Below are 144,179 nucleotides of genomic sequence, written 5' to 3'. Positions count from 1 at the left end.
TCGCAGTCCGCGCCTTTGGGGGGGGGTACTGTCACGCCCTGGCTATGGGGACTCTTAAATGTTGAGCCAGGGTGTGTAGTGTCTATGTTGTATTTTCTATGTTGTTGATCTAGATCGTGTAGATCTATGTTGGCCAGGGTGGTTCCCAATCAGAGGCAGCTGTTTCTCGTTGTCTCTGATTGGGTACCATACTTAGGCAGCATGTTTGGCACTAGTCATTGTGGGATCTTGTTCCATATGGTTTGTTTTGGTGTTAACCTAGGACTTCACGTATCGTTTGGTTTGTTGTTTTTGTTCGTGTGTGTTAAGTACGTTAATTAAATAAAATGTACGCTTACCACGCTGCGCCTTGGTCCGTCACTTCCTTGAACGATCGTGACACCCTCTGATCTTAGCCGTACCTTTGCTGATACGTGTCAATAGCGTCACCCCTTTCTTAAATAATTTTAAGTGCCTCCTATGAACCTAGTCATATCTAGTCTGAACTGATATGTGCCATAGCGTCGCACTGCCTATCTATTTAAAGTACCTCCTATGAGTCTCAGTCATAGCTCGCACTGTCTAACTATTTAAAGTACCTCCTATGAGTCTCAGTCATAGCTCGCACTGTCTAACTATTTAAAGTACCTCCTATGAGTCTCAGTCATAGCTCGCACTATCTAACTATTTAAAGTACCTCCTATGAGTCTCAGTCATAGCTCGCACTGTCTAACTATTTAAAGTACCTCCTATGAGTCTCAGTCATAGCTCGCACACTCTAACTATTTAAAGTACCTCCTATGAGTCTCAGTCATAGCTCGCACTGATGATCATACAATTCCCATGGGTTTAACCATCACAATTATCAAACATTTGCATAGTACATTATGAAATCGAAGTAGTATACTGTAATCGTTATTTATAGTACAATAGGGTTCACTTACATCAAACAGGTGCTTCACAAAATTAATTTGGATAAAGCCAATGTGCAGAACTTTAGTTACATAACAATAGGTGTCTGCTTACCTGTTTTTAGAAGCCCGGGCACTTTGTGAAACACACCGTCCGACGACAGCGATGTCCAATGGGCTGGATGAATTCCAGCGAAGTTCCGCTACCAGATCATAGTCGTAGGTCACCAATTGTTAGAAATAGCGTAATTCAAATCTGGTATTGGAATAGAAGAAAACATAATCAAGAGATATTCAATCCAAGCTAAATGTATTATATGCAAAATGTATGTATGATAAGTATGATGGTTCGTATACGGGCTCACTGAAATACCACGCAGGGCAGACAGAGAACTGATCCATTGTTACAGGCTCTTCTTTATACCCTGACAGTGATAGTTCCCGCTCCTTGCTGGGCCTATCAGGGTAGAGACTGAGTGTGGTTTAGACTTACTCAGCCAATCGTTGGCGCACAGGCTGGTCCCAGCCACTTGGCGCTTCACTGTTGCACACTGTTGCCAGGCGTAAGCTGTTATCATCACAACCTGTAGAGAGTCGGCACTTTTGCAGCACACATGTCCTTGAGCGTGGTTTAACAAAGAGGCAGTGTTCGTGTATGTGAGACATTTGAGACACAAGTTCTTATCTCCCCCTACTCCCTAACAGCTCCTGTCGTGGTAAATATATTATGTTATAGCTTGGTCTGACTAAAATCTTGTGCATAACCCATCTTGTGTTGGGGCCTTTGGACTTAATACAATGCACAAAGACTTCTATCTTGTCGGCCTTATCAGCAGGTGGCTATGGACAACACCCACGCCATAGGTCTCTCAAGTTCTCCCAAACTCACGAGTTATTGCTCTGAGGATATACACACACCCCCCCCACACACACACACATACACACACACATACACACACACATACACACACACACACATACACACACATACACACACATACACACACATCATCATTGTTAAGCACACACACACAAAAAAACCCTTCTCTTAGGCTGAACATCTGAAGACAGAGAACCCGACTCAGAGCCAATGAAATGGAGATGACCTCGACCAACTCATCAGGACCAATCAGAAGATCAGAACTACTAGAATCAACCTACTTTATTTTATTGTATAAAATGTCAGCACACAATGTTTAGGGGCTCGCTCTCTCAGATATCTCCCTACGAGGTTGACGAACGGGTCCGTGCACGCGATTTCAGATATCTTTACCTCTGAATAAACTGCCTTATATTATACAATTATCCACCTTGTCCAAAAGTCTCTACTTGGTCTCCGTTCTCCAGTAAACTTGTTTCATCAACAAACTTGGTAGCAGAGGGTGGTTTTCTAACTCTGAATTCGGTCCATAAAAGTTGATAGAGACAGGAGACAAGTAAGAGACGGATCTGAAAGGACGGGTGACCTGTCCGCAGGAGCAGCCGGGAATCCAGCTCGCCTCAGGAAACTGATCTAAACGGACGTCAATACAAAGGTAAGCAGAACCTGTTAAAACAAAATCTGCATATTGTATTGTAGGATAAACCAAATTATGATCAGTAGACTGGGGGTGAGTATGGATTACTGATAAATTTATAACATATCTATTATGACTCAAAAGGCATATATGTAAAGATATTTGAATTCTTTAGGTTCTTACTGTTGAAATGTGACTCTCTAGGGGAGGAGTCTAGTTACAGGTTGTGGTTCACGAGAGACGGACCCTTTTATTTTTTGCTGTTGATATCTGAAATCTTAGGTTTTTACTGTTGAAATGTGACTCTAAGAGAAGAAGTCTAGTTACAGTGGTTTTTTTCCTGTTGAAATGTGGCTTTCTAGTGAGGAGCCTATTACAGAGGTTTTGGTCCACAAGCGATGGACTCTTTTATTTGATCCACAAGAGAAGGATCTGGTGACTTGATAAAAAGATTCAGATAGTCGGGTTGAGTTAATTCCGTGAGAATCCAAGTCCAGAAAAGGTTCTCCCGACTAGACGCCAGTTGAATGGTTTAAACGACTGGGAGTCTCCTTGAGGAGAATCAAAAAAAATAAAAATAAAAATACAAGTTCAGATAGTCGGGCAATTTGGTTGACGTGGCACTCAACTATATGTACTGTGAGGAACTTAAACTGAATTCGTGTGTTGATGCTGATATGTAATGAAAATGTAATTGTTGAAATGATAACCTGAATGTTGTGTAAGATTGGCCGTTTCATGAGACTAACTAGTTGATAACTTTTAAGAGGACCACGGAGTCCTATTTTGCTTGTTATGTAGCCGCTGCGCTAAAAGCTGACTTGAACTTTTTCCCTATTGTGGAAGTTGGTATTTCCTTAGTTCCTAAAATTAGATTGGTAATTATTTTGGAAGCGCTCGAGTTTGTTAATATATTGTTCCAAAAGGGCGATTCTGATACCCTTTGGGAAAATATATAATAACTCGAATAACTGAAAAACAATAATAACTTTTGCTAAATAATTCCCAAAATTAAATTGGTAATTATTTTAGGAGCGCTCGAGTTTGCTAATATATTCTTCCAAAAGGGCGATTCTGATACCTTTTGGGAAAGTATATAATAGCTCGAGTACCTGAAAGACAATAATAACTTTTGCTAAATAATTCCTGGGATTAAATTGATGATTGTTTTGGGAGCGCTCGGGTTTGTTAATGTATTGTTCCAAAAGGGCGGTTCTGATACCTTTTGGGAAAATATATAATAATTCGAATAATTGAAAAACAATAATACCTTTTGCAAAATAATTCCTAAGAAAAAAGTATTGAACATTCTTTGTGTACGAGGGTGGGACATCAGAGATAAGTCTGAGTCAGCGCCAAGAATACATTGCTGGTTTCGGCCAGTGACGGGCTAAGTGCACCAAGATAGTCTAAAAAAAACTGTATAACCATGGCAACCACTACCGTCCCAAAACTCAAGTTTAATGAATATCTAGATCAAAAATACAGGATAGAGCGGGAGTGGTGCCGAATGGTTTTTAATTCGATCTAAAAGTTGGTGCGAGAGGAAAAGGCAAATCATCGATCTAAAAAACAGACGGAAGAGTGACCTGAAAATCCTGGAGAAATCAATTATTCGTCTTGGCTCAGGAAACCTGATCAGAGCGCGCTCTTCTAAAAAGGTATGCAGAGCCTGTTAAAACGAAATCTTGCATATTGTATTATAGACCAATACCAAATTATGATCAGTAGTACTGAGCGTGAGAATGAATACTTGTTAAATAAATTTCCATCCTAAATGAATTAAGGCATACATGAGATATCTCGTACTGTGATTTATATGAATTAATCTATGTGAAGGCATAGTGGAATCATAGTATAGATCTATGTGGAAGTTAAATCTATGTGAAGGCATAGTGGAATCATAGTATAGATCTATGTGGAATTTGCTGTGTTTTATATTTTAACGTGTCTGTGTTATATCTTAAACGTGTAATGAATGATGGGAAGTTATAGTGAGACTTATGAGACCGAACACCAATCTGTGGAATTGAGTGAATTTGACCTAGGGTTTCAGGAACCGGGGACTGGGGAGACTGATATTGAAGTTGTGCATGATTCTAGAACAAGCGTGAGATAACTAAAGCGTGGTGTGTGCTGTGTGTAGAGATTACTGCATTGGTATATGTGACTGGAATTCTGATTCTTATGATAATAATTGCATTACAAATTATATAAATTAGCCTCTTTATATGCGAGGGTGTCATACATGAGATAAGTCTGTATTTGATACCGATAATACATCCAAGATAGAGAAAGCAAGATGGCAGGACCAAACATAACCATACCCAAATTCAATGAATACATAGAACAACGAATGACAGGGAGAGTAATGACGGGTCCACCAAGGGAGGGAGGTCATATGCCCGCCCTTGATGTACAACAGATAGAAATGACTGATTATGTGAAGAAATTGACGGAATTTTCTGCAGCACTCTCTTCTCAGGCGCAGAAGGCCCAAGAGGGGGAGCTGTCGGGAAGTACGATGACACTGAAGGTAAACGTGGGAGGCTGGGTGAGGGTTAAAGTCCACAAGAGAAAGTGGCTGGAACCCAGGTGGACTGGACCGTACGAAGTGAAGGAGGTTACTTCACACTCAGTCCAGGTCAGAGGTAAATTAGGCGCACACTGACACCATCTAACTCATTGCACACCAGCCCCCACTCCTTCTAGATCACTGACAGAAGTCAGGGCTGATTTGAGCAGCGAGAACCAATCCTGACAACACAATGAAGAAACCCTTATGGGAACAACAATCTCACTCAGGGTGAAGAAGAACTTTTTCCCCCTGGGAGAGATTGGGAGTGTCTGAATGTTTGTATGTATGTTTTCTGATAGGAATTGGACTCCTGCTGGGCACTCCTTATGAGGTGTTGTTCTTTTACATTACATTTGAGTCATTTAGCAGACGCTCTTATCCAGAGCGACTTACAGGAACAATTAGGGTTGGGTGCCTTGCTCAAGGGCACATCGGCAGATTTTTCACCTGGTCAGCTCGGGGATTAGAACCAGCGACCTTTCGGTTGCTGGCACAATGCTCTTAACCACTAAGCTGCCTGCCGCCCCATATGAGTTTAAGGTTGTGGCGTTGTTTGATCATGTGATAAGGTTTAACTTGTAATCGGACCATAACTAAAGTGGTTGTAGAAGTAATGTATAGGTAGGGGAGAGCCAATAGGGGGCTCCATTGAACTATTATGGTTTATTTGGCATTTCAATGGCATAAGGTGAAATCTGTATGCATGAGGGGAATTCGATTATGTATTATTATAGTATTATGGACACTCCGTAACAAATAAACTGAACCAAACAAGACGTTACTACAGCAATAGAGAATAGTTAATGTTGTTACGTTAGTTCTTAAACCCGATGATAGAGGAAAATGCAGAACGCTGTTAGAGTGTGTTTTATTTAGGCTACTAGGGTGTTTGAGACGGAAGGGCTGGCTAGACGGGGGTGATGACGTGGCTGGATGTGCGACGTGAAAGTATTTACTTTGTGAGAATCGTAGAGGTTGTGGAGTGACTGGCGATGTCCCTGGTTCGAACACAGGTAGGGACAGTAGACAAAGCTTTCGCAGTGGGGCTATATACCTAGATTACTATGTGGATGTGAAAGGTTGAATTAGATAACTTAAATAGAAGTATTCTAGACAAGTCTATGAAAATATGTTATAAGGTTACCATGCTCTCTCCCCGAAGGAGCAAGGGGAGGGTGAGAGACAGTACAGTTCGGATGGTAGGAACATCATTAAATGTATGCTAATCAACGATAGCAAGTATTTGTTTTATTAATTAGGGCATAATCAGAGAGAACAGTTAGATAAATTGAATAGCGAACTGGAATGGGTTAGCGGGGAAATACAAGATAGATGGACCATTTTGAAACGATAATTTATTTTGGTTAGGATGAAAGTATGCATTGGCTGTTGTGCTGGGGAATGGCGCCAGCCTGTAGTGGGTTATGGATTTGTTACATAAACTTATATTTTGGACTGGGGTGATAAAATAGGCTACAATTGTAGCATAATCAGAAAAAAGACACAATTTAATGTGAATTAGTTATTACAATTGTTGTTGATAGTTGTTACGGTTATTATCATTGATCCAGTAATGATATAAGGATAGTAGAGGAAGGCAGGGGATTTAATCTCATTTAGGGAAGTTATATTAGGAAGAAAATACCATTAAATGAGGGAACATTTGATGTAACTGTGATTGTATTGGCTAAAAACTCAAATATGACATATACAGGGAGGACAGGAACAATAGAAGGGAAGACAGGTTTTTCTAGGGGGTTGAATAAATAATTGATAAATGGATCATTTGAGATGAGATCACATGTAGCAAAGTTAGGGTAATCAATTAAATAATCATAGTATACTCGAGGAATTTTGAGTGGTTTAATGGATTAGTTAGGAGGAATTAGAATGATACAAACAATTATTGATGGGTTAAGACTGGGGATAACCAGGAGAAAGAGATTAGCTCATCTCGTTGGAATGTTGCCAAGGGCTAGGGGAGCAGTAGTGAAGTTAGGCCGTATTTAGGTCATAAAAGTGAGCTACCAAATTAGGGCCTGGCTATTTGTGGTTGTTTTTCAAATTGGGTTTTTAAATAAAAAACAACACACCTAGTATGATGTTTATAAAGCCTTGTTTCAATTTTGGGGGGGTTTCAGCAGGTCAAGGGTTATAGGTCTTAAAGGTGCACACAGTGAATTTTATGGATTTTTTAGGTTTTGGCTGAGTTTGGGGTATATATGATTTCTTATAAGAATGAATGTCATGAGGACTTAATGAACACTTGGGATAACTAACATTTATGAAATATTTAGAATAATGGTAATTGTTTAGTATACTATGGGATTAAACAGTTCGTTAAATGATTTCAATGGCCTCTGAACTCTGTTTTAACATTCTGGTGTTAATTAATCATCCACACTAGTACATTCTAAAGGCATGAGAGGAAGACTTTAAGATAGTTTATTTTACTAAGTTGAGGGTAATTTATAGTACTGTGAAAATTGTGAAGAAGATTATAATTTGGTAATAATATATTTGATTTGAATCATAAATAACAGAAGAGAGAGTGGAGGAATGGCAATTGGATAATGAAATACCAATATTAACTAAAGTGATTGTTTAGGTAGGTGGTAATATTGACACATGGCCAAATCATGTGTCAAAGAGGGGGATGGTTGGATTAAATATTAAATATATACGAAGGAGAGGACAAAATACTTAAAAAAAAACATGTATGATAGTTTATTAACCACACCTGTATGTCAGAGGTTTTGTGCCCCACAGGTGAACTAAAGGAGAAGGTGACCCACTCTATCTAACCAGGAGACTGAATCAGGCCTGGCGGGAAGGGCCCTACCAAGGACTGCCTTTGCCAGCAGAATAGCTGAGAGATCCATCTGGGTGCATGTCACACACTGTACAAAACCAGCTACACCTGACGAACAAACACAGAGTTAGGAGAAAGATCCGATCACCACTATGGTCCGGGGGTTGCCTCCTTAACGAAGATTCCCTTACCCTGTCTGATCATCCCTGTGTGAGTTCGATAGAAGGTAAAGCAATGGGTTGGCCTCTGGCATCTGACATGTTCTCAGGGCAAGGGTGGGGATTCACAGGTCTCCCGACGGTAGGTAGCTGTCTGATTGTGGGGGCCATATTCCTAACACACACGGACCCTCCTGTTTCAGCCAGAAGTGGTAGTTAACCTAACACAAGTTGAAAAGGCATAGGAGACAGCTAGACGTAGGGAAAGGGGAAATTCTAGAGTAAACCTCTCTGAGGGAGGTAGTGAGACCGGGGCTGTGGTAAAGATAGTGCAAAACTATAGACCTGGAGGAAGTAGTACAGGTGGAAACGGGGTATAGAAATCTTAACCTGTGGTTGGAATGGATTCAGTATACGGCAAAAAACTATGTCTAAAGAGGACTGTTTTGCCTGTAGGACAGCCAAACCAGGGATAACAACTACTCCGTTCCCCTTGACAGGCTTTAACTCTCTGTCAGGTTTTTCCTCCATGCAAGCCACCTGGGAATGTGGTGAAAGAGTCATATGGTAACTTGCACTATCTGTTTCCCCCGATAACAAAGTCATCCCGACCTGGGTTGCCTCAGTTTGAAGTCACAGGGGATTCTTATTACTGTTTTTCTAGGACTAGTAAGGATAGGATACAGGGTAGGGCATCTTAGCTCCTGCTCCCACACAGAGAATGTCACACCTAAAGAGACCATGACTAAATCTCTCCTCTTTGTTGCAGCAAGAGGATTATAGGAGCCAAAACCAGGCCCGTGCTGACATCTGATGGATGTGTGGTGATAACTGATTGTGAACTCACCTACATACGCAAACAATCAAACGTGTCAGAGATTGGTGAGTTGTCACATAGAAAGTAGGACCTCCTCCCGGGAGCCTTTGATGAAAGGATATATATTGATGGGATCCACAATCAGATCGCAGCTGAGTTTGAATCAAGTATTTTCTGATGGTCAACAATTAATAAAAATGTAGATTGGATAAATTATATTTAATATAACCAGCAAAATATTTATAAACCACACTCGTGATGCAATAAAGGGATTAGCTGAGCAGACAGCGGCAACTAGCTTAATGACATGGCAGAATAGAATAGCTTTAGATATGCTTTTGGCTGAGCGGGACGGGGTTTGTGTTCTGTTTGGATATATGTGTTGTACTTTCATCTCCAACAATATAGCACCGGACGGGCCTGTGACCAAAGCGCTTGAGTGACCATCACCACGCTGGCGAACGAACTGGTTAAGAACTCTGGTATTGATAGCTCCATAAACGATTGGTTTGATAACATATTTGGTAAATGGAAAACTATTGTTGTGACTATTCTGGGTGAAGTTATGGCCTCTATGGGTATACTTGTTCTTTGTGGATGTTGCCTTATTTCCTGGCTGAGTGACTGGTTTGGTGAGTACTCTTCTATGGTGGTTACTGGATTTCTGACCCTAGTAATTGTGTTTTTGCTGTTAATGTGTTGTGCTGCTTGCATCGTCCCTTGTCTCAGGAGGTCAGTGGTAGGAGTGGTGCAGGCGTCAGGTATGATGCTGTTGTTACCGGCCCAGGATGATGCAGGTGACTCTGCTACTGACTCTGAGACCAAGCTGGATGATCCATGTTTTGCCTAGTAAAATACATACACGCATTTATTTTCAGTTCTTGCTCATTTATTACCTTATGTTTTTACTAACCACTGTGATTGTTTATTCTTCCTGATGTGAAGGTAAAGGATTCCTGGGTGGCTGGTAGCCAACTCAGTACATGTTAGGTGTAGGGGAGGAATAGAGGGTTAAAATTATTATTTTTATTTTCTATTAACATTAAATGTTGTGATTTAATTTCCATATCCTGTTATTCTTAAGGGTGATTATACTCTGTTTAGAGTGACACCATAAAATTGTTGGGTTTTATTTTTTGGATCTGTATGTGATGAATAGCTTGGAAGGAATGCATTAATGAGGAGCACTGTACTGATATGGATTGTTTCACATAACAGGCCGATAAGAACACTCTCTCTTTGTTGTCTGTGAAACTGCCCTTGAACATGGGTACATGGAGTACAGTTTTTGGGGGCTCGTCCTTTTGGGTGCTGACTGTTGTACTATTAATAAAAACGTTGATAGAATTAACTGCATACATTAATGTTAAAAATTAGGCAATTGGACACAACAAGGTTTTGAGGCGGTGCATGGCCAGTTGGCTGCAACCTCTCTCATGGCTTTCCAAAATCGTATTGCTGTCGACATGCTCCTGGCTGAAAAAGGAGGAGTATGTGCTATGTTTGGTGAACAATGTTGTACCTTTATTCCCAACAATACAGCCACAGATGGCAGTTTGATAATTGCCCTGGAAGGGTTACAAACTCTTAATGGTAAGATGAAGAGCCACTCAGGGGTGGACACTTCAATGTGGGACTCTTGGATGGATGCGTTTGGTAAATATAAAACGCTTGTTTCTTCTATACTTGTATCCATCTTAATTTTGCTGCAATTCTAGTGCTTTGTGGATGCTGTTGCATTCCATGCATACGGACGCTGACAGCCAGGATTATAACCACCGCTATTGGTCCACATCCTGCAGATAACGGTCAGATGTTTCCTTTGCTTGCTATTGACGATGCTGACCAAGGATATCTGGATGATGAATAGCATTTAAGCTTTTTGTCACGTCTCTTGTGAGACGTGAAGAGGGGGAATGTAAAACTTTATCTTCTGATAAAGTTTTCCCTATTTTGCCAAATTGCAGCATTTAAGCTTTATGTCACGTCTCTTGTGAGACGTGAAGAGGGGGAATCAAAACTTTATCTTCTGATAAAGTTTTCCCTATTTTGCCAATTACACTGTTAGCTTGTGTCACGTCTTAAGTTTTCCTTCTTTACTGTTACTTGGTCACGTCTCTGGGGAGACGTGAAGAGAGGGATTTGTCGTGGTAAATATATTATGTTATAGCTTGGTCTGACTAAAATCTTGTGCATAACCCATCTTGTGTTGGGGCCTTTGGACTTAATACAATGCACAAAGACTTCTATCTTGTCGGCCTTATCAGCAGGTGGCTATGGACAACACCCACGCCATAGGTCTCTCAAGTTCTCCCAAACTCACGAGTTATTGCTCTGAGGATATACACACACACCCCCCACACACACACACATACACACACACATACACACACACATACACACACACACACATACACACACATACACACACATACACACACATCATCATTGTTAAGCACACACACACAAAAAACCCCTTCTCTTAGGCTGAACATCTGAAGACAGAGAACCCGACTCAGAGCCAATGAAATGGAGATGACCTCGACCAACTCATCAGGACCAATCAGAAGATCAGAACTACTAGAATCAACCTACTTTATTTTATTGTATAAAATGTCAGCACACAATGTTTAGGGGCTCGCTCTCTCAGATATCTCCCTACGAGGTTGACGAACGGGTCCGTGCACGCGATTTCAGATATCTTTACCTCTGAATAAACTGCCTTATATTATACAATTATCCACCTTGTCCAAAAGTCTCTACTTGGTCTCCGTTCTCCAGTAAACTTGTTTCATCAACACTCCTCACATGAATCACAGCTTGTTATGTGAAACAATTTATATCAGTACAGTACAAACCTATTATGTTTAATCATTAATGCATTCTTTCTAAGCTAGGCATCACATCTAGAACCCCACACTAGCTAGCAAGCTAACAAGCAGCTCATTCGCCTACACACAGTGGCCTGCTGTAGCTAGCCAGCTAGCTAATAATACATGTTTTTTAAACATTTTGAAAATGTATTTACTTACTAGAATAGGTTCACGACTACGCGCACGAAGCGGCCAACCTGTAGCGAAGAGTTGTCAAGCGGAGGCATCGCTTCTGCTGGTCGCAGTGTTGCGAACTTAGCGACTTTGTCGCTATATTTAGCGAGTTTTCAGACCCCTCTAGCGACACATTTTCAAAAAAGCGACTACCGACAAATCTAGCGACTTTTTCTGGTGTTATTGGATACTTTTGGAGACTCTGACGTGAAAGCACGTATCGTTCTTCCTCTTCTCAACGAGCAGCAGGTGCTTTGTTACCCCCGTCCCAAAGCACTCACAGGCGGCCCAGTCCTCGCGCAGCAGTCCCTCCCAGCTGCAGTCAGAGCAGGAGATCCCGCCCTGCTGGCTGATCCCGCCCTGGCGGGATGTAAATGTAGGGTGTTTTTACTCACTTTTTGTCTCTCCCATGACCGTATTCCTCTCTCCTACAACGTCCATCACAATTACATGCACATGGACAATTATGCAAATTATGATGACGTCATTTATCGACTTTTAGGACAGCCAATAGCTACTTTCCTTACTGAGGAGTTGGCAACACTGGCTGGTCGAAACGTAACGTTACTTTCCCTTTCTTGGGCACTGGGATGATGGTGGACATCTTATAGCTAGCACTTGCTTATAATAACCCAAACGGTTTGGTCTTTACACAATAAAATACAATATAAGGAATGTAATACAATATGTATGCTAACTAAGTACTACTTATCAATGGTGGTTAAAGTGCAACTATACTTTACTTATTTATTTACCTGTAACGTAAAGCCTTGGTAATACTGCGTAGTCTATGCGCGCGCTGCAGTCTCTGCAGATAGTGGATTCTGCCTTTTTGCACCGACTGCCTTTGGTAAAGTAATGTGCAAAAAATACATTCAGTCGGCCCTATTAAAATAATATTAATATAAGAAGATGTGATCTTATCATAGACCTATGGCTTCAGTGTCTGGGAGAAGTCTTGGTCGTTTTTGACAGCTCGCTAGCCAGCGTTCTCTGGCCGCGCAGTTGTTTGCCTAGTTTCGATACAACCAAGAAAGTTTTTACAGAGTCCAGCACAATGTAAAAACTTTTGCTTGCATCAAAGCTATTGTTAGCCTAGCAGCTCTAGCTAGGGCCGACTTGATGAAGCTAGCTAGGCTAAAACGACGCCAGTGATTGTACCTTTGTTCATTGTTGAACAAGTTCTATTTGTCAATTTTGTCTGAAAGATTATGCGATTAATAGTAGGCTACAGTAGCTAGTTAACAAACATAACGTTAGCTAGCTAGCTGACGTAGCTTGAACTGGGACTTTAACTAAGTATATAACTAAGTTAGCGAGAAAGCTAACAACATAATTTGTAATCAAATGGCAAAACTTTCTAAATTACTAACTACTGTTTAAAGTTATCTTTTAAGACTAGCTAGTTAGCTAACTTTCTAAATGGGAATAACTTTAGTAGGTTATCTAGCTATTTTCCTCTATTGAAAACATGAAGGCACAAATATATTTGATCAAGTTGTGTCGTTACTATGGTCACCAGCCAGGTTACAGTATTAGCAAATATTTGTATAACTAAACCAAGCTATACCAGAGCCTGTCGTTTCCAATGGGAACAAATTAGTCATAGTGGGCAGAACAAACAAGGTGGGAAGAACCAAGCACGAGCTAGCGAGATTCTATTAGCAGTTCATATTTCAGTTAGGGAACGCCTACTCTGTGAAGTGCGCGTGTGTAATAACTCGATTCGCCTTTGCACTCCTTGTAAATAACTCGATTTTGTACAACTTTGGCAAAGGGTCAAGTCTACAAAACTTAGTCCACTCTGTTCATAACATATTCTAGTTTTGGGAACAGACAACTGTATTGAGATCAAATGTTTCATCGATGAGAAAATGTGCAGAATGTTGGCCAAAATCAATCTCCTTCCATCTTCTCCCACTGCTGGCCACTGGGCTTCCTCTCACAGTGAGTATCTGTCTCATTGTTCTATCTGTGGTATTAGCTTGCCTTAGTCATTGGGCCAACCATAGAAATTCAATCTTTGAAATGCAATCATTGTCTCATTCTATTCTACTCTTCCCCTCCCTCGGCTCTCCTCATCCCCATCTCCCTTCCTTCAGGAATATAGAGTGAGTGTCAGAAGTTGCATAAGGCTCTTCATCATGGCGAGTCAGTCGATGGAGATCATGGCCAAGGCGCTGGAGCAGCAGGTGCTGCAGTCAGCCAGGATGGTGGAGGAGCAGCTGGATGCAGAGCTGGGGAAGCTGGAGCGCATGGATGATGATGAGATGGAAAAGCTAAAGGAGAGGAGGATGGAGGCCCTCAAGAAATCCCAGAAACATAAGCATGTAGGTGGGAAAGGCAGAGTGGTCACATTGGCTGAGCCATATGGTGGATGCCAAACAAGCATTTTATTTAGTCCATTCAGTTATTTTATACCAGTAACAACACTCATCATGGCACGTTTGTGCACTGTCCCCTCAGGAGTGGCTTGGTAAAGGGAACGGGGAGTACAAGGAGATTCCCAGTGAGAAATACTTCTTTCCTGAGGTGAAGGAGAGCAATCGAGTGGTCTGCCATTTCTACAGAGACTCCACCTTCAGGTTGGCAACACAGCAATGTTTTCCTCTCTTCCTGTTTTTCTCCTTCTGCCATTCCAGGCCAAAAACCTACGGGTTTTATTCCTGCAAATTAATTGAGATCCGGGGTGAGCTTACCCTCCTAAATCCTAAGAAAATGATTAGAACGGGATTTATTGCCCAATAAACCTTTATTGCAGCTTCTACCAGGAGCTAACCCTGCTGTATCCTCCCCCTGCATTGTAAAGATACAAGATCCTGGACAAGCACCTTAGCATCCTGGCCAAGAAACACCTGGAGACCAAGTTCATCAAGCTGAATGTGGACAAGGCGCCATTCCTGACGGAGAGGCTGCGGATCAAGGTGATTCCCACGCTGGCGCTGGTGAAGGATGGCAAGACCAAGGACTACATAGTGGGATTCACAGACCTAGGAAATACAGACGAGTTCCCCACAGAGGTGCTGGAGTGGAGATTGGGCTGCTCCGACATCATCAACTACAGGTACACAGACTGGAGTGATTTCCTAAAGATAATCACACCTCTAGGTAGAAAGATGATCTGTCTAGGTATTTCCTGTTAGGCATTTGAGGCCATTGGTTCATTTGCAAAAGGAATAAAAAGCCTTACATGTTCATGCACAAACACAGGCTGATTAGTCGTATTAACAGTTCTACTTCAGTTCATATCAAGTCTCGTAACACCCCTCCTCTACACTTCTTCTCTCCCAGTGGTAACCTCATGGAGCCCCCCACCCTGACACAGAAATCTGGTTCAAAGTTCACCAAAGTGGAGAAGAAGACCATCAGGGGGAGAGGGCACGACTCAGACTCTGAAGACGACTAGAAGACCCTGTCAGCTTTCAACTTCAGTCTCTCGCAGGGCTACTATCCACTAACCGTCAGAACCATGTCCTCCTGTTTTGTTCCTTTCCCTTGTTTCTGTCATTTTCCTATTTATACCAGTCTTCCATGCTTAGTTTTTTGTTTTATGGATGAAATTTTATGACTGTGTGTGTGCAGGTGTGGACATAATCATATTTTAGTTAATATTTAATTACATTCACAAGTGCTTTTTGGTTGTTTATTTCCAACTGGCAAATAAAAGGATTCCTGTCTGAGCCACTGAATTCTCATTCGGCCCTGACTGGCTCCTCTTGAAATGTTTGATTCGATTCCAATTGAAGTCTAGAACTGGAAACCCTCAGACCTGATGCTGTTACCCTGTTATCATTCAACATTATAAAGAACTTTCCTCGCTAACACTATAGCTAGCTACATTAACATAAATCCATGTCATTTGTCGACCCGATTTGTGGGGGAAAACATAAATCCAGCTTTTCATGAGCAACAACCAAGTGCCAATGCCAGCTGCATTCCACAACCACCTCCTTTGTGTCGTCAGTGTGATTGGTAGCACAGGTTTGAGTTTTTCTATAAAAATGGACTTGATCTTAATAAAAGAAGCTGATCATCACTGGCGCTTTGTATTTTCCTATGACTTCCTCAATTTCATGGATGTATTCTTATTTTATAGACATTAACATATTATACATGTTTATGTTATGTTTTTATTTGAAATGTAATACAAAGGGGTGAGCTATAGAAGTGTTTCTCAGTCCAGGTTTAGAATGAACACAAGTACAGAAATTTCACTGATCCAGTAATTGGAATCACGGCTGATTTCTGGTAGGCCAGACTAAAACCATTAATTTGTGTCCTGTACAGATTGGATAGGTGAAAGCATGGGATCCACTACACAGCCAATCCAGTCATGTCAGTGATTACTTTGAGGAAAGGAGGATGCATTTTCAGTATTCAAACAGGCCCACTGACGAAATGGCAGGTGAGGACTTGGGGATAGAGTAGTGCTGGCTATGACTCTATGGCTTTGGACTCTACAGGTTTGAGGAGGCGTCGTACGATCAGCTCTCCTTTGCTGTTCAGGTAGGTGTTGGCCATGTCTTCCTCAGCAGGGAGACCATGGGGAAGCTTCAGTGGCTGGATCCTGAACAGAGAGAATGAGGGAAGAGTGGTCAAAGTTAATCTGTATTCAATTACAGCGCATTTCAGTGGTCAGTTTTCAGGATCAACCAACCACGCACTCAATGGGTAAACAGTAGCATACACTTCACAGGAATTATCAGATGTATTTGATAGTAGCCCTGCGCTAACAAAGTAATAACTGAGGTCTTGCAAACCCGAGCAGTCTTACCTCACAAGATGCTTGATGAATTTCAGCTGGTTGTTGACTGAAGGGATGTTCTTGTGAATTACAGGTACATATGCCTGAGTAGAGAAGGAGCAAAGAACCATTACAGTGCAACCAAGTTAGCAATCAGAATCGTTATTACAACTTGATATTACAGCAAGAGCAAGCACAGCACACAACTGAACTCAATACAAGTCTTCTTATCCACTCTGCTAGGGGCTAGCCTAGGGGTGGGGCAACTTTCAATTAGTCGATTCAGTTTGGCTGGAGCAAAAGCCTGAGCCCACACAGCCTACACCCTCGCAGGGTAGGATTGCCTGACACTAGGCTAGCCCCCCAGATGTGAGGTTATTAATCCAAGCTGATAGGAGCCCCACCTTCTGCAGGCAGAGTCCCTCCACTAGCTTCTTCTCCCAGTAGGGTCGGCGCATGGTGCTCTTGACCCGCGTCACCACGTGCAGCTTATGGGGCTGCTCCGGGTTGCCACCATACTTCTCATGCTCTTGAGACCGCTCGTCCAGCAACTGTAGACGCAGAAAGACATATTTACTATGGATTAAAAGGAGTCGCAAGGTTTGTTTAAAAATGTAATTTCCATGATCATTGCCATTAGGCTATGACCAAAGTGTTATAGTATAATAAATAGGGGGTGCTTATATTTGTCCTGTTTCACACATGTACAAGTGTGTAACCTGTGTGTAAAGTGTGTGGTGTGAAATGGACATGCATATCACTCTCCCAGAAACACCCTCGGAGAGTGGGGTCATGGCCATGGATCAGCCATTACTGACGGTGACCCTGGAGCAATTAGGGTTAAGTACATAGGTAAGAAACTTTTGCTTTGAGTTGAGGCATTCATTGCATTTAGATTGTATGGGCCTGCCCTTGATGAAAGTCTGCAGCACCCTACCTCTTGTGGGATCCGTGCTCTGGTGAACTTGCTGCGGAATAAAATTAACCAAGGCAGGGGCGTGGTTTCTGTTAAAACCTGCAAGAATGCACAGACACATCATCAAATATGCAAGACATGAAGAGAATAAGAAAAAGAACTAACTAACTAACTATGAAGGAGGAACCCACTCATTTAGACGATCCTACAAAATGTGCTAACAACTAGTCATCTGACTTATAGCTTTAATTTTAGTTACAACTGTCTGCCAGGAAGATAGTCTGCCTTTAAAAATGTAGACTTCATCCTTACCTGAATTGGGGAAGGTATATGAAGACCACGACGTAGCATTGCCATATTTACTTGTTGGTTGATAGGTTTATAGCAGGGACGCCAAGGTTATAGTGCAAAAACCGTCGGATGCGACGAGGCAAATTGTGAATTCTACCGATATATAAAGTCTTGTTACTATAATGTCATCTTTATTTATTTATTTATTATTTTTCAACAAACATCGAAATACAGCTGAATAAACGCAAACAGGATTGCTAGAGTGTTTCAGCGCTTACAACATTCACCGGAAGCCGTCAGCATAGCGGTCACTTGCTACCGTGCTACTTACACCGTGCTACTTCAAAACTTGGTTATTTCGTTCCTGCATGGCTTTCATTTGTTTTAATTGTCTTTGTGATAAACGTCTCGTTTTTTTACTATGTGATATTGTATGATTAGCTATGTAGTTTGACTGTTTTTTTTACATGTGTATTTCATAATTCATACATTTGTATTTCATTTAGGCATTTTCGCTTCCGTGGATATGTTGCTCAGGGGAATTGTTATTCTTGCGTACCTTTGTACGGGCCGGCAGCAAACAAACCAACATCAGGAAGTTTGAGTGCCATCAGATGTCGATTTTGATCAGATTTACGTTTGAATGAATGGAATGAAACCCCCGCATCCGATTTAGATATGATCTAAGCATAAGGAGTTTAAACAAGGACTTTAAGAAGGGTCTATTGATGCATTGTATTGCCACTGAAGAGATGCCAAAGAAGACTTGATACGGCAGGCTGACTCAGACGAATTTAACATTCCTGTCGCTGAGCTGTGGACAGACGAAGCATGTGTATTACCGTCTATGGCATACTCTAAACAGGTGAATGACAAATATCCACAACTTGACACATTGAACATCAAAATCTCAGTCCATTTTGACCAGATAGTGAACCATGGCGCAAGTCCCTGGTATGGAGACTTCTGCCATCTCCGTCCTGAAACGAGCCGTGGAGCTGGACCAGAGCTCGCGCTTCCAGGAGTCGCTAGTGTGCTACCAGGAGGGGATCCAGCTACTGATGGACGTGCTGAAAGGTAACACACACACACACACACACAGTCAAAAACACTCACAGGGGTATGAGGGTGACATCTGTTTTACTGATCTACTCATCTGTCCACAGCTGTGAAAGATGACTCAAAGAAGGTCCACTACAGACAGAAGATAAAAGGCTACATGGACCGAGCAGAACAGATCAAAGTCCATGTCAACCAACTAAAAGAAGGTAATGGATCTCAGAGACCTTATGTCACTTTCCCAAAGGAATCCTTTCCTGCACCTTACTGCTGCCTTCCTCTTATTCCTCCTTCCAGGGATGGGCATTAATTACAAATTACAATTACAAAATACAACTACAAAATACCCTAAAGACCAATGTATTAAAATAAAATATTAATACTTTTGCAAAGTATTGTAAAATACATGTATTTTGTATTTTAAAATACAAAAATACATTTGCAAGTAGCCAGCCGAACATCAACAACATTCAAACTTCTTACTTGCAATGACTGTGATATGTTGTTGTTTATCTACCTTAGTTGGATGCACTGTCACTGGATAAGAGCGTCTGCTAAATGACCAAAATGTATGTGAAAATGAACAACTGCAAAGCACACTGTGTATTGTCATTGGCCATTTTTTGGGGCCTAGCTCATTAGAGTAATAATCAGCATGCTTTGCAATTGTTCATTTTTACAGGTACATTTACATTTAGTTAATTTAGCATACACTCTTATCACACCATAGTGTCATCAGACTTTTTGTTTCCAATGCAGGGTGAAAGGAGGCCAGAAAATTGTGAACCACTATAAAGAAATGGTATAGAAAAGTATTTTGTTATTTTGAAAATACAAATTGCAGCTTTTGAAAGTATCTTGTTACAAAATACATTGGAGTGTAGTTCAGCCCAGTGTAATACAACATACAAAATACTCAGAAGTAATTAAAATACATATACTGAACAAAAATATAAACGCAACATGCAACAATTTCAAAGATTTTACGGAGTTACAGTTCATATAAGGAAATAAGTCAATTTAAATAAATTCATTAGGCCATAATCTATAGTTTTTACATGACTGGGAATACAGGTATGCATCTGTTGGTCACATATACCTTAAAAGAAAAGGTGGGGGCGTGGATCAGAAAACCAGTCAGTATCTGGTGTGACCACCATTTGCCTCATGCAAATAGGAACTGAAACACGCTGTCCTGCACGTCGATCCAGAGCATCCCAAACATTCTCAATGGGTGAAATGACTGGTGAGTATGCAGGCCATGGAAGAACTGGGACATTTTCAACTTCCAGGAATGGTGTACAGATCCTTGCGACATGGGGCCGTGCATTATCATGCTGAAACATGAGGTGATGGCGGCGGATGAATGGCACGACAATGGGCCTCAGGATCTCGTCACGGTATCTCTGTGCATTCAAATTGCCATTGATAAAATGCAATTGTGTTTGTTGTCCATTGCTTATGCCTGTCCATACCATAACCCCACCGCCACCATGGGGCACTCTGTTCACAACGCTGACATCAGTAAACCGACGCCATACACGTGGTCTGCGGTTGTGAGGCCGGTTGGATGTACTGCCAAATTCCCTAAAATGACGTTGGAGGTGGCTTATGGTAGAGAAATTAACATAAAATTCTCTGGCAACAGCTCTGGTGGACATTCCTGCAGTCAGCATGCTAACTGCACGCTCCCTCAACTTGAGACATCTGTGGCATTGTGTTGTGTGACAAAACACACATTTTTATTGTCCCCAGCACAAGGTGCACCTGTGTAATGATCATGCTGGTTAATCAGCTTCTTGATATGCCACACCTGTCAGGTGGATGGATTATCTTGGCAAAAGAGAAATGTTCACTAACAGGGGTGTGAAAAAATGTGTGCCCAAAATTTGAGATAAATACGCTTTTTGTGTATATGACCTCCCGAGTGGCGCAGTGGTCTCAGGCAATGCATCGCAGTGCTAGCTGTGACACTAGAGATCTTGGTTCGAATCCAGGCTCTGTCGTAGCTGGCCGCGACCGGGAGACCCATGGGGCGGCATCCAGGGTAGGGAGGGAATGGCCGGCAGGGATGTAGCTCAGTTGGTAGAGCATGGCGTTTGCAACGCCAGGGTTGTGGGTTCGTTTCCCACGGGGGGCCAGTATGAAAAAAATAATGTATGCACTCACTAACTGTAAGTCGCTCTGGATAAGAGTGTCTGCTAAATGACTAAAATGTAAAATGTATATGGAACATTTCAGGGATCTTTTATTTCAGCTCATGAAACATGGGACCAACACTTTACATGTTGCATTTATATTTTTGTTCAGTGTATTTCAAATGCACGTAACAGAAATATGGCCCATCTCTGCCTCCTTCCCTTCTCATTCCTCCCTCTCTCATCTCCTCTCCCACTCAGAGGGGAAGTACCATGAGCAGATCAGGATAGCAGAAGATGCTACAGGCTACAGTTACGAGGTTCTGTTCAGGCCTTACGTCACCGAGGGGCTGACTGAGGTCTGGGTGGAGGACCCTTACATCCGACATATTCACCAGGTAATTTACCTGTACACTATCAAACACATTCACCAGATTATATACTACAGAAAGGTACTATTACCTCTGGGTGTTCTGCTACCTCAAAAGCTGGTTTGTCTATTAATATGATTGTGGAATCTGCCTTGGATGCCATTGCCATGCTGGTTTAGTCATGAAGTCTTGACTTTGACCCTTCTGCCCTCTTAGCTGTATAACTTCTTGAGGTTCTGTGAGATGCTGCTGAAGGCCAGCTGTAAGGTGAAGAGGATTCACCTCCTGACCTCTCAGGACGAGGTAACTAACTGTAGGCTAGTGGCAAGGCCCACAAAATGTTGAGATACCCCTACCTGAGGTATAACAAAACACATCCATGTTTTTCCATATCTCTTAGGTGTCCCATATATGAAATGGATGGTTGTATAAAAATATGTTACTGCAAAAGTTGTTAAATTGATAGATATTGTGACAAACAATGCAGAATAATGCCTGGCTGGAGGGGGAGTGGGCCACATAAGCTCATGTAACCCAATATTGCAAGCTCTGAAATTGCTCACATTTGGAATACAAATTGTCAATTGTCTGCCCTACATACAGAAGCAAACAACATTAGGATATCTTAAAGCATTTTGGAAATGTAGACCTGTAAACACACAGATACAATAGGCGTAAATATCAACTATGAATATTAATGATGCTTTTTGGTAGCTGTTCAATAGACAACTTTCCAAGTCAAATAAATTTGCGCTCATTCAGTGCTGTACGGTCCTGCTTGATGAAAATGCATACATTTACACGTTTATTTGATTTTGTGGCTATTGTAATTGGCTCTAAGGAAAACATGTGGGCTCAGACATCGAAATATATATTTTTTGGTGTCCAAGGTTCCTTAAAGGATTTTGTATCTTTAGCCCCTATTCTTACAATTAAGTCAGGGGGCCATCAAAGATTATCTTTATATTTTGCCTCAAATGCAACATGGTGTCCAAAATCCAATATGACTACATTGGATGGAGGTTAAATCACATGTAAATGAGGCATTATTTTCAGAATTGTGTACAACACTCATGCCTATAAAGACTGTTGTGAATCCATTTGATTCTGAATCCAATATGGCCAACATGATTACACTCAAACACCTTCGCCTGCATATACAGTGGGGAGAACAAGTATTTGATACACTGCCGATTTTGCAGGTTTTCCTACTTACAAAGCATGTAGAGGTCTGTAATTTTTATCATAGGTACACTTCAACTGTGAGAGATGGAATCTAAAACAAAAATCCAGAAAATCACATTGTATGATTTTTAAGTAATTCATTTGCATTTTATTGCATGACATAAGTATTTGATACATCAGAAAAGCAGAACTTAATATTTGGTACAGAAACCTTTGTTTGCAATTACAGAGATCATACGTTTCCTGTAGGTCTTGACCAGGTTTGCACACACTGCAGCAGGGATTTTGGCCCACTCCTCCATACAGACCTTCTCCAGATCCTTCAGGTTTCGGGGCTGTCGCTGGGCAATACGGACTTTCAGCTCCCTCCAAAGATTTTCTATTGGGTTCAGGTCTGGAGACTGGCTAGGCCACTCCAGGACCTTGAGATGCTTCTTACGGAGCAACTCCTTAGTTGCCCTGGCTGTGTGTTTCGGGTCGTTGTCATGCTGGAAGACCCAGCCACGACCCATCTTCAATGCTCTTACTCAGGGAAGGAGGTTGTTGGCCAAGATCTCGCGATACATGGCCCCATCCATCCTCCCCTCAATACGGTGCAGTCGTCCTGTCCCCTTTGCAGAAAAGCATCCCCAAAGAATGATGTTTCCACCTCCATGCTTCACGGTTGGGATGGTGTTCTTGGGGTTGTACTCATCCTTCTTCTTCCTCCAAACATGGCGAGTGGAGTTTAGACCAAAAAGCTATATTTTTGTCTCATCAGACCACATGACCTTCTCCCATTCCTCCTCTGGATCATCCAGATGGTCATTGGCAAACTTCAGACGGGCCTGGACATGCGCTGGCTTGAGCAGGGGGACCTTGCGTGCGCTGCAAGATTTTAATCCATGACGGCGTAGTGTGTTACTAATGGTTTTCTTTGAGACTGTGGTCCCAGCTCTCTTCAGGTCATTGACCAGGTCCTGCCGTGTAGTTCTGGGCTGATCCCTCACCTTCCTCATGATCATTGATGCCCCACGAGGTGAGATCTTGCATGGAGCCCCAGACCGAGGGTGATTGACCGTCATCTTGAACTTCTTCCATTTTCTAATAATTGCGCCAACATTTGTTGCCTTCTCACCAAGCTGCTTGCCTATTGTCCTGTAGCCCATCCCAGCCTTGTGCAGGTCTACAATTGTATCCCTGATGTCCTTACACAGCTCTCTGGTCTTGGCCATTGTGGAGAGGTTGGAGTCTGTTTGATTGAGTGTGTGGACAGGTGTCTTTTATACAGGTAACGAGTTCAAACGGGTGCAGTTAATACAGGTAATGAGTGGAGAACAGGAGGGCTTCTTAAATAAAAACTAACAGGTCTGTGAGAGCCGGAATTCTTACTGGTTGGTAGGTGATCAGATACTTGAATGCAAATTAATTACTTAAAAATCATACAATGTGATTTTCTGGATTTTTGTTTTAGATTCCGTCTCTCACAGTTGAAGTGTACCTATGATAAAAATTACAGACCTCTACATGCTTTGTAAGTAGGAAAACCTGCAAAATCGGCAGTGTATCAAATACTTGTTCTCCCCACTGTAAGTAGCCCTTGTTAATTTTGTATTGTGTTATTCTGTCTTTAAAATGGTTTCATAAGGCTCTTGGTATATATAGGACTATGAGTGTCACTGCCATGCCTCTGTTGGTTTGAATAGCCGAAGCCAACTCGTTTTTCAATGTGTTCATGTTTTAATCTCATTCACACACTTACAGCATATCAACAATGGGCAATTCCACAAAAATAATAACAAGCCTTTCACGACACAAGCACACAGTAGCGTAACCAAGTTAGAGGAAAGCAACCATAATACAACAGTCAGCTACTCTAGTATTGTATATGTACAACCCTCTTTTCCCAACTTAAACTAAGTGTGCAATGTTAATTCAGTCTTTGAGGTGACCAGGACGTGAGTATGTCCTTACAGGGTGAGGAGACAAAGTAACCAGTGGTGGTTGTTGTTCTGGGGTCTGACCAGCTTGCACAGCTAACTGGTCATTCTGGGCAAGCTGCAGCGACAAGGGCAGTATCCTTCCTGTATGACTGGTGGGGTATTGGGGCTGTGGTGTGATCAGTTTCCATTTCTACAGTTCAGTATAGGCAGTCAGCAGATGCAGCTTGCAAAGAGACCCATTGACTAACTGGAATGTTATCCCAGCCTGAATGATGCTGGGGTAACTCCAGTAGTGGAATGGTTGGTTGTCTGGTTGTGAAGGAGAGTCTGTGAAAGGGCTGTCATAAACAGACTTGCCTTTAGATCTTTCCAACACCTAATTAACCTGTGGGCAGAGTTGTTTATGTTGAATGTTCTAAAAAGTCCTTCAAGTCACGTCCTACATAATTGTTTATATTCATTCGGAAGTCAGTTAGGATGATAATTTGGACGACATTAACTGTGGGTGGTTGGCATTGATTATGGACTGGGGCACGCCCAGCAGGTGATATGGCGAGTGACCTCAGGTTACGGTAGAGGTTATTTAGCATAGCTAGGTCATAGACTATAACTAAGAAGTGTTGGTTGTGAGGGACGTAGCACAGATCCACACACATACATTTGAAGATGATCCCTGGTCTTTGATGGACATTAAACGGGTTGCAGTGGAGGTGGAGCTGATCAAGCATGGTGCACAAATACCACTATCTCACAGTCAATCTCCAGCCACCATAAACGATCACATACAGCAAGTTCTACCATCCTAAGGTGCTGCTTGTTTGCCATAAATGGCATATGTCTATTGTTGGGATTACTGCACAGTTTCCCAGACCAATGCATGAGTCACCCCAGCATGAAAGCTCATTCTTCACATGCAAGTCCAGTTCAGGTGTCACATGGGCTGGCCAGCCATAGTTGGTAGCAAAATAGGTACATATGAGGGCAATGCACACCAGCAATTTCCAGATGGAATCTGACAGTCCAGTTCTGTGGTGTCTCTGTTTCTAGTAACTGCCTGAGGGGAGGACTGATGGTGGAGTAGGCTTATCAAGGACAGTTCTGTGAGATTCAGGATGGCATTGATATTGGAGAGGTGCAATTCCTATGACATGTGAAGGCCCACTAAGTTGATGGCATTGCTTGTCAATGAGTGTCAGGTTGTTGGTTCATTGTGGTGAACAGCTTGCCTTATGCGCTTGTCATGTGTGGTTTCATCCTCCCCATACACCATAAATGTCACCAAGTCAACATATACGGTAACTCCAGGGCAGACATCCAGGATGGTGGACATCATTTTCTGGAAGAAGTAATGTGGCAGCTCAACCCGAGTGCACTGGAACATCCCAATTTGCATCATAAATGCAGTGAGCCAGTGGAAGGTCATGTTGGTTGGATTCAGGCAGAGGTATTGGACTAGCAATGAATCAAAGCTCCCTTCTAAATGATAAGGAGGTGACTTAAGAGCCCAACACTGGAGGGGCAAGTTATACCACAGCGGGGGCAAATTGTAGAGCATGGCAGAGGGTGTCAGAGTCCAGGGTTGGATTCTCTTTCATTTCTTTGGAGCCTCCCAGTTGCCTCATTGATCCTCAAAGAGGTTTGTGACTTGGAATACTTTGTGTTGCCATGCCAAGCAGTCTGTTGTCTTTTTATATATCCAGACAAAGGTGTTTGAGTGTATATGGCGGGCATATTGGATTCCTAACATAGTTGAAGTACACAAAAATAGTCTTGAGTACAGGTCAAATCTGAAAAATGTCTAATTTAAAACGTGTACATATACATGTGATTAAACCACCATTTAATGGTAATGTTGCAGCCATATTGGATTTTGAACGCCATATTGGATTTAGAGTCAAATCTAGAGGGGCCCCCTAAAGTAATTGCAGAAGTAGGAGCTAAACATATCAAATCCACGGAGAAACCTTTAACTGGAAAAAACGTCAACTGAATAATCTGCTTTCTACTATTTAGCGAGAGGCAGAACTTATTTCTATAGAAGAAGCCCATTTCTATTCTCAGCTTCTTAACTAACTCATCAATATGCTTTTTAAAAGACATATTTTCATCTATCCAGATGCCCAGATATTTGTAAGCAGGGACACGATCAATATGGACACCATCCAAAGTACATATGCTTAAATCATCAGACTTCTTTTTATGTGCTCTAGAGAACAACATATACTTAGTTTTACCGGCATTCAGTACTAATTTCAGGTCAATAAAGTTATTCTGTAATACAATGAAGGCAGACTGTAGTTCAGATAGAGCCTGGTCAACCATGGGGGCAGTAGCATACACAGCTGTATCATCGGCATACAAGTGCAGGTAAAAACATTTTTTTACAGACAAGTCGATATTGTTCATGTAAACAGAAAAAAGTACAGGACCCAGAATCGACCCCTGCGGGACACTTTTCGTAATATCCAGGAAACCTGATTTTACACCATCAGTAGATATACATTCTGTCAAGTAATTTTTAAACCAGTTACATGCAGCCTGGTCTAGGCCAATTGAGGAAAGCCTCTGAATTAGCAGGGAGTGATCAACAGTATTGAAAGCCGTTGACAGGTCAATGAAGAGGTCAGAACAATGTTGCCTTTTATCTATACAGTTAACCACATCATTTATAACTAGCGATGCAGCAGAAATGGTGCTATGACCTGGTCTAAAACCCAACTGATGTACATTTAGAATACATTTCAAAGATAAGAAAGAGCTTAGCTGAGAATTAATCAAGGATTATAATATTTTAGCTAGGTAAGAAAGTTTAGAAATAGGCCGAATTTAATTATTAAGGTCACAAGGGTCACCACCTTTGTGAAGGGGGAGTACATGGGCCGCCTTCCAAACCTTGGGGATAGTACTAGATATAATCGTCAGGTTAAAAATATGGGTCAATGATTCAGCAATCAGCGGGGCAGAGAGCTGCAGCAAAAATGGATCAAGCATATCAGGTCCAGTGGATTTATTTTTACATCAGTCTTAAGCAAGGCATCTAGCACATCACAGATAGTAAATTGTTTAAATGAAAACAGATTCACTAGAAGTTGATGGGTTAACCGTCAAGTCAGCTAAAGGCTGGCAGAGGGAAGAGCAGTCGATTGACTGACCAGGGTCAACTACACCACAGTTACTCTCAAATAAAAAGCCTGCTGAGATAAAATTATGATTAAAAGCATCACTTATCCCATTCTTCTCAGTTATGATGCCCGAGTCAGACAGAACTTGCTTAGGCAGGGAAGAAGAGGAATTTGTATGCTGCAGTGCATTTACTGTATTCCAAAATTTAGAAGGATCACTAGCAGAGTCAGAGATTAAAAAGTAGCTTGATTTGGCTTTCTTAATTGAGATAGTACATCTGTTTCTCAATTGTGTGAAAGATTGCCAGTCCACTACAGAGTCAGTTTTCCTTGCTTTGGCCCAGGCCTGATTTCTCATCTGAATGAGCTCAGATAATGCAGAAGTTCGAACCCTTGGTTTTCTATCTTTGACTCTGAATTGTTTAAAAGGGACATGTTTATCTGCCAGAGGAATAAAAATGAAAGATACTTTTTCTAGAGCCAACTCAGGGTCAGGAATACAGGAGACAGTGGCTAAATCAGAGTAGAACATGTCATGCAAAAACCGTTGCGTAGAAACATTTGTAAAAGTTATCTTCTTAATTAAACGAGGATTAGTGTTATGCTGTTTCGTATCTCTAATACATACTATGGGACAATGATCACTGAGATCATATGCAAATACTCCACTTGACCAATATTTATGGGGGTTATTAGTAAGAATTAAATCAATCAATGAAGAGTTAACAGGGTTTTTCACATTTAGCCGTGTGGGTTTTGAGATCAATTGAGTCAGGTTAAAATCAATGTTGATCTGAGGCCGGGGATAGCCAATCCAGATTCAAATCCCCTAAAATGACCAACTCTGAGGACAGAAAGGGTGTTAAACACTCAGATATAATACCAATAGCATCGATATCATTATCAATCAATGCCACAACTGAGTTATATTTGTATTGCAGAAGTTTGAACTGGTAGGAAGAGGTGTATAGCTTAGTTGCTCCATTTGTGTTCTTTAGGGCTATTTATTGTAAGTTATAAACCTACTCAAAATGCCAAGCTACCTGTATCTCGTGTTGTTTCCCTGATCCACATGTCTGTGTGTGTGTTGCAGGGGGACAATTCTTCTCAGCAGGCCAGTGCTCTGTCAGAGCTCAAACAGAGTCTACAGAGCCAGGATGTGTGTCTGGACCTCCAGTACTCCACTTTTCACGACAGGGAGATCAGGTACACCATCAATTTCAATCAATCCATTTCCACACCCAGAATGCATCAGTGGCATCAGCTAGCATCAGTGGCTTAGGTTGAATGAGGTCCTTAATGCGCGATATGGCACATGCACATTATAGAATCTTTGATTTATGTAGCTTTTATAAACATGATGATGACGATCCCCTTAGGTTTGACAACGGTTGGATCATCAAGATAGGAAGAGGACTGGATTACTTCAAGAAACCAAAGGCAAGACTTCAACCAGGGATATTTCTCCCCTCTATGTTCAGTCTTCAATTTATATTGTCATAAATACTGATGGATCAAAAATATAGAACCAACAGAATAATAATCCAGTAGTATTTATTCAATGGTTTTTCCCTCCCCCAGGGTCGTTTCTCCATCGGCTACTGTGACTATGACCTGAGGCAGTGCCAGGAGACCACAGTGGATATCTTTCACACCAAACACACTAAGACATTATAACACCTTTGGCTACTCCCCAATATGCACACTAGCATACCACTTAGAATGCATGTCCAAAACATTGCTCTATTGTAAGTGATATGCAAGTGTGGATAGGCCAATTGGAACAGAGGGGCTCTCTTTCTAAATGTCTCCCCCTCTGTCCAGTGTGTGTGTACCTGTAAAATACATACCAAATGCCTTTTTTAAGTCTACATGATCAATCATGTAGTTTGGTCTGACTGGGTTGTTTTCTGGGGCTCATAATGCTAATAATGTGTATCTGAGGACATTGGACCTGAATGGTGGATCCAAACGATAGTTTGGTCCTTTCTGAATCTTTTCTTAACCAGTTTTTTTTATTAAACATATACATATTCATTAAAAGTGTACATAACATTTAGAATTCTCAGAATTTCTTGAAACTGTGATTGTTTTTTCATTTTGTGAAAGTACTTGGCGCCATCTAGTGGATATTGAAGTTCGTTCACCTTATAATAACCCTAAAATAAAAATATATAATGATATGATATTTTAGACTAGAGGGTACTCAAAATATAATCCCTAGGCTTTAACGTATAATAATTTAATATCCTTAATTATTTATAATTTGCCCTGGTGCTTTGACTGGTGGATTTGATCAGTTTATTATTTTTTTGTCGATCTGATTGGACGTTGTTTTCAGTAGACTAAGGGTTAGTCCTGTTAGGATTGGAGGATAGTAAATGTTGGACAGAGGACAGCAGTGGTCGGTCGCAAGCAGTACTATTATGCTATAGCCTCAAAGTCTAGGTCGTGAACTGACAGTGACACAGCTGTGAGCTCCCATCCAGGCTCCACTAATAGTATGACATTTGGGTTAATTCATCTTCAACACCAGCCACGTCCGTACAGTAAGTATGATAACTACTTTTTCGTTGCCATAATATATCAATGTAAAGAAGACATACCTTCTCTGTAAAAAAGACATGCTGTATGTCACAAACAGAATTATTTATCCCATTCAAATAGGGTACAGAGTAGTCATCCGCAGATAAATTACCTTCTCGTTTCATGAGCTTGACGCTACCGACAATATGGCCCAATTTCCTCAAGGTGAACTGAACTGACTGAACAGTCTAGACATTGGTCTCAATTTCCAAATGCTCTATTTAAAATGTGAAGGTATAATGAGCAATGACGACAACTAAAGTTCTAGTACATATAGACCACCTAGATCATTACTTAATGTAATAGATGTACAAATGTACAGGGCATTTGACTTTTTCCACATATTGTTACGTTACAGCCTTATTCTAAAATGGATCTACACGCACAATATCCCATAATGACAAAGTAAAAACAGCTTTTTAGAAATGTTTGCAAATGTATAAAAACTGAAATATTACATTTACATAAGTATTCAGACCCTTTACTCAGTACTTTGTTAAAGCACCTTTGGCAGCAATTACAGCCTCGAGGTTTCTTGAGTATGACACTACAAGCTTGGCACACCTGTATTTGTGGAGTTTCGCCCATTCTTCTCTGCAGATCATCTCAATATCTGTCAGGTTGGATGGGGAGCGTTGCTGCACAGCTATTTTGAGGACTCTCCAGAGATGTTTGATCGGGTTCAAGTCCGGGCTCTGGCTGAGCCACTCAAGGACATTCAGAGACTTGTCCCGAAGCCACTCCTGCGTTGTCTTGGCTGTGTGCTTAGGGTCGTTGTCAGTGGCGGCTGGTGAAAAATATTCTCGGTGGGGCTGTGCCATACTTTTTTTTTCCTGTAACCATCGCGATATATTTTAACACAAACTGCAGGACAGCAGTGCTCAGTGAAACATTCAGTAATTATTTAATGCCAATATTAAAAAGTTGAGGCATTCTTACACAAAAACATATTACACAAACCCAAGCCTTTCATTTGCATTTAAAGTGAACTTTTCACCATTGGTAGTAAACAGGCAACGCAACAGGCATGCTGTCAGAACAGAGTGGAAAGTGGACAATAACATGAAATTATTATAAAGTTTATAGGAACTCTTACACTGTATAAAAGGATGTATAATATAGAAATGGATATCAAGTGGATGAACTCAAACCTTTGACTGGAAGAATAGCATACAGTATTTTATGATCATACTAAATGTGACTAATTGTTAATGTGCTCCAGAACTGCAACAATTAATTGATACAAAACAACATATATACAGTAATATTAGCAAAGACACTATTAAGACTTTCTAGAGTACCATATATAACTGGATTTTTTATGCTAAGGTCAACTATATACAAAGAAACATGCGGCCAGAGCTGCTCTGTGTGTGTGTGTCTGTCATCTTATTTGTACAGGAATTTTGCCCGTCTGTCCTTCTGAGTGGCAAACCTCTCAATGACCCTTTGATTAAAGTCAGGAATGTCCCTGACAAGTTTCTTCTCCATGGAGAGCATGGCCAGAGCGTTCAGGCGATCCTGTGTCATGCTGTTTCTCAGGAAGGTCTTGATCCTTTTCAGTGTAGAGAAGCACCTTTCTGACTCAGCAGTTGTCATGGGTGTGGTGATGAGGATCTTGAGGAGGCTGGCAGTCTCTGTGAAAGTGCTCTGAAGGTTGTTCTCCATGAAGAACTGGTACAGGGGCACTGCACCACTACAAGCCTTGAACTCACTGTTCTCATAGATGAGGGACAGTTCGGTTTTGAGCTTGGCCTTGTTCAACATGGGGTACGCCTCCACGGTTGTTTCAAGCGCTGTATCGGGGAACTTCACACTGTGTTGTGGGAACAACTCTCCGTGCAATAGTGTTGCGCTGATGAGGTGCTGGGTGAAGGAGAACCTCTCTTTGGCATGACTCAGGATGGTATCACATACCTGTAAAAGATACATCATCAGCTTTAATTTGCAATTAAGCTATTTTGATGCAAGTGATCCTGACTGACACATGCCTATGTCCAACTCAAGTATATGATTACCAAGGTGCTGATTGTTCAGGGTTTTGGCTACATACTACCAGGCCTGAAAAAAGTTCTAGGGGGAAACACTGACAATTACATCACAACTTACCTCTATAGCCAACCTCTGTTGTTCTCCTGGTCCCAGCATCCTCCGTCGCTTGATGGGCTGTTGCTGCTCGTCAGATGCGCTGTCCCCACACAAAGAGGGAATTGAGGCCCTGGGTCCAAAAAATAAAGTTTAATTTGATAACTTGCAATCAGACTTCTTAACTCACTGTAATTCCCCCTCAACACACAACCAGTGACTTTTATATATATATATATATATATATATATATATATATATATATATATATATATATAGACAGACAGACAGACAGACAGACAGACAGACAGATAGTGTGTATATACACACAAACTATGTCTAGTAACTGCTTTTAACCTGTGATGTACATAATTAACTGATGTTATTACGTTTTAAAGCCTTTTTCTATTACATTTGTGAGAGGGATGCAACATCATTTTGTTCTGCTGTGCACTTAGCAATAAAGTTAATCTTCAATAACAACTAGGCCTCTTCTAGAAATTGACCTGGTGGACACCTGAATAATTATTACAAACTGTGTAGTACTTTCCTGCATTATTATCAACGTCTGATTGTGTCTTCTCTTTCCTTTTAAAATACTAAAACAAATATAATTGTGACGGCTCTATGATAATCACTCACTTTGATGACCAGACACATTTAGGCTTTTAAACTGTTGTAAGTGAACTATTCATCTTTCTAACAACATCTTTATCAGCCAATAGTAAATATAGTTATTTACCTGATTGTTAGCATGCTGTCTGTGAACCTCTGGACAAGTGCTTTAATGAAGACAGGGTCGATGTTCCTCTTCTGCAGCTGGCTGAAAAGCATGTCCACATTTGGCATGATCTTGTGGAACAGTGCCAGGAAAAAACAGAAAGCCTCGTCTTCGAGCATCCTCACAAAGCCCCCCGCCTCTCTGACAGTCGGGGCATCAAAGTTCCCAGAGTCTCTGATGGTCTGGAAACACGTTAGGAGGTCATCCCTGTACTCGTACACAGTGTTTACAGCGCGACTGTGGAAGTTCCACCGTGTTGTAGAGGCTCTGGGGAGTCTATGCGCAACCACTTCGTCAAGCACGGTGGTTCGCTTGGGAGACCTGGAGAAGAAAGCAGAAAATCCTGCAAGGTCGGAAAAGAAAGTGCCGATCCTGGGGATGCGTGAAGTAGCCTGCTGCATGATGAGGTTCAGCTGATGTGCATAGCAGTGGACGTAGTGCGCATTTTCGTACACATCCACTATTTTACGCTGCACTCCGCCGGTGGCTCCCCTCATCACACTTGCTCCGTCGTAAGCCTGGGCAATAAGTTTGGCCTTTTGTCCATGTGAGAGTATGGTGCTGAGCCTCTCCAGCAGCGCTGTAGCGATGGTGTCGGCGGTTGCGTTCTCGATTAAAATGAACTCGAAAAAACGCTCTTGGACGTTACTTTTAGCATCGATGTAGCGTATCACAAGCACCAACTGGCAGTGGGTGGAAACGTCAGTCGTCTCGTCAGCTTGAATGGCGATAAAATCAGCACTCTTTACTTCCTCCAGGATGTAATCCTTAAGCACTGACAGCATACAGTCCAACAGCTCGTTCTGTATCGTCTTTGACGTGCCCTTAAAAACGGTAGCTGTCTTCAGGTGCTCCTCCAGCACACTGTCGAGGGAGGCAACAAAATCCACTAAGCCCCGGAAAATGCCGGGGTTGTCCGAGGAGTCAGTCTCCTCGTGCCCACGCAAGGCCAACTCAAAAGCCCCACAGAACTTCACACAATCGATAATTTTGGATAGAATGTGCCTGTTTTTATCCACCTCCTCATTGTGTTTCCTCACCGCAATCCTGTGGCCGTCATCCAGCTGCGTAGCAATGTTCACCCTTCCTAATACAGCTAGCTTTACAGAGTTGTCCATGTGTGCCCTGGTGTTCTCATGTTTCTTTACCTTCTCTGACAGGTGCTTCATATCCCTCACTCCGGTACCTGTCCATGCTGAATCTGACCCCGTCGTTTTAAAAAGCAAGCACGGAAAGCAAAATAAAGCATTAGCATCAGTGCACCCAGCTAGCCAAGCCTTCCTGGTGTACCAGCTACGGGAGAAGCCGCGCATATACTGCTTCCCTTTCTCGCTAGCCTGCTGTCTGATTGAGAGGTCAGGTTGATCTGGGCCCAGCTCTTTCACCCGAACTTTCTCTGACAAAGTTCTCCTCTCAAACGGATCTTGGAGGAGAGATTTCACCGAGTTAGGGTTGGGTCTTGGAGGAGTAACGTTTGCGCTCGCCATTGTCGTCTAGTAAAAATGGCGCCACTGGAGCCCGGTCCTTATTTTATCAGGGGCGAGCTTGGGGCGATAAAATAATCGCCCTCCTTGGATTCGAATTAAAATCGCTGATTAGCTACATTTTATGTCATACATTCATATCTTAAATTAGCAATTGGCTTAACTGCTACGTAGACCCGCCTCCTCGGGGCACTTTCTGTATCGCCCAGAGCTGACGAGGCGTTTGACAGGCAGAGGAAAGGTTGCGAATATGATTTTCTATCATATCTTACACATATTACTGTGTGCATTCCATATTTCAAACACACAAATATTGACATACTGATGTTTTTATTATTATTATTATTATTTTTATTTATTATTTATTTTATTTTTTTAAATAATTTTATTTAAGGGGGCGGCGCCCTAGCGCCCTCTATCGGCCAGCCGCCACTGGTCGTTGTACTGTTGGAAGGTGAACCTTCGCCCCAGTCTGAGGTCCAGAGCGCTCTGGAGCAGGATCTCTCTGTACTTTGCTCCATTCATATTTCCCTCGATCCTGACTAATCTCCCAGTCCCTGCCACTGAAAAACATCCCAACAGCATGATGCTGCCACCACCATGCTTCACCGTAGGGATGGTGCCAGGTGTCCTCCAGATGTGACGCTTGGCATTCAGGCCAAAGAGCTCAATCTTGGTTTCATCAGACCAGAGAATCTTGTTTGCCTTGACACAATCCTGTCTCGGAGCACTGCAGACAATTATTTCGACCTCATGGCTTGGTTTTTGCTCTGACATGCACTGTCAACTGTGGGACCTTATATAGACAGGTGTGTGCCTTTCCAAATCATGTCCAATCAATTGAATTTACCACAGGTGGACTCTAATCAAGTTGTAGAAACATCTCAAGGATGATCAATGGGAACAGGATGCACCTGAACTCAATTTCGAGTCTCATAGCAAAGGGTCTGAATACTTATGTACATTTTACAACATTTTTTATTTAATCCATTTTAGAATAAGGCTGTAATTTAACAAAATGTTGATAAAGGGAAGGGGTCTGAATACTTTCCGAATGCACTGTATATGGGAGGGGGCAAGAGAGCAGTGAGTGCCTAGTTTCACGGCTGACTCTTCATTAGAAAACGTTTGTTTCAATTAAACATCCACATGTGTTCCTGCAGAGATTGGATTGGAATCTATAATCGGCCTTAATCTCGATATGTGCGGTACTCATCTGGGTTCTGCAATGGAGGAAAATATAATCCCATGGAAAACACCACAAATCTATGAATGACAGATGAGATTCATCTTTGACTGATTGGGGGTTGGCAGAGTTGGGATGTAGTGAACTACATGTAGTTGAACTAGTAATTTAACTACATTTTGCAGTCATTTGGTGGTAGTTGAACTACACTGAACAAAAATATAAACGCAACATGCAACAATTTCAAAGATTTTACTGAGTTACAGTTCATATAAAGAAATCAGTCAAATCATAAATTAGGCCCTAATCTATGGATTTCACATGACTGGGAATACAGATGCATCTGTTGGTGACCTTTTAAAAAAAGGATCAGAAAACCTGTCAGTATCTGGTGTGACCACCATTTGCCTCATGCAGGGCGACATCTCCTTCGCATAGAGTTGATCTGGCTGTTGATTGTGGCCTGTGGAATGTTGTCCCACTCCTGCAGTCAGGTCAAGACCCTGGTGAGGACGACGATCACGCAGATAAGCTACCCTGAGACGGTTTGTGGCAGTTTGTGCAGAAATTATTTGGTTGTTTCATCAGCTGTCCGGGTGGCTCATCTCAGATCATCCCGCAGGTGAAGAAGCCGGATGTGGAGGTCCTGGGCTGGTGTGGTTACACTTGGTCTGCAATTGTGAGGCCGGTTGGACGTAACTACTGGTATGGGGTTCACAGGATGACAGAAAATACATTAGATCAGTTGGATAACGATCTTCCCTGCGACCTGACCTGTCTGGAACTGCGAGGAGTAACAGCGTAACCTACGTTGCTACCATGACAAAGACCAAAGCTGGCGGGAGTACCGTTGAGGACAGTGGTGTCTCTCTATCACAGCTGAAGGATCTTTTAAACAAACAAAAATAGTTCTACAAGCAGTTGTTACAACAACAAGAAAATAGCTTGTTACTGGTGGAGTCAACTAATAAAATAATGGACGACCTGACCAGAGAGGTCCAGGACCTGACAAACAGTTTGCAGTTCTCCCAGGGTCAGCTCGATGAGTTTAAACAGGAGAATGGCAAGATGACAGCAATCTGTAAGTCATTGAGAGAGGACATCAATTCTGTATGTGAATCCATAATAACAATGACGAAGAAATCAAGGCGGAACAACATTGTTGTGGACAGATTTTGCAGAATATATATGAGACCTGGACGAAATCTGAGGACAAAGTGAGGTTAATAATCTCGTAGAAACTCACCACAGGAAGATTGAGGTGGAGCGCGCCCGATAGTAGTCAAGTTCCTGAGGTTCAAGGACAAGGTAGCTGTTATGGAAAGAGCCAAGAACTTGAGAGGATCGTACATGTTTCTCAACGAGACTATCCTGAAGCTGTGCGCCATAAGAGGAAAGAACTTATCCCAGCCATGAAAGCTGCGGGACATTTCTTACATCCACAATGACCGGCTCATTGTCCACCCTCCCTCCCAAAAGCCTGGAAGGGATGAGAGAGCCAAGCCTATGGCTTCGTAGCTTCAACTCTGCAGCACGCACACACACTTACACACACCAACTGATTAATGGACTGCTGAATGTATATTTTTTTATCTTGCTTTGTTTGCTCTTTTCCATATTATGTCTATCTCCGATACCCAGGAAAGGGCTGAAAATATTAATATAATTTATGTGGCCTTAGAAATAAGATTCATGAAATCAATAACTTGCTAACATCAGATAACATTAATATATTTGCCATTTCTGAGACTCACTTAGATAATTCATTTGATGATACGCAGTAGCAATACAAGGATATAACATCTATAGAAGAGACAGAAATGCTTATTGGGAAGGTGTGCTTTATATATTCAGAGCCAAGTATTATTGAAGTGTTGTGGTTACAGGTTCACTTGGCACATCTAAAGTCTTTTCTTTTGGGGTGTTGCTATAGTCTACCAAGTGCTAACAGTCAGTATCTAAATAATATGTGTGAATTGCATGATCGTGTATGTGATGTAAACAGAGATGTCTACTTTCTTGGGGACCTGAACATTGACTGGTTTTCATCAAACTGTCCATTCAAGAGGAAGCTTCTCACTGTAACCAGTGCCTGTAATCTGGTTCAGGTAATTAATCAAACTACCAGGGTGTTTACAAACACTACAGGAACAAGATCATCCACATGTATTGATCAAATTTTTACTAATACCTCCCGAGTGGTACAGCGGTCTAAGGCACTGCATCGCAGTGCTTGAGGCATCACTACAGACCCGGGTTCGATCCCAGGCTGTGTCACAGCCGGCCGTGACCGGGAGACCCATGAGGCGGCGCACAATTGGCCCAGCGTCGTCCGGGTTAAAGCAGTGTTTGGTCTAGCGACTCCTTGTGGCGGGCTGGGCGCATGCAAGCTGACTTCGGTTGCCAGTTGTATGGTGTTTCCTCTGACACATTGGTGTGGCTGGCTTCCAGGTTAAGCGAGCAGTGTGTCAAGAAGCAGTGCGGCTTGGCAGGGTCGTGTTTCGGAGGACGCATGGCTCTTGACCTTCGCCTCTCCCGAGTCCGTACGGGAGTTGCAGTGATGGGACAAGACTGTAACTACCAATTGGATTTCACAAAATTGGGGAGAAAAAGGTGTAAAGGTAAAATATATAATAATAATTTGTTTACTAATTCTGTAGACCTTTGTTCATACCTATTTGATCCAGTGATCACAATATAGTGGCTATATCCAGGAAAGCCAAAGTTCCAACAGCTGAGCCTAAAATAGTGTATAAGAGATCATGCAAAAGATTTTGCTGTGACTCTTATGTGGATGATATACAGTGGGGGAAAAAAGTATTTAGTCAGCCACCAATTGTGCAAGTTTCCCACTTAAAAAGATGAGAGAGGCCTGTAATTTTCATCATAGGTACACGTCAACTATGACAGACAAAATGAGAAAAAAATTCCAGAAAATCACATTGTAGGATTTTTAATGAATTTATTTGCAAATTATGGTGGAAAATAAGTATTTGGTCAATAACAAAAGTGTCTCAATACTTTGTTATATACCCTTTGTTGGCAATGACACAGGTCAAACGTTTTCTGTAAGTCTTCACAAGGTTTTCACACACTGTTGCTGGTATTTTGGCCCATTCCTCCATGCAGATCTCCTCTAGAGCAGTGATGTTTTGGGGCTGTCGCTGGGCAACACGGACTTTCAACTCCCTCCAAAGATTTTCTATGGGGTTGAGATCTGGAGACTGGCTAGGCCACTCCAGGACCTTGAAATGCTTCTTACGAAGCCACTCCTTCGTTGCCCGGGCGGTGTGTTTGGGATCATTGTCATGCTGAAAGTCCCAGCCACGTTTCATCTTCAATGCCCTTGCTGACGGAAGGAGGTTTTCACTCAAAATCTCACGATACATGGCCCCATTCATTCTTTCCTTTACACGGATCAGTCGTCCTGGTCCCTTTGCGGAAAAACAGCCCCAAAGCATGATGTTTCCACCCCCATGCTTCACAGTAGGTATGGTGTTCTTTGGATGCAACTCAGCATTCTTTGTCCTCCAAACACGACGAGTTGAGGTTTTACCAAAAAGTTCTATTTTGGTTTCATCTGACCATATGACATTCTCCCAATCCTCTTCTGGATCATCCAAATGCACTCTAGCAAACTTCAGACGGGCCTGGACATGTACTGGCTTAAGCAGGGGGACACGTCTGGCACTGCAGGATTTGAGTCCCAGGCGGCGTAGTGTGTTACTGATGGTAGGCTTTGTTACTTTGGTCCCAGCTCTCTGCAGGTCATTCACTAGGTCCCCCCGTGTGGTTCTGGGATTTTTGCTCACCGTTCTTGTGATCATTTTGACCCCACAGGGTGAGATCTTGCGTGGAGCCCCAGATCGAGGGAGATTATCAGTGGTCTTGTATGTCTTCCATTTCCTAATAATTGCTCCCACAGTTGATTTCTTCAAACCAAGCTGCTTACCTATTGCAGATTCAGTCTTCCCAGCCTGGTGCAGGTCTACAATTTTGTTTCTGGTGTCCTTTGACAGCTCTTTGGTCTTGGCCATAGTGGAGTTTGGAGTGTGACTGTTTGAGGTTGTGGATAGGTGTCTTTTATACTGATAACAAGTTCAAACAGGTGCCATTAATACATGTAACGAGTGGAGGACAGAGGAGCCTCTTAAAGAAGAAGTTACAGGTCTGTGAGAGCCAGAAATCTTGCTTGTTTGTAGGTGACCAAATACTTATTTTCCACCATAATTTGCAAATAAATTCATAAAAAATCCTACAATGTGATTTTCTGGAAAACAAATTCTCAATTTGTCTGTCATAGTTGACGTGTACCTATGATGAAAATTACAGGCCTCTCTCATCTTTTTAAGTGGGAGAACTTGCACAATTGGTGGCTGACTAAATACTTTTTTCCCCCACTGTAAATATTTGTTGGTCATGGCTCACATCAACACCATTATCCCAGAAACCCTAGACTCACTCCAATTTGCATACCACCCCAACAGATCCACAGATGATGCAATCTCTATTGCACTCCACACTGCCCTTTCCCACCTGGACAAGAGGAACACCTACATGAGAATGCTATTAATTGACTACAGCTCAGCGTTCAACACCATAGTGCCCTCAAAGCTCATCACTAAGCTAAGGACCCTGGGACTAAACACCTCCCTCTGCAACTGGATCCTGGACTTCCTGACGGGCCTCCCCCAGGTGGTAAGGGTAGGGTAACAACCCATCTGCCATGCTGATCCTCAACACGGGGGCCCCTCAGGGGTGCGTGCTCAGTCCCCTCCTGTACTGTATGCCTATAGGGAGGTCAGACACCTGGCCGTGTGGTGCCAGGATAACAACCTCTCCCTCAACGTGATCAAGACAAAGGAGATGATTGTGGACTACAGGGAAAAAAAGAGGACTGAGCACACCCCTATTCTCATCGACAGGGCTGTAGTGGAACAGGTTGAGAGCTTCAAGTTCCTTGGTGTCCACATCACCAACAAACTATCATGGTCCAACACACCAAGACAGTCGTGAAGAGGGCATGACAAAGCCTATTCCCCCTCAGGGGACTGAAAAGATTTGGTATGGGTCCTCAGATCCTCAAAACGTTCTACAGCTGCACCATCGAGAGCATCCTGACTGGTTGCATCACCGCCTTGTATGGCAAATGCTCGGCCTCCAACCGCAAGGCACACAGAGGGTAGTGCGTACGGCCCAGTACATCACTGGGGCCAAGCTTCCTGCCATCCAGGACCTCTATACTAGGCGGTGTCAGAGGAAGGCCCTAAAAAGTATCAAAGACTCCAGCCACCCTAGTCATAGACTGTTCTCTCTGCTACCGCACGGCAAGCGGTACCGGAGCGCCAAGTCTAGGTCCAAAAGGCTTCTTAACAGCTTCTACCCCCAAGCCATAAGACTCCTGAACAGCTAATCATGGCTACCCCAACTATTTGCGTTGCCCCCCCACCCCACCCCAACTCCCTCTTTTACGCTGCTGCTACTCTGTTTATTATTTATGCATAGTCACTTTAACTCTACCCACATGTACATATTACCTCAATTACCTCGACTAACCGGTGCCCCCGCACATTGACTCTGTACCGGTACCCCCTGTATATAGCCTCCCTACTGTTATTTTAGTTTTTACTTAACACTTTTTATTTTCTTAAAAACTGCATTGTTGGTTAAGGGCTTGTAAGCATTTCACTGTAATGTCTACACCTGTTGTATTCAGCTCATGTGGCAAATACAAATTGATTTGATTAATAAGGAGCATCCAGACGCTGCAGTTGATGAAATGTTGAATCGCTTCTTCCAATTATTGATAAACATGCACCTGTTAAGAAACTGACTGTTAGAACTGTTAAGGCTCAATGGATTGATGAGGAATTGAAAAACTGTATGGTTAAAAGAGATGGGGCAAAAGGAGTGGCTAATACGTCTGGCTGCACATCTGACTGGCTGACTTACTGCAAATTGAGAAATTGACTAAACTCAACAAAAAGAAGAAACTGTATTATGAAGCCAGGATCAATGATATAAAGAATGCCGGGGAAAAAAACTTTGGAGTACTTGAAATGAAATTATGGGCAGAAGACAAATCCAACGCCATCTTTCATCAAATCAGATGGCTTATTCATCACAAAACCATTTGATGTTGCTAATTATTTTAATGATTAGTTCATTGGTAAAGTGGGCGAACTTAGGCAAGAAATGCCAACAACCAGGGGCACAACTTTCACTGGGTACAACGAACAGTGAGCCATCATACTCATGCATAAAAAAACAAATAATGAAAGAAAAGCATTGTAAGTTTGAATTTTGTAAACTTAGTGTGGGAGAGGTGGAAATATTATTGTTATCGATCAGTAATTACAAACCTCCTGGCATTGACAACTTAGATGGAAAGCTACTGAGGATGGAAGCTGACTCTATAGCCACTCCTATCTGTCATATCTTTAATCTGAGCCTAGAGGAAAGTCTTTGTCCTCAGGCCTGGAGGGAAGCCAAAGTAATTCCGCTACCCAAGAGTGGTAAAGCGGCCTTTACTGGTTCTAACAGCAGACCTATCAGCTTGCTGCCAGCTCTTAGCAAACTTTTGGAAAAAAACTATACGATGCTATTTCTCTGTAAACAAATTAACAACAGACTTTCAGCATGCTTATAGAGAATGGCACTCAACATGTACTGCACTAACACAAATGTTAATGAAAGTTTCTCTAATGTCAAACATGTAAAATGTGGTGTACTGCAGGGCAACTCTCTAGGCCCTCTACTCTTTTCTATTTTTACCAATGACCTGCCACTGGCATTAAACAAAGTATGTGTGTCCATGTATGCTGATGATTCAACCATATATGCATCAGCAACCACAGCTAATGAAGTCACTGAAACCCTTAACAAAGAGTTGCAGTCAGTTTTGGAATGGGTGGGCAGTAATAAAGTGGTCCGGAACCTCTCTAAAACTAAGAGCATTGTATTTGGTACAAATCATTCCCTAAGTTGTAAACCTCAGCTGAATCTGGTAATGAATGGTGTGGCTGTTGAACAAGTTGAGGAGACTAAATAACTTGGTCTTACCTTAGATTGTAAACTGTCATGGTCAAAACATATAAATTAAATGGTTGTAAAGATGGGGAGAGGTCTGTACGTAATAAAGAGATCCTCTGCTTTTTTGACTCCACAAAGCAAGTCCTGCAGGCTCTAGTTTTATCTTATCTTGATTATTGTCCTGCAGGACTTGCAGAAGGTGAAACGCTTCAAGTTCCTCGGTGTACACATCACTGACAATCTGAAATGGTCCATCCACACAGACAGTGTGGTGAAGAAGGCACAACAGCGCCTCTTCAACCTCAGGAGGCTGAAGAAATGTGGCTTGGCCCCTAAGACCCTCACAAACTTTTACAGATGCACAATTGAGAGCATCCTGTTAGGCTGTACCACCGCCTGGTACAGCAACTGCACCGTCGGCAACCGCAGGGATCTCCAGAGGGTGGTGCGGTCAGCCCAACGCATCACCGGGAGCACACTTCCTGCCCTTCAGGAAATCTACAGCACCAGGTGTCACATGAAGGCCAAGAAGATCATCAAGGACCTCAGCCGCCCGAGCCATGGCCTGTTCACCCCGCTATCATCCAGAAGGCGAGGTCAGTACAGGTGCATCAAAGCTGGGACCGAGAGACTGAAAAACAGCTTCTATCTCAAGGCCATCAGACTGTTAAATAGCCATGACTAGCCGGCCTCCACCCAGTACCCTGCCCTGAACTTAGTCACTGTCACTTACCGGCTACCACCCGGTTACTCATCCCTGCACCTTAGAGGCTGCTGCCCTATGTACATACACATGGAACACTGATCACTTTAGTAATATTTACATACTGTTTTTACCCATTTCATATGTGCAGTGCATTCGGAAAGTATTCAGACCCCTTGACTTTTTCCACATTTTGTTACGTTACAGCCTTATTCTAAAATGCATTAATTTGTTTTTTTCCCCTCATCAATCTACACACAATACCCCATAATGACAAAGCAAAAACAGGTGTTTATACATTTTTGCAAATGTATTAAAAATAAGTATTCAGACCCTTTACGATTACAGCCTTGAGTCTTCTTGGGTATGACGCTACAAGTTTGGCACACCTGTATTTGGGGAGTTTTTCCTATTCTTCTGTGCAGATCCTCACAAGCTCTGTCAGGTTGGATGGGGACTGTCACTGCACAGCTATTTTGAGGTCTCTCCAGAGATGTTCGATCGGGTTCAAGTCTGGGCTCTGGCTGGGCCACTCAAGGACAAGCGGGCTGTCATGTGCCTTTTACTGATTAGTGGCTTCCGTCTGGCCACTCTACTTTAAAGGCCAGATTGGTGGAGTGCTGCAGAGATGGTTGTCCCTCTGGAAGGTTCTCCCATCTCCACAGAGGATCTCTGGAGCTCTGTCAGAGTGACCATCGGGTTCTTGGTCACCTCCCTGACCAAGGCCCTTCTCCCCCGATTGCTCAGTTTGGCCGGGCAGCCAGCTCTAGGAAGAATCTTGGTGGTTCCAACCTTCTTACATTTAAGAATGATGGAGGCCAGCCACTGTGTTCTTGGGGACCTTCAATGCTGCAGAAATGTTTTGGTACCCTTCCCCAGATCTGTGCCTTGACACAATCCTGTCTCGGAGCTCTACGGACAATTCCTTCGACCTCATGGCTTGGTTTTTGCTCTGACATACACTGTCAACTGTAGGACCTTATATAGACAAGTGTGTGCCTTTCCAAATCAAATCCAATCAATTGAATTGACTCCAATCAAGTTGTAGAAACATCTCAAGGATGATCAATGGAAACAGGATGCACCGGAGCTCAATTTCGAGTCTCATAGCAAAGCGTCTGAATACTTATGTAAATGTGATATTTCCGGGGGTTTCTTCATTATAAATTTGCAAATATTTATAAAAATCAGTTTTTGCTTTGTCATTATTGGTTATTGTGTGTATATTGATGAGGAAATAAAATAATTTAATCCATTTTAGAATAAGGCTGTAACGTAACAAAATGTGGAAAAAGTGAAGGGGTCTGAATACTTTCCGAATGCACTGTATATACTGTGTTCTAGTCAAGGCCAACTATTGCTGTACATAGACTATTCTGTCCATGTATTCTTCAGATATACTACATATTCTATCCACATACTGTCCATAATGTCTATACATCCCATCACAAACACACATATATATACAGTATCTCACAAAAGTGAGTACACCCCTCACATTTTTGTAAATATTTGAGTATATCTTTTCATGTGACAACACTGAAGAAATGACACTTTGCTACAATGTAAAGTAGTGAGTGTATAGCTTGTATAACAGTGTACATTTGCTGTCCCCTCAAAATAACTCAACACACAGCCATTCATGTCTAAACCGCTGGCAACAAAAGTGAGTACACCCCTAAGTGAAAATGTCCAAATTGGGCCCAATTAGCCATTTTCCCTCCCAGGTGTCATGTGACTCATTAGTGTTACAAGGTCTCAGCTGTGAATGGGGAGCAGGTGTGTTCAATTTGATGTCATCGCTCTCACACTCCCTCATACTGGTCACTGGAAGTTCAACATGGCACCTCATAGCAAAGAACTCTCTGAGGATCTGAAAAAAAGAATTGTTGCTCTACATAAAGATGGCTTGGGCTATAAGAAGATTGCCAAGACACTGAAACTGAGCTGCAGCACGGTGGCCAAGACCATACAGCGGTTTAACAGGACAGGTTCCACTCAGAACAGGCCTCGCAATGGTCGACCAAAGAAGTTGAGTGCACGTGCTCAGCATCATATCCAGAGGTTGTCTTTGGGAAATAGACGTATGAGTGCCGCCAGTATTGCTGCAGAGGTTGAAGGGGTGGGGGGTCAGCCTGTCAGTGCTCAGACCATATGCCGCACACTGCATCAAATTTGTCTACATGGCTGTCGTCCCAGAAGGAAGCCTCTTCTAAAGATGATGCACAAGAAAGCCCGCAAACAGTTTGCTGAAGACAAGCAGACTAAGGACATGGATTACTGGAACCATGTCCTGTGGTCTGATGAGACCAAGATAAACGTATTTGGTTCAGATGGTGTCAAGCGTGTGTGGTGGCAACCAGGTGAGGAGTACAAAGACAAGTGTGTCTTGCCTACAGTCAAGCATGGTGGTGGGAGTGTCATGGTCTGGGGCTGCATGAGTGCTGCCGGCACAGGGGAGCTACAGTACATTGAGGGAACCATGAATGCCAACATGTACTGTGACATACTGAAGCAGAGCATGATCCCCTCCCTTCGGAGACTGGGCCGCAGGGCAGTATTCCAACATGATAACGACCCCAAACACACCTCCAAGACGACCACTGCCTTGCTAAAGAAGCTGAGGGTAAAGGTGATGGACTGGCCAAGCATGTCTCCAGACCTAAACCCGATTGAGCATATGTGGGGCATCCTCAAACGGAAGGTGGAGGAGTGCAAGGTCTCTAACATCCACCAGCTCATGTCGTCATGGAGGAGTGGAAGAGGACTCCAGTGGCAACCTGTGAAGCTCTGGTGAACTCCATGCCCAAGAGTGTTAAGGCAGTGCTGGAAAATGATGGTGGCCACACAAAATATTGACACTTTGGGCCCAATTTGGACATTTTCACTTATAATAATAATAATAATAATATGCCATTTAGCAGACGCTTTTATCCAAAGCGACTTACAGTCATGTGTGCATACATTTTTACGTATGGGTGGTCCCGGGGATCGAACCCGCTACCCCGGTGTTACAAGCGCCATGCTCTACCAATTGAGCTACAGAGGACCACCAAGGGGTGTACTCACTTTTGTTGCCAGCGGTTTAGACATTATTGGCTGCGTGTTGTGTTATTTTGAGGGGACAGCAAATTTACACTGTTAGACAAGCTGTACACTCACTACTTTACATTGTAGCAAAGTGTCATTTATTCAGTGTTGTCACATGAAAAGATATACTCAAATATTTACAAAAATGTGAGGGGTGTACTCACTTTTGTGAGATACTGTATATACAGTACCAGTCAAAAGTTTGGACACCTACTCATTCAAGGGTTTTCCTTATTTTTACTATTTTCTACATTGTAGAATAATAGTGAAGACATCAAAACATATGGAATCATATAGTAACCAAAAAACTGTTAAACAAATCAAAATATATTTAATAGACACCCTTTGCCTTGATGACAGCTTTGCACACTCTTGGCATTCTCTCAACCAGCTTCACCAGGAATGTTTTTCCAACTGTCTTGAAGGAGTTCCCACATATGCTTAGCACTTGTTGGCTGCTTTTCCTTCACTCTGCCGTCCGACTCATCCCAAACCATCTCAATTGGGTTGAGGTAGGGGGATTCTGGAGGCCAGGTCATCTGATGCAGCACTCCATCACTCTTCTTCTTGGTAAAATAGCCTTTACACAGCCTGGAGGTGTGTTGGGTCATTGTCCTGTTGAAAAACAAATGATAGTCCCACTAGTCCCATACCAGATGGGATGGCGTATTGTTGCAGAATGCTGTGGTAGCCATGTTGGTTAAGTGTGCCTTGAATTCTAAATAAATCACAGACAGTGTCACCAGCAAAGCACCCCCACACCATAACAGCTCCTCCTCCATACTTTACGGTGGGAACTACACATGCAGAGATCATCCGATCACCCACACCGCATCTCACAAAGACACGGCAGTTGGAACCAAAACTCTCCAATTTGGACTCCAGACCAAAGGACAAATTTCCATTGCTCGTGTTTCTTGTACCAAGCAGGTCTTTAGTAGTGTTTTCTTTGCAGCAATTCGACCATGAAGGCCTGATTCACACAGTCCCTGTCACGCCCTGACCTTGAGAGCCCTGTTTTCTCTAGTTGGTTTGGTCAGGGTGTGAATTCTAGATTTTCTATTTCTATGTTGGCTGGGTGTGGTTCCCAATCAGAGGCAGCTGTCGATCGTTGTCTCTGATTGGGAATCATACTTAGGCAGCCATTATTGCCTACCTTAGTTGTGGGATCTTGTTTCTGTTTTGGCTTGTGTTTGTGTAGCCTGTTGAACGTCACGTTCGTTTGTATTTTGTTGTTTTGATTCTTTATTCAGTTAATAAAGGAATATGTACGCATACCACGCTGCACCTTGGTCTGATCCGTCTATCAACGAGTGTGACAGAAGATCCCACCACCAACGGACCAAGCAGCGTGGCCAGGAAGAGCAGACATCCTGGACATGGGAGAATATTTTGGACGGTAAGGGATCCTGGACTTGGGAGGAGATCCAGGCAGGAATGGATCGCCTCTCATGGGAGCAGACGGAGGCAGCGAGGGAGGATAAACGGCGACTCCGAAGTTCACGACAACGAAGGAAGCCCGAGAGGCAGCCCCAATAAAAAAAATTGGGGGGCACACGGGGTGGTTGGCGAAGCAGCAGGAGGCCCTGAAAGGGCTGACTGTGGAGGAGGAGGAGACCGCTATGATAGAGGCCCTCCAAGACCTGCAGCTCAGCACTCTGAGAGAGGAGACCACCACCTTACAGGGGGTGTTAGCGAAGAGGGAGCAGGAGATCTCCCTTCAGAGGGAGGCGCTGCAGGAGGCCCACAGGGAGAAGGAGTCAGTGGATGCACTGAGAGAGGAGCTGGCTAGGCAACAGGAGGAGCTGAGAGCGGAGTTAACCCTACAGCAAAAGAGAACGCAGTCCTCAGAGCAGAGGCTGGCGGAGCCAGGTTTCAGAGTAGAGCCAACTCCCCGCACTCGCGTTAAGGAGCGTGGGACCGTTCAGGCACCCTGTTATGCTGTGATACGCACTGTATCTCCAGTGCGCATTCACAGCCCGATGCGCTTGGTGCCCGCGCCCCGCTCTTGCCAGGCTAAAGTGAGCGTTCAGCCAGGACGGGTTGTGCCTGCTCCTCGCACCAAACCAGTGGTGCGTGTCTCCAGTCTGGTACAGCCCGTGCCTGCTCCTCGCACCAAACCAGTGGTGCGTGTCTCCAGTCCGGTACGGCCCGTGCCTGCTCCTCGCACCAAACCAGTGGTGCGTGTCCCCAGTCCGGATGGCCCGTTCCAGCGCCATGCACCCGACCTCCAGCGAGGGTCCTCTGCTCCACCCCGGTGCCTAGTCCAGCTCCGGTCAGCTGGTCCAGTCCGGTGCCAGAGTAGTCCGCTCCACCGGTGCCTAGTCCAGCTCCGGTTAGCTGCTCCTCTCCAGTGCTGGAGCAGTCCGCTCCACCGGTGCCCTGTCCAGCTCCGGTTATTTTCTCCCTACCAGAGCCGGGGCAGTCTGTTTCACCGGCGCCAAGTTCAGCTCCGGTTAGCTGCTCCACTCCTGTGCTCGATTAGTCCGGTCCACCGGTGTTTAGTCAGACCACTGACTGTGGTCCTCTGTAGCTCAGCTGGTAGAGCGCGGCGCTTGTAATGCCAAGGTAGTGGGTTCGATCCCCGGGACCACCCATACACAAAAAAAAAAAAAAAATGTATGCACGCATGACTGTAAGTCGCTTTGGATAAAAGCGTCTGCTAAATGGCATATTATTATTATTATTTAGTCCAGCTCCGGTTATCTGCTCTTCCCCCATGCCGGAGCCATCCGCTCCACTGGGGTCCGAGCCGGAGCCAGACGTCAACCCCTCTCCAGGGTTGGGGCCTCCCACACCAGGGTCCAGACAGGGTTTGGTGCATCGCGGGAGGACTGCCGAGCCGGAAACAGCCGTCAACCCCTCTCCAGGGTCGGGGCCTCCCACACCAGGGTCCAGACAGGGCTTGGTGCATTGCGGGAGGACTGCCGGGCCGGAACCAGACGTTAACCCCTCTCCAGGGTCGAGGGCTCCCACACCAGGGTCCAGACAGGGCTTGGTGCATCGTGGGAGGACTGAGAGGGGAAGCATCGCACCAGCGTCCAGACCGGACCGGGTGTGCAACGGGGAGGCAGGAAGGGAGTAGAGGTTAATACCGACGTCGCGCCCGGAGCCGCCACCGAGGCTAGATGCCCACCCGGACCCTCCCCTAATGAGTCAGGTTGGTGCGACCGGAGTATGCACCTTTGGGGGGGCGTTACTGTAGCCTGTTGAACTTCACGTTTGTTTGTATTTTGTTGTTTTGATTCTTTATTCAGTTAATAAAGGAATATGTACGCATACCATGCTGCACCTTGGTCTGATCCGTCTATCAACGAGCGTGACAGTCCCCTCTGAACAGTTGATGTGTTTGTGACTTGAACTCTGTTAAGCATTCATTTGGGCTGCAATTTCTGAGGCTGGTAACTCTAATGAACTTATCCTCTGCAGCAGAGGTAACTCTGGGTCTTCCATTCCTGTGGTGGTCCTCATGAGAGCCAGTTTCATCATAGCGCTTTATGGTTTTTGCGACTGCACTTGAAGAAACTAAAAAAATTATTGAAATGTTCCGTACTGACTGACCTTCATGTCTTAAAGTAATGATGGACTGTAATTTCTCTTTGCTTATTTGAGCTGTTCTTACCATAATATAGACTTGGTCTTTTACCAAATAGGGCTACCTTCTGTATACCAACCCTACCTTGTCACAACACAACTGATTGGCTCAAACGCATTAAGAAGGAAAGAAATTCCACAAATTAACTTTTAAGAAGGCACACCTGTTAATTGAAATGCATTCCAGGTGACTACCTCATGAAGCTGGTTGAGAGAATGCCAAGAGTGTGCAAAGCTGTCATCAAGGCAAAGGGTGGCTACTTTGAAGAATCTAAAATATAATTTGATTTGTTTAACACTTTTTTGGTTGCTACATGATTCGATATGTGTTATTTCATAGTTGTGATGTTTTCACTATTATTCTACAATGAAGAAAATAGTAAAAATAAAGAAAAACCCTTGAATGAGTAGGTGTGTCCAAACTTTTGACTGGTACTGTAGGTTAAGGGAACATCGGGCTGAGGGAACATTGGTTGGACCTCTCCTCCCCTCCCCTCCCAACACGGTGGCTTGGCCACAACACTGATATGGGCTGTGCTTACTGTAACTGTAAATAATTAAACTGTTTTATCACGTCTGAAAGATCATGCATGCAAATCCCCAGCGCCTCTATTTTTTGTCCTAGCTATGACAACAGTTCCAGTAGGTTAAATCTCCTACAGGCGCCATTGGAGTTTATTTAAATTTGACGCAACTATAGAATTTAAGTCAATAGCCCTTGTCAAATGAGTTGGAAAAGTACGTGCTCCAGGTGTTGATGACGCTAGCCCAAGGAGGGAACTTTAAACTCAGCTGAAAGCTTCTCATTGTTAACTGAACAGTGCAGGGCTTCCCCCCCAAGCCTTCAACAACTGCCCATATCTGTATTCTCTCTCTCTCTCTCTCTCTCTCTCTCTCTCTCTCTCTAACACACACACACACACACACACAGATACACACAGACACACACACACTCTCTCTCTATCTTTCTTCAAATCACACCCCTGTGTCTCTCTATGGTTGGCCCAGCCCACCCCAGTGCATTGTGGTCTTGTGGTGGTAATGTGTAAATGTACTCTTTCCAACTGCAGCTTTATTTTTTTCTCTCTCTCCTTGTTTCTGGGCCTAAAATCAGGTTAGTGTTTCATAAGGAGCTTAGCACAGTGGGCCACAGTGTGCTACTAATGTAATAGTCTCTGGCTTCTCTCTTGCTCTCTCGCTCTCTCTCTCTCTCATTCTCTCTCCCCGCTCTGCCCTCTTTTCTCCCTTTCTGCATATGCTGACCCCGGCATGGCTTGACCTTCTCTGTCCCTGCCTTTCTCTCTGTCCTTATTCTCTCTCTCCCTGTCTGTCTCTCTCTCTCTTTCTCTCTCTCCCTCCTTTCATCTGTCCTTATTCTCAGTCTCTCCCTCCATCTGCAGGTGTGGAGGACAGCAGCCTGAGGCTTTAAAGAGGGACAAAGGCTCCGCTGAGAGGGGGAACACAACGCTGTGTGAGAGAGGAGAGGAGAGAAGGAAGAGGAGAGAAGGAAGAGGAGGAGAGAGGGAGGGATAGCTACAGTGCAGTAAGAGCGTCTGGTAGAACTGGGTTAGTAAACACAGGAATGTTAGTCCCTGGGGAGATTTGGTTTAGCAACGTAGCATTATTTAAAGGAAAAGTACCTTTAGATAGTGATGCATTATTAAAAGCACTTATATTTGAGAATGGGCTTATGTTGCCGCAGCATATTGACTTTGGGTTACTGTGTCTAATTGCCAAGGTACAGCATGTGTACAGTATGTAGTACATCATGTGTGCAAATACTAGCCTATATTCTTTGTGTGTGTGTCTGCACGACTGTGTGTGAGTCTGTGTCTGTGTGCTTGTATGATCAATGCATCTCAGCTAAGTTTTGTGTCGCTTGGTCTGGGACATTGAAAGTTGGTGATTCATCTATTGTTGTGGGGCTGTGAAATCGTAGGGATCTCTATGCAATGTCAATAATCCTGCAGATTATCTCTCTTTTCTGGTGCTGCTTTCCTTGGGCTCATTAGACGGCTCTCTGAGGATCTGTATGGTTTCTTTTGACACCATATTTCTCAAGGGCCTTGTGGTTTAGCGAGTTGTTCTACTTTTGAATCAAACTCCATTTTACACAGTGTATGTGGGCAGCAGCTGTTACTGTGGAGGTCTGGGAAAATCTTGAATATCAACCTATTCCCTAAAGCATATTAAGGGTTATATTTGGGACATAGCCTCTCCTATGACTATGCAACAGTAGTGCTATTAAACTTGACCCATAGATCAACTCATGAAGACTCCCTAAGTCTCAATGAGGACTCAGGAGCAGGTTGAACTTTGCATGTTTCTCCATAGCTACATGCTGTCTGTCTTATCAGCCTCTGGCCATCGACCAGCAGCTCACACTGTGTAGACTTCAATACTTCGCTAGAGAGCCAGGTTATAGGCCTCTAATAACAACAGAGAGGGTGTGCTACCTGGGTCATCACGGAGTGTACTGCACTGACATGTTTGTCTGTCTGTGTGCCTGCGTGTGTGTGTGTTTGCATTTGTAAGTGTGGTGGGTTTTGTGTGTGTGTGTGTGCGCATGTGTGTGTTAACTTAATAGATCCCCATCTATTAGAGTTCCATTAACCATTTGTCCATCTGCTATAAGTTGTAAACATTGATTCATCCAGGTAGCTATAGAGAAGTAGAGTGTGTTCTCACCCCACCTTCCTGACTAGGTGAAGGTAAAAGTCTAAGTGCCAATAAACCTTTGCGCTCAGGTGGAGTGAGAGATAGTGTCCTGTTTGGGTGTGTTTTATCAGACTCATACATGTGCAGCATAGAAGCGTGTTCACAGAGACTAAAGCATGGTCAGAGAGTACCGAGTTTGATCATTCACTCCATGGTAGAAAGGACATTCTGTATGTTACAACATCTCCGCATCTCTCTTTCTTCTCTGACTGCTGACTTCTCTGGCTATCTCTGCTTCCATTTGTTGGTCTGTCTGTCTCTCTGTTTTCTTTATTGATCCCTTTCTTTCTCTCTCTATATTCCTCCTGCAGTTGTTGAAAGGAAGGAGCGATGGAGTCTTTCGCAGGAGATGGGGAGGGCAGCACTGATGACTTTACAGGAGGTGAGACAGTGGAAAACTTGGATGATGTTTAGAAAGCATGTAAAAGCTCAGTTAGTGTACGTGTGTATCTATCTCTGTAATAAACATCTATTAGAGTGGGTTAGACTGAGTGTGTGTGTGTAGGAGTGTTAGTAGAGTGTATCTAACTAGGCACATGTTAGTGTGTGTTAGAGTGTGTCTGTATCTGTTACGTAATCTGTATTGGAGTGGGCGAGTCAGAGTGTGTATCTGCATGAATGTAGAGGGTGTGTCTGTATCTGTAGCAGTAGAAGCATGGATGAGTATCAATAAGAATACATCTGTATGCGTGCGTCATGACCAAGGCCTGTGTCCTCCAGGTAAGAGGAAGTCCAAGCTGAAGACCCTGAAGAAACGTCTGTTTGGGAGGACCAAGAGAGAGACCAAACTCAGCCAGTCTACTAGTGATGTCACTGACGCGGAGGGGCTGGGCTCAGCTGAGCATCTGTAAGTGTGTGTGTGTATATTTACAAATGTATGATTGATTCCATGACATCCATATTCCCTCCTCTCAATATTCTCTACCAGGTGTTCAGGCGTGTTGGGATCACGGGCGTTGTCACATGACAGTATTTTCTTGGCCGACCAGGATCTGTCTAGTCCGGAGCAGGCCAGGGTTCTATCCCAGGAGATCGTCCAAGGCAGGATCAAAGAACTCCAGGTGAGTCTTCATTCCATGGTGTACCCTGGATCTAGAAACCTGCATATGCATTTAAAGGCCCAACCCCCATTCAAAAGGAGTCCCACACCTCATGAACCCTCGTCCTTCTGTGTAAATCAGGAATTGAAGTCAATGGGTTACCAAGCAGATCTCAAGGTAGGTTTCTATATTATTTCTGATTGGCCAGATGAAGCTCCAGCAGCAGAACATGCGTCTAGACCCGTCCCCAATGGTCCTGCCAATCAAACGTCCTGAGGACCTGGGGGGCAGCTCAGAGGACGATGGTCTGCCCCACAGCCCTCCCGAAATCTCCATGGGCGACAACAGACACCCCCGGGGGGCATCTTACAAGGTGAGCCCAACTGCATCCTCAGGTACTGTCTCCATAGTCTCTCCAACCTCCACCCTCAAAAAACTTCTCCATAAAATCCTCCATACCTCCATTTTCTCTCAATGAGTCGGTATGTAACTGTATGTTTACATTCCAGCAGTGCCAATAGTTGAACTTTGCATTCCTCATCAGCCATTGTGTGTCACCCAAACCCTTCCCTATTCCTCCACAGTTCCCTGCCCCTCCCAGGCACCATAGCTCTCTGAGTTTAGCAGGAACAGGAAGTGAGGAGGAAGAGCAGGTAATCCCGCTTCCTGTTTGCGGGTCAGTCACTATATCACTTGATATCAACTATGAGTCGTCATAGATCAAAATCTTTATTCTGTGTTTTCTTTGTTCATAGGCCTCCTCCCAACCCTTGTCCCGTCCCATCTCTCCCATGCCCAAACCTCCTCTTACCAGCTTCCTGCTCCCCACCCCATCTGCCCCCCTCTCTGCCTTCTCCCCTGCCTCTCCTGCCTTGGACTTCAGCATCCCAGCCCAGTTCACCCCCTCCCTGGATAACTCTGCCGCCCGCCACCGTATGTCCATCAAGCCCAGGAACCAGAGGGCCAGCGCCAAGAACAAAAGGCTGACCATGGTGAGTCCTGCCTGGGCATACCAACTACACATGGGGCCCTTGCCTCTGGAACTCACACATAGAGGAAGGCTCTGGAAAGATCAAAATACCGGATACACTATTGCTCGATGATCTGTCTGTCTCTCTGTCTGTCTCTCTCTCTCTCTCTCTCTCTCCCCAGACTGAGTCGAGACCACGCTCAGAGAGTCTTAACAACTTTCACCGGCCCTTGACAGAGGAGGAAGACGACGGGCCTGCCATTACTGGAGGGAAAACACGTTTACGTTCTCACTCTACCCAGATCCTAAAGGCGGAGCAAGGGGGGTCGACCACCCCCACTGCACCCTCAGAGCTGACACCCCTTAAGTCTGGTCCCACAGAGGCTGAGGTGTGCCCAAAACCCTCTACCTCTACCCCAACCCTCCCCTGCAAGCCCTCTCCACAGGAGCAGCCCCATCCTGGGGTTTCTCTGAGACCAGTGGAAACTGTACCAGGCAAACAACCACAGTCCTCCTCTGTGACCACAGTCCAGGACCTGAGATACACTCCACAACAGCAGACTCTGAAACAGTCCCTGGGAGACCCCAAGCCCTCAGCCCCGTCCCAAACCAAGAGGGATGTCCTGAGCAAGAGTGGGGTGAAAGATTCAACCCCCAGCACAGAGGGTAGCCCCAAAGAAAACCCAGTCCCGGCCACCCAGCCCGCAGCTAGCCTGGCCTCAGTGGTGGCTCTCAGAACATCCTCTCTGAGGTGGAAGCCAGAGGCTGGGGCTGCTGGTCAGAGTACCACAGAGCCACCTGCTGGGCAGGAGGACCCAGGTCAGGCTGAGCCACTGTCCACTGGAGGAGCTCTGAGGCCAGTTTCCGGATCCTTCCGCTTCTCCATCAACTCTACCAGGGAGCGGGAGAGACCCAGGAAGGGAAGTGGTGGTTTCTTGGGAGTGGTGGAGCAGGCTGGGGCTGGGGCGAAGAGGGAGGGGAGGGAGAAGGGGAGAGAGGTGAAGTTGACCCCCTCAAACACCAGCCAGAGGGGGCAGGAGCAGCAGGGGGGCAGGCAAGAGGAGGCCAAGCCCAAAGAAGAGGAGTTGACTGCCAGCAATATGGGGGAGAAAGTCTCGGAAGGGGAGGAGATGGAGGAGGAGAGCAGGGAGGGAGTGGAGGAGGCAGTGGAAGTGAAGGAGGAGGCACAGGAAGAGGAGGAAGAGGGGAAATCAGCATTTGGCGTGAAGCTTCGCTCCACCTATCTCTCTCTGAGGGTCCGGGCGGAGGCAGCCACCAGCAAATCAGATCTCAAGATTAAGCGCCAAAGTCAGGAGGTGGGTGCTCTCCCTCTAACCCCTTACACCCCTTCCTCAAAACCCACCGGGCTTGGGGGGCTACAGGACACTCCGTCAACCAACTCCATGCCCAAAAAGCTCAATACGAACACCTGGGATGCCCCAACAACACTGTCTTCACCCAGGGGGAGAGCTGGCTCCCTCAGAGAAGCAGGTGAGACTCCCTCTCTGAAAAGGCAGAATATTCAGCCAATTGGGTAAATAATGAACATAATATACAGTAGGTCATGCATTTACTGGATAGGGATGTCAGTGCTGGACTTTGTCCCCAAGCTACTTATACAGAATATATAATCTCTATGTTATCAGGGGCGTTAACCAATGAAGGAGATATGCTACACTAGAATAAAAATGACAGGTTACACCAGAATGATAAAGACTTATTCCTCTGAAGGAACTTTGTGCTTGTTGTAACACCATGACAGTACTATGTGTCATCATGTGAATGTGTCTAACCCCCTGTCTACAGCAACCTCAGCCCAGCCTACCCCCTCACCTCTCACTAAAGGGGCCCAAACCACCCCAGCTACCCCTAAGGAGGTCCAAACCACCCCTGTCCCAGCCATGGAAGCCCACATTACCTCCTCAGCCCCTCAGGACCCCCCGACTGGCCCCCAGGCGGTCCCCCAGGCTACCGTATCCTGGATGAGCATGGCATGGGGGAAGACCAGGGGCCTCCAGCAGCTCTTCACCAGCAGTCTGCCCAGAGAGTTCACTGGCATGCAGTCCCCAACTCAACCGCAATGTCAGACCACAACACAACCACAGACGTCGTCACTGGCTCAGATCGTGACGCAAACTCAGAGACAGAATGCAACACAACCACAGACACAGACAACAACGCCACCACAGGCTCAGACCGCAGCACAACCACAATCACAGACCACAATGCAACCCCTGACTGCTAAACTACTGCAGTCACAGAATTCAGCACAACCACCACAGACAGCAGCACAAGCACCCACACAGACCACAAAACAACAGCAGACTGCCAAAACACCACAGACACAGAACGCAACACAACCACAGACAGTGACCCAACCATCAACACAGAACACAAAACCATCAACACACACGTCAAACCAAACCAACACTCAGGCAGCACAACCAACCACCGCCACTCAACCTCTAGCACAATCTACCCTATGTTCTGTGTCTCGGGTGACCGCACAGTCCAACCTACGAGCAACCCAGCACACCCTGCACTCCACTCCACAGCCCCAAGCCCAAGCCACACTACGGTCCGCCCCAATGGGTGCCACTTCCACTCAGCCCCCAGCCCCGTCTTCCCTCTCTTCAAGCCCAAGCTCCACACCCAGCCAGCCCCCCTGGAGCGCACGAGGTCTCAACCCTACCCCTCAGCCCAAACCAGCCTTAGCCCCAACAACAACCCCAGCCCCAGTCCAAGCACTAGGGAGAGGTGAGAGGACCCCTGTTCTCCAAGGGAAGAGTGAGGAGGCGGCTGTGCCAACAGAGAAGAGGGTGGAGCGGGACAGGCCAGGGACTGTGGGAGGGAGGGCAGCCTTTCTGGAGAAACGGGCAGAGTGGACCCCTCCTGCTGGGAGCAAGGTAACTACACTTCTGAGAACAGAGGTGTCAATCAAACAGAGTTTCATTTCACTCTCACTCTCCTCCCCCACACAGGTGGAGCTCAGGAGAACGAGGACCCCACCTGAGTCTCAGCCCACAGCTGAATCTGCTGCTCCTTCCAAAACGCCACCCACTCACAGAGACACTAAAGTTGCTCAACTTGATGGGAGACCAGGTACAAAGATGTTAATTAAATTGGATGGGTTGGAAAAATGACTGAAATATGTTATAGTTATAACATTTTATAAATGTTATTACGGTTGTGCATGGTTAAGATCCTATTAATTTATATGGTCATAACGGTCTCTCTGTCTTCCTCTCTCAGAGTCAAGCCCAACCAAAGTGGCAGGTAGGCTTGCAGACAGAGAGGACAAATGGCAGAGAATGAACATGGCAACGTCGGCGTCTCCTTCATCATCACCTTCATCATCATCCCCCCTGCAGACCAACTCTGACAGCGGGGGGCAGCCATCTTGGATGGAACTGGCCAAGAGGAAGTCAATGGCCTGGAATGACAAGACCATGGACTGATAGATTAAGAAAGAAAGAGAAAAAGAGAGGGGGAGAGGGATAAGGAGAGAGAGGGGGAGCACCAGGGGGGGGGGGGGGGGGGGGTATATAGAGATAGGGAGAGATACAGAGAGAGAAAGAGGGGGAGTTTCTTATTTGAATGCACTTATTGTCTAGACAAGAGCGTCTGCTAAAATGGCTCAATTGCAAGTTGTGAGAGTGATCGAGACAGAGCAAGACAGAGGGAGAGAAACAGCAACAACAGTAGTGATGGGAATGTAGAGTGAGTGAAGGACAAAGTGAGATGTTGAGTTCATTGAAGTGGAATTTAGTTGACCTTGGAAGCAAAAGCTATAAGCAAGCTGTAAAATCTGCTTCCCTTGAATGTACAGGCTTGCTGTGTTTGTGAAACAATCTTTGTATTGTATGTTTGCGTATGGGATGACCATGAATTAGAATGGTTCTCTATCTCTGAATTCGTACGTTTTCTGTCTCTGAGGGTTTTGATCCAAACATATTTTTGTCCCAAACTCTGGGCTTATGTTAGAGATGGGAAAAATATTATTGATATATTGTTTAAATTATATATTAATTATATATCAGAAATAAATAATTTATAAGATATTTATGAATTGAATAAATGCTTATGTATGTGACTAAATGCCCCAGTGTTGTTCTAACTCTTTATCTCTAATTGTTTATGATGAATAATACAATTGCAAATGTTTTCTGTCATTTTATTTTTGCTGACCACACAAACAGAGCCTTTAAAGTATTTCATTTCAAAACTATTTTGGGAATATTCTAAGCAAATTTACAACTTTAGAAAGCACAACAGAAATATTAATGCACAGAAATATGAAATTTGCCAAACCAAATTTAAAGCAGTATGTTTACGTTTACGTCATTTAGCTGACGCTCTTATCCAGAGCGACTTACAAATTGGTGCATTCAATTTATGATAGCCAGTGGGACAACCACCTTATTTTTTTTTTTTTTTTTTAATGGGGGGGTAGAAGGATTACTTTTATAATAGTCCAGGTATTCCTTAAAGAGGTAGGGTTTCAAGTGTCTCCGGAAGGTGGTCAGTGACTCCGCTGTCCTGGCGTCGTGGGGGAGCTTGTTCCACCATTTGGGTGCCAGAGCAGCGAATAGTTTTGACTGGGCTGAGCGGGAACTGTGCTTCCATAGAGGTAGGGGGGCTAGCAGGCCAGAGGTGGATGAACGTAGTGCCCTCGTTTGGGTGTAGGATCAGAGCCTGAAGGTAAGGAGGTGCCGTTCCCCTCACAGCTCCGTAGGCAAGCACCATTGTTTTGTAGCAGATGCGAGCTTCAACTGGAAGCCAGTGGAGTGTGCGGAGGAGCGAGGTGACATGAGAGAACTTGGGAAGGTTGAACACCAGACGGGCTGCAGCGTTCTGGATAAATGGTAGGGGTTTAATGGCACAGGCAGGGAGCTCAGCCAACAGCGAGTTGCAGTAATCCAGACGGGAGATGACAAATGCCTGGATTAGGACCTGTGCCGCTTTCTGTGTAAGGTAGGGTCGAACTCTGCGAATGTTGTAGAGCATGAACCTGCAGGATCGAGTCACCGCTTTGATGTTAGCGGAGAACGACAGGGTGTTGTCCAGGGTCACGCCAAGGTTCTTTGCACTCTGGGAGGAGGACACAATGGAGTTGTCAACCGTGATGGCGAGACCATGGAGCGGGTAGTCCTTCCCCGGGAGGAAGAGCAGCTCCGTCTTACCGAGGTTCAGTTTGAGGTGGTGATCCGACATCCACACTGATATGTCTGCCAGACATGCAGAGATGCGATTCGTCACCTGGTTATCAGAAGGGGGGAAAGGAGAAAATTAATTGTGTGTATGAATCTTGTTCAGTGTCTATTGCAAAATACCATAGATGGAGAGTATGATAGTAATAAATTAGTTCTGGCCTGGGAGAATTTCTCAATAAAGAAAGGAGGGCAACATTCACCCTATTATTCCTTGGCATACCAGGGGATGGCGCTGTGGCAATTGTCGTCTACCAATTTTGTAACTTGTGGCTCCGCCCATTCCTCTCCGTGTGTTATGAAAACACAACAGACACACACGTGAGTCAGTAAACACAAACAGAAGGACGAACTGGAGAAGGAAAGAAAATATCGCGCAGTTTGATGAAGCCACATCATCTTTCCCTGGCATTATTTGCCGCGCTACTGTGCCTTTGTGAGAACTACACTCTCAGAAACTCAGTATCTTGGGCTGTCGCCTCCAACGATGTCGTTGTGGAGGAAGAGCTGGACGCCGTGTCCGAGGAGGAGGTCGCCCCCGCTTTGCTAGTGGACAACAGCGGGCTGTGGAAACAGGCATACCCACCCTCCGTTTTACGAAATGGTGCGGAGAAGCCCAAAGAAACCGTCAAATCGAAAACGGAGGATGCAGCGCCCGTGTCATCTGCGTCCAGGGTGTTCTCCTATCGGATGGAGGAGGTGAAAGCACCCGCCAGTGCCCCCTCACCTCCCCCACATCAGGAGACTGCGAGAACCGCCAGATACATGGCCCACTACAGCGACTGGGGACATCTCGCCACCATTTCCACTCAAGACAAGGTACAGTAAAGCTTGTAGACCTACTTAAAGAAAGTGTCCTCTCCTCAGCATTGCAATTGCTCCATGAAGCACATTAACACTCAATGGACTATTATGCCTTGTTTTTAGACAACAGCCAGCTGGTCTGAAGCCTGTATGTGTGTGTCTGTACCTGTGTATAACAACATTATTTTGTATCTTCAGATTAAGGACCTTCCGTTCGGGAATATCTTCTCGGTCAGTGATGGCCCAATGGACAACAGTACAGGAGTTGTCTACTTCTACGTCACTCTGATGGACAACACTGTAGCAGACCTGAGAAGCTTCCCATTCGCCTCTCTCACCTTTTCAGAGGCAGAGGGAGACTTCTGCAGGTAGGACTGAGTGACACTCACCGCCTTTTCTTGGGTGGGTGAATGGGTGGGTAATCTTGGGTCCCCACCCAGTACTAGGTTGAAGTGGCACATTTCAAGTCTTGCTGTGTGTGATGGTTACACATTGTGCTCTGATCCCACAGGCAGCAGGTGTATGATCCTGAGGACCCCCGCTGTGCCAGACTGACCCTGACAGGCAAGATGGTGGAAGTGGGCCCAGAGGAGGTGGAGTTTGCCCAGGAGGCCATGTTCTCTAGGTGTTTGCGCACGTTAATCACTCGTCCTCCCTGAACATGTTCTGTGTGTGTTTCTGTCTGTCCAATTGTCTCTCACCAGCTCACCAGTAATGAAGTCAGGGACTACACATGGGCAATACATAGCACACCTGCCTGCTTGTTTAGTGTGTATAATGCTCTCTTTTGTCCTCTCCCTCCAGACACCCTGTGATGAGGAAATGGCCAGTGGGACACAACTGGTTCTTTATGAAGCTGGAGCTCAAACAGGTCTGGCTCCAGGATTGGGTTGGAGGGGTGTCACTCATCCCCGTGGAAGACTACTTCAAAGCCACACCCTACTGAGAGGAACTTCATCCACAGTTTATATTAATTTACTGCACAGTGCCAAATACGACACACGTGTACCAATACAAGACAGGGTGTTAGCTTCTATGGGTGCCACAACAGCTGTCCTCTGACCACATTCATCACCACTCAAACACATAAGAACAGAATTGGAGACTCTAAAAGCTCTAGTTCTTGAATATTTTGAAGAGAAATGGGGAAGAATCAAGTGTTCAGTTCTAGATCTTCTCTAGGCTGAGTGTGAGTGGTCTAACCATGGTGCATGCAGAGGTAACATCTAAATGTAAGATGTCCCCCATATCAACCAGTTTGCACTAACAGATACGTGTTTTTGCAGTTCAAGGGAAAGCTTCTACAGAATGTGAATATACAGACAAGTAGATATAGATGCATATAAGCAGACACTGGAGATTGTTCCTATTAATGTAAAGATTTTGTTGAATGTACAGAATGATTTTTTTGCTTTGCAGATGTTGTTTATCCAATGCTACCACCAAGCTTTTCACAATCTTCTGTTCAACAGCTAGACAATGGCAAATCAACAACCTACCTAAAGTAGACTCCTCTGGTGGACAATAGATCTTGACTTTGATATTGAGTGTTGTTGAGTGCTTCATACTGTCAAGTCAACTTTCTATTTTATGCTGTGGTGCTGTATCTGAGTCTGAAGAAAACAGCTTTTAAAATGTGAGTGTGTCAATGACGTTGTGCATGATCTAAAGCAGAAGTTTAATTAATGATATTGTTATAGATTGTAAAACTGTACATGCAATGTTGGGAACGTAATACAAATGATTTGGTCAAATAATTTAAATGTTTTCCCAATCTTTCAATCACTGTATTTTTTAAGCATTGTCTATCTTGGTGCTTATGTGTTTTTTTTGCCAGTAAAGCTGATCAAGTGTTCTATTTTTCTTATCATTAGGTCACTGTTAATTTAGGTATGCTCTGCATAATTATGCATTGCTCAAGATGCATATTTTTCTAGCAGCTGTAGAATGATAGTATGAAAGCAAGGTGGCGCTCTTTAGACATTAAAACAATTATAGTCCGCTAAATAAAAGCTGGACAGATTCAGTCCTGAAGTAGTGCATCATATATTTAGTTATAAAAAATGTTTTCGTTTTTTTTGACAAACGGTATTTTCTAATATTGATGCTGAAGAGAGGCGTGTGTTTTACTTACTCGAGCATTCCATAAATTATGCACTGCGCAAGTTTGCTGTGTGTTGGTACTCCGCAACAAATGGCGTCTTGAATGGGGTGGCGCCTCGTGCATTGGCAGACGGTTGGCGTTGCCTGTCTGAGAATGTTTTGCAGATAAAGGAGTTTTTCTATTCAGTGATTATTCGTCACAAAACAAGAATTTGGCCAACTTCTAGAATACACGTCAGACTACAACAGTTTAACAGAGAGTAAGTGTAGCAAACGTCGTTTTTAATTGTTAAACTGTCATTTAGCTATGTATCACGTAGCTAACGTTAGCTAATCATTTCATGTTTAAGAAGCTTCAATAGAACAAGTCCCGAGCCTGTTATGTGTGCTGTGCAGCAGCTACAGAATAACCAGCCAGTAGCCGGCGTGGGAGTCTTTATCAGACAGGTAACTTAGCTAGCTATGTATTAGTCTGCCATCCGCTAGTGCAGGTGTAACTAAGTCTTTTCATTAATATAGTTAACCTTATCTTGGATAAGATCGTCTTCTAAATGACTAAAATGTAAATATGGAGAAGCACAGACACTACATAATGGTCTGGTTCCTAGCAAAGACTACCCTTATCTCTTACCCTCTAAATGTGGCAGTTACAGTAACGTTATCTAGTTTTTTTTATCTAGACTAATGCAATGTTCTCTTCGTGTCAAACCAGTTGATTCTGTTTACTCTTGCCATCCCCAGAATCACCAGAGTGCAGAAGTTCAAGGAGGCGTATCGTCAACACTAAGGTTCAGGATATTTAATTTTCAGTTTCTACATCCTCACTTTGTGCGGTGACTGCCACTGAGTGGAGGTGAATAATCATACCGCCCGACCATGCTCAAAACACGGGGAGATTCAGATTGTAGAACGCGCAGAAGCCTCGGTGTAGGTAGGGCTGCCTCGTGACTGACCACCCTCAAGCGAGAGGGAAAGAGAGCTCGACAAGTCACTCACTTACCGAAAAGGCACTGAGTGTGGACTAATTGCGACAGACAGGGAACGATCAAGAAATACATCATCCACCTTTCAAGCTAGCCCAACTTCTCAAACCTCCTCCCTTCCTACCGAGGCAAGCTACCGTATGTACGCACCTCAGCCTAGACGGACAACCCTGAAGGCAGTGAACAAGAGAGGCACGCCAGCACCGGGGTCCCCGCGCTTCGTGGAGAGAATCGCTGAAATGAGATGAGGCTCAGAAATGGAACGGTTGCAACTGCTATCATTTTCTTCACGTCGTTTCTCAGCCTGTCTTGGTACACAGCCTGGCAGAATAGCAAAGGTAAGCTAGTGGCTAGCTACCACTGTATTACTATAAGTCAATAACTGACAGCTGGCTAACCTAGCTAGCTAACGTTTTTGACAGCTGTTTATGACTGGTTGATGGACAGCAGGCTGGCTAGCTAGCAACACCTTTTCTAACTGAACTTAATGCAGTGACAGATGGACGAACAGATTGGCACTTTATATGAACTGTCTTGTTGGCTGCCTACAATGCTTTATCATCTTAAACTAGGGCTGGGCGATATGGCCAGCATATCATATCACAGTATTTTTAAAATGTTTTGATGGTTTTAGGGTATTTTATGTTTTTGAATAATAAGTTATACATTTACGAGTAGTGAGTGACCCTAGGGTGGCAACATATACACTACATGACCAAAAGTATGTGGACAGCTGCTTGTCGAACATCTCATTCCAAAATTATGGACATTTAATATGGAGTTTGTTCCCCCTTTGCTGCTATAACAGCCTCCACTCTTCTGGGAAGGCTTTCCACTAGATGTTGGAACATTGCTGCAGGGACTTGCTTCCATTCAGCCACAAGGGCATTAGTGAGGTTGGGCAATGATGTTGGGCGACTAGGCCTGGCTCGCAGTCTGTGTTCCAATTCATCCCAAAGGTGTTCGATGGGGTTGAGGCTCAGGGCTCTGTGCAGGCCAGTCAAGTTCTTCTACACCGATCTCGACAAACTATTTCTCTATGGACCTCGCTTTGTGTACTGAGGCATTGTCATGCTGAAACAGGAAAGGGCCTTCCCCAAACTGTTGCCACAAAGTGGAAGCACAATCATCTAGAATGTCATTGTATACTGTAGCGTTAAGATTTCCCTTCACTGGAACTAAGGGGCCATGAAAAACAGCCCCAGACCATTATTCCTCCTCCACCACCAAACTTGACAGTTGGCACTATGCATTCGGTCAGGTAGCATTCTCCTGGCATCTGCCAAACCCAGATTTGTCCATCAGTCTGCCAGATGGTGAAGCGTCAGTCATCACTCCAGAGAACGCGTTTCCACTGCTCCAAAGTCCAATGGCGGCGAGCGTTACACCACTCCAGCCGACGCTTGGCATTGCACATGGTGATCTTCGGCTTGTGTGCGGCTGCTTGGCCATGGAAACCCATTTCATGAAGTTCAGACGAACAGTTATTGTGCTGATGTTGCTTTCAGAGGCAGTTTGGAACTCAGTAGTGAGTGTTGCAACCGAGGACAGAAGATTTTTACAGGCTACGTGCTTTAGCACTCCACGGTCCCGTTCTGTGAGCTTGTGTGGCCTACCACTGAGCCGTTGTTGCTTCTAGATGTTGCCACTTCACAATAACAGCACTTATAGTTGACCGGGGCAGTTCTAGCAGGGCAGAAATGTGACGAACTGACTTGTTGGAAAGGTAGCATCCTATGACTGTGCCAAGTCATTGAGCTCTTCAGTAAGGCCATTATACTGGCAATGTTTGTCTATGGATATTGCATGGCTGTGCGCTCGATTTTATACACCTGTCAGCAACGGGTGTGGCTGAAATGGCCAAATCCAATAAATTGAAGGGATGTCTACATACTTTTGTATGTAGACATCCCCCCCATCTATCTACACACTACCCCATAATGACAAATCCAAAACATGTTTTTAGATTTTTTTGGTGCACATTTATAAAAAATTTAACACTTTAATAATCTATTTACATAAGTATTCAGACCCTTTACTCAGTTCTCTGTTGAAGCACCTTTGGCAGCGATTACAGCCTCAAGTCTTCTTGGGTATGACGCTACAAGCTTGGCACACCTGTATTTGGGGAGTTTCTCCCATTCTTCTCTGCAGATCCTCTCAAGCTCTGTCCGGTTGGATGGGGAGCGTCGCTGCACAGCTATTTTCAGGTCTCTCTAGAGATGTTAGATCGGGTTCAAGTCCGGCCTCTGGCTGGGCCACTCAAGGACATTCAGAGACTTGTCCCGAAGCCACTCCTGCGTTGTCTTGGCTGTGTGTGCTTAGGGTCGTTGTCCTGTTGGAAGGTGAACCTTCTCCCCAGTCTGAGGTCCTGAGCGCTCTGGAGAAGGTTTTCATCAAGGATCTCTCTGTACTTTGCTGCGTTCATTTTAAATAAATTCATTAGGCCCTAATCTATGGATTTCACATGACTGGGCAGGGGTGCAGCCTTGGAGGGCATAGACCCACCCACTTGGCAGCCAGGTCCACCCCCCATCAGATTATCCAGTAGGTGAAGAAGCCAGATGTGGTGGTCTTGGGCTGACGTGGTTACACGTGGTCTGCGGTTGTTAGGCCAGTTGGATGTACTTCCAAATTCTCTAAAACGATATTGGAGGCAGCTTATGGTATAGAAATGAACATTCAATTCTCAGGCAACAGCTCTGGTGGACATTCCTGCAATCAGCATGCCAATTGCACGCTCCCTCAAAACTTGAGACATCTGTGGCGTTGTGTTGTGTGACAAAACTGCATGTTTTAGTGGCCTTTTATTGTCCCCAGCACAAGGTGCACCTGTGTAATGATCATGCGGTTTAATCAGTTTCTTGATATGCCACTATTGTCAGGTGGATGGATTATCTTGGCAAAGGAGAAATGCTCACTAACAGGGATGTAAACAAATTTGTGCACAAAATTTGAGAGAAGCTTTTTGTGCATGTGGAACATTTTAGGGATTGAAACATGGGACCAACACTTTACATGGTGCGTGTATATTTTTGTTCAGTGTAGAATGATTATTCTAATTCTATAGTTAGGATATAATAGTGGGTACTTTGAATAGTGTTGTTTGACATTACAATGGATGAAAATGCCAGGGAGGAGTTATTGTGAAGGGAGAAACCTAAGTGTTTCCTAGGGAACACTCTAATCTTTGGCTACGTTGAATGTTTTATCTTAGCTACTTCATGTAGCTAACATTCATGCTTCACGTATTCCTCTTTGATTTAGAAGGTACTGTTGCACAAACATGCTGCTTTTAGGTCTACACCGACACTGGTATTGTCAGACTGTATATCTAGTTACCTTTGCTCTGACTCAGTACATTTATTAGCTACTTAGCTAGCCAGCTAACTAGCGATTAGCATTAGCGTCTAACAAGATTTAGGCCCAACTTGCTAAGAACAGACAAACTAACCATTTGCATATGTAAGAAACACAAACTAATTGTGTAATTATAGAATGCTAGTGGATTTATATTAAGAAGCAAAGTGAAAACAGCGTCGTTGTCAACAACATTGTTGCTTGCGCTGCATTGACCATGGAGACTGAACGCAAGTGTCTCGTGGTCAAGCAACAACACATGTTGTCCTTGAGTGACGGAACGGGGATAGGTCTGTGTGGAAAGCGGCATGGAGAGAGCGGAGAGGGATGACTAACGTACCGGAGTAAACTATAAAAATTTACGTTACACACGGCGTATTACATTTAACAAACTAAACATTTCAATACTGTTATAGAAGGTACAGTAAAACCCCAAACCGTATCGTGCATCAATACCGGAATATCGTCAAATACGGTGTCCCGCCCAGCCCTATTCAAAACTGGACATTAGGATATTGACACAGATTGCTATGTAACAGGGTCCTCTTTGTGCGAGGGCTATAGATGGCAACCATCCCTACACTATCACAGGGGGACATGGCTATCCATAATAATGATAGCATCTGTCTGTCTGTGAGGATAGCAGGTTATTCATGCCAGATACAGCAAAGCTATGAAAATCCACAGCCTTTGAGTTTTGCATGCAACCCAGCAAGCTAGGGAGCTGAGGACAAGATCGATTCTCTTGCTCATGTATTTTGACATCATCATTCAGCAGTCAATCATTTCCAGGTTCAACTCCTCTATTTATTGATTAGAAGCAATTTTACATGCTTGCCATGACTGCTTGCCACTCATTTAAAAGTGTGTGTGGTGTGCACGCTTGTGCACTGAAAATGTAGGCCTAGTTTGTTGATAAGATGCCAGCTACGTCTTCTGTTTCCCCCTCTTTCTCTCTTGCTTCATTCTTTTCACAACTAACGAAAGCAAAGTGATTCATAGGTGTCGTGTTCCTTCCAACTAAATGCTTCTGTGGTTACTCTTCACAAAACTAAATTAAAGAAACACACACATCCAATACTGTAATATGTGTCTGGTCCAAGGTTAACTCAGTCCAATGTGGGAACTAGAAACAGTTATATGGGTGGCAGTGGCTTGTTATCAACAGAGTGTAAATAATTGTGACCTTTTAGATAAATTCCAAGCCAAGGCCTCACAATGATTAGGCTTTTTATCAGCTCAATGGGAACATAGCTACACAGCTCTCGAGGGAATCAAGTGCCTTTACTGCTTTAGCTAGGTCAGGCCATCAGTGTTTCATCGATTGGATCAAAATGATTGGATGTGTAGTGTACAAGAGCAAGTACATTAAAATCCTTTAGTATAAGGAACGATTGTACATCATGAAGCGTCACCCCTCTTTTCATGCACCTGTTGGTACCACCCTAACGGGTTACGTTAACCTTGTATGGAGAGGGAAGGCTTTTCCAAATCACGTGTATGAGAGGTGTGGCTCATTGTGAAACCAAATACTGGTTGTCTTGTAAATGGGTTGTTCCATTATATTTCAATCACTTTTTGACTGCACCCCTTTTTAGATTTAAAGAACAATTTTAAAGCTTACAAACAGGGTTGTCAAACTTTTATAATTTATTGAAGAAAATAAATAATCATTTTCACACACTACATGACCAAAAGTATGTGGACATCTGCTCGTCGAACATCTCATTCCACAATCATGAGCATTATTTTGGAGTTGGTTCCCCCCCTTTGCTGGTATAACAGCCTTGACTCTTCTGGGAAGGCTTTCCACTAGCTGTTGGAACATTGCTGTGGGGACTTGCTTCCTTTTCAGCAACAAGCATTAGTGAGGTTGGGCACTTATGTTGGGCGATTAGGCCTGGCTCGCAGTCGGCGTTCCAATTCATCCCAAAGGTGTTCGATGGGGTTGAGGCTCAGGGCTCTGTGCAGGCCAGTCAAGTTCTTCCACACCGATCTCGACAAACCATTTATGTATGGCCTCGCTTTGTCATGCTGAAACAGGAAAGGGCCTTCCCCAAACTGTTGCCACCAAGTTGGAAGCACAGAATCGTCTAGAATGTCATTGTATGCTGTAGAGTTAAGATTTCCCTTCACTGGAAATAAGGGGCCTAGCCCGAACCATGGAAAAACAGCCTCAGACAATTATTCCTTCTCCACCAAACTTTACAGTTGGCACTATGCATTGGGGCAGATAGCGTCCTTCTGGCATCCGCCAAACCCAGATCCGTCCGTCAGACTGCCAGATGGTGAAGCGTGATTCATCACTCCAGAGAGCACGTTTCCACTGCTCCAGAGTGCAATCGTGGCGAGATTTATACCACTCCAGCCGACGCTTGGCATTGCGCATGGTGATCTTCAGCTTGTGTGCGGCTGCTCGGTCATGGAAACCCATTTCATGAAGCTCCCGACGATCAGTTCTTGTGCTGACGTTGCTTCCAGAGGCTGTTTGGAACTCGGTAGTGAGTGTTGCAACCGCGGACAGACAATATTTACACGCTTCAGCACTTGGCCGTCCTGTTCTGTGAGCTTGTGTTGCGCCTAAACGTTTCCACTTCACAGTAACAGCACTTACAGTTGAACGAGCCAGCACTAGCAGGGCTGAAATTTGACGAACTGACTTGTTGGAAAGGTGGCATCCTATGACAGTGCCACATTGAAAGTCACTGAGCTCTTCAGTAAGGCCATTCTACTGCCAATGTTTGTCTATGGAGATTGCCTGGCTATGTGCTAGACTGTATACGTCTGTCAGCAACGGGTGTGGCTGAAATAGCCGAATCCACTAATTTGAATGGGTGTCGACATACTTTTGTGTGTGTGTGTAATACATAGTGTAGCTATGTTGTCGCTTAGACCCTATTTTACATGATCTAAGGCAGGGGTACTCAAGTACTATTTGAGAAGGTTTCAAATACATTTCACAAACACATTTCTGAAGTGGCAAAGGTCAGGATGGAAAATGTAATTTTGATATACACACACACACACAACCAGTCAAACGTTTGGATACGCCTACTCATTCAAGGGTTTTTCTTTAGCTTTACTATTTTCTACATTGTAGAATAATAGTGAAAACATAAACTATGAAATAACACATGGAATCATGTAGTAACCAAAAGTGTGTTAAACAAATCAAAATATATTTTATATTTGAGATTCTTCAAATAGCCATCCTTTACCTTTATGACAGCTTTGCACATTCTTGGCATTCTCTTAACCAGCTTCACCTGGAATGCTTTTCCAACAGTCTTGAAGGAGTTCCCACATATGCTGAGCACTTGTTGGCTGCTTTTCCTTCACTCTGCCGTCCTACTCACCCCAAACCATCTCAATTGGGTTGAGGTAGGGGGATTGTGGAGGCCAGGTAATCTGATGCAGCACTCCATCACTCTCCTTCTTGGTAAAATAGCCCTTACACAGCCTGGAGGTGTGTTGGGTCATTGTCCTGTTGAAAAACAAATGATAGTCCCACAAAGCCCAAATCAGATGGGATGGCGTTTCGCTGCAGAATGCTGTGGTAGCCATGCTGGTTAAGTGTGCCTTGAATTCTAAATAAATCACACAGTGTCACCAGCAAAGCACCCCCATACCATAACACCACCTCCTCCATGCTTTACAGTGGGAACTACACATAAGGAGATCATCTGTTCACCCACACTGCGTCTCACAAAGACACGGCGGTTTGAACCAAAAATCTCAAATTTGGACTCATCAGACCAAAGGACAAATTATCCACCGGTCTAATGTCCATTGCTCATGTTTCTTGGCCCAAGCAGGTCTCTTCTTATTGGTGTCCTTTAGTAGTGGTTTCTTTGCAGCAATTCGACCATGAAGGCCTGATTCACACAGTCCCTTCTGAGCAGTTGATGTTGAGATATGTCTGTTACTTGAACTCTGTGAAGCATTTATTTGGGCTGCAATTTCTGAGGCTGGTAACTCTAATGAACTTATCCTCTGCAGCAGAGGTAACTCTGGGTCTTCCATTCCTGTGGCGGTCCTCATGAGAGCCAGTTTCATCATAGCGCTTGATGGCTTTTGCGACTGCACTGGAAGAAACTTTCAAAGTTCATGTTTTAAAGTAATGATGGACTGTTGTTTTTCGTTTGCATATTTGAGCTGTTCTTGACATATGGACTTTTTGGTATTTTACCAAATAGAGCTATCTTCTGTATACCACCCCTACATTGTCACAACACAACTGATTGGCTCAAACGCATTAAGAAGGAAAGAAATTCCACAAATTAACTTTTAAGAAGGCCCACCTGTTAATTGAAATGCATTCCAGGTGACTACCTCATGAAGCTGGTTGAGAGAATGCCAAGAGTGTGCAAAGCTGTCAAGGCAAAGGGGGCTATTTGAAGAATCTCAACTATAACATATATATTTTGATTTGTTTAACACACTTTTGGTTACTACATGATTCCATATGTGTTATTTCATAGTTTTGATTTCTTCACTATTATTCTACAATTTAAAAAATAAAGAAAAACCCTTGAATGAGTAGGTGTGTCCAAACTTTTGACTGACATATATGTATGTGTATATATACAGTGAGGGGAAAAAAGTATTTGATCCCCTGCTGATTTTGTACGTTTGCCCACTGACAAAGACATGATCAGTCTATAATTTTAATGGTAGGTTTATTTGAACAGTGAGAGACAGAATAACAACAACAAATTCCAGAAAAATGCATGTAAAAAATGTTATGAATTGATTTGCATTTAAATGAGGGAAATAAGTATTTAACCCCTCTGCAAAACATTACTTAGTACTTGGTGGCAAAACCCTTGTTGGCAATCACAGAGGTCCGACGTTTCTTGTAGTTGGCCACCAGGTTTGCACACATCTCAGGAGGGATTTTGTTCTACTCTTCTCTTTGCAGATCTTCTCCAAGTCATTAAGGTTTCGAGGCTGACATTTGGCAACTCGAACCTTCAGCTCCCTCCACAGATTTTCTATGGGATTAAGGTCTGGAGACTAGCTAGGCCACTCCAGGACCTTAATGTGCTTCTTCTTGAGCCACTCCTTTGTTGCCTTGGCCGTGTGTTTTGGGTCATTGTCATGCTGGAATACCCATCCACGACCCATTTTCAATGCCCTGGCTGAGGGAAGGAGGTTCTCACCCAAGATTTGATGGTACATGGCCCCGTCAATCGTCCCTTTGATGCAGTGAAGTTGTCCTGTCCCCTTAGCAGAAAAACACCCCCAAAGCATAATGTTTCCACCTCCATGTTTGACGGTGGGGACTGTGTTCTTGGGGTCATAGGCAGCATTCCTCCTCCTCCAAACATGGCGAGTTGAGTTGAGTTGATGCCTCGAGCTCGATTTTGGTCTCATCTGACCACAACACTTTCACCCAGTTCTCCTCTGAATCATTCAGATGTTCATTGGCAAACTTCAGACGGCCCTGTATATGTGCTTTCTTGAGCAGGGGGACCTTGCGGGCGCTGCAGGATTTCAGTCCTTCACGGCGTAGTGTGTTACCAATTGTTTTCTTGGTGACTATGGTCCCAGCTGCCTTGAGATCATTGACAAGATCCTCCCGTGTAGTTCTGAGCTGATTCCTCACCGTTCTCATGATCATTGCAACTCCACGAGGTGAGATCTTGCATGGAGCCCCAGGCCGAGGGAGATTGACAGTTCTTTTGTGTTTCTTCCATTTGTGAATAATCGCACCAACTGTTGTCACCTTCTCACCAAGCTGCTTGGCAATGGTCTTGTAGCCCATTCCAGCCTTGTGTAGGTCTACAATCATGTCCCTGACATCCTTGGAGAGCTCTTTGGTCTTGGCCATGGTGGAGAGTTTGGAATCTGATTGATTGCTTCTGTGGACAGGTGTCTTTTATACAGGTAACAAGCTGAGATTAGGAGCACTCCCTTTAAGAGTGTGCTCCTAATCTCAGCTCGTTACCTGTATAAAAGACACCTGTGAGCCAGAAATCTTTCTGATTGAGAGGGGGTCATACTTATTTCCCTCATTAAAATGCTAATCAATTTATAACATTTTTGACATGCGTTTTTCTGGATTTTGTTGTTGTTATTCTGTCTCTCACTGTTCAAATAAACCTACAGTGGGGAGAACAAGTATTTGATACACTGCCGATTTTGCAGGTTTTCCTACTTACAAAGCATGTAGAGGTCTGTCATTTTTATCATAGGTACACTTCAACTGTGCGAGACGGAATCTAAAACAAAAATCCAGAAAATCACATTATATGATTTTTAAGTAATTCATTTGCATTTTATTGCATGACATAAGTAATTGATACATCAGAAAAGCAGAACTTAATATTTGGTACAGAAACCTTTGTTTGCAATTACAGAGATCATATGTTTCCTGTAGGTCTTGACCAGGTTTGCACACACTGCAGCAGGGATTTTGGCCCACTACTCCATACAGACCTTCCCCATCCATCCTCCCCTCAATACGGTGCAGTCGTCCTGTCCCCTTCCACCTCCATGCTTCATGGTTGGGATGGTGTTCTTGGGGTTGTACTCATCCTTCTTCTTCCTCCAAACACGGCGAGTGGAGTTTAGACCAAAAAGCTCTATTTTTGTCTCATCAGACCACATGACCTTCTCCCATTCCTCCTCTGGATCATCCAGATGGTCATTGGCAAACTTCAGACGGGCCTGGACATGCGCTGGCTTGAGCAGGGGGACCTTGCGTGCGCTGCAGGATTTTAATCCATGACGGCGTAGTGTGTTACTAATGGTTTTCTTTGAGACTGTGGTCCCAGCTCTCTTCAGGTCATTGACCAGGTCCCGCCGTGTAGTTCTGGGCTGATCCCTCACCTTCCTCATGATCATTGATGCCCCACGAGGTGATATCTTGCATGGAGCCCCAGACTGAGGGTGATTGACCGTCATCTTGAACTTCTTCCATTTTCTAATAATTGCGCCAACAGTTGTTGCCGTCTCACCAAGCTGCTTGCCTATTGTCCTGTAGCCCATCCCAGCCTTGTGCAGGTCTACAATTTTATCCCTGATGTCCTTACACAGCTCTCTGGTCTTGGCCATTGTGGAGAGGTTGGAGTCTGTTTGATTGAGTGTGTGGACAGGTGTCTTTTATACAGGTAACGAGTTCAAACAGGTGCAGTTAATACAGGTAATGAGTGGAGAACAGGAGGGCTTCTTAAAGAAAAACTAACTGGTCTGTGAGAGCCGGAATTCTTATTGGTTGGTAGGTGATCAAATACTTATGTCATACAATAAAATGCAAATTAATAACTTAAAAATCATACAATGTGATTTTCTGGATTTTTGTTTTAGATTCCGTCTCTCACAGTTGAAGTGTACCTATGATAAAAATTACAGACCTCTACATGCTTTGTAAGTAGGAAAACCTGCAAAATCGGCAGTGTATCAAATACTTGTTCTCCCCACTGTGTATCTCTCTTCGGGACCTGCGCTCCGTATCGACCCCATTCTGGGTCCGGATCCGGTCCGCCAGTTGAGTATGAAGGATCTAAGGTGTTTGGGTTGTGGCCGCCATCAGTTGAGACACAGCAAACTCTTGAATACAGGGTGGGTGTCATTTCAATCATAGAATTATAAATAATAGAATCAGACCACTGCAATTTAGCTGGTACCAGGGTTGGGCGTTATCCAGATTTTGATAAGGTCATACCGTCCTTCTCTCATCCCGGGATTTATAGTATTACTGGCTTAGTATGCAAGGGGGTGCCAAAAAATGCAAAACAATTCCTTTAGGCTTCTATTACCAGAATGCGAACAAAATTTGCACAAGTAATAGCGAATGTCCATGGAGGCTGCTAGCTAAATATGCTAACAGACAGGCAGTCCAACTCATAAAGTTATGTATATAGGTAGGAGCTACCGAATGTCATTTTTGTTGAGTTTGGACATTTACAAGCGAATGTGAATGAAATACCTTGTGCAAATGAATAGTACTTGCTCTTAATATGCCATTTAGCAGACGCTTTTATCCAAAGCGACTTACAGTCATGCGTGCATACACTTTTCTTTTTGTGTATGGGTGGTCCCGGGGATCGAACCCACTACCTTGGCGTTACAAGCGCCGTGCTCTACCAGCTGAGCTACAGAGGAGCATGTGTACACACTGTGTCTGTGTGGAGTCTGGAGTCACTAGGGCAACGGGCCTGCCTGCCCTGCTCAGAGAAGATGGAGGGGCTGAAAACGGAGAGGAGAAAGAACCCACAAGGAAATCAAAAGATGGCAGTGGCAGCTGTACAGATGACTCATCTAAAGGGCTTTGACTTCTCAAACATGTCAGAAAGCCAACACAAAATGATGCCCCGTCACCTTTATTAATTCCGCCACTTACTTTGATAATGCGATTAGGCTTGCTTTTTCATTGTATGCTCATTTAGCCTAGTTGTGTGGCTGCAAGCCAAATAGTGTTGAACTTCTTATTTGATGAAAATGAAACTATTTTCTGCTGAATGTGTTGCACTAATGCATTTTCTGTGAAGGAAAACTATAGAATCAAGTCCCTGATCACCCTATTGAAGCAAAAAAAAAATGTTACTTTCAATATAAAATGCGACCCCTGTCAATACACAGTTGGACTCACCTGCTCCCGCTTTCTCCAGTTATGCTGTTTACAAACAAACACGTGACTGGTTCAACTGTTCTGGGGAACTACGGTAAGCTTCATAATGTAAAATAATGTGACCGGTGAAATGAAGAACGCAATCTGCTTTATCTTCTAACATATTGCACAAGTTGACTGCAGGTATTTACTTAGAAAGAACGTACAAATATAATAATGTATAGAAAAACTTCAAATAAATATTTTTGACGGTATTGGAAAAACCATTCCATGGCTATTTCCAAATACCCGGTATACCGCCCAAACCTAGCTGGTACGTCACTGAAATGTTAAGTTGAATTGAAATTAACTGGTTTACCCACTGTCAAATTTAAATTTAAGTAGGGATGTCTATAATTCTATAGTTCTATGATTTCAATAGGTTTCCTATAGAAGATTGACAGTATAATTTAAAAACGATATTCCCATTCAACATTCTGTGATGTGTGGACCTCCAACAATCTTTGTGATACCATTTGCAAGTTTACATTCATCAGCCAAAACGTGACACCCAGCCTGTATTCAAGAGTATGCGGTGTCTCAACCGATGGCGGGCACAACAAACACATCAGATTATAATATTGATGTAAAATGTCCATTTTTAATTAATTTCTTTCAACAAATTATAAAATAGTTTGACAATACTGTTTTTGTAAGTGTTTAAGTTATATCAAACTCAACCGTTTATCTTTTCCAGGGATGAAGACATGGATGTCTCATGGTAGAGTGGGGTATGCAACAGCAGGTCCGGGACAAGGTAGCACGTCCGGTGAACAGGTCAGGGTTCTATAGCCGCAGGCAGAACAGCAGAAACTGGATTAGCAGCACGACCAGGTGGACGGGGACAGACAGGAGTTGTCAGGCCAGGTAGTCCTGAGACATGGTCCTTGGGCTCAGGTCGTCCGGGAGGGGAGAGATGGGAGAATTACAGGGTGCCTACCTAAGATCACACAGGACACCAGATAAGACAGGAGAATTACACCAAATAGGACAGACTGATCCTAGCCCCCGGCACATTGCAGCATAGATACTGGAGACTGAGACGGGGGGAGGGGGGGACACTGTGGCCCCGTCCAAAGTTACCCCCGGACAGGGCCAACCAGGCAGGATATAGCCCCACCCACTTTTCCAAAGCACAGCCCCCACACTACCAAAGGGATATCAACAGAACACTAACTTACTACTCTGAGACAAGGCCAAGTATAGGCCATGAATATCTCCCCCACTGCAAAAGCCCAAGGGGGCGCAAAACCGGACAGACAGGAAGATCACGTCAGTGACTCAACCTTCTCAAGTTGAGTATAGCTAAAAAAGCCTGGTACAACATGGGAGAGCGTGAGCAAGCCAGTGACTCAGCCCCTGTAATGGGGTCAGAGGCAGAGAATCCCAGTGGAGAGAGGGGAGCCTGTTGTTGCAACTGTTGTCATGGTAACCTGACAGCTGCATGTTCTAAATTCCTCAATTTGAAAGGGTAGGAAGCATGTTTTTATTCAAAGTAACAACACAGTGTGGTCAAAATGACTTAGTGACTTAGTTGTAGTCATGGTCTGGTTACCTATACATTTTTTTTTACATATACGGGAATAAATATCTTCAGAACTACCCACAATCCACTATTTCTACTTTGTGCTATCTGAAGAGCATGTGGCTATCTAGTGTGAACCCCTTAGCACTGAATGCTCTGGTGCCTTCTTGCCGTGGGCTCAAAACGAAGGAAAATTATACATGCTTGCTCTAATTGTGTAACAGTGGTCCCTCATCTTCTCCTTTTTGTTTTTGTCAACTTTTCGGCATGTTCTCTGTGTTTTGTAACGTTTTCCACATTGGCTTAGTGCTAGCTGACTGGCACATGGAATCTATCTATTTTGGATTTTTCTCGCTATAGTTATTGGATTTTCCATGACTTTTTTTTTTCTCCCTGATTTTGGTTTAATTTGAAGTTATATATTTAGAAGTTATTTCTGTTGCAGTTTACATTGTAGGGAATAGGCTGGCTTGCCGGTTCCTCCATATGATCACACCACCCCAGGAAAAACATTTCCCGACATGACTTCGGCGTTCTTGTTAATTCTGATTTGTTTTCATGTAATTTGTATTTTTATGCACACCTAATTTCTTTACATTCACAACAGTAAGTTAGCAGCTTGCCATAGCCTACTTGTAAATTACGTTTTATTTTCCCTTTACTGTGAATAAAAAGTTTGCTACTCAAAACGTTGTCAGATATGTTCTGGTAATTATATGAGCTGGCTAGACAAATCCATTATTAATTTGTTTATACAGGTCCTAGAAAACATTTAAGACTAATAAAATGTATTTTCAATAGAATAGCATATTTTGAGTGTGATTCACGTTGGATGTGGTCACACCATTGCGAAGTTTCTCTTTTCAAACTCCCCAACATATATTTTGGCTGAAGACAGTCTACTAATTATTTGTAGTTTAAGTTAGAAACTTATGCACATTAACCCATCATTTATTAGCTAAATATAAGGGCCTTTAATTATTTACCTGTCAAAGTCACGAAAAAAAGATTAAATAGCAGTGTGCAACACTGCATTCCCCCAGGCTAAATGCCAAAGCATTTTTGTGACAATTAACAAGGGCAGAACTACATGCATTTAAATGGAGAGAATAAATGTAACCTAATTCTGTGAAGCTTTGTGATTGCCAAGGACAAGTTTGATGTTGGACAACAATAGAATGTTCATGAATTAATCCGTGCCGAAGACGGTAAGGTAAAAGGCAACGTTTATACTGAGGTGGGACTTCTAAATACATTACCGCAATCATGACTAGGTCGGTTGGTGAAAATAAAAGTACAGGGTTTTGTTGCCGGCAATACTGTTCAGATGTAAAGAAAAGGCGGCAAAAAGTTGGCGGCATGGTCAAATTGGACGAAAAACCTCATGGTATGAAAGCTATATAATAAGTTACTTTCTGACCACTTCTACCATAGGCAAATAGGTCTAGAAAGTTTCGTTCAAATCAAAAGGGGTGCGGTCAAAAAGTTATTGAAATTAAGTGGAACGACCCAAATGTCAACCTGCTGTAGGCCTCACATTTTATAAGATAAAACCAACACATGATGTGCAAATCAAAATCAAATGTTATTTGTCACATGCGCCGAATACAACAGGTGTAGACCTTACAGTAAAATGCTTACTTGCAAGCCCTTAACCAACAATGCAGTTTTAAGAAAAATGTGTTACAAGTATTTACTAAATAAACTAAAGTAAAATAAGAAAATAGAAAAATAACAAATAATTAAAGAGCAACAATAAAATAACAGTAACGGGCTATATACAGGGTAACGGTACAGAGTCAATGTGCGGGGGCACAGGTTAGGGTTTCCTTCCTCTGCAGTAGCTTATGTTATGACGTGTCACTAAATCTATACATTTTCTAACGGCAGGAAATTAATTAAAAACATTCTTTCTGACAGATCGCGATCACAGTGATGAATGATGGCACAGTACAAGATAATCTAGGCATACCTGTTAGATTGGTTTTTGTATTGTTTGGTTGTCATGGAATGTGGAGTTAGTGATGGTAGAGGTGTTATGAATTGTTTAGGATTTGTTGGTATGATACATAAATAATAGTCTCATTCTAGTTCTGAGGTATGCTAAGTGTATTTCCTTGTTCTGGAATGTTTTTGCAGTCCTAGAAGAGAAGTATCAACCAGGGATAAGATCAAAGATCAGAGAACGGGCAAACATTGATTTCCATCTAAAACTCCATCTTTGAGGAAGAGGTTTGTGAAGAGAAATCTATTGACACAAGCTCTGGGTTTCAGACACTCCCTTCAGTAGAAACTTCACTATTGTTCAGTCTTTATTCTGTAATGTTAAGCGGTGCTGTTCTGAAATATTGAAGGGATTCCACACAAATACACTGAAATCAGAAATCCTCACAAATGAAAAGAAAAGAGCGAGAGACACCCAGGAATAGGCCTCAATCATGCACTGCATACTTTTCAATATTTGGTTGTCATAGTTAAATCCTTCTGAAACTGGAGGAATGATTATAAAACTGCATTACTGCACGCATTCTTCCACTCAAGCACCTCATACGTGCATGGGTTTACTGTTTGTGTCTGCGTTTAGGAGGAAAACAGGCAGGCAGGCAGGCAGGCAGATAAACGCCTCCCCAAATGTCAGCCAGCAGGACGTTGAAGAGAAGCGTAATGATTGTGGCACAAAGCTTTGCATTCATAAACACTCACTGGCTGCTCCACCTGGCCCAACAGTCAGTCAGAATTCATAGCAAAGTTGTGCTGTGCTTTGGATCAGGGTCTCTTGTGTTTCTCACATTCAGACCAGTGAGTGCTGCTGCTTTGGTACTACAGCAGAGTGTTCCTCAACCTCCCCAGCACCGCTCCCTGGGATGTTGCTGACCTGTCCCTCAGATGGGTCGCTGACATTCATTTAGTCTCAAGTTCTTTTCAAGTGCTAGTTTTAATGGAAGCAGACAGTCCTCCAAGGTGGAAGAACCATAGCTTGGCTGTCCCTGGTATGAATAAGGTTAGCAGGGCCTAAAATTAACACCTGCAAAATGCAGGTAGATTTTGGCATAAGATATCTATTTCACCAGCCACGTTGGCGGGTTGTCAGGTCTCTACAGTGTGAGCATTTCACTCACATTTGTGAATAAAAATAGTCACGTATGATCACATTTATAGTAAAATAAATGCTGCAGTAGCTGTTTTACAAAGTATTTCTGCCGTTTTGTTTCATAGCTGGTAGATTAATCGCACAAAGTCAAAGAACTACAAATCCTATATAGCCTATTCCACTTGCGCTGCAACACTGCCTGGCTGGGGGCTGTGCGCACATGAAGAGCTGCGCACAGGCCGAAATGTTGGTCTAATTTACTTGAAACGAAATTCTACTCAAGTGAGACTTTGTCCTTGTGTTTCTTGACTATTTATACTGAACAAAAATATAAACGCAACATGTAAAGTGTTGGTCCCATGTTTCATGAGCTGAAATAAAATATTCCAGAAATGTTCCATATGCACAAAAAAAGTTATATTTCTCTCAAATGTTGTGCACAAATTTGTTTACATCCCTGTTGGTGAACATTTCTCCTTTGCCAAGATAATCCATCCACCTGACAGGTATGGCATATCAAGAAGCTGATTAAACAGCATGATCATTACACAGGTGCACCTTGTGCTGGGGACAATAAAAGGCCACTCATAACTGGTGTATTTTAACACCAATAACCCCATCCATTTAACAATTAATTTAGTATATGTCAATCTAGCAAACCAGGCAACTAAAACCTTTCTAAACAATATTTTGGTTAGTTTCTATCTGCAGGTAGCTAAAGCAAACAAACTAGGTTCAATGATAAGGTAGCTAGCTAACATTAGACTATAACTAGCAATGCAAATGGCGCTGAGATACAAATTATATTAGTACACAGATCATACACTTAACATTAGCGAGCCAGCTAACAGTATGCTTTAACTTGGATGAGCGCTTGTCACGGATGCCATGGTTGCCCTTAGTTTGAAGATGTAATCCGGAAACAGGTGCATTCAAACGCCAGCATTTTCTCTATCTCCTTAGCTATCATACTCTGCTTCCACCAGGCATTTTTTTCCACTGATTTCAAAACTCGGTCCTCTAGAAAGTGGAGAGCAACACTTTGCAGTTCTTTGTGATATCTTTCAAAAAAGCAGCGTTAGATAGGATTACCTACACATACTTAGCAGCTCATGTTATAGACAGAAGTGTGCTACGTGGCAGACCAATCTGAACTAATCTCTCGGCATGTCGAGCCCATCCATTATCTCAGCCAATCATGGCTAGCGGGAAGGTTCCTGTCTTTTTCCGTGGCTAAATCAACTAGGCTCGTAATTTAACAATTTTATTCGTATTTACATATGGCATACATGCTTGTTATTAAGGCACATGAAAGTTCGCATGTTCCAGAAGGCATTTCTGCCCAAAAAATTAATGTTCAAATGCCTCTCCTGTGAAGTAGTGACGTGCGACATATGCCTAGTTTCCTGAAACTAGTCACATTTTATGGCCTGAAGGTTAGATAAACACTGAGTATCCAAGTAAGCATAAAGAGCTTGTTTTACAATGCATCACTTCCCCTCTCTTCCTCTCACACCCCTTCCTGTCTTTATCTCTATAAACCTCTTGTGTTCCATCTTTATTTTTTCTCTCCCTAGTCTTGCCCTCTTTTGCTCGTCTTCGACTCCATCCCCCTCAAGGTCTGTCTCCATCGCTCTAAGAGTCTCTATCTTTATCTCAAGGCCTCCTCTCTCTCCTCTTTATCTAGTGCCTTTCATCCTCCCCCTCTCTCTCACTCTGGGTCCTACTTTATTTAATTCTCGTTTTAGTGTGGGTGTTTAGTCTACTTAGCCTCAGGCAATGAGTCACTCTGAAAGTGAAGTGTTTGAATGCTCTCTGTTAGTGCATGCAGAGAACACTGCGGGAATGGTGTGGATAGACCTAGATGCTAACTCTGTATGCGTGGCTTTAGGCCAATGTTTCTTGGACTGTGGGGGACTGTACTTGAGTGTTTTGTGTGTAAGCATTTTGGCGACAGTTGATATTGTGTGTGTCGGTAATTGCGATGAGGATCAGCTGTCTAAGTAGTCAAGCAGCCTTCTGGATGACCCTCAGTCTGCAAGATCTCTGAATGTAGGACTGCAAGATCTCTAACAGACGTACTCCTCAGCAGTGTGCTACACTCTATTGATTGGTCTCTTATTGTGTAGGAAGAGACCTTGCCAATGGAGGTCCAGTGCAGAACATATGGGTCAACAAGTGCTCTGTGGGAACAGAGGTCTGAGTGCTGATATCTGGGGTCTGTGCTTAGAGTTGGCTGGAAGACAGGAGGCTGTTGTCAAGACCTTTGTCCTTCAGTAAAGAGTGTCAGGAAGGGAAACATCACTATTAGGCTAATCAACACATTTGAGGATAAAAAGGAATCGGGTTGAAATAAATCCCCTCCCTCCCCGCTCTGCCTTTCTACCTCCATTCTTTCCCCTTCCTTGTCTCTCTCGTCATTGCAAACACAATGGTCCCAAAATAGCCGGAGCAAGGCGTGACTACGGCAAACAAATGCTATTGACTCGGGAGATAAAGAGAGGGGGTAGCCAAGAATTGTGCTGCCCGTGCCCTTGGAGGAGAGAGGGAGAGACAGAATGAGAGAGAGCCTGTATATATCTCTTTTTGTACTGTTGTGGTCTGTTTGGCTTGGTGTGTGTTTTGTTATGGGTTGTGTGGTGTATTTTCTGACTGAGGGAGAGGGACTCTTGCCAGAAGCTTCGAAATGGAGAGAAGAGAAAGACAGAGGGAGGAGAAGCGAAGGGCCAAGATTATAGAAGAGCGAGGGAGAGAAGCCGAGGGAGAGAGAAGGATTGAGAGGGGGGAAGAGCTTTGACCCTGAGACACTGGTGAAGTGTTTGTGCCTTTCTCTTTAGGATGAGGGTAGTCACACACACACCAGGGTTTTTTCTGGATCAAGAAGGGCTTAGGTGGTGGGCGGGGGCATGGCAATGGGCGCGGCTGGCCCATCGGTACTGCTTGATTATTTTTTGGGGGATCATTTTAGAGGTGGTGTATAGAATTTTGGGGGAATATTTAAGATAATTTCCTGCCATTCTACAAATCTATGAAGCTGAGATAAAATGTTGCACTTTTAAAGCTAATTTCCTGCAATTCTTTGCATTTTGCCATGGCTAACGCTGTTATTTTGCTTAAACATAATAACAAAATCAATACTGCTAAATTCATTGTTTTTTAAATGTTAAATTCTCCCTGACCAGGGTCGACGCGCCAAGTTCTGCCGCTCTAGGCAAGATCAACATATGCCGCCCCTGTGTCATGCATAGTATGGCGGAGTGGAACGATTAGTTACCGGAGTGTAACTCCAGTTCTATGAGTGGAGCGGAGCCCCATAGGGGAGCTCTGCTCCTATTGGTTTACCCACTGCCCTAAGGCAGCATCAGCCTGAGACAAAATTATGCACACACCTGCAGCTAATAGGAGTACAGGTGTCCCTACAAGAGGGGATGCCTCCCCTCAATCAGCCTCCCGAGATATTTATCTTCAGCGAGACTAGAGAGGGTCGGCAGGGCCTTAAGTCCTATGGGGCTCCGCTCCACTCATAGAACTGGAGTTACACTCAGGTAACTAATTGTTCTATATCGTGGAGCTCTGCCCCATAGGGGAGCTCTGCTCCTATTGGTTTAAGGCGGAGCGTAGCACTCCAAAATGTACTCCCTGCCGAGCCCAACACTTTCCATCAAAATGAACAGGTCAGGCCTAGCAATGGCTGCAACCAATTCCTGCAGTACTGTAACCACTGTCACCCTACAAGTGTCACAATATACTGCGTCATCGGTTAAAAACCCGCCCCACCTAGTCCAATGGCAACACCAATGACTAGTGGGCAGATCACCAGAATACAGGCCATACTAATCTGTACTAGCAGATAGATGGTACCTCAATATCCTGTTACAATACTACCGACCACTAATGGAATGACACAAAGTGTCACTCTACATTGTGTACACGGTAGACCGCCTCACTCAATCAATGGAACCCCAGAGATTAGTGGGCAGATCCCAGAACATGATTCATACTAATCTGAACAAGCAGATAGATGACGTCACATTCCGTCAAATTGTCATGACCGGTCTAATAGTATCGTAACCCAGGTTACTACTAATATCCCTCATCATCCCGCCTCACTCCAGTGAATCACTGGTGGGCAGATCAATACATGCCCTCTACTGTACTGAACCTGTCAGTCAGGAGTCATGCCAAAAATATGTCCTTCTATCAGAAGCGGACCTGATAGAGACCCTGTCTCCACAGTCCTGCATTCCTCTCCTCCTAGCTCAGTCTCCCTTCAGCCACGCTGAGTACAGACTGAGCCAAAGAGTTAGAAGACATATCCAAGAGATAGAAACGGATAAATGGAGATGGTGTTGACCATGACGCCGCTCTACATATATCCTCTACCCCTGTTCCTCTGAAAAGGGCAGTAGAAGCTGCTACTCCACGAGTGGAGTGAGCTCTGATACACTGAGGCAATTGTCGCCCCACTGCCTCATAAGCTGTCTCAATGCCCTCACAGAGCCAATGAGACAGACGCTGTTTCGAAAGTGGTCTACCTAGTGCAGCAGCACCATGACACACAAACAGCTGAGGCGATGACCTAATCGCTGCTGTGCGCTCAACGTAACACGCCAAGGCGCGTACTGGGCACAGGCGATGGAGCATTTCCTCACTCCTCTCTCTATGAGGAGGAGGAGAAAAAGCCCATAGCTCCACAGTCTGTGATCTATATGAACTCCTAATAACCTTCGGCACAAATGCCGGGTTAGGACGTAACACCGCTCTGCTCAGATCGCCATTAATGGCCAGGCAGTCGGGTCTCGTCGAAAGAGCACACAAATCACTAACACGCTTAGCCGTAGTCAAAGCGAGCAACAGTGCTGTCTTCAAAGACAGCATCTTGAGGGGTATTTAATTCAATGGCTCGAACGGCGACTTACATAGCGCTTCGAGTACCAAAGCCAAATCCCACTGAGGAAGCGTGGCTCTAGGTGTTGGCCTAAGCCGCCGCGTTCCTAATAGGAAACGTTTCACTAGAGGGTGGCTAAAGACATTGTCTCTGCCAAACCCCTCGTGACAAGCTGAAATCGCCGCTGCAAACACCTTAATGGTGGCGGGCGATCTCTGCTCGTCAAACATAAGCTGTAGGAAAGAGAGAATATTCTCAACCTGACAGCTCATGGGGTCTACACCTTGTGTGACACACCACTGTGAAAACACGTTCCATCTACTGGCATACATCTTAGAAGTGGAACTGGCACGTGAACCCTGTATGGTCCTGATCACCGCATCAGATAACCCACGGCACTCTAGCCTGTCCCTCTCAGCAGCCAGGCCTTCAGTGGTTTGCCGATTGGTTTGCCGATCTGACTCATCTCCGCAAACCAAGGAGCCCCTGGGCGATCGGGGGCTACCAGTATCACTGACAGCCCTCCTGACCTCACCCTGGCTAACAGTGGGAGAATGCAGGACAGCGGAGGGAATGCATACAGAAGAACTCTCGGCCACGGGTGGTGCGCAAAGGCGTCTCTTCCTAGTGGCGGTTCTTCCTGTTCCCTCAGAGAGAACCATAGGGGACATTGCGCGTTCACACGTGACGCGAATAGATCCACCTCGGCTCTCCCGAACTGTTCCCAAATTTGGAGAACAATGTCCGGATGCAGATACCACTCGTCGTCTCGAGGACCCCCTCTTGACATGAGGTCTGCTCCTACGTTCAAGTAGCCCGGAATGTATGCTGCTCTCAATGAGCGAAGGTGCTCGTGAGCCCACAGCCACAATTCCTCTGCCGCCCGATGGAGAGCAGGAGACCTGACTCCTCCCTGGCGATTTATGTGGGCTACTGTGGTCCGGTTGTCTGACCAGACCAACACATCGCGACCCCGAAGGGTAGACGCGAAGTGGGTCAAAACCAGTCGAACCGTTTCCAACTCCAAGAGGTTGATGTGACGACTCGAAAGAGGCCACACACCTCCTATCGCTTGGGTCTGACATGTCCCTCCCCATCCCGTCAGAGACGCATCTGTGAACACTGGGATGTAAGAGGACACTTTGCCTATCGGGACTCCGTGCGTGAGAACGCGCGGGTTTCTCCAATAGTTCAGATCTGCACTGAGCAAGAGGGGAACCACCACCAACCGATGACATTGACGCAATGGGTCTAGTCTTAGTTGGGCGAACCATCGCTGCATCCTGCGCATGTGCAGGAGTCCCAGCGGAACCACAGAGTGGGCTGACGACATGAGACCCAAGAGTGACATGATCGACAGCGCCGTCACCGTGTGATTCGGACGACACTTCCTCAGGGCTAGCAACAAGGCTACCCTTCGGGGGTCCGAAATTCGAGCCCTCATCATTAGTGTCTAGCTGTATCCCCAGGTAGACAATCTGATGACTGGGCCAGGGCGTGCTCTTTTTCCAATTCACAGCGAACCCCAGACGTGTGAGATGAATCACTGTCTGTGTTGTGTGAGTGATCGCCAGCTCTGCTGACGGGGCGAGAACCAGTAGGTCGTCTAGGTAGGCTAGTAGCCGTATTCCCTGACGACGCAACGGTTCCAATGCCGCCTCCACACACTTGGAAAACGTGCGAGGTGCCAGGGCGTACCCAAATGGCATCCTTGTGTATTCGTACGCCACCCCTTGAAAGGCGAATCGCAGAAACTTCCTGTGACGCGGCTGTACCGGCACATGAAAGTACGCGTCCTTTAGGTCTATGCTCGTACAAAAGTCTCCTTTCTGGACACATTCCAGCAGACGTTTTGTCGTTAGCATTCGAAAGGGCCGTTTGGTTACGCTCTCGTTGAGAATGCGTAAATCCAATATCGGCCTCATTCCCCCCGTCTTTTTGGGCACCAGGAAGTAGGGCGAATATAGCCCCTTGTTCCTTTGCTCCTGGGGAACCACTTTCACGCCTCCTCCACCTCCTCTGGCTCCAGCTCTGTCTTACCCGTGGTTAAACGGGACAGAGCGGCTGCCAAGAGGGCAATGTTGTTAGCTGCTGCTACAGCTTGGGCTCCCAAATTGAAGGACTTCTCTAACAGCTGTGCTGTGAGACGGTCCTTCTGAGATGGCAACGTGGCTTTTCTGGAAGAGGGCCAGGGACTCGAACCCGGTACGAGATACGCCGCCATGGCGCTCTCTAACCTGGTGATTCCCTTGACTTGGCCCTGGAACCTTCCCTCCACTCTAGTGAATGGGAGGTACGATTTAACCGGCGAACGCGCCGCTAAAGGTGCCTCCCATGAGCCCTTGACGTATTTAGCCAAAGAAGGCATGACAGGAGCCAGTGGCTCTGCCGCTCTTCTTGGCCTGGAATACGGGCCGCCCTCCATTAAATCAACCTCCGGTGCGGAGGGAACAGGGGGCAGCGGTATCTCCAGCCGTCTGGCAGCTCTCTCAATGAGACCCGGAAAGTCCGTCCTCAGAGACGCTGCGGCGAAGGACAGGGCTTCTGATTTCTCAGAGCCCGTGTCGTCATCACCATAGGAACTACAAGCCCTCTCGCTAACCAAAGGAAAGGGGGGCTTGAATGTATGAGGGACGGGGTCTGACTGTTCCATAGGAATGTCAGCCTCTTCCTCATAGTCCCTATCATCCCCTGAGTCTGCGCCGTCAGACGATGCCTCTGAAGCAGAGGCTAGTATTGACAACACATCCTCTAGGGGGATATCCTCCCTAAAAAACGCCCAGCGCTGCTTCCTCTCCTTTGTAGAAAGGAGGGCGCAGGAGGTGCAGTTAGGGGGACTGCAGACGCCCTCTTTGGCATGCTGGGACCCTAGACACACGAAACATAAGTTGTGGGAGTCGCCGGCCGCCATGGAGGAGCATCTGCATTGAGCTCTGAAAAGAGCTTTTGGGGGTGGAAAATCTCCTGGTGTGCTCATTTTAGGACGACGTCGATGACTGGAAAATCGACTGCGTTTTCTTCGTCCTGAGTCTTCTCTTCGTCTCTTCTTGGCTTCTTCAGTCTAGTCCAGTCGCTGAAGATAAAGGGAGGCTGATTGAGGGGAGGCATCCCCTCTTATAGGGACACCTGTACTCCTATTGGCTGCAGGTGTGTGCATAATTTTGTCTCAGGCTGATGCTGCCTTAGGGCAGTGGGTAAACCAATAGGAGCAGAGCTCCCCTATGGGGCGGAGCTCCACGATATAGAACGTGCGCAACAGTTTAATAAAGATTTGGAATGAATTGACAGACTACAATAATGATGTGTATCATGAGCAATTGGTGCATTTCAGTTGAACTTGCTTATTCAGTAGCACTTGGGTTGCCAACTATTCACATCGGAGAGTTACAATGTTGCAACTGCTAGGCAGCCAACTGCCTATAGTAGGAAACAGAGTTGTAACTAATAATAAACTGCGTATATCACACATGCCACGACACCACGATTGTTCAAGTTACAATAAAAATCTGATTGATTGACATATTTAATATTCCAGTAGAACTGTAAGAAGAGTGCGATATCATTTGAGCTTTGGAAACAAGTGTTTTGATAAATGCATGGCGGGCCTCGTTTCACTGGAGAATTGTAAAAGAAGCTTAGGCCCTATTCTACTTTTCAATTCACATTACATCCTTGCCTTACCTTTCGCTGTGGCTGGCAACGCGACATTCTTGATCAGCAGTAAGCACAAACTATTAAACAATGACAAACTTTCTTCTAAACATATTACACTATTGAATAGTGGAACCAAACCATATTACTCTTGAATAATGCAACAATTCACAAGCATGTATGTGCAGGCAATTAAAGGGTTTATTTTTCTCTGTAGGCTACGCTCAAGACAAAAGCACAGATTGTTGCTATAACAGCATAGCTGTGTTCGAATACCCATACTAACATACTGTATACTACATACTTAATGAGTATATACTATTAGTTCATTTTTGTATACTGTAAATGAACGGTATCCTTTCAGTTGAGCGTACTAGTGCTACACCTGTCTACCGGAAGTTGATGCTGTTGCTATGCAACCTCTTGCTTGCTTGTTAGCGTAACAAATTACTACCTAGACGTTTTACGAAGGGTGTGTTCGTAAATTCAATCTGGAGGGCCAGAGTGCGCTCTGGGCGTTCGTAAATTCAGAGCGTTGTCATATTGTCCGTTCGTAAATTCAGAGCATTTCGCTCTCGGAGCGTTCAGAGCGCACACTGGAAGCTCTGGCTGAGGAGGGTTGATCCGAGCATTCTGACCTCACAACGGCAGTCAAGCACCCAAGCTAACAGGCTGAAGTTGGCTAGCTTGCTAGCTACTTCCAGGCACAAATGAGAGAACACCTCACTCTGACCATTTTACTCGCCATAGCAGAGCTCGTTAGCCTGTTTTCATGTTACCCAGAGCGTTGGTGACTGTAACTGTACTGCTGGCAACAATTTAATTACGCTTTTCTGCCGACGTTTACTGACATAGGCCATATTCAACGGGTGTTGAGCGTTCGTAAATTAATCAGTTATTCTGCGATCTGGCACACTCAGATGAGTGCTATGAAATCGGAGTAGATAGCCAGAGCGAATTTATGAATGCACCAAATTAACAATGTCCATTGTGAACACACAACGACTAAACCACTTAGCTAAGCTAAGAATGACGTGAATAATCAAGTCAATAAACGTAGGGTAGTTAGATAGCATATAGTTAATGTACTGGCAAGTTCGATGGATTAGTAGCCAACTAACTTTAGGTAGCTAGCTAACATACCGGTACATACTGCTGTAATGATATGCTATGCGGTTCGTAAGGATAGCGTAGCTAACAAATTGTCAGCCAACATAACCTGTAACTTATTTGAAAAGCCATTACTTTATTACATTGCTCAACATTTTCTTAACATTTGTCATAATTAGTTAAAGCAATTAATTTGTATCCGCTCTCGTCGGACTCGGGCTGCATATTTTCGGGCATTTTCTTCAAAGCTGAAACCGTTGTGAAGCCACGCCAATTTCGGAAGAATTGCATTATGGGCCCTAAAATAAGGGCCCTAAAATAACGGAAATCGTACGTATTTTGGCGAATATAGTACGACATCTGGGAAATTGACATACTAACTATATCCATACTATGACCAATAAGCATACTACATACTCAATTTACGTCACAAATAGCGCGGTTAGTATGAGCATTCGAACACAGCTATAGCCTTCAACAAGTAACGTTTGCCTATCAACAATTTTAACGATTAACCCTCGTATGAATATAAAACTACAGTAGACCTACCTTACAACATTACAACAAACCGGGTTTAATTTTGATCAATATCATGTAGATCATTACATGCGGTAAAAGCAAATTGCAACTGAACGTGGGTGTAAGTGAATTCACGGCGATTAGCTGTTTTTTTTTATATGGAAGCTCATACCCGCCACCAAATAAATTCTACATTCCTCATGATTAAACATGCACAATTAGTCGGTGCTTCAGTCGGATCAACTGTAGCCTACTGATAACCACAGCTGCAGGTAGCCTAGAACAGGGCTTCCCAAACTTTTTCACTCAGGCCCCCCTTCCATCATTGGGGAACATCCCTGGCCATGTCTATTTCTATGGGCACAAGCACTGTTCATGACACAAACTGTTCACACCCCTCTTGTTGGCGGAGAGAGAATTTTGCAGGTTTAAAGCTTATTTCCTGCAATTCTACACAGGAGTCACCCATAATTCACCAAATGATATTTTGAAGGAAGAAACAAAGTACTTTAAGCATATGTTTTCTTTTCAGTCGCCTCCATCTCCTCTAACTGAAGCTAATTGTAGAGATTTTTTTTCTATTGATAATGTCAAATTAACAGCCACACAGAAAGACTCATGTGAAGGTGAAATTACAGAGGAGGAACTTCTGGATGCAATTAAAGACTTTAAGTCCGGGAAAACTCCAGGGTTGGATGGCATACCAATCGAGGTATACCAAACCTTTTTTGATATACTAAGAGGACCGTTATTAGCATGTTTTAACCACTCCTATGTAAATGGTAGATTATCTGACACTCAAGAAGAAGGTCTGATCTCATTATTACTGAAACAGGATACAAGTGGAAAATATAAAGATCCAGTCCATTTACAAAATTGGAGGCCCCTTACACTTCAGTGTTGTGATGCAAAAATCCTAGCAAAATGTATAGTGCATAGAATTAAAAAGGTATTGTCGGATATTATTCATTCTAATCAGACAGGTTTTTTACATGGAAGATACATTGGAGATAATATAAGGCAAGTATTGGAAACAATAGAACACTATGGAAAATATGGGAAACCAGGCCTGCTATTCATAGCAGACTTCGAAAAGGCATTTGATAAAGTTCAACTGGGGTTTATATATAAATGCCTGGAGCATTTCAATTTTGGAGAATCTCTTATAAAATGGGTCAAAATCATGTATAGTAACCCTAGGTGTAAAATAGTAAATAATGGCTATTTCTCAGAAAGTTTTAAACTGTCAAGAGGAGTGAAACAAGGTTGTCCACTATCGGCATATCTATTTATTGTGGCCATCGAGATGTTAGCTATTAAAATCAGATCCAATAATAATATCAGAGGATTAGAAATACAGGGCTTAAAAACAAAGGTGTCATTGTACGCAGATGATTCATGTTTTCTTTTAGATCCACAACTAGAATCCCTCCACAGCCTCATAGAGGATCTAGATACATTTTCTAACCTCTCTGGATTAAAACCAAATTATGACAAATGTACTATATTACGTATTGGATCTCTAAAAAATACAATTTTTACATTACCATGTAGTTTACCAATAAAATGGTCTGATGGTGATGTGGATATACTCGGAATACATATCCCAAAGGAAATAAATGATCTCACTTCAATAAATTTTAATAGAAAGTTAGCAAAAATAGATAAAGTCTTACTACCATTGAAAGGAAAATACCTGTCAATTTGTGGAAAAATCACCCTGATTAACTCTTTAGTATTATCCCAGTTTACCTATTTGCTTATGGTCTTGCCTACGCCTAGCAAACAGTTTTTTAAATTATATGAGAAAAAAATATTCAATTTTATTTGGAACGGCAAGCCAGACAAAATTAAAAGAGCATATTTATATAATGAATATGAATTCGGAGGACAGAAATGATTAAATATTAAAGCATTAGACCTATCACTAAAATCTTCAGTCATCCAAAAGTTATACTTAAATCCGAACTGGTTCTCAAGCAAATTAGTAAGATTGTCTCACCCACTGTTCAAGAAAGGCCTTTTTCCCTTTATTCAGATTACAACCTCTCACTTTCAGTTATTTGAAAAGGAAATAATCTCCCAAATGTCACTATTTCTAAAACAAGCCATAGAAAGTTGGTTGCAATTTCAATTTAATCCTCCAGAAACGACAGAACAAATAATGCAACAAATATTGTGGTTAAATTCAAATATACTAATTGACAAAAAACCTTTATTTTTTGACAGAATGTTTAAAAAAGGTATAATCTTTGTAAATGATATCATCGGTAGGACTGGTGGAGTTATGTCGCACATGCAGCTAACAAAAACATATGGAAATGTCTGCTCTACCCAAAATTACAACCAAATAATTGCAGCCTTACCGCAAAAGTGGAAGAGGAAAGTTGAAGGGGGAGAAAGTAAGGAACTTGTCTGTCGGCCTTGCATTAAAGAACATAATTGGTTAAGGAAAACTGTGATAAATAAAAAAGTATATCAGTTTCACTTAAGGACCAAAGGATTGACAGCCGTCCCATATAGATTGCAAAATAGTTGGGAAGAGATCTTTGACGTACCGATCCCATGGCATAGTGTTTATGAACTGACACGCAAAACGACACCGGATTCAAAAATTAGAATCTTTCAATTTAAATTATTATATGAAATTCTTGCTACCAATAGAATGTTATTTATATGGGGGATACAATCTTCCCAGCTCTGCAGATTTTGCTGTGAAGAGACAGAATCATTAGATCATTTTGTTTTGGTTCTGTCCATTTGTAGCTTGTTTTTGGACACAGGTCCAGGAATGGCTAAAGGATTGCAATATTTACCTGGAACTAACCTTGCAGATAGCATTACTGGGTGATCTGAAAAGTCATAGTCAATCAATCAATAATATAATAATACTTTTAGCAAAAATGTTTATTTTTAATTCACAATCTGTAGAAGCAATGAGAATAGAAAGGTTCAGAACTTTTGTAAAACATCACAGTACGGTTGAAATATATATGGCAAATAGAAATCCTATATGGATGGTGTTAAGAGATAGATGGGAGGTATTGAATAGAGTTGAAGGATGGGACTAATAACAAATAACAACAAATAACAACAAAGATAGCTAATAATGTAAGCATACTGTGTCCATAATAAGTATATAGGTTGTATGTTGGGAGCTTTTGGGAAAGAGCACAGTTAGAAAGATATGGCATTTAGAAGCAAACCGGATGGACATCATGAAAATGATCGGAGAGGTTGAGAGTAGAAGAAGTTCAGGAGCAAAAAAATAAAAAATAAAAATAAAAAATATATATTTACATTTACATTTTAGTCATTTAGCAGACGCTCTTATCCAGAGCGACTTACAGGAGCAATTAGGGTTAAGTGCCTTGCTCAAGGGCACATTAACGTCATTTAGCAGACGCTCTTAGCCAGAGCGACTCGCAAATTAATAATAATAATAATATAATAATAATATGCCATTTAGCAGACGCTTTTATCCAAAGCGACTTACAGTCATGCGTGCATACATTTTTGTGTATGGGTGGTCCCGGGGATCGAACCCACTACCTTGGCGTTACAAGCGCCGTGCTCTACCAGCTGAGCTACAGAGGACCAAATTGGTGCGTTCACCCTATAGCCAGTGGGATAACCACTTTACAATTTGGGGGGGGGGTTAGAAGGAACACTTTATCCTATCCCAGGTATTCCTTAAAGAGGTGGGGTTTCAAATGTCTCCGGAAGGTGGTGAGTGACTCCGCTGTCCTGGCGTCGTGAGGGAGCTTGTTCCACCATTGGGGTGCCAGAGCAGCGAACAGTTTTGACTGGGCTGAGCGGGAGCTATGCTTCCGCAGAGGAAGGGGAGCCAGCAGGCCAGAGGTGGATGAACGCAATGCCCTCGTTTGGGTGTAGGGACTGATCAGAGCCTGAAGGTACAGAGGTGCCGTTCCCCTCACTGCTCCATAGGCAAGCACCATGGTCTTGTAGCGGATGCGAGCTTCAACTGGAAGCCAGTGGAGTGTGCGGAGGAGGGGGGTGACGTGAGAGAACTTGGGAAGGTTGAACACCAGACGGGCAGCGGCATTCTGGATGAGTTGTAGGGGTTTAATGGCACAGGCAGGGAGGCCAGCCAACAGCGAGTTGCAGTAGTCCAGACGGGAGATGACAAGTGCCTGGATTAGGACCTGTGCCGCTTCCTGTGTAAGGCAGGGTCGTACTCTCCGAATGTTGTAGAGCATGAACCTGCAGGAGCGGGTCACCGCCTTGATGTTGGCGGAGAACGACAGGGTGTTGTCCAGGGTCACGCCTAGGCTCTTCGCACTCTGGGAGGAGGACACAGCGGAGTTGTCAACCGTGATGGCGAGATCATGGAACGGGCAGTCCTTCCCCGGGAGGAAGAGCAGCTCCGTCTTGCCAGGGTTCAGCTTGAGGTGGTGATCCGTCATCCATACTGATATGTCTGCCAGACATGCAGAGATGCGATTCGCCACCTGGTTATCAGAAGGGGGAAAGGAGAAGATTAGTTGTGTATCGTCAGCGTAGCAATGATAGGAAAGGCCATGTGAGGATATGACAGAGCCAAGTGACTTGGTGTATAGGGAGAAAAGGAGAGGGCCTAGAACTGAGCCCTGGGGGACACCAGTGGTGAGAGCACGTGGTGCGGAGACAGCTTCTCGCCACGCCACTTGGTAGGAGCGACCGGTCAGGTAGGACGCAATCCAGGAGTGAGCCGCGCCGGAGATGCCCAGCTCGGAGAGGGTGGAGAGGAGGATCTGATGGTTCACAGTATCAAAGGCAGCAGACAGGTCTAGAAGGACAAGAGCAGAGGAGAGAGAGTTAGCTTTAGCAGTGCGGAGAGTCTCCGTGACACAGAGAAGAGCAGTCTCAGTTGAATGACCAGTCCTGAAACCTGATTGGTTTGGATCAAGAAGGTCATTCTGAGAGAGATAGCAAGAGAGTTGGCTAAAGACGGCACGCTCAATAGTTTTGGAAAGAAAAGAAAGAAGGGATACTGGTCTGTAGTTGTTGACATCAGTGGGGTCGAGTGTTGGTTTTTTGAGAAGGGGAGCAACTCTCGCTCTCTTGAAGACGGAAGGGACATGGCCAGCGGTCAAGGATGAGTTGATCAGCGAGGTGAGGTAGGGGAGAAGGTCACCGGAGATGGTCTGGAGAAGGGAGGAGGGGATGGGGTCAAGCGGGCAGGTTGTTGGGCGGCCTGCAGTCACAAGTCGCAGGATTTTATCTGGAGAGAGAGGGGAGAAAGAAGTCAAAGCATAGGGTAGGGCAGTGTGAGCAGGACCAGCAGTGTCATTAGACTTAACAAACGAGGATCGGATGTCGTCAACCTTCTTTTCAAAGTGGTTGACGAAGTCATCTACAGAGAGAGAGGAGGGGGGGGGGGGGGGATTCAGGAGGGAGGAAAATGTGGCAAAGAGCTTCCTAGGGTTAGAGGCAGATGCTTGGAATTTAGAGTGGTAGAAGGTGGCCTTAGCAGCAGAAACAGATGAAGAAAATGTAGAGAGGAGGGAGTGAAAAGATGCCAGGTCGGCAGGGAGTTTAGTTTTCTTCCATTTCCGCTCCGCTGCCCGGAGCTCTGTTCTGTGAGCTCGCAATGAGTCATCAAGCCACGGAGCTGGAGGGGAGGACCGAGCCGGCCGGGAGGATAGGGGACACAGAGAGTCAAAGGATGCAGAAAGGGAGGAGAGGAGGGTTGAGGAGGCAGAATCAGGAGATTGGAGGGAGAAGGATTGAGCAGAGGGAAGAGATGATAGGATGGAAGAGGAGAGAGTAGTGGGAGAGAGAGAGCGAAGGTTGCGGCGGCGCATTACCATCTGTGTAGGGGCAGAGTGAGTAGTGTGGGAGGAGAGCGAGAGAGAAAAGGAAACAAAGTAGTGGTCGGAGACATGGAGGGGAGTTGCAGTGAGATTAGTAGAGGAGCAGCATCTAGTGAAGATGAGGTCAAGCGTATTGCCTGCCTTGTGAGTAGGGGGGGACGGTGAGAGGGTGAGGTCAAAAGAGGAGAGGAGTGGAAAGAAGGAGGCAGAGAGAAATGAGTCAAATGTGGACATAGGGAGGTTGAAATCCCCCAAAACTGTGAGGGGTGAGCCATCCTCAGGGAAGGAACTTATCAAGGCGTCAAGCTCATTGATGAACTCTCCGAGGGAACCTGGAGGGCGATAGATGACAAGGATATTAAGCTTAAATGGGCTAGTGACTGTGACAGCATGGAATTCAAATGAGGAGATAGACAGATGGGTTAGGGGAAAAATTGAGAATGTCCACTTGGGAGAGATGAGGATTCCTGTACCACCACCCCTCTGACCAGATGCTCTCGGGGTATGCGAGAACACATGGTCAGACGAGGAGAGAGCAGTAGGAGTAGCAGTGTTTTCAGTGGTGATCCATGTTTCCGTCAGCGCCAGGAAGTCGAGGGACTGGAGGTTGGCATAGGCTGGGATGAAGTCAGCTTTGTTGGCAGCAGAACGGCAGTTCCAGAGGCTGCCTGCGACCTGGAACTCCACGTGGGTGGTGCGTGCAGGGACCACCAGGTTAGAGAGGCAGCAGCCACGCGGTGTGGTGCGTTTGTGTAGCCTGTGCAGAGAGGAGAGAACAGGGATAGGCAGAGACATAGTTGACAGGCTGTAGCAAATGGCTACAAAAATGCAGAGGAGATCGGAATGAAATGAGCTAAGCATCTGGGAGCGGAGAGAGCAGGGCCTCCCTCACCAAAAACGTCTACCTCAGAAACTAAAATTGTTTCACTGAACCACCCGAACAAAAACTCTCCCAACTTCCGCCTTTAGAAATCAGAATTGTTGTGAACCACAGCGGTTCAATGTTTAAAGGAATAGACTCAACCCACTTTATTCAGCTAGCCAACTATGACACCATAGCTAACTAGCAAGCTAGCATCCAATAACAATAACACACCGTTTAGCACCAACACTTGGTCACAACAAACCACCAATAGTGTGATAACACACTAAACAGATCATTCGTGTCTGTGTCAAGTTCCTTTCATGACGCAGCAATGATTAGACGTTGGCTAGCTAGGACAAGTATATTGTATTTAGCTACTACCGTACAGTTAGCTGGTCGTGTTGGGTAGCTAGCAATGGCCACTGTGTTGACTTTGTTTGAAGAACGGCTAGCTAGCTAGCTTCGTGCTACACCCGGCACACAATGGCTATTGTGTTGACTCTGACTCTGTTCGAAAAAACGGCTAGGTAGCTCGCTTCGTGCTACAGCCGGCACTGCCAAGACACAGTAACTACACACAACAACCCACGATGCCTAGCTATGACGCCGTAGCTAACTTGCAAGCTAGCATCCATTAACACACAATTTAGCATCAATACTTGGTTACAACAAACTGCCAAGAGTGTGTTAGCACACTAAACAGATAATTCAAGTCCGTGTCTAGTTCCTTTCATAACGCAGCAAAAAAAAAATTTAACGTTGGCTAGGACTACATTAACATTGGAACCAGCTCTCCAGCGTTGCTAATCGTTACCAGTAGCTACCCGCTAGCTAGCTAGCCTCGTGCTTCGATACTAACCTACAATTACCTACGGAAACCTACAATAACAACATTACTAACCTATAATAAATACAATACCTAACTACGGCTAACTACCTACCTACGATCTAATACATGGTTAAGCAAAAATTAAACGTTGGCTAGCACTACATTAACATTGGGACCAGCTCTCTAGCGTTGCTAATCGTTACCAGTAGCTACCCGTTAGCTAGCTAGCCTCGTGCTTCGATACTAACCTACAATTACCTACGGAAACCTACAATAACAACAATACTAACCTATAATAAATACAATACCTAACTACGGCTAACTACCTACCTACGATCTAATACATGGTTAAGCAAAAATTAAACGTTGGCTAGCACTACATTAACATTGGGACCAGCTCTCTAGCGTTGCTAATCGTTACCAGTAGCTACCCGTTAGCTAGCTAGCCTCGTGCTTCGATACGAACCTACAATTACCTACGGAAACCTACAATAACAACAATACTAACCTATGATAAATACAATACCTAACTACAGCTAACTACCTACCTACGATCTAATACATGGTTAAGCTTTACTCAACACCATATGAGAAGCTTACCTCCAGCTAGAGAAAAACACATATATATATATATATATATATATATAGAATTATTGTAAAATTAACTCTGTCCATAAGGTGTAGATAGTAAGTATAGACCGGAAGTAGAGGCCTGGGCGTTGTTGTTCACTAATTTACTCCAAGTAGGGAAAGGATGGTGGGGTTGAAAAGTAATAAAGGGGAATATATATATAAAAAATAAAATAAAAACATGGGGGATTGGAAGTGATGCAGACAATTACATTGATAGAAGATACAATATATCTGCAATATTAAGCTGATCCATTCCCCCCCCCCCAAAAAAAAATTTAAAATAAAAAAGGAAACTAATAATTTAAAAAAAACAAAAAAAAAAATTCTACACATTTTTGTCATGGGATGCATAGAAAATGTTGCAGTTGTAAAGCTAATTTTCTTGCAATTCTATACAATTTGCCATGTCTAATGTGTATTCATGTGATATTTGAAAGACTCGAACATTACTACAAATTCTATGGGCTGAAAAACCTAGCAAAAATACTTTGTTTTGGTCTGGTCATTTCTGACAAGTTATAAATGGCTCTTTAAGGTATGTAATGACTGACATGACAAAAGGAAAACTGATGATGCACTACCAAAATTCAAAATTGCATCTTGTGCATTCTACTATTACAACTTTCAAGAGAAAGTTGAAAGCTGGACTGAGTTCCTTTTTAAAAAAGGAACCACTGGCCTAGAGAAGCCTATGCGCTCTGATCCCATCCGGGCCAGGGGAAACGAAAGGTAATGTTTTTATAGCCTAAGCTATGTGTATATACACTACCGGTCAAAGGTTTTAGAACACCTACTCAATCAAGGGTTTTTCTTTATTTTTATTATTTTCTACATTGTAGAATAATAGTGAAGATATCAAAACTAGGAAATAACACATATGGAATCATGTAGTAACCAAAAAAGTGTTAAACAAATCAAAATATATTGTATATTTGAGATTCTTCAAATAGCCACCCTTTGCCTTGATGACAGCTTTGCACACTTGGCATAAACTGGCTCTTTCAGGAGGAATGGTCCAAAATTCATCCAATATATTGTGGGAAGCTTGTGGAAGGCTACCCGTAACGTTTGACCCAAGTTAAACAATTTAAAGGCAATGCAACAAATACTAATTGAGTGTATGTAAACTTCTGACCCACTGGGAATGTGATGAAATAAATAAAAGCTGAAATAAATAATTCTCTACTATTATTCTGACATTTCACATTCTTAAAATAAAGTGGTGATTAAATGTCAGGAATTGTGAAAAACTGAGTTTAAATGTATTTGGCTGAGGTGTATGTAAACTTCCGACTTCAACTGTATTATATATACAGTGGGGAAAAAAAGTATTTAGTCAGCCACCAATTGTGCAAGTTCTCCCACTTAAAAAGATGAGAGAGGCCTGTAATTTTCATCATAGGTACACGTCAACTATGACAGACAAATTGAGAAAGTGAAAATCACATTGTAGGATTTTTAATGAATTTATTTGCAAATTATGGTGGAAAATAAGTATTTGGTCACCTACAAACAAGCAAGATTTCTGGCTCTCACAGACCTGTAACTTCTACTTTAAGAGGCTCCTCTGTCCTCCACTCGTTACCTGTATTAATGGCACCTGTTTGAATTTGTTATCAGTATAAAAGACACCTGTCCACAACCTCAAACAGTCACACTCCAAACTCCACTATGGCCAAGACCAAAGAGCTGTCAAAGGACACCAGAAACAAAATTGTAGACCTGCACCAGGCTGGGAAGACTGAATCTGCAATAGGTAAGCAGCTTGGTTTGAAGAAATCAACTGTGGGAGCAATTATTAGGAAATGGAAGACATACAAGACCACTGATAATCTCCCTCGATCTGGGACTCCAAGCAAGATCTCACCCCGTGGGGTCAAAATGATCACAAGAACGGTGAGCAAAAATCCCAGAACCACACGGGGGGACCTAGTGAATGACCTGCAGAGAGCTGTGACCAAAGTAACAAAGCCTACCATCAGTAACACACTACGCCGCCAGGGACTCAAATCCTGCAGTGCCAGACGTGTCCCCCTGCTTAAGCCAGTACATGTCCAGGCCCGTCTGAAGTTTGCTAGAGTGCATTTGGATGATCCAGAAGAGGATTGGGAGAATGTCATATGGTCAGATGAAACCAAAATAGAACTTTTTGGTAAAAACTCAACTCGTCGTGTTTGGAGGACAAAGAATGCTGAGTTGCATCCAAAGAACACCATACCTACTGTGAAGCATGGGGGTGGAAACATCATGCTTTGGGGCTGTTTTTCTGCAAAGGGACCAGGACGACTGATCCGTGTAAAGGAAAGAATGAATGGGGCCATGTATCGTGAGATTTTGAGTGAAAACCTCCTTCCGTCAGCAAGGGCATTGAAGATGAAACGTGGCTGGGTCTTTCAGCATGACAATGATCCCAAACACACCGCCCGGGCAACGAAGGAGTGGCTTCGTAAGAAGCATTTCAAGGTCCTGGAGTGGCCTAGCCAGTCTCCAGATCTCAACCCCATAGAAAATCTTTGGAGGGAGTTGAAAGTCTGTTGCCCAGCGACAGCCCCAAAACATCACTGCTCTAGAGGAGATCTGCATGGAGGAATGGGCCAAAATACAAGCAACAGTGTGTGAAAACCTTGTGAAGACTTACAGAAAACATTTGACCTGTGTCATTGCCAACAAAGGGTATATAACAAAGTATTGAGAAACTTTTGTTATTGACCAAATACTTATTTTCCACCATAATTTGCAAATAAATTCATAAAAAATCCTACAATGTGATTTTCTGGATTTTTTTGTCTGTCATAGTTGACGTGTACCTATGATGAAAATTACAGGCCCCTCTCATCTTTTTAAGTGGGAGAACTTGCACAATTGGTGGCTGACTAAATACTTTTTTCCCCCACTGTATATGATGGGTTTTTTGTTAGTGTCTAGCAGAGAGTCAATCAGCTCTTTTAAAATCCAGTTTCAACTGTTCAGAGCTGCCCTTCATAATGTCATTAAAACCCACATGGACTACGATAGAATCGATTTCCATGTCCTGATGTAGTACATTCGGGAGCAGCTTAGTAATGTCATTTACTCAAGCTCCGGGATAGGACATTGTTTTTGCACCAGGAACGATCACATTTCTTACCATGGAGCTGCCCAAAATCACGGCTTGCGAGAAGGACGAGGAAATCCGCCCACTCCCACGCTTCACAGGATGCAGGCCTCCGACAGATGGAGAATCCCCGCTCGATCCAGAGCAGGGACGGAAGGTTGCCGACGTCGACTTCGAAATCGCAGTAGTAGGCACTGCGGCCAGAGACACAGGCACCCCCAGCGACGAAGGTGCTGGAAGATCAGGCTCCAGGACGGCGAAACTATTAGTTGTTTGTATCCGTTCCGGGCCTGTCGTTGGTAGTGTATACTGTTTTGCGGGAGGTTGCTGTCTTTGGCTTCCATGGCTCGTGACATGCGACCATCGTTGATTGCCTTTCTCATCATGCTGTGCTCCTTCAACGGCGCTATCAGATGGGGGAGCACCGGGCAACACCGGCCAGTCGGATAACGACAAACGAGAAGGCGGAGACGCATCCAACAAGCGCGAACGCCGTCCAGCCACCAGTGTAGAAAATGTGAACATTCCACTCTGCGTTTTCCCCAGTTTCTTACGTAGGCTGGCGACCTGCGTGATCAAGGAAGCCACCTCAAGCCTATAATCCTTGGCAAGTAAACAATTTGCTGCATTGGAACTCCGAGTGATCCGGTTTGTCCTGAAACAAAGCGTAATAGATACAGCTCCTACAGCGCTGGAACCGTTCATTTAGTTCTCCAGACAAAGAGGGCTCCATTGCAAAACTCATCTGGTACCAACTTCGTTAGCTTGATGGCTAGCAGCTTAGCCATCAGTGGCTTGGAGACACAATATGATTTGACTGCTCTTCTCTGTCTGTGTTCATCATTTCCCCCCCCCCCCCCCCCCTCCGTGTTGGAACATCTGACCTACTTTAAGAAAAGAGCCTAGAAACGTGTTGCCGTGCTCCAGGCTGCTGCAAGGCATTGTGGGATGGCATGGAAGTCGCAGGTGCACCTCAATAGGGAGACAGTCACTCACAGACGCGCACCAACTGCTTTCCTCTTCACACATTCTCCATTTTTACTCTCTAATGGGTATGACACACACAACAAAGCACTAATGGATGTCTAGATTGATTTTTATTGTGCCAGTCTCAACGTGTTGTATGGGAACTATTAGTGTCTCCTGCCCATATACAGGGTGTTGCTGTGAAGGCGAAGATGAGATATTTGGAGAGGGGGTGTAAAATAGTTTTAGAAAATCAATTGACCTGATTGGAACTTTGGAGAGATGCCTGGATCTCAAGATGAAGAGGACACTTAGAGAGAGGGAAAGTGAGAACATTTCAGCATCAAGTTAACTCAGCCACCCACATAAATAATGTCACACACACACACACACACACACACACTAAAACTGCATATGTACCTCTTCAGCACTCATGAACACACCGTCAGCAGCATAAATCAGTGAGGGGTATGGAAGTCACACACACAAGGTCAGTGTCACGGTAGGAAGTACAGTTGAAGTCGGAAGTTTACATACACCTTAGCCAAATACATTTAAACTCAATTTTTCACAATTCCTGACATTTAATCCTAGTAGAAATTCCCTGTTTTAGGTCAGTTAGGATCACCACTTTATTTTAAGAATGTGAAATATCAGAATAATAGTAGAGAATTATTTATTTCAGCTTTTAGTTCTTTCATCACATTCCCAGTGGGTCAGAAGTTTACATACACTCAATTAGTATTTGGTAGCATTGCCTTTAAATTGTTTAACTTGGGTCAAACGTTTCGGGTAGCCTTCCACAAGCTTCCCACAATAAGTTGGGTGAATTTTGGCCCATTCCTCCTGACAGAGGTGGTGTAACTGAGTCAGGTTTGTAGGCCTCCTTGCTCGCACAGGCTTTTTCAGTTCTGCCCACACATTTTCTATAGTATTGAGGTCAGGGCTTTGTGATGGCCACTCCAATACCTTGACTTTGTTGTCCTTAAGCCATTTTGCCACAACTTTGGAAGTATGCTTGGGGTCATTGTCCATTTGGAAGACCCATTTGTGACTAAGCTTTAACTTCCTGACTGATGTCTTGATGTTACTTCAATGTATCCACATCATTTTCCTTCCTCATGATGCCATCTATTTTGTGAAGTGCACCAGGCCCTCCTGCAGCAAAGCACCCCCACAGCATGATGCTGCCACCCCCTTGCTTCACGGTTAGGATGGTGTTCTTCGGCTTGCAAGCCACTGCCTTTTTCCTCCAAACATAACGATGGTCATTATGGCCAAACAGTTCTATTTTTGTTTCATCAGACCAGAGGACATTTCTCCAAAAAGTATGATCTTTGTCCCCATGTGCAGTTGCAAACCGTAGTCTGGCTTTTTTTATGGCGGTTTTGGAGCAGTGGCTTCTTCCTTGCTGAGCGGCCTTTCAGGTTATGACGATATAGGACTCGTTTTACTGTGGATATAGATACATTTGTACCGGTTTCCTCCAGCATCTTCACAATGTCATTTGCTGCTGTTCTGGGATTGATTTGCACTTTTCGCACCAAAGTACGTTCATCTCTAGGAGACAGAACACGTCTCCTTCCTGAGCAGTATGACGCTGCGTGGTCCCATGGTGTTTATACTTGGGTACTATTGTTTGTACAGATGAACGTGGTGCCTTCAGGCGTTTTGAAATTGCTCCCAAGGATGAACCAGATTTGTGGAAATATATCCACAGGTACACCTCCAATTGACTCAAATGATGTCAATTAGCCTATCAGAAGCTTCTAAAGCATGACATTTTCTGGAATTTTCCAAGCTGTTTAAAGGCACAGTCAACTTAATGTATGTAGACTTCTGACCCACTGGAATTGTGATACAGTGAATTATAAGTGAAATAATCTGTCTGTAAACAATTGTTGGAAAAATTACGTGTCATGCACAAAGTAGATGTCCTTACCGACTTGCCAAAACTATAGTTTGTTAACAAGACATTTTGTGGAGTGGTTGAAAAACGAGTTTTAATGACTCCAACCTAAGTGTATGTAAACTTCCGACTTCAACTGTAGGTGTGCAAAGTCATTAACTGCATTTTGGAGTGTATGTTGCTAGTAGCCTATGTGTGGTAGTGATTTTGACTGCACATCATAAAGGCTGTGTGTGTTTTCACAACATGTGATATTAATTTTTTCTTTCACTGCCAACAAAGAGGTGTGGGTGTGTGTTATTGATCCTGTCAGAGAGTGAATAACTCAAGGAGACTTTCTGTTAGGGTGGTGTGTTCTCTCATTGTGTGCTGCGTCTCAGAACAGGCAGGTTCTTCAGCATTTCCTCTCTAGCAACACCACATACTGTTGATTCTGGGCGGCTCCCTGCACCTGCTTCCTCTCTATGGTTAGAGGGAAACAACCGTGCAGGCTAGGGAGGGGACACACACACACACACACACACACAGCAATGTCATGATTCTAGACTGAGTGTGTTGTAATTGTGTACCGTAAAACTTTCACTAATAGCCCAGCCGTTTATATGCTTCAATCACTGAACACAACCAGCGCTTATTAGAGACAGGCTTCTATTTGAGCCAAGCGTCTATTTCCTTAAGCACACAACTTTTGCTCAATCAAATGTTGAAAAGACTACCACACAGTTTGTGACCAGTATAAACATTATAACAAATCCATTGCAGATCAGACTTGCAAAGACTAGGCTGCCTATCATACACCGTCGATTTCGTGCTTCAGCACCATACTCTCTCATTGCGCCTCGTTGCGCCTTGTATCCCCCGTAGTTGCAGCGAGATCACAGCAGATAGACTTCAGTATTCAATGTTTGTCCTGGTCCCCAGTACATCGGGGGATGCCTTCAATACCGTCCACTAAGGGCAACATAACCACCTATTACTCTATGCTTATCGTCAGGTTTTTTTCTTCAGTTTTAACAACCTTAGGTAGAGGGGGATAAAGAGATGGAAAGATAGCTTGATAGATGGAGGGAGTACTAGGAAGAGTGAGTCTGAGGAAAGAAAAAAACGAGAACACACTTGCATATGCACAAAAATAACTACTGTACATTCTGAGACATTCATTCACATTTCCACATTGCTGTGTGTGGTCTAGCTTCTTGTATGAATTATATAAGAGCATTGTCTTAGTGGAGCTAATCCTCGCATGTTGACTTGGGCTTAGGAAGGTTGAGGTGCACACTTTCTCTCTTGCACGTATGCACACACACATACATATCAAAAAGGAGGAGACAAAGACACACACTGTATAACAGGCTGGTTTCTCAGTAAAACCCAGGCAGGAGCACTTACCCCTGTCCATCTCCTCCTTTCTGACCACAACCTCCCCTCAACCTTCTGATAACCTTCCTTCAACTCCCCAGTCCAGATAACAGTACCAGGAACAGGGTTTCTCATAACACTAAACCACCACCACATAATACTCAGTATTTTCAAGATATGACAACACTATCTACTACCACAGCACTAAAGGGGAAGTATACTGCCCCCACAGTTTGTAAAGGTTCTTACAACACTTAATAATCTATTTTGTATTAGAAGTTGTTACATGACTATTAGCCTACACTGGGACACAGTGAGAGTTAATGTTGGAATAAAGAGCAGGATAACTAATCCTTCCCCTCTCTCTGTCCCTATAGAGAAGTTGGTAGCGTACCAGAGGGAGTTCCATGCCCTGAAAGAGCGCCTCCGTGTGGCCGAGCACCGGACCCTGCAGCGCTCCTCAGAGCTCAACAACATCCTGGAGCAGTTCAGACGGGCCATCGCTGAGACTAACGGCAGTAAGGACGCTCTCGCCAACTTCTCAGGTACACACACCATATATTTTACTATCCTTGTGGGGATCTAAAATTGATTTCCATTACAACCCATCCCCCCCCCCCCCAACTATTCTACCAGTTGTAATTTTATGATTCTCAACCATTCTACCAGTTGTAAGTATCATTCTCAACCATTCGACCAGTTGTAAATATCATTCTCAACCATTCTACCATCTCCGATTCCTTCCTGTATGATTATGGCAGATGAGACCCAGAAGCTGCTGAAGGAGCTAGCCAGTAGGAAGCCCCTTCAGGTGCCGAACATCTACCACCACATGCCTCACCTGCTCAACAATGAGGGCAGCCTGCAACCCGCTGTCCAGGTGGGCATGGGCCGCACCGGAGGTAAGAGAGACACACGCTCGCTCGCACACACATTCCTATTGTCAGCCCTGTCCTAGGCTAGTGTGTTACACGGCCTCCCATCAGGACCTTTTGAGGTCAGTGTGTGTTTGTGACTTCAGGCATAGTGGTGAGCGATTAGTCTTGCTATTGTAGCCCGGAGGCCAATCTAGGCCCCAGTCTCACTCAGACCCCTATTGTCCTACACAGCATGGTCACTATATCACATTCTCCTAAAGAGGTGTGTGTGTGTTAGACAGGGTTAGGAGGATGAGCAGGGTCAAGGGCCGGTAAGTAAGGTGAGGAGAGTGTTAACATGACTAATTGGACTTCCCAGTGACTAGACAGGCTTTAGGGAGGACATACATGTTCTAAAGGGTGGAGGACACTAGCTGGCAGTTTGGAACAAACACACAACACTGTGTCTCTTGTATCTCCTTTGTCTCATCAAAGCCCAGTGACATCAGTTTGATGTTTGCCCAGACGGACTCTGAGACAAAGAAAGAGGAAGACAACAGTTTTTTGGTGTTATGTGTGTAACATGTGTGTCATCTGTGGATGCAGACAGGTCTTTTGAAGCCTTTTGATAGCTCTTTGTCTGGTTTTTCTCTGAGGTAGAGGCTCTGATCCTCTCATAGGGTGTCTGTTGACATCCTACTCCACTGTGATGCCTGCTCCTTTGTTGCCGTTATTGGCTGATTAGTTTAGCCTGAGAGTTGTTTTTGTGTTCTGGTGTGGGGGGGGGTCATACTGTATGGAAACATGTTGTGGTTGTTGTGCTGCTGCTCTCCTGACAAATCAAATTTTATTGGTCACATACACATATTTAGCAGATGTTGTTGCGGGTGTACTGTTGTGTTCCTAGCGCCGACAGTGCAGTAGTATCTAACAATTCAGTTAATATCTAACAAGTGATGGACAATAACTTGGTTTAGGGTCAAGAGCTCCCTACCGGCCCTCCCCTCTCAATCTCCCCCTCTCTCATCAAGTCTTTCACTCTCTATCCTCTCATCTCTCCCTCTCATTCTCTTTCCGTTCTCTCTTCCTCAATTTCTCTCTCTCTGTCTCTGTCTCTCTGTCTCTGTCTCTCTGTCTCTCTCTCTCTCTCTCTCTCTCTCTCTCTCTCTCTCTCTCTCTCTCTCTCTCTCTCTCTCTCTGTCTCTCTCTCTCTCTGTCTCTCTCTGTCTCTCTCTGTCTCTCTCTGTCTCTCTCTGTCTCTCTCTGTCTCTCTCTGTCTCTCTCTCTCTCTCTGTCTCTCTCTCTCTCTCTCTCTCTCTCGCTCGCTGTCTCTCTCTCTCTGTGTGTGTGTGTGTGTGTGTGTGTGTGAGAGAGGGTGTTTGACATTAGGGTTATTTAAAGCAGTGCAAATTGGGACATCTGAATGCAGAGAGCGAGATGGAGAGAGAAAAAAAGTTAATGAAAAAGATGATGAGAGAATGGGAGTAGGAGGGACTTTCTCTCTCCAGCCTGTCTTTTAGGCATGACTCATAGGGAACATAAAGACTGTGTGTATTGTATCTATTCATATGTATTCTGGTTTTATTTTGGTACATTTGTCTATCGTTTTGTATGTTCTATTTTTATATAATTGTTTGGGAATGAGTGATTGACGATGATTGCCATGTAGCCTGATGTTTGAGTGTTATGTACTAGCCTAGCTAGCAGTTAGCAGGGGGAAGCTGATTGCCTTGAGGTCCATTAATCCCTACTGGTATTGGATCTGGTGTCTGAGGGGCTTAGGATCTAGGACGGGGTTCCCCAACTGGCTCTATTTGGCTCGCGGGTGGTTTTATTTTGTCCCCTAAGTTTTCTGAGCAACAAAATTACATGTTCCGGCCCCCTGACCATCCGCTCAATAAATAATTGGCCCGCGGCTGAATCTAGTTGATCCCTTGTCTAGGATCTAAACTCAAACACATCACCCCTCTATCTCTACTAGGCCTTACTATACACCCATGCACACACTGGACACACATACACCCCCCGCCCCATTCTGTTTGTACGCAGACGTCAGCTCACCAATCACCATTCCTCTGTCAGAGGAGCTGAGGCACAGATGGATGTGATGATTAGGGTTCTTTTCTGAGAGAGATGATGGGGGGAGAAAGGGGTTGAGTGATGGCATGAGAAGTAAACAAAACTGGAGGGAGGGATGGTTTTGGTGAGTGTTTGTTTCCCCCCTCCCTCATTGTGTCCCTTTAGCTTCCATTTGCACTTGTGTTCTCCCTCTCACCAGCTTCTCTCTTTCTTCCTCCCTATGTCGCTCTCTCTCGCTCTGCCTCACACTCTTTTCTTGGTCTCTTTTCCTCTCCCTAATCTCTCTCCTTTCATCCTCAACCTACTTTCCTGGTCCTGTGTGTCTCTGTGCTGTTCTGTGCTGTGTGAAGGGACACAAAGCAAAACAAGGACCGACTCTCCATGCTGCACAGATCACACTCCACCACTTTCATCTCTCTCTCAATTCAATTCAATTTAAGGGCTTAATTGGCATAGGAAACATATGTTAACATTGCCAAAGCAAGTGAAGTAGATAGTAAACAAAAGTGAAATAAACAGTAAACATTAACAGTAAACATTACACTCAGAAGTTCCACAAGAATAAAGACATTTCAAATGTCATATTATGTGTATATATATATATACAGTGTTGTAACAATGTGCAAATAGTTAAAGTACAAATGGGAAAATAAATAAACATAAATATGGGTTGTATTTACAATGGTGTTTGTTCTTCACTGGTTGCCCTTTTCTTGTGGCAACCGGTCACAAATCTTGCTAATCTTGCTGCTGTGATGGCACACTGTGGTTTTTCACCCAGTAGATAAGGCAGTTTATCAAAATTGGGTTTGTTTTCGAATTCTTTGTGGATCTCTGTAATCTGAGGGAAATATGTGTCTCTAATATGGTCATACATTTGGCAGGTTAGGAAGTGCAGCTCAGTTTCCACCTCATTTTGTGGGCAGTGTGCACATAGCCTGTCTTCTCTTGAGAGCCAGGTCTGCTTACGGCGGCCTTTCTCAATAGCAAGGCTATGCTCACTGAGTCTGTACATAGTCAAAGCTTTCCTTAATTTTGGGTCAGTCGCTGTGGTCAGGTATTCTGCCACTGTGTACTCTCTGTTTAGAGCCAAATAGCATTCTAGTTTGCTCAGTTTTTTTGTTAATTCTTTCCAATGTGCCAAGTAATTCTCTTTTTGTTTTCTCATGATTTGGTTGGGTCTAATTGGGTTGTTGTTGTCCTGGGGCTCTGTGGGGTCTGTTTGTGTTTGTGAACAGAGCCCCAGGACCAGCTTACTTAATAATAAATAAATAATATGCTATTTAGCAGACGCTTTTATCCAAAGCGACTTACAGTCATGTGTGCATACATTTTTACGTATGGGTGGTCCCGGGGTCGAACCCACTACCCTGGCGTTACAAGCGCCATGCTCTACCAATTGAGCTACAGAGGACCACACTTACTTACTTAGGGGACTCTTCTCCAAGTTCATCACTTTGTAGGTGATTGCTTTGTTATGGAAGGTTTGGGAATCGCTTCCTTTTCAGTGTAGTCCCCTGTAGCTCAGTTGGTAGAGCATGGCGCTTGCAACGCCAGGGTTGTGGGTTCGTTTTCCACGGGGGGCCAGTATGAAAATGTATGCACTCACTAACTGTAAGTCGCTCTGGATAAGAGCGTCTGCTAAATGACTAAAATGTAAATATAAGTGGTTATAGAATTTAACGGCTCTTTTCTGGATTTTGATAATTAGTGGGTATCGGCCTAATTCTGCTCTGCATGCATTATTTGGTGTTTTTCGTTGTACACAGAGGATATTTTTGCAGAATTCTGCATGCAGAGTCTCAATTTGTTGTTGGTGAGTGGACCCCAGACCTCACAACCATAAAGGGCAATGGGTTCTATAACTGATTCAAGTATTTTTAGCCAGATCCTAATTGGTAGGTCAAATTTTGTTCCTTTTGATGGCATACAGGGCCCTTCTTGCCTTGTCTCTCAGATCTCGCACTCTCTCTCTCTCTCTCTCTCTCGCTCTCGCTCTCTCTGTCTTGCTCTCTCCTTCTCTCGCGCTCTCTCTCTCTCACTCACACACACACACACACACACACTCATTCATTCACAGTCTTTCAGTCTGTGAATTGTCTTCCCTGACCGTTCCCCCTTATTTTCCAGTGTTTGCCCTAGAGCTACTCTCCATATTGGCACCATAATAGAGAATAAACACCCACACACTGTAGATGTGAAGTTCTGTACCATAGTGCTACAGTCACTGTTGTTCTCATTCTCACTCCTGGTGCAGAAGGATATTGTTTTGGGGAGAAAGAATACATGTGAATATTTTCCTTTTTCTGCCCCACAATTTGAATTTTGAAAGGCAAACATCCCACGCTCGCCAGTCTAAAATAAGAAAGAGAGGGTGGGAGCGAGGGAGTAAATAATGTGGTCCTCAGCGAGAATGAAGAGCAGAGTGCTATTGAGTAGTGCACACACGCAGCCCTGTTCCCCAGAGAAGGGATCCCTGGGCCTATTGTGTCTGTGTAGTACAAATGGAGTGATATGTCTGTAGTACAGTCTCTTCTATTCCAGTGTGGTGTGGTTTTCACTGAATCTCCCCATCTAAGGTACAGAACTGTCTCTCTTCCCCCTTCAGGACACATACGGTAGGACTGATAGCCAGGAGAATAACAGTAGCTGCTGTCTCACCCATCTCCCTTGCTCTCTCTGTCTGTCTCTTTCTCTCTCTCTCTCTCTCTCTCTCTCTCTCTTTCCTTAGTTGAACTTCTGCCCTCCATGAACTGAAAATGTTTGTTTTCTTAAAATACAATGCGACTTAAGAGTTACCACATTTAACACGTCCTGTTCTCTGCCTGTGTTTCTTCCTCTATGGTCTGACCCTGTTCTTACCCGGGTCCTCTCATTTCCGCCCAGTCTCCATGGTGATGGGTATTCCTACCGTAAAGCGTAAAGTGAAGTCGTACCTGGCCGAGACTCTGCACTCGCTCATCGACAAGCTCTCACCTGAGGAGAAACTCGACTGTGTCATCATCGTCTTCGTTGGAGAGGTGGGGGGAAAAATTATCATACTCTCACGCCAATGCTCACGTGCACGTTCTCTCACTCACTCACTCACTCACTCACTCTCACATATATATATATATGTATGTGTGTGTGTGTGTGTGTGTGTGTGTATACAGTGGGGAAAAAAAGTATTTAGTCAGCCACCAATTGTGCAAGTTCTCCCACTTAAAAAGATGAGAGAGGCCTGTAATTTTCATCATAGGTACACGTCAACTATGACAGACAAATTGAGATTTTTTAAAAAGAAAATCACATTGTAGGATTTTTAATGAATTTATTTGCAAATTATGGTGGAAAATAAGTATTTGGTCAATAACAAAAGTTTCTCAATTCTTTGTTATATACCCTTTGTTGGCAATGACACAGGTCAAACATTTTCTCTAAGTCTTCACAAGGTTTTCACACACTGTTGCTGGTATTGTTGCCCATTCCTCCATGCAGATCTCCTCTAGAGCAGTGATGTTTTGGGGCTGTCGCTGGGCAACACAGACTTTCAACTCCCTCCAAAGATTTTCTATGGGGTTGAGATCTGGAGACTGGCTAGGCCACTCCAGGACCTTGAAATGCTTCTTACGAAGCCACTCCTTCGTTGCCCGGGCGGTGTGTTTGGGATCATTGTCATGCTGAATGACCCAGCCACGTTTCATCTTCAATGCCCTTGCTGATGGAAGGAGGTTTTCACTCAAAATCTCACGATACATGGCCCCATTCATTCTTTCCTTTACATGGATCAGTCGTCCTGGTCCCTTTGCAGAAAAACAGCCCCAAAGCATGATGTTTCCACCCCCATGCTTCACAGTAGGTATGGTGTTCTTTTGATGCAACTCAGCATTCTTTGTCCTCCAAACACGACGAGTTGAGTTTTTACCAAAAAGTTATATTTTGGTTTCATCTGACCATATGACATTCTCCCAATCCTCTTCTGGATCATCCAAATGCACTCTAGCAAACTTCAGACGGGCCTGGACATGTACTGGCTTAAGCAGGGGGACACGTCTGGCACTGCAGGATTCGAGTCCCTGGCGCCGTAGTGTGTTACTGATGGTAGGCTTTGTTACTTTGGTCCCAGCTCTCTGCAGGTCATTCACTAGGTCCCCCCGTGTGGTTCTGGGATTTTTGCTCACCGTTCTTGTGATCATTTTGACCCAACGGGGTGAGATCTTGCGTGGAGCCCCAGATCGAGGGAGATTATCAGTGGTATTGTATGTCTTCCATTTCCTAATAATTGCTCCCACAGTTGATTTCTTCAAACCAAGCTGCTTACCTATTGCAGATTCAGTCTTCCCAGCCTGGTGCAGGTCTACAATTTTAGTTTCTGGTGTCCTTTGACAGCTCTTTGGTCTTGGCCATAGTGGAGTTTGGAGTGTGACTGTTTGAGGTTGTGGACAGGTGTCTTTTATACTGATAACAAGTTCAAACAGGTGCCATTAATACAGGTAACGAGTGGAGGACAGAGGAGCCTCTTAAAGAAGAAGTTACAGGTCTGTGAGAGCCAGAAATCTTGCTTGTTTGTAGGTGACCAAATACTTATTTTCCACCATAATTTGCAAATAAATTCATAAAAAATCATAAAATGTGATTTTCTGGATTTTTTTTCCTCAATTTGTCTGTCATAGTTGACGTGTACCTATGATTAAAATTACAGGCCTCTCTCATCTTTTTAAGTGGGAGAACTTGCACAATTGGTGGCTGACTAAATACTTTTTTCCCCCACTGTATATGTGTGTATATATGTGTGTATGTGTATATACAGTTGGAAGTTTACATACACCTTAGCCAAATACATTTAAACTCTGTTTTTCACAATTCCTGACATTTAATCCTGGTAAAAATTCCCTGTCTTAGGTCAGTTAGGATCACCACTTTATTTTAAGAATTTGAAATGTCAGAATAATAGTAGAGAGAATGATTTATTTCAGCTTTTCTTTCTTTCATCACATTCCCAGTGGCTCAGAAGTTTACATACACTCAATTAGTATTTGGTAGCATTGCCTTTAAATTGTTTAACTTGGGTCAAACGTTTCGGGTAGCCTTCCACAAGCTTCCCACAATAAGTTGGGTGAATTTTGGCCCATTCCTCCTGACAGAGGTGGTGTAACTGAGTCAGGTTTGTAGGCCTCCTTGCTCGCACAGGCTTTTTCAGTTCTGCCCACACATTTTCTATAGGACTGAGGTCAGGGCTTTGTGATGGCCACTCCAATACCTTGACTTTGTTGTCCTTAAGCCATTTTGCCACAACTTTGGAAGTATGCTTGGGGTCATTGTCCATTTGGAAGACCCATTTGCGACCAAGCTTTAACTTCCTGACTGATGTCTTGAGATGATGCCATCTATTTTGTGAAGTGCACCAGTCCCTCCTGCAGCAAAGCACCCTCACAGCATGATGCTGTCACCCCCGTGCTTCACGGTTGGGATGGTGTTCTTCGGCTTGCAAGCAACCCCCTTTTTCCTCCAAACATAACGATGGTCATTATGGCCAAACAGTTCTATTTTTGTTTCATCAGACCAGAGGACATTTCTCTAAAAAGTACGATATTTGTCCCCATGTGCAGTTGCAAACCGTAGTCTGGCTTTTTTATGGCGGTTTTGGAGCAGTGGCTTCTTCCTTGCTGAGCGGTCTTTCAGGTTATGTCGATATAGGACTCGTTTTACTGTGGATATAGATACTTTTGTACCTGTTTCCTCCAGAATCTTCACAAGGTCCTTTGCTGTTGTTCTGGGATTGATTTGCACTTTTCGCACCAAAGTACGTTCATCTCTAGGAGACAGAACGCGTCTCCTTCCTGAGCGGTATGACTGCTGCGTGGTCCCGTGGTGTTTATACTTGCGTACTATTGTTTGTACAGATGAACGTAGTACCTTCAGGCATTTGGAAATTGCTTCTAAGGATGACCCAGACTTGTGGAGGTCTACAATTTTTTGGTTGATTTCTTTTGACATCTCATGATGTCAAGCAAAGAGGCACTGAGTTTGAAGGTAGGCCTTGAAATACATCCACAGGTACACCTCCAATTGACTCAAATGATGTCAATTAGCCTATCAGAAGCTTCTAAAGCCATGACATCATTTTCTGGAATTTTCCAAGCTGTTTAAAGGCACAGTCAACTTAGTGTATGTAAACTTCTGACCCACTGGAATTGTGATACAGTGAATTATAAGTGAAATAATATCTCTGTAAACAATTGTTGGAAAAATTATTTGTGTCATGCACAAAGTAGATGTCCTAACCGACTTGCCAAAACTATAGTTTGTTAACAAGAAATTTCTGGAGTGATTGAAAAACGAGTTTTAATGACTCCAACCTACGTGTATGTAAACTTCCGACTTCAACTGTATATATGTGTGTATGTATGTATATATATATATATATATATGTGTATATGTATATGTATATACAGTGAGGGGAAAAAAGTATTTGATCCCCTGCTGATTTTGTACGTTTGCCCACTGACAAAGAAATGATCCGTCTATAATGTTAATGGTAGGTTTATTTGAACAGTGAGAGAGAATAACAACAAAAAAATCCAGAAAAACGCATGTCAAAAATGTTATAAATTGATTTGCATTTTTATTTGGGAAATAAGTATTTGACCCCCTCTCAATCAGAAAGATTTCTGGCTCCCAGGTGTCTTTTATACAGGTAACGAGCTGAGATTAGGAGCACACTCTTAAAGGGAGTGCTCCTAATCTCAGCTTGTTACCTGTATAAAAGACACCTGTCCACAGAAGCAATCAATCAATCACATTCGAAACTCTCCACCATGGCCAAGACCAAAGAGCTCTCCAAGGATGTCAGGGACAAGATTGTAGACCTACACAAGGCTGGAATGGGCTACAAGACCATCGCCAAACAGCTTGGTGAGAAGGTGACAACAGTTGGTGCGATTATTCGCAAATGGAAGAAACACAAAATAACTGTCAATCTCCCTCGGCCTGGGGCTCCATGCAAGATCTCACCTCGTGGAGTTGCAATGATCATGAGAATGGTGAGGAATCAGCCCAGAACTACACGGGAGGATCTTGTCAATGATCTCAAGGCAGCTGGGACCATAGTCACCAAGAAAACAATTGGTGACACACTACGCCGTGAAGGACTGAAATCCTGCAGCGCCCGCAAGGTCCCCCTGCTCAAGAAAGCACATATACATGCCCGTCTGAAGTTTGCCAATGAACATCTGAATGATTCAGAGGAGAACTGGGTGAAAGTGTTGTGGTCAGATGAGACCAAAATGGAGCTCTTTGGCGTCAACTCAACTCGCCGTGTTTGGAGGAGGAGGAATGCTGCCTATGACCCCAAGAACACCATCCCCACCGTCAAACATGGAGGTGGAAACATTATGCTTTGGGGGTGTTTTTCTGCTAAGGGGACAGGACAACTTCACCGTATCAAAGGGACGATGGACGGGGCCATGTACCGTCAAATATTGGGTGAGAACCTCCTTCCCTCAGCCAGGGCATTGAAAATGGGTCGTAGATGGGTATTCCAGCATGACAATGACCCAAAACACATGGCTAAGGCAATAAAGGAGTGGCACAAGAAGAAGCACATTAAGGTCCTGGAGTGGCCTAGCCAGTCTCCAGACCTTAATCCCATAGAAAATCTGTGGAGGGAGCTGAAGGTTCGAGTTGCCAAACGTCAGCCTTGAAACCTTAATGACTTGGAGAAGAGTGGGACAAAATCCCTCCTGAGATGTGTGCAAACCTGATGGCCAACTACAAGAAACGTCTGACCTCTGTGATTGCCAACAAGGGTTTTGCCACCAAGTACTAAGTCATGTTTTGCAGAGGGGTCAAATATTTTTTTTCCCTCATTAAAATGCTAATCAATTTATAACATTTTTGGATTTTTTTGTTGTTATTCTGTCTCTCACTATTCAAATAAACCTACCATTAAAATTATAGACTGATCATGTCTTTGTCAGTGGTACAAAATCAGCAGGGGATCAAATACTTTTTTCCCTCTGTGTGTGTGTGTGTGTGTGTGTGTGTGTGTGTGCATATATATACACACACACACACACACACACACACACATTGAAACACACACTGTTTCATACAAATAAGAACATTATATTCTGTGTCTCTGCAGACGGAAACTGAATACGTCCAAAGCGTGGTTACTGGACTGGAGAAAGAGTGAGTGACATCGCGTCCTGTCTTTGTGATGACTGTTTCCTGTCTGATAATCCCCCTGGCTGTTTATAGAGGACAGAAGTAGTATGACAACTTTTGTGTGCGTGCGTGCGTCTATCCCAGGTTTTCTTCAGAATTCAGTTCAGGTTTGTTGGAGCTGATCTCTCCTCCTGCCAGCTACTACCCAGATCTCAAAGACCTCAAGGAGACCTTCGGAGACTCCAGAGAGCGGGTCAGGTGAAGTAAAATATTCAACATTTGAATCTGTAAAGAATCAGAGGAACTTCCTCTCATCTTCAATTGGTGACAAACATTGGCAAACGTTCAAATAACAGACACACTCCATCACTTCTGTACATCTCCAGCCAATCTCCACTGCTCACACCCCAAAATGACTTTGTTCTGGTTATTTGTTGTTGATGTGCCACGTCCGGTGGGCATTGCCAATGACAATACAGAGAGAATGAGAGAGGAGAGAGGGATGAGCTGTAAGGGGTGGGCCAGGCACTCAGTATTCCACAGGCATCCCTCAAAGTCAGCTCAAGGTCGACTGCACCCCTCCCTATCTCCTTCCCTTCTCCCTGCCTCCCCCTTCCCCCTCCCTCCTACATTGACTGTGCTGTGGAAACCTCTCTCTCTGTGTCTCAATCGCTCTCTGTCGCTCTCTCTGTCGCTCTCTGTCACCCTCTGTCGCTCTGTCTGTCGCTCTCTGTCTGTCCCTCTGTCGCTCTCTGTCTGTCCCTCTGTCGCTCTCGGTCTGTCCCTCTGTCGCTCTCTGTCTGTCCCTCTGTCGCTCTCTGTCGCTCTCTGTCTGTCGCTCTGTCGCTCTCTGTCTGTCCCTCTGTCGCTCTCTGTCTGTCCCTCTGTCGCTCTCTGTCTGTCCCTCTGTCGCTCTCTGTCTGTCCCTCTGTCGCTCTCTCTGTCCCTCTGTCGCTCTCTGTCTGTCCCTCTGTCGCTCTCTGTCTGTCCCTCTGTCGCTCTCTGTCTGTCCCTCTGTCGCTCTCTGTCTGTCCCTCTGTCGCTCTCTGTCTGTCCCTCTGTCGCTCTCGGTCTGTCGCTCTCTGTCTGCCGCAGTCTGTTTCGGTCTTTCTCTGCCGCGGTCTGTCTCTGCCGCGGTCTGTCTCTGCCGCGGTCTGTCTCTGCCGCGGTCTGTCTCTGCCGCGGTCTGTCTGCCGCGGTCTGTCTCTGCCGCGGTCTGTCTCTGCCGCGGTCCGTCTCTGTCGCGGTCCATCGGTCTCTTTGTCTGTCTGTCTGTCTCTCTCTCGCTGGCTCTCTCGCTGTCTGTCTCGCTGTCTGTCTTTCTGGCTGTCTCTCACTCTGTGTGTGGGGGCTGATAGAGAGCTGATGTTTTGGAGAGTAAACAATGTTTGAACTCGGTTAGATGTGTGCTGCCCTTTGTTAGCGCTTGATTTAATTTCTGCTCATTGAATATTTATGAGAAGCCCCCTGGAATCCCTGCTGCTGAGGTGGAATGAAGTACAATGCAACTCATTAGTGTGGGTGGCGTGCGTGCGTTTGTGGGTGGCGTGCGTGCGTCCGCCTCCCTGTATGTGTGTGTATGCGCGTGTGCTGGTCCCAACACCTGCCGTCAGGCAGTGATGTGCACACCTGCTCCCTCCAGCCACCACTCATCAGTCATTTAGTAACAGGGTTTGAGGAAAGGATTCATAATCGTGTGTTTGTGTGTGTTGTAGATGGCGGACCAAGCAGAATCTGGACTATTCCTTCCTCATGATGTATGCTGTGAGCAAAGGAGTCTACTATGTCCAGGTGTGTATGTCCTTGGAACGCACATTCTGCCCCTAGCCCTACTAAACCTGCGTTCCCGTTGGAATATGCCGGCAGGAGCAGTATGTGTCTGGGGCAGAGCTGTAGTACACCTTGTACCAACACACTTCAGCATCATAGGGTTTGTTACCATGGAAACACTGGTGAGCCAGCAGTTTGGAACAAGGCGTGCCCAATTTGGACGTGTTCTTTACATTAAACGAGGCCAGTTGCTAGTCTGTGTGTGTGTTGGTACAAGGTGTACATACTGTGTCTGCAGCAGAGTTGCATGCTCTTTCATCAAGAGTTGGACAGCCCTTTTCTCCTCCTCTTAGTGTATGTAAAGATCAGATATACTGTACAGGTTGTTCTATCTGTTATATCAACCACCTGCTGCTCCCTCCCTTCCATTGATCACAAACATATATAGATACACTGAGAACACCTTCCTAATATTGAGTTGCACCCCCTTTTGCCCTCAGAACAGCCTCAATTCGTCGGGGCATGGACTCTACAAGGTGTCGAAAGCGTTCCACCGGGATGCTGGCCCATGTTGACTCCAATGCTTCCCACAGTTGTGTCAAGTCTGCTGGATGTCCTTTGGGTGGTGGACCATTCTCGATACACACAGGAAACTGTTGAGTGTGAATCCCAGCAGTGTTGCAGTTCTTGACACACTCGAACCGGTGCACCTGGCACCTACTACCATACCCCGTTCAAAGGCACATAAATATTTTGTCTTGCCCATTCACCCTCTGAATGGCACAATCCATGTCTCAATTGTCTCGAGGCCTAAAAATCCTTATTTAACCTGTCTCCTCCCCTTCATCTACACTGATTTTAAGTGGATTTAACAAGTGACATCAGTAAGGGATCATAGCTTTCACCTGGTCAGTCTACGTCATGGAAAGAGCAGGTGTTCCTAATGTTTTGTACACTCAGTGTATAATGAGCTACCACATTGGATCTCATCTCATCCTCTATTAACCCCTTCTCTCGTTCTTTCTTTCCTTCTTTCTAATTTTGGTTGTTTTCATCTTCCATCCTGTGTTGACGTTGTCTCCACTCAGGGGAGGAGTGGGCAGAGGTACTGAATGCTGTCATTGACAGTGTGTAGTTCAGTCTACTGTAGGCCGTAGACGACATTCAGTGCCTATAGAAAGTAGCTTAGTAAGAGACTTGTGTGGTGTTCCATGTTGGTCAGCTGTATGTGTGATAAGTAGATGACTAGATGTGTGATGGCCGAACCCCTTCAAGCCTAATCTCACCAGTCACTCCACCCCCTCCCTCTCCACCCCCCTCCCTCTCCACCCCCTCCCTCTCCTCCCAGTTGGAGGATGACATTGTGGCCAAGCCCAACTACTTTGCCACCATGAAGAACTTTGCCCTGCAGCTCTCCTCCGAGGACTGGATGATCCTCGAGTTCTCCCAGCTTGGCTTTATCGGTAACGCACACATACACACACACACACTCTGGGCATTTAGCAACCCTCTAACAAGCTATTAGTCAGCAATTAATGGTCCTTAACGAACGGTCACTGAGGCTTAACAAGGAATCCTTGACCCTTAACGAACACTGACTGTCAGCTAAAATGAAGGAAAGTCAGAAAGGAGACTTTTTAGAGTTTAAAAAAACGAAGCTAGGTTTGAATAGCCAGCCCACTGGTTTTCCTCCTCTCTTTCCTCCCTCCTTCCCCTCTTTTTCAACTCTCTCCCCTCAATCTTGATTCCCCATACCCCCCTCTCCTCGATTCACTCTCTCCTCGATTCACTCTCCCTCCCCATCTACCTCTCTCCTTCTCCCTCCTCCTCTCAGGTAAGATGTTCCAGGCTCCAGATCTCAATCTGATCGTAGAGTTTATCTTCATGTTCTATAAGGAGAAGCCCATTGATTGGCTACTGGACCACATCCTCTGGGTCAAAGTGTGTAACCCGGAGAAAGACGCAGTACGTACACACCCTGTTTGGTTGTTTGTGTATGTGGGTGGTATCTTCAACAACTCTCTTGACTCTCTCTCCATCTACCCTTTCTCCCTACAGAAGCACTGTGAGAGGCAGAAGTCGAGTCTGCGTGTGCGGTTCAGGCCCTCCCTCTTTCAACATGTGGGGTTGCACTCCTCTCTGGCTGGAAAGATACAGAAACTCACTGTGGGTCCTAAACCTCTCTCTATCACACTCCCTCTGGATCACTCTCCCTGCATCAGCCTTAGATCAAAATTCCTGTACCATATGTCTTAAGTACCCCCAAACACCACCCCCATCTACCCAAATATCACCTCAGCCCACCAACTCACGGCCATCATACTAGGCCATGCTGACTTCCCCCTGGTATGACCACTTCCTGTCGTCTCTGCTGGTGTCTCACTTCCTCTTCCTTTCCCCTTGACTTCCTGTTTAGGATAAGGACTTCCTGAAACCCCTGCTCCATAAAATCCATGTGAACCCGCCTGCTGAGGTGTCCACATCTCTCAAGGTACATCACCCTTAAACCACAACACAACTTTCTAGCTTGGCCTTCTTATGAGTTGAAAAATGTCTATTGTTTTAAAGCCTCAATATTGGCTTTTTATTTCAATAAGGTAGTATTCCCAGTATTAATGATTTAAATGCATTTCAAAAGTTTGATTTGTGTAATTATTTGAGAAGTGTACTGAGAGGTTTTGAGTGCATTTAGCTGACATTGTGCTGTGTAGGTGTACCAGGGCCACACGTTGGAGAAGACCTACCTAGGAGAAGACTTCTTCTGGGCCATCAACCCTACTGCTGGAGACTACGTCCTCTTCAAGTTCGACAGGCCCGTCAGCATAGAGAGGTGAGGAGGGAGAGGGAGCTGTGTTTGTGTGCACGCATGCTTGTGTGTGTAAGTGTGTGCATTTCTGAGAGGGAAAAGGGAGGTCGTGCCACTCACACACTCTTCCACAAGCTTTAGCGTGCCTGTCTCTCTGGGGCTCAGTGTGTGCTAATGAGAGTGTTCTAAAATAAGAACTCCCGAAACTGCGAGTGAGATTCACGGAAAGAAATAGCGGAAGGGTTTGGAGGGAGAAAGGAAGGGCTGAGAAAGGGATGTGGAAGAGGAGCTAGATGAGGGGATGTGGATGGGATAAATGAGTAAAGAGGCTATAGAGGTGTTGGATAAGTCAGGGAGCTTCAGAGTGATTGACAGAGAGGAGAGGGAGAAAGAGAGAAGAAAAGAGAACAACTCATCACTCTGTTTCATGTGTTGTGTTTTTGTTCATAGCAGTCAGTGACCTCTCTCCAGTGTTGGTGTCTGGGCTTGATTTGCATCTATTAGCCATGTGATGTGTGACAAGCTTCATTAACACCTTAAGTGGAGGGGTGTGTGTGCGCATGCGCCATTGCTGCCTCAGGCTTGGTTTAGACTTGTCAGATGTGTCGTTCCAAAAGCACAGCACATTGTGTGACAGGACAGTGTTGCTTGTAAGCATGCATATTCATGAGTGTGCCGTGGGACGTGAATATGCATTAATAGGTGTTGTGTGATTGGCAGGTTCCTGTTCCGCAGTGGGAACCAGGAACACCCTGGGGACAGGATAGAAAACACCACCGTAGAGATACTGCCCTTCTCGGTAAGACGACAACATTCAGACAATGCACAGACAACATTCAGACATCGCAAAGACAACATTCAGACGACAGTGTGCAATGACACGTAAACAGAGTCAGTAGATCAGACCCAGCACTTGTTTCTGATTTGGTTTATTGACTCATCACTCAAAATGTGTATTGATTTGGTTATTGAAAAGATCATGAGCATTGCCTGCTCCAATCAATATCACTGCATGAGGCGGGAGATACTAGTTAACAAGGCTCTCTACCTAGTGTATGCATAACATTACGAAAATAATCAGAATATGTCTGTGTCTGAAGGAAACTGGACCAAAGACCAAAGAGAAGTACAAGCGAACTGAAGACCGCTACTACAGAATCGGTGAGTGGACAGGCACCAACCCTCTTATCCTGTTAGCTTTCTTTACTCAGAACACACACACCCTGATTAGATTACCCACTCGCATTGTTCCTGCCACAGACTGATAAACAATGTACAAACTGCCTGTCAAAGGTCCTCAATCACAGCTCCCCCCCCTTTCTCTCCCTAGGTCAGTTTGAGAAGGGTGTGGCGGAGGGGGCTGTAGACACCTCCTTCAACCCAGTGGTGGCGCTGCGTCTCTCTGTTGTCAAAGACTCAGCTGTCTGGGCCATCCTCAGTGAGGTCAGCCAATCACACAGCATCATCTGTCCTTTTATCTTTTACCAAATGTATCTATTGTTCTATGTACCCAAGGTAATGTTATCCTGTATAACGACAGGTGTGTGTGTGACATGTCTGTGTTCCTCTGTGTCTCTCTGTAGATCCACATAAAAAAGCTACCAGGCTGACATCAGGCGGGGGGCCACAATCCAGGCCCCCGGCCCCGGGTTGCTCGCAGACGCACCTAAAATGTACTGACCAGAGGCCCTCTGGCACCTAGCAACCAGCAGAGACGTCCTCAGGCCGCACCAGAGCCACTCCTCTCAGGGCTTCTGTCTGAGGACGCTCTCATTCAATCGCTTTATCTCTCTCTGCTTCTCCTTTCTTCCCTCTCTTTTACCCCTCCATCTCTTCCTCTTTCTCTCCCACTCTCTCTATCACTTGCTCTCTATCTTTTTGCGTGAATGTGAATGCTACTGTACAAAAGAGACAGATATAAAATATCAGAAGGAATTGGGTGTATCCTGCAGAATTCCGTTCCCAACTCTGACTGTCGAGGTAACTGTGTGTTACACAGAGGGCTTGTGACTTGGAGAGACTGACCTGAGGGGCTGATGTCACCCAGACACTGGTGCAAAGTAGATGCTCACTACTCCATGTGCTCTCTACCATCCCCATCTCTGGTCTGGTCAGCTGGGGTATTGCACTGTCACTGGAGCCATAGTGGAGCCCCCTGCTGGTGACTGAAGAATGTATATCAGCCTCACGGACCTGTTGCTTTTTGTTGTTTTCCACAGGGTTGTGTGTTCTAGCGAAACAGCAAGTAATAGACAAGTAAGTTGTCAGTCATCTTATGGTGGTGGATAACTGCCTTTGTTCCTTTCTCCTCAGCTCTTCTTCTGAAGGGGATTACAATGACTATGGCAAACGAAGCAGAAAACAAAATGTGGTTCCCCATCTTTAAAGTGACAGGTCTGTCAAACTATATCTTGATGAAGAATGCTCTGGGTAAAAGTAACCCGTAGGCGCAGATCTAGGGTCAGCTTACCTTGCCCAGGTCCCAGTCCCAACCTTAACCATTCTAAGGCAAAAACCTGAAACCTACAGTATATATGATCTGTGTCTGGGACAGTTTCATCCTATTCATTATTAAATGAAGAATCTTGGTGACTGAAGGAAACCATATCTATTGTCAGGCTGAAAGACCTCCAGTGTCCTTTTAGTGGTAAACCAATCAGACTTTGGCCTTGACTTTGCTTACCTGAAGGGATATATTGCTATATTGATACTAATATTATTATTACTATGACGATGATCTATGAAGGTGAATTAATTTATTTGAAATAAATCCTTAATTTGTACAAGAGGTTAAAAGTCAAAACGTCTGTGAAGAGTTTATATTACGGTAGTTGATATGTGCGTGCATGCGCTCTTTTTGTTCCGAAAAGGAATAATTGTTTTCAGTGCTGCTTTGTGTTTCATGTTCTCTTGTCTGCTGGTTGGTTCAGATAGAGGTTGACTCCAAACAGTCTGTTTTTGGATGACCTTTCCCAGACAGTCAAAGTTAAAATGATAAATGAGAGATGTCAGAACAGTCCTTAAAGCTAGAACCCTTAATTGAAACATTAACGACGTGGACACCCCGCCTCTGTTTTGGTAAAAAAAAAAAAAAAGAAGCTGAGATTGGCCTGGAGAAATGTAACCACTCTCAAATTCATAGACAGAGGACTGACCATCCAATATATCAAAATTATAGTTTTAACCATGTTTTGAGGCTATACAGTGTTTGTTTACATTTACATTATTTACAAACTTTGGAGTAAAACAAGCTTATGTTGGGTTCTGATTGGGTACTACTGTTGAACTAAAAGCTCATGAGGCATTTATAAGTTATATTCTTCAAGAATCAATGGGTGTATATATATCATTAATTTATAAGTCCAAAAATGGATGTAGCAAGTTTAAGCCAGAGATCCTGGCTGAGGCTGTGCTAGATCAGACCCAAGTGCCTTAAAGTCCTGCTCCTCCAAGAGTCTGGAGCAGAACTTCCTGAATGGCTCTGTTCCAAACCCTTCACTCCCTCCCTTTCCTCTACCCTACATAGAGGGTGTTGACTAACCCTTGGAGATTTGAAAGGATTTGAAATGCTATAGGTCCTTACAGAATACGTGATACTTGACTGACAGATGGCTACACAGGGGTAGCGGTTCCACCATAAATCACCACCAATTGTACAGTGTGACCCATGTTTACCGTCAGCAATGGGGGATATATTTTATTTTGACTTTATTTTATTTTCTGTAAATTGGGAAGGAATCTGTGTAAACTGAAGATCAAATGCTATTTAGAAAGTTGCACTGAATTTTGTACTTTAATTTTTGAATGTTCTATACTTTTTTTGGTGTGCTCTCATTTACCATCTCCAATGGACATGTGATTTTACACTTCTGACATCCTCATCATGAGTTCTACCCCATGTGATGCCTGAATCCGTCCAATCTGAGACTGCTGGTAGTTGTTGGACAGGATGTTGACTACTGTACTTTTTCTATGTGCCGTCTTGTTGCAGAGGGCTGCATGCAGACAGCCAGGCTCCCCTTGGTGTGGCGTCTTTTTCACTCTGTAGATATATAGAAAAGCAACTTCATTGTCTAAACGTCCTACATACTCTTTGCCTCATTTCAGGATCCTTGCTATTGCTAATTCCAACCAGATCCTTAAAAAAAAAAAATTATCCTAGTTAGGATACTGACTAGGGGTCGATAGAGCCCCACAGTGGAGGTGTCATAATACCCATAAAACCTAGCGGTCAAACGGAAATAGTTCCAATCGTTTTTCCACCACTTTTCCCATAGTGGATTTTAGAAACACTTAAAATAAGGGCTGTGTTTCGTGTAGGCTTATCCTGGCGTGACGTTTTGATAACCATATAAATCTCTCTCGGACAAGGTGATTTTTATCAATATATTTAGGCTCTATTTACTTTCAGATTCGAAAGTGCTAATTAGCATCAAAATAGACATGCAAAACTACAAATCCCTGCAAGCTCCTGCACGTCATCTTTAGCTGATACCTTTGCTAACAGGTATTGTGTAAATTTACAACTTGCACAAGACCGTTCACAGAATTGTCCATTTAAAGAAATTAATCGAATTTATTCATTACTACATTTAGCTAACATTAGTTAATCCAGAGATCCTTACCTTTGCCTCGATTCTGCAGTCTCGTCCAGATCATCATGGCATTTGTAGTTCTTTATGTTAGCCACATTAGCAGCTAATTAGCATTTCATTTTTGGGGGGTAAAAATACAGACGAATATATTGATAAGTCACCTTGACCTAGAGAGATTTACACGGTTATCAAAACGTCACGCCAGGGTAAGCTTACACGAAACACAGCCCTTTATTTTAAGTGTTTCTAAAATCACCTATGGGGAAAAATGAATGGTGGAAAAATGATTGGAACCATTTCCCTGTTTGAAGGGTATTATGACTCAGACTGTGGTTACTCTATTGGGATTTGGGCAAAACGTTCAAAAGCGGGACACTTTGTACCAGGTTTGCTTGTTTGTTATTGATGGTGTGTGATTGATTGGTCAACCAACCACCTTTGCATGGAGCTGGCCCCTCCCCTGAGACCCCTGGTCAAACCAGACCCTTGCTCACACCTGGGGCTTATGTAAAGAGTGCAACATTATAGAACTTTCAGCTCAAAATGTATTATTTAGATCAGATCTGATTCTCTAGAAATGGGAATCGTGCCAGATCTAAACATTACATTTCTATCTGCAATGCTCTAGCGAAGTATTTGCGCCCTCCTGTATAAACCCCTGCCCTTCATGTGGAGGATGGCTGGGGCAGAGTGGAACACAAACTGTGGGTGTGTCTCAATAGTTAAAAGTGGGTTCCTTCCATCTTTGTCCTTGTGCCCTTGATCCACGCTTATCGAACACTGTATATAAAAGCATTATTACATTATATTATTATTATTAATATGGAGGAAGTATGTTGGGATGCCTGCCTAGACCCTAGGAGGGGATGAAGGATAGGGAGACAGCAAAGAAAGGAAGCTAGACTATTGAGACACAGCCAGGCTCTCCCACCCCTGCCTGCCTCCACCTTCTCCCAATCAGTCCATGTGCCTTCATGGACAGTATGTCTGCCTCTGCTTTTGACATGGATGTACATTGTCATCGTTTAAATAAATCAAAGTTGTTGATACAATTCATGCCCATCTGTTTTCTGCCTTGGTTTTATTATTTCAAATAATTTGCAGTCACTGTCTGACGGGAGAATGACTCATCACCATCAGCCACACATCCATGTAGAACCAGCCAGGTTAAAATCAACGAGATGGCATTAACATGTTGGAGACTCAAAGTTGCTATTTTTGAATCCTAGCCATTCTGCTCCTTTTGATGTTCTGAGAGCTGTGAGCCTTGAGCGGCACCTAGCGGTAGACTTGAAGAAGTACATATTAAAATCGCCAACTTAATAAGTTTAACTATATTTTACATATAGTTCACATCCGTATTCCCAGGATACTTTACGAATCAAAGATGGTTCCTTTCATAAAAACGGTCATGTCAAATAGCTATTTTCTTCTACATTTCTTGCGTAATTGATCCGATAGCTGTCTTAAATGTAAGTGCAACACAATGCCTAAATACTATGAGGACAAATAGGATGGAAGGGCATGCATTTTCTGGAATAAGGGAGGACTTCAACGCATGTCTCCAACACGACTGCGTTGTGAAGGTAACGTTAACGTTAGCTAGCAGTCTGGTCCTCAGTTAGCAAAGACTAACGTTAACAGTAACTTTTATCATCCTTTATTTTAAAGCATAGGCCTACCATCAATTGTGTAAATGCTGGTTGGTTAAGCCACATTTCCATTGCAAAGTGCACAGCGTTCTGCACCAGCCTGATAATTGTAGTTATGTATGGTGTCAAATCCGATCCAAAAGTCGAAGGAGCACTAGATGGCGCGCGCGAGCAAGCAAGATGAAACATCATTGCGTGAGCAAACGCTTGAGTCGAGAGAGAAGAAATGTGGGCGAGCGAGCAGAGGACGGGTTCCGCGAGTGCAGGCCGGTGTGGCGCGCACAAATTAAATTTGAGAGTTTACAAGTGTGACTGAGCGAACAGAACTTCATTCCCGCACGCAGTAAATTAATTCGAGAGCAGATATGTGTTCACCTGAGAAGTACTTACTACATATCAAGATTCAGAAATTACTGCACACTCGCAAGTGAGCCGCTTCCCACACCGGTGTCTTTTCTCCCGCTCACACCAATTTCCCAGTTTGCTCTCCCAAATCAATTTACAATAATCTAATGGAGAAATTCTAGCCATTGAATTTAGCCTGTAGCAGTCTACTGAAACGCAATTGGTCAGGTTTTTGGACCAATCACTTCTTGACTGCGCTCTAACCGGATTTTTGACCATGGCTTTCAAATATATAGAGTAAATTAGATCGTTTTTCAGTGGAGAAACTAGCTAACCAACTGATTTCATGTATTGAAATGTAAGTAGGTTGTTATTCGGTCTTCTGTTATTAAAGCAGGCTATTGATGAGGCACGCTATGTGAACGTCAGCTAGCTAGGAAGCTAACGTTAGCTATGTGGTTTAACCAAAGCTGCTGTATATTGGTTTGAAGGATGGTTTTATACTGAATGTATGTGATAGTCATTGCTAAACAATATGAGTAATGTAGGTAAGGGATGCAGTGAACCTATAGGATAGTTATCCACGTGGTGGGTTGTGTGTTTTAACCTTTGTAAATAAGAATTTGTTCTTAACTAGTTAAACAACGACAGCCTACCCCGGACGACGCTGGGCCAATTGTGCGCGCCCTATGGGACTCCCAATCACGGCCGGATTTGATAGTCTGGAATCGAACCAGGGTCTGTAGTGACCTTAGCACTGAGATGCAGTGCCTTAGACCACTTCACCACTTGGGAGCGCAGTGGAATTGATGGCATGCTGTTCAATACTGACTGACAAGTGGCATGGATTGGTAAAGGGGAATTCCAGGGTAAGGGAGTGATGCTGAGACTCAGATTTTTCACTTTAAAATGTATGTCAAAGAAACCAATGATTGCAAATTGTTAAAAGTAGGCCTTGTGCATAGTTGTATGGTTTGTTTCCCTTTGAAATCATTGTTTTTTGTGTGACATACATTTTAAAGTGAGAAATGTGAGTGTCAGCATCAGTCTGTGTCCGTGGATTTGCCCTACAGCACGGCTCAGCATGGTCCCACATCTTGTTATCACTTATTTGGCTAAATTATTAAGCATAGTTTTCTCTTTTGACACCGCAGTCTTGACACTGCTACCTACCTTGAATGCAACATTAAGATGTTAAAACATTTAAACTCCAATTGAACTCTGTCTGTGACACTTCCTGACATCTTATTTTCCTCTTTCTCTCAATCCAGTTGTTCTCAGGAGTCAGGTCAGTGTGTTTGACCAGGTGGAGTCCTGTTTCTACTTCATCGCCCTAGACCACTACACCAATGAGGCAGAGGACCCCAAGTTTGGACCAGTGAGTCACCAACTCATCTTATGCCTTACACAACTCTGCACATATGTATCGCTACACCTTCCTCAAACTCCAGTGCCATACTTTTTGTTTACCTTTTTACCAATATCTATGGATTGTACAAGGATTTTAATTTGGGACTTCGACTTCCATCTCCTGTATTGTTCTGCCCTCTCTATAGATTGTGCTGATGCCCGACTGTAAAAACCTGGAGATCTTCACTGGTTCTGAGGGAGGTGACGTGGCCACAAACAGTGCCTGGGACACCTTCCAGTGCTACCGCTGTTTAGAGGACAGCCAGAGGGTCGGTCAAGACATCGGCCAAAACTTCATCTTTAGTGTGTCAGCTCTGCTGCACCTGGGAGTTAAAGGTATGGCACCACACTCTCAACAGTCATGTATGCTTAAACATACTTGTATGCTCATTTATGTGTTTCTTAAAGCGGCAATTAGCAGTTGAAACAATAACAAAGTGTTCTCCTTGCCCCTGTTTCGTAAAAAGCTGAGGGATGGGGCTGGAGAAATGTAACCACTCAAATTCATAGACAGAGCTATGGATGCAAGCACTGACCATCGTGCCTCCTTCTAAAACCCCATCGGAGGAGACGACCCAAGGTTCCTTGCCTAAGACCTCCAATGAGTTTTGAGAAGGATGCGAGAGGAAGTGAGGAGTTGGGCAGAGATTCATTGGGACAGAGTTTATGTCATTGTTTTAGTTGGAATCTTATGTTACATTTATAAATGTATTCTGTTTGCACATATCTTTGTTGTACTTGTGCTCTTTCCACAGATGGCTCTGGCTTGCTGATAATCTGATGAGACTCCCTATGCGATTTGACTCCTCTATTATTGACTCTAGTCAATAAAACTTCCAATGTCAAATATAAATAATTTGGGATTCTGTAATTGATAGACAATGGTAGTTCCCAATCAGACAATTACTGTAATTCTTTTTTTTTTTTTTTTTTATCTGTTTTCCTCAGTGCAATGTTTGGTGAATGCATGGTGTTGTTTTGTCCTCAGTCCTCCTTTTGAATGCTGTGTGTACGGATTCAGTTCTAAATGATCAATAGTCTATGCCTATTGAATTAACAACTCAATCTCGCAAATAGGCCATTTATAAGGGTTTGTAGTCTTAACATCTGGCACATAATAATGGCACAATTGCTAGAAAATAGCCTTAACATTCGTTTTTTGAAATTCATCCCAAGTGTTTCTTGCACAGAGATTTCAAGGTCCTCTGTCCAACTTTCATCACTCAAACTCTCCTGTCTGATGTAACTATAGTTATGCACATGTGCAAACAGGATTTATTTACAGTTATAAACTGGGTGGTTTGAGCCCTGAATGCTGATTGGTTGAAAGCCATGGTATATCAGACCATGTACCATGGGCATGACATTATTTTTTTTTTACTGTTTTGATTACATTGGTAACCAGTTTATAATAGCAATAAGGCACTTCAGGGGTTTGTCGTAAATGGCCAATATACCATGGCTAAGGGCTATGTACGTTAGCCGTGATATATTGGCCAAAATACCACACCTCCTCGGGCCTTATTGCTTAATCATAGCAGTCAAAACAAGTTAAATCGACATCCATTGATGTAAAATGATCTGGAGTGGTTAATAAGAGCGATTTATATTTTCTCTTGCGACATATTCTTAAACTCGCAAGAATTATAATTTTGATGGAAAACTGAATTTTGCTTCTTAGCCTATGTTAAAAATGACGTCGGTATTCCTTAATTCGCCTGATAACGTTATGGAAAATTAATGTGGCAACTCCTCTCTTGCTGCAAAAACATTTTTGGGCGAGTTTTCAGGCCTTGTGGGCGGGTTTTCAGAGGTCATTGGCCTAGACATTTTAGATAGACCTGGCAACCCTGCCAAAGGTGCCAAGATTTGAGAGAGCAATTTGAGGAATTGAGAGCGAAAACTTGACAATGACAAGTGACTATTGCTGGTGGTACTGTGTAATGCGTTCAGCAAAAAAAATTATACGTTTGAATCACGTTTCTTTGCTTACAGTTCAAGATATTCGTGTCACATTTATAAACTCTCAAGTTGCATTTGCACTCTTGACTGTCCTGTGCACTCGCGGGACCCTACCTCTGCTGGCTTGACCATTTTCTTCTCTCTCGACTCAGTGTTTGACAGTGTTGCCAACTCCTCAGTAAGGAAAGTAGCTATTGCCTGTCCTAAAAGTCGCTAAATGACGTCATCACCTAATTTGCATAATTGGCCATGTGCATGTAATTGTGATGGATGCTGTAGGAGAGAGGAATAACGTTGTGGGAGAGACAAAAAGTGAGTAAAAAACACCCTAAATATGTTTAGGACTACAAATGAACTTTCTTCTGTCGATTCCTGTTTTTTTTTATGTCACAATTCAAACCCTCCTCCTTTATCCGGGCTTGGGACTGGCAAAAGTGACCCAAAAGAGACACTCTGGCGGAGTTACTTAGTTTTTAATTTTAATTTTTTATAATTTTTTTTATTTAATTTTAATTTTTCTGAAGTTTGGTTTTTAACCTTATGGTCCACTTAGGAGCCTACAACAAGTCACAGTAAAACATGAACATTTTTAACCATAACATTTTAACCATTTATTTGTATACAATCTACATTAAAAATCTAAATGGACCAAAAAGAGACAATAGAAAAAAACTGTCAATGGCAATGTGAGAAAATGATGGTAACTAGTCTGGCCCTAATTCAGGTTAATTGTTTGTTTTTTCCAGACCCCCCTCCACACACACAGGCTGTGCTGGCTCACAGAAGGAGTGGGTCATCGTCATTTTGGTCAAGGCTCTCTATGGCAGGTTCAGCAACTGAGGGAGCTGACTTAAATGAGTAAGCAGCTGATGTGCCAAAAAGCTGCAAAACATTATCAGGCAGCTGGTGCTCATAGCATGCCTCACCAGACAGCTTCAGTCCATATCGAATGTACAGGATGGAGTTAAGGGTCTGCAAGGTCATCCGATTTCTACGTTTGCTTTTTACCACACTCATCTGGCTGAATACTCGATCGACTTCAGCATTCGAGTGTGGCAAGGACAACACAGACACAGCAGCCATGGCAAATTCTTGAAACGGGTTTATATCAGCTGCATCCCTGAACTTACAAATCTCACTCTAGAAGCCCAGTGTGTTTTTTGTCTCATTCCATTTACTAAGATGGATGGCACGCCATTGCTGGACAATCTTGTCTGTCTCTGCAGGGGAGTAGCCAAGGAGCTTGGCTATTTTTTCTATTTCCCCAGGGCTCTTATTGTGCTTTAGAGTTTCCTCCACATTGAAAACTGACATGTACTGCAATGCTTCGATGTTGTCCGGCAGTGTCACCCTCAACTCATTAGTGAGGGAGATGGTGAAGGCTACACACCGCTTTCGGACATTGTTTTCATCCTCAGGCGCAAGGTGGAGCTCAGCTGCCTTTGACTCAAAAAGGTAACCAAGGTACGGTTTGGGACTGATGTATCCATCTATTGGCCCTTTGAGTACATCAACATTTGCCAGTGGATTCAGCACCCTGCTGCTCACCGACTTGATCAGGCTAACCAAGCTGTCAAGTAGCTTAAGAGGATCTACTTGCTCTCCCTCAAAAGCCTTGATGGCCAACTGTACCTCACCCAGCACTGACTTCAAAAAAGTCAGATACAATATGATTTGAGGATCACTGTACATGGAGTATAAAACCAATTCAAAAATCAAATCAAATCAAATCAAATGTTATTGGTCACATGCGCCGAATACAACAGGTGCAGACATTGCAGTGAAATGCTTACTTACAGCCCTTAACCAACAGTGCATTTATTTTAAACAAAAAAAGTAAGAATAAAACAACAACAACAAAAAAGTGTTGAGAAAAAAAGAGCAGAAGTAAAATAAAGTGACAGTAGGGAGGCTATATATACAGTAAAATAAAGTGACAGTAGGGAGGCTATATATACAGGGGGGTACCGTTGCAGAGTCAATGTGCGGGGGCACCGGCTAGTTGAGGTAGTTGAGGTAATATGTACATGTGGGTAGAGTTAAAGTGACTATGCATAAATACTTAACAGAGTAGCAGCAGCGTAAAGAGGATGGGGTGGGGGGGCAGTGCAAATAGTCCGGGTAGCCATGATTAGCTGTTCAGGAGTCTTATGGCTTGGGGGTAGAAGCTGTTGAGAAGTCTTTTGGACCTAGACTTGGCACTCCGGTACCGCTTGCCGTGCGGTAGCAGAGAGAACAGTCTATGACTAGGGTGGCTGGAGTCTTTGACAATTTTGAGGGCCTTCCTCTGACACCGCCTGGTATAGAGGTCCTGGATGGCAGGGAGCTTTGCCCCAGTGATGTACTGGGCCGTACGCACTACCCTCTGTAGTGCCTTGCGGTCAGAGGCCAAGCAGTTGCCATACCAGGCGGTGATGCAACCAGTCAGGATGCTCTCGATGGTGCAGCTGTAGAATTTTTTGAGGATCTGAGGACCCATGCCAAATCTTTTTAGTCTCCTGAGGGGGAATAGGCTTTGTCGTGCCCTCTTCACGACTGTCTTGGTGTGTTTGGACCATGATAGTTCGTTGGTGATGTGGACACCAAGGAACTTGAAGCTCTCAACCTGTTCCACTACAGCCCCGTCGATGAGAATGGGGGCGTGCTCAGTCCTCTTTTTTTTCCTGTAGTCCACAATCATCTCCTTTGTCTTGGTCACGTTGAGGGAGAGGTTGTTGTCCTGGCACCACACGGCCAGATCTCTGACCTCCTCCCTATAGGCTGTCTCATCGTTGTCGGTGATCAGGCCTACCACTGTTGTGTCGTCGGCAAACTTAATGATGGTGTTGGAGTCGTGCCTGGCCATGCAGTCATGGGTGAACAGAGAGTACAGGAGGGGACTGAGCACGCACCCCTGAGGGGCCCCCGTGTTGAGGATCAGTGTGGCAGATGTGTTGTTACCTACCCTTACCACCTGGGGGCGGCCCGTCAGGAAGTCCAGGATCCAGTTGCAGAGGGAGGTGTTTAGTCCCAGGATCCTTAGCTTAGTGATGAGCTTAGAGGGCACTATGGTGTTGAATGCTGAGCTGTAGTCAATGAATAGCATTCTCACGTAGGTGTTCCTCTTGTCCAGGTGGGAAAGGGCAGTTCACTGGACTTGGTGACTGCGAAATGCAGCCTAAGCTCCTCCCACTGGTCCAAAATGTGTGAAACTGCAGGTTCAATGGAGAGCCAACGTGTGGCACACACCTTGGTTATCTGTAAAGGTTTCTCCCCACAGTTGATGGTCTCATATGGCCTTATAGGCCTCCCTGCGCTTTGGAGACACTGAAAACCAGTTATAAGTCTCTTGTACCAAGTACTCCACACTACGGGGGATGGTGTCATTGGAAGCATGACTTACAGCAAGCTGCAGAGTGGCACACACAGCGAATAAGAACCAGATCTTTGAGGCCATACTCCTCCTTCAGCACTTTATGGACCCCATTGTTAATCCCCGTCATAAGAGATATTGTCAGTCCATATCCCCAGGAGTTTCTCTTTTTTAAGACAACACTTCGAGGAAAGCCACAACAGCACAGGCTATAGATTTGGCATCTCCTCCCTCCAACTCAACAAGCCCCAGAAATGTTGATACAATTGTCTGCTTGGTGTCACTAAAGTACCTTATCACAATCCCCAGGTACTTAGAAACACTTACATCCGTGGACTCATCGAGGAGGCTGAAACGCTGGTCACCCACATCTGCGACCAACTTTTTCAGAAAGTATGGTGCTAGAACTCCATTAATCATTTCTGTGCACTTTGTCCTGTGCATTTTGAAGTGGGTAGCAGCAGTGGAGTCTGAGAAAGCAGCTCTACATGCTTCTCCAATGTGATCACATGCCAGCATGGAACAGTGTTCAGCGATAGCTAATGCCATGGTGGTCTCAGCCTTTTTTGCAGTCAATTTTTTAAACCATAAATGTCAGCTTGTTTTGGGTGGAACTGTTATAAGGCTTTGCCTTTTGAGTATGTTTTTGAGCTGTCATGTGTTTTTTTACATCACTAAGTTTGTTGTAGAAATCAGCCTTATGGAACTGACTAGTTTCTGATCACCCTATTTTCTACAGCTAGATAACAGGTCTAGATTCCAGGGAAGGAAAGGCTACTAATGGACCAACATTGGAAATCTCTGGAACACTGACAGCACTGAAATGATTAATTGTAAATAGTAGCTAAACTAACTTAAATGGGTCAGTTTGGGGATTGTATTTTATTATGCTAACTTCACTTGAAACGGAGAAGGACCTACCTGAATTATTCTAATAGAAACTCTCCTTTGTGTTTTCCATTTGGAGTAAACGCTTTGTTGTGAAATGTTTTGCAACAGATTTGGCGTAATGATTACACCCAGGACTGTCCTTCCCCTTGACTGCTCTGATGATTGATTTCTACATTGTGCATCTGTTTTGAACAACTGGGTGTAATAAATGTATCATGAAACAGATTAAGTGTTGTGAATGTGCTTGCGTGACATAATGGATTGTTAAATGCACACAACTGCTGGTATGAGCTTTAATTCCATCGATTTATTTTACATTTTTATCTGAATGACAAGGCATGATTCTTGACATCAGCGTGAGCCAATAATACAGTAAAATGGAAGGGGGTTGCACAACTGAATGCATTCAACCGAAATGTGTCTGTTTTCCGCCGGCCCGGGGATTCAAATCAGCGACCTTTCGGTTACTGGCCCAATGCTTTTATTATTCCTACATCGTTCAGTGTGAACAGCAGTAGTACTGAGAATGAGGACATTCTCTGGCCTAAAATTATTTTCTGAAGACAATACCGTGACTCAATCATAATACTTCTAACATCTATAAATGCCTTCAGACTATTACAAAATGTAAGAAATTATTTAAATTTTTTTAATATGAAATGTATTTACACTCATTCATGAATAGAGGTCTACAATTACCACTGTAGTAATGTTTTCATTCAAGATGGATCATAGTGTCACTGATTAAGTATGGTCTTGGGGTGACCCGATGAGGTTGGAGTTGTCACTTTTCCCTGGTTACGGTCCCATAGAGTGTTCACGTAGTTGTTGGTTGTTAGTTTGGTTCTACAATCTAGTGGTTAGCTGTAGCAGACCTAGAGATTACTTCAGGGCGTCCATCATCATCTGCTCAAACCTCACCATGTTCACCTTCCTCATAACGAAGGCCTTGTGAGTCTTCTTCAGCATGCCCAGCGTGTCCAGGATCATCATGCCACGCGTGTGTGTGCCCGTCAGCTCCACGCTCACCGCCATTTGGTTGCTCTCGGTCACAAAGGTGTCGTCGATGGCCGCCGCCATGGCGTAGGAGTCACATGACACAAAGCCCATGCCGTCAACCATCTCTGTCTGGGAGCGCTCGCTGTGCGACTCCTTCATACTGTGGCGGAAGATCCGGGCCATGAAGTGAGCCTTCTCTGACTCCTGGGCCAGCCAGTCATCACACCACGACTGTTAGGTGAAAAACAATTTCAATCATAATGTGGAAGGTAGTGTTTTATTATTTATTGATTAGATGAAATTCATGTTACCCAGGGCAGCTTGCTGTAGCAGGTGAACTCCCAGCCAGCTATGTAAGTGGGACACTGGAAGTCATTCAGGACGATGTAAGCTGCTTCCGGGTCGGCAGCGAAGTTAAACTCTGCACACACTGTGGTGTTTCCTCTGGCTGAAGACAGGCAGAACACAGGTACCACATATTAAAACCTATGGCAATCGACCCATTTATCTATTTACCATTCATATACTAGATAAATTGACCTTCTGAAGCAAATAAATCATAGCCCTTACACTCTGTGTTGCCTCCCATGATGTAGAGGCCTTTGAGTTTGCTGGGGAAGGATGGCTCCATTCTTACAGCCAGAGCCAGGTTGGTGAGGGGAGCCGTGGCCACCAGAGATACCTGGGAGAAACAGGGAAACACCTGCATTTACAACAGGGACACACACACACACATTGAGTAGCCTGTGTCTGCTCCGTTCTCACTTCTCCAGGGTTTTCGTTGACTATCCGGATCAGTGCAGGTACCGCCCCTTCCATCTGCAGCATGTCCAGCCCAGGAGCGTTTGGGTCTGGAGCATCCCCTAGCCCGTCCTGGCCATGGAAGTTTCCCGCACTGATCACATTCCCCAGGATAGGCTTGGCAGCACCGCGGAATACCGGGATCTAGAACACAGAACACAGGTCAGAACCCCGAATGCAATAGTTGCAAATTACAACATTTATAGTATTCCATCTACACTTTCACTTGATATGAATTCAAGAGCCGTGCCTATGTCAGTGGGCATCCCAAAATACAGAGTCAAAAACTAGTCTGGGTGCCAATCTGTTTCTTAAACAAACTACTTTGTTGTTGTCATGGCAACATTTGATATAAACTCCAGCCTCTCCACAATTCTGCTCTGTGCTACTGCTGTAAACACTCAATAGAACATCATGTCAAATCAGTTTCCAGAGCTCTATAATTGGGTAGAGCTCCACAGTCATGTGTCTAAGACAGAACAACCATGTATTGTCAGAGAGGAAGAGAGAGAGGTCAACAGACTCTCATAGCATCCTTCCCCATCATGTGATCTCTTCCCCTCTCTCTGTATAAGGGTATGCATACTTTAGTCTATACACCGAATGTACAAAACATTAGGAACACCTTCCTAATATTGAGTTGCACCCCCTTTTGCCCTCAGAACAGCCTCAATTAGTCTGGGCATGGACTCTACAAGGTGTCAAAAGCGTTCCACAGGGATGCTGGCCCATGTTGACTCCAATGCTTACCACAGTTATGTCAAGTTGGCTAGATGTCCTTTGGGTGGTGGATCATTCTTGATACACACAGGAAACTGTTGACCGTGAAAAAACCCAGCAGCATTGCAGTTCTTGACACACTAAAACCGGTGCACCTGGCACCTACTACCATACCCCGTTCAAAGGCACATAAAATGTTTTGTCTTGTCCATTCACCCTCTGAACGGCACACATACACAATCCATGTCTCAAGGCTTAAAAATTATAATTTAACCTGTCTCCTCTCCTTCATCTACACTGATTGAAGTGAATTTAACAAGTGACATCAATAAGGGATCATAGGATTCACCTGGTCAGCCTGTCATGGAAAGAGCAGGTGTTCCTAATGTTTTGTACACTGTGTATAAGCTTTACCGTTAAATGCACTTTCTATGTATCATGTGATGATATAAGCACATCCCTGGATCCCATTGGGTGTTTGTTTACTTAGACAAAGATGTCAAAACAATTTTAGCTAAATAAACGATATAAATCTAATTGTGTACCACAGATGAACACTATACCTCCAGTCTGTTGCAGGCTTGGAGCACCCGCAGCGTGTTCTTGCACACGTTCTCCACATTGGTGTTGCCATGGACACAGGTGATGCCCAGGACCTCTACATAAGGGGCGGCCAGTGCCATCATGATAGCCTGAGCATCATCCACCCCACAGTCCACATCCACCAGCAGCTTCTTACTACTCATACTGAAGCCTGAGACACAGAACACAAGGACAGATCAAATAACCTAGCCACTATGATACATTAACACAGGGACAGATCAAATATAACCTAGCCACTATGATACATTAACACAGGGACAGATCAAATATAACCTAGCCACTATGATACATTAACACAGGGACAGATCATATAACCTAGCCACTATGATACATTAACACAGGGACAGATCAAATATAACCTAGCCACTATGATACATTAACACAGGGACAGATCAAATATAACCTAGCCACTATGATACATTAACACAGGGACAGATCAAATATAACCTAGCCACTATGATACATTAACACAGGGACAGATCAAATATAACCTAGCCACTATGATACATTAACACAGGGACAGATCAAATATAACCTAGCCACTATGATACATTAACACAGGGACAGATCAAATATAACCTAGCCACTATGATACATTAACACAGGGACAGATCAAATATAACCTAGCCACTATGATACATTAACACAGGGACAGATCAAATATAACCTAGCCACTATGATACATTAACACAGGGACAGATCAAATATAACCTAGCCACTATGATACATTAACACAGGGACAGTTCAAAAAGTACAACCTAACCACTGACACATTAACACAGGGACAGAAATATTGGATTCAAATCTTAGAATTGGCCAATTTTTCTAAACTGAAAAACCCATTAATATTGCATTTGTAATCTGATCCAAGCTTTCATTAAGTAGCCTAGTCATGTTTTGTTATTTTTTTACCAAAAAGGGAGCTGAGGTATTGTCGTCTATACACCGATTTATTTATTCATTCATTCAAGTTGAACAACCTCTCACCCAACGAGACACCAGAGTCAGACCAGGCACGTGATAATGGAACAACACGCATATGTCCGTTATCACGTGCATTTTCTGACTCTGCGGTCTCGCTGTGTTCTGATCAGGCTGTGTTCTAGGCTCCAGTATGAGTCCATTAACCTTTAGGATATTTTTGCCTGTCTCACAAGCAGGTTAGCATTGCAGAGTGGTCACTAGCTGGCACAGCCACAAAGTCATAGATTTGAAACCTAACCTTAAATTAATTTTTACAATATAGCCAATTTTGACTTTGCAGCTGGCCTATCTAAGGGGAAAACGCTCAGTTCTGCCTCTAAGACAAGACTCATGACAATAAACGTAAACCTGCATCTCACAATCTCTCTCAACAGGGTCACACCTGTCCAGGTATTGTGAGATCTGATCATCTGCAGTTATTGTTGCACAATTGCAATAAAGACATTGACCGCACTCATATTGTTCAGTGGTCTGGGATTTAGAATTACAGTAAAGTGGGACAGCATAATCATACAGGACCCACGGACAATCATATGAAGTGTGTACATGACATCTTAGAATAGAGGTACAGCCTACCTGTAGTTGAATAGAATAGGACTGGGCTGTGTCGGTGTGGACAGACTGCTACTCCTCTTGGCCTGGCTAACAAGTGACCGTCACATGCAACTGGGAACCTTTGAGCGGCCAGGGGGATTGAGAAAGAGAGGGAGGAGTGAAGTCAGTGACTTTAAACTAGAGGAGAACTTGCCTAATAAATCAGACAGATACCAATTTTTTGGTATACAGTTAAACAAGCCACTGCAAAAACTTGGGAAGTTTCCTTATGTTTAATAAAATTACATTTAAACTTACTCTACCGGTTGTCTGAGCGGTTGGTACCTCAGTTGGTCGAAATTTGAGACAAAATATCCCCCCAGGAAAAGTATTATTTACCCAAGTTTTTAGAGCGCCGGTAGAGTATCACCTGGCACATGCGCAAAACCATGTAAACACATGCAAGACTTCGGTATGCATGCATGTACTTCTGTCTTGTGCACGTGCCTTAGGTCACGAGCAAACAAATCTTGATTGCTACACAGAGACCCGTGTTTTGAAGTCAGTTTATTAATACTTTCCTGTGGATATTGTCTAAAATTTCAACCCACTGAAGGATCAACTCCACGGACAATTGTCAGTATAAGTTCAAATATAATTGTATTCAACATTCCTGACAAACAAGGGATGTTAAGGGTTTTTTCTATGTAAATCGAACGCGTCGCCACAATCGGGACTAGAGAAGAACGAGACTGAATGATCATGCAGAATAGTCTGAATGGCTTAAATTCATGTATGATTTGCAGTCTGCAATTCTGAGTAAGGCTACAGTAGAGTTTTGTGTAAACACGTCAATATTATTTAAAGCTGCAATATGTAACTTTTTAGGAAACAGAACAAATTCACATAGAAATGTTATAAATCTGTCACTCACATTTGAAAGCAAGTCTAACATGCTGACCACAACGCTCGCGTTACATGTGTGAGAGTTGCAATATAAATGTACACATACGTTTGTACACAATAATTGCATCCAAACTGCTCGCGTGCGTCTGCATGGCCAGGCACTAAAATAGAACTTGGTTCTATTTGTGACGCTTGACGCGCTGCAAGTCCCGCCTCGCCCATCTCCTCATTGTTTTTTTAGGAGCATATACCCATGTGGGTGATTGAAAGATGAACTGCGGTCCACACTCCAGTCCAGTTGGTGGTGGTAATGCACCTTAAAGTTGGTTGCCAACCGCCATATAAAGTCCAAAGAAGAAGAAGCCTGAAGGAGGAGAGATTACTAGACACAAACTCTGTTTACCCTTTTATCTGTGGATTAATTGGTCGGAGTAGAGGACCTTGTGCATTTCAGGTAAAATAACAACCCAATGTTTATATCCCAGGACAAATTACCTAGCAATGCAAGCTAGCTAGCTAAATTGGCATGAATGTTTAATGCTTTTCGACCTGTCCCCAAATTAATATAGTTGGTTCAGAGTTCGTTTTGATATTTCAACCTGCGTGTCCTGATCGCATCTGGTGTGGATGGACAAAATCAACATGCGCAAGATCGCGGACGCATGCCCGGTCTAGTCAGCATGTTTATTTTCATCAACAAACAAATAACAAAACAAAAAAGGAATAGTCACATGCAAACAAGCATACAAACTATTTACATTGCCAGGAATCCTAAACAAACAAATCATATTAATTAATAATACAAGTTCGAATTACCTTTTTGTTTTTCATTTTAGTTAGTGCCATTTTGTTTAAATTCATTTAAAGGTTTTGAACTAGACCATTTGCATTTGTGAATATGAAATGTACCTAATATTATTAGCAGTTTAATTAAATACACTACATCTTTATCAATGTCAGAATTTCTTAAATAAATAATTAAATCAAAACCATTAAAATTGTACAACCGGTCCTGTTTTCTATATGTCAATCCAAAATAATTATTTATAAATACAGGACAAAAACTAATGAAAAATGGTCTCCTTCTCCATTCCACAGAAATCACAATTATAGTCAATATTCAGCTTGAATCTTTCCAAAACATGTTGTTTCGCAGGATAAATTCTATGTAACATTTTAAATGAAACTCCCTTTACCTTGTTACTGATACCATTTTTGTTAGGAATTTTCCATGCATTCCCCCATTGTATATCACCAGACTTATTTTTTTTATCGTATATCTTTGTTGTTCCATAGAAAGTATCTGTGAGGGGGAAATTGATGTTTATACGCTAACATCCAAGCTAAAAGTGCCTGCTTATGGAATTTGGCCAATTTTACTGAGATTTTATCAACATCAAAATTACACCGAAGCAGAAATTCTAAACCACCAACAGAGTCAAATAAATACTTAGGGAAGACATTCCAAATACGGTTCTGGTTCTTAATATACTTCACAGAATCCACAATTTTTTTAAATGTATTATTTAGAGTATTGAAATCTAAAACTTCAAGACCTCCTTGTTCTTGGGTATTACTGAGAACATCTTTCCGTAGATAGTGAGGCTTGTTTCTCCAAATAAAATAATAAAGAATCTTAACTAAGTCCTTTACAATTTTAGGGGGTAAGTCAAGTGATAACGAGATAAACCGATCTGGATAACCCTTCAGCTTTGGACAATAAAACCCAACCATATAATGAAATCTCTCTCAGTAACCAGAGGTTAAATTTCTTTGTTTTCTCAATAATGGGGTAAAAGTTTAATTCACTCCTTTGTTTTTCATCCTTGCATATAACAATTCCAAGATAAGGTGGTCCTCTGTAGCTCAGCTGGTAGAGCACGGCGCTTGTAACGCCAAGGTAGTGGGTTCGAACCCCGGGACCACCCATACACAAAAATGTATGCACGCATGACTGTAAGTCGCTTTGGATAAAAGCGTCTGCTAAATGGCATATTATATTATATTATATAAGGTAACTTATCTTTAATTGGGATACCATATACAGTGAAGGAAAAAAGTATTTGATCCCCTGCTGATTTTGCACATTGAAAATGGGTCGTGGATGGGTATTCCAGCATGACAATGACCCAAATCACACGGCCAAGGCAACAACGGAGTGACTCAAGAAGAAGCACATTAAGGTCCTGGAGTGGCCTAGCCAGTCTCCAGACCTTAATCCCATAGAAAATTTGTGGAGGGAGCTGAAGGTTCGAGTTGCCAAACGTCAGCCTCGAAACCTTAATGACTTGGAGAAGATCTGCAAAGAGGAGTGGAACAAAATCCCTCCTGAGATGTGTGCAAACCTGGTGGCCAACTACAAGAAATGTCTGACCTCTGTGATTGCCAACAAGGGTTTTGCCACCAAGTACTAAGTCATGTTTTGCAGAGGGGTCAAATACTTACTTCCCTCATTAAAATGCAAATCAATTTATAACATTTTTTACATGCGTTTTTCTGGATTTTGTTGTTGTTATTCTGTCTCTCACTGTTCAAATAAACCTACCATTAAAATGATAGACTGATCATGTCTTTGTCAGTGGGCAAACGTACAAAATCAG

At 43.9% G+C, this 144,179-nt stretch overlaps 6 protein-coding genes across 10 annotated transcripts in view; 4 read left to right on the top strand and 2 right to left on the bottom strand.

Annotated features, from left to right (window-relative positions):
• The first annotated feature begins 13,706 nt into the window (after positions 1–13,706).
• LOC311129980 (thioredoxin domain-containing protein 9-like) lies at positions 13,707–15,340 on the top strand. Its single transcript, XM_084162553.1, has 5 exons — positions 13,707–13,766; positions 13,922–14,149; positions 14,286–14,404; positions 14,629–14,883; positions 15,111–15,340. The coding sequence occupies exons 2-5, from the start codon at positions 13,964–13,966 to the stop codon at positions 15,223–15,225; spliced, it is 675 nt and encodes a 224-aa protein (XP_084018679.1). The 5' UTR covers positions 13,707–13,766; positions 13,922–13,963; the 3' UTR covers positions 15,226–15,340.
• A 110-nt stretch (positions 15,341–15,450) lies between these two features.
• Positions 15,451–18,073, bottom strand: LOC311129982 (large ribosomal subunit protein uL30m-like). Its single transcript, XM_084162555.1, has 5 exons — positions 17,792–18,073; positions 17,501–17,578; positions 16,968–17,114; positions 16,594–16,667; positions 15,451–16,386 (listed from the first exon to the last, which is right to left on the bottom strand). The coding sequence occupies exons 1-5, from the start codon at positions 17,834–17,836 to the stop codon at positions 16,254–16,256; spliced, it is 477 nt and encodes a 158-aa protein (XP_084018681.1). The 5' UTR covers positions 17,837–18,073; the 3' UTR covers positions 15,451–16,253.
• Positions 18,074–18,099: 26 nt separating this feature from the next.
• Positions 18,100–29,625, top strand: LOC311129725 (MIT domain-containing protein 1-like). The gene is made up of 7 exons (XM_084162136.1): positions 18,100–18,847; positions 18,937–19,038; positions 21,229–21,365; positions 21,555–21,641; positions 28,661–28,773; positions 28,947–29,007; positions 29,149–29,625. The coding sequence occupies exons 1-7, from the start codon at positions 18,709–18,711 to the stop codon at positions 29,242–29,244; spliced, it is 735 nt and encodes a 244-aa protein (XP_084018262.1). The 5' UTR covers positions 18,100–18,708; the 3' UTR covers positions 29,245–29,625.
• Positions 29,626–60,339: 30,714 nt separating this feature from the next.
• LOC311129979 (protein CREG2-like) lies at positions 60,340–62,705 on the top strand. The gene is made up of 4 exons (XM_084162552.1): positions 60,340–60,865; positions 61,049–61,218; positions 61,362–61,475; positions 61,655–62,705. The coding sequence occupies exons 1-4, from the start codon at positions 60,431–60,433 to the stop codon at positions 61,794–61,796; spliced, it is 861 nt and encodes a 286-aa protein (XP_084018678.1). The 5' UTR covers positions 60,340–60,430; the 3' UTR covers positions 61,797–62,705.
• A 605-nt stretch (positions 62,706–63,310) lies between these two features.
• On the top strand, positions 63,311–124,905 carry LOC311129159 (alpha-1,3-mannosyl-glycoprotein 4-beta-N-acetylglucosaminyltransferase A-like). The gene is made up of 17 exons (XM_084161466.1): positions 63,311–63,400; positions 63,695–64,274; positions 106,543–106,710; positions 106,927–107,067; positions 111,988–112,121; positions 117,227–117,273; positions 117,394–117,507; positions 118,965–119,040; positions 120,368–120,482; positions 120,854–120,984; positions 121,078–121,185; positions 121,436–121,510; positions 121,731–121,849; positions 122,546–122,624; positions 122,926–122,986; positions 123,156–123,268; positions 123,409–124,905. Exons 2-17 carry the CDS (start codon positions 64,181–64,183, stop codon positions 123,433–123,435), a joined length of 1,602 nt encoding a protein of 533 aa, XP_084017592.1. The 5' UTR covers positions 63,311–63,400; positions 63,695–64,180; the 3' UTR covers positions 123,436–124,905.
• Positions 124,906–136,319: 11,414 nt separating this feature from the next.
• LOC311129561 (nucleoside hydrolase) overlaps positions 136,320–144,179 on the bottom strand; it is a 19,273-nt gene continuing 11,413 nt past the window's right edge. For 3 of the 5 annotated variants that reach the window (XM_084161887.1, XM_084161885.1, XM_084161888.1), the window contains 6 exons: positions 140,716–140,813; positions 139,116–139,306; positions 137,797–137,976; positions 137,602–137,713; positions 137,343–137,479; positions 136,320–137,262 (listed from right to left, as the gene is read on the bottom strand). In XM_084161887.1, coding sequence (XP_084018013.1) covers positions 136,915–137,262; positions 137,343–137,479; positions 137,602–137,713; positions 137,797–137,976; positions 139,116–139,298 — 960 coding nt within the window. In that variant the 5' untranslated portion in view covers positions 139,299–139,306; positions 140,716–140,813 and the 3' untranslated portion in view covers positions 136,320–136,914. Of the gene's footprint in view, positions 137,263–137,342; positions 137,480–137,601; positions 137,714–137,796; positions 137,977–139,115; positions 139,307–140,715; positions 140,814–141,607; positions 141,651–141,685; positions 141,944–144,179 lie in introns of those variants that run through there. The other 2 variants (XM_084161884.1, XM_084161886.1) reach the window with 2 other exon arrangements.

The sequence above is a fragment of the Coregonus lavaretus genome (genome assembly GCF_964263955.1).
Source record: "Coregonus lavaretus genome assembly, chromosome: 5".
NCBI lineage: Eukaryota > Metazoa > Chordata > Actinopteri > Salmoniformes > Salmonidae > Coregonus > Coregonus lavaretus.
The sequence above is the reverse complement of the archived record's forward strand: the minus strand, read 5'-3'. Positions and strand labels throughout refer to the sequence as shown.

Bases quoted from the DNA above. Each gene is read 5' to 3' on its own strand.
- LOC311129725 (XM_084162136.1), top strand. From the start codon at position 18,709: ATGGCGCAAGTCCCTGGTATGGAGACTTCTGCCATCTCCGTCCTGAAA. The intron at 18,848-18,936 runs GTAACACACACA...ATCTGTCCACAG, and splicing joins ACTGATGGACGTGCTGAAAG to CTGTGAAAGATGACTCAAAG. The intron at 21,366-21,554 runs GTAATTTACCTG...CTGCCCTCTTAG, and splicing joins ACATCCGACATATTCACCAG to CTGTATAACTTCTTGAGGTT.
- LOC311129979 (XM_084162552.1), top strand. From the start codon at position 60,431: ATGAAGCCACATCATCTTTCCCTGGCATTATTTGCCGCGCTACTGTGC. The intron at 60,866-61,048 runs GTACAGTAAAGC...TTGTATCTTCAG, and splicing joins CCATTTCCACTCAAGACAAG to ATTAAGGACCTTCCGTTCGG. The intron at 61,219-61,361 runs GTAGGACTGAGT...CTGATCCCACAG, and splicing joins GCAGAGGGAGACTTCTGCAG to GCAGCAGGTGTATGATCCTG.
- LOC311129159 (XM_084161466.1), top strand. From the start codon at position 64,181: ATGAGGCTCAGAAATGGAACGGTTGCAACTGCTATCATTTTCTTCACG. The intron at 64,275-106,542 runs GTAAGCTAGTGG...CTGTCCCTATAG, and splicing joins AGCCTGGCAGAATAGCAAAG to AGAAGTTGGTAGCGTACCAG. The intron at 117,274-117,393 runs GTGAGTGACATC...CGTCTATCCCAG, and splicing joins GTTACTGGACTGGAGAAAGA to GTTTTCTTCAGAATTCAGTT.
- LOC311129982 (XM_084162555.1), bottom strand. From the start codon at position 17,836: ATGGCAATGCTACGTCGTGGTCTTCATATACCTTCCCCAATTCAG. The intron at 17,579-17,791 runs GTAAGGATGAAG...GCATTCTTGCAG, and splicing joins ATATACCTTCCCCAATTCAG to GTTTTAACAGAAACCACGCC. The intron at 16,387-16,593 runs GTAAGACTGCTC...CTCTCTGTTCAG, and splicing joins TTCATCAAGCATCTTGTGAG to GATCCAGCCACTGAAGCTTC.
- LOC311129980 (XM_084162553.1), top strand. From the start codon at position 13,964: ATGGCGAGTCAGTCGATGGAGATCATGGCCAAGGCGCTGGAGCAGCAG. The intron at 14,405-14,628 runs GTTGGCAACACA...TGCATTGTAAAG, and splicing joins TACAGAGACTCCACCTTCAG to ATACAAGATCCTGGACAAGC. The intron at 14,884-15,110 runs GTACACAGACTG...CTTCTCTCCCAG, and splicing joins TCCGACATCATCAACTACAG to TGGTAACCTCATGGAGCCCC.